Source organism: Pristiophorus japonicus, chromosome 2 (genome assembly GCF_044704955.1).
Source record: "Pristiophorus japonicus isolate sPriJap1 chromosome 2, sPriJap1.hap1, whole genome shotgun sequence".
In the NCBI taxonomy this organism is placed as follows: domain Eukaryota; kingdom Metazoa; phylum Chordata; class Chondrichthyes; family Pristiophoridae; genus Pristiophorus; species Pristiophorus japonicus.
Window position 1 is genome coordinate 159,608,118 of NC_091978.1, and position 112,255 is coordinate 159,720,372.

At 45.7% G+C, this 112,255-nt stretch overlaps 1 protein-coding gene across 1 annotated transcript; it reads left to right on the forward strand.

Annotated features, from left to right (window-relative positions):
• The first annotated feature begins 46,611 nt into the window (after positions 1-46,611).
• cnga1b (cyclic nucleotide gated channel subunit alpha 1b) lies at positions 46,612-100,632 on the forward strand. Its single transcript, XM_070860692.1, has 7 exons — positions 46,612-46,715; positions 55,856-55,918; positions 58,288-58,338; positions 58,437-58,592; positions 94,088-94,195; positions 96,130-96,236; positions 99,224-100,632. Exons 1-7 carry the CDS (start codon positions 46,612-46,614, stop codon positions 100,630-100,632), a joined length of 1,998 nt encoding a protein of 665 aa, XP_070716793.1.
• Positions 100,633-112,255: the final 11,623 nt, after the last annotated feature.

Below are 112,255 nucleotides of genomic sequence, written 5' to 3' on the forward strand. Positions count from 1 at the left end.
ATTTATTCAGCATAGTGAAGCTTAATTGAGACAGTTTTGTCTTAAAATTGTTTCTCTCAATCATTGATTTTAAGTGTGAAATTCTGCTTGGTTGCTCCATGTAGTCATCCAGGATCTCGCAAGGCAAAGTAAGAGTTAAATGATAGCCAAACATAGTGCTGCTGAGAGAATTACAGTATGTTTTTGTTACAGCAGTACTCAGTGCTGTTTGTGCATGATTAAATCATGCAGGTACATTATCATTCGGTGGGTGGCAGTGTTGTGTCATTATCTGCAACATTTTATTAATTGGAAAATTGAACTAAAAGCAAAAGAAAGGACATTCGTAATGTGAATTTTGCATTGATTATTTTACTGTAGTTTTAATCATTCTTGACGTGCTTTACTATTTTATTTAGTACAGGATAGATCTGGATTTTTTTTATGGGATGGGGCTGAAAGAGCAAAGTTGCTTCACAGAGGATAGTAACTCAGTTTAATATATCTGAAAGTTTAGACTCTGGGTCGAGAAGAGCCATAATCCTTGCCAGAGAACATGTTACCTCCACCCTCAAACTTGGTTCAGTTCCTTTGATAACTTTAGTGCCATTTTTTTATTTTCTTGTTCTGTTCGGGTTGGCAGTGTGTTGTTATGCCATTCCAACAATAATTAGTTAACAAACAAAATAATTGAAAACAATTCTATTATTAATTCCAGAATCAGGCCAATTATATTTATATTGCTCGGCATGCACTATGCAGGAGAATTACCCAGCTTTCCCGCAGATAAATGCATTTGGAGATTTTGGGATCCATTGCGTGCCCAAACAGGTTTGGAATATTTGCAGCTCCTGTTTATTGGGCTGTTGTGTGGAATACGGTTTGTTGAAACATGAAAGAGAGAAGGTCAGCAAAGAAAGAGCCCGATTTAAAAAACAAAGCACACTTAATGGAAGTCAGGTAGAAAATAGCTAGAAAGGAGCTGAACAATGGAGGGAGGAGACAATTGCCTGATGACAATGGGCCAGTGTACCTCAAAGACCAGGGAACCACAGGAATAACATGAAAGAAAGGAAGATTAATGAATCTTCTGGGTTCCAGCCAAAGTCTTTAGAAGCCCACAGAGCACTGATCAAAACAACTGCTGAGTATTAGTAGATAAAGAAGTGAAGTAACTACAGTACAAACTGAAACAATAAAGAACAGGGATCTGTGCAGAGGAAGTACAGGCAGTGAATAAAATAATAACGGATGAGAATTGAGCACGTACTTCACAGAAGATTGAAGACTGTAATCGAGAAGAAAAGCAATCACCACTTTAATGCAATTAAAAGAAATCTTTATTATTTTATTCCTTTTGCCAAAATGTACCTGTTAATTCAAAGTTGAGTTGTTTATACATTAAGCAGAAGAATGTCTGCATTGTTATTTGTCATTAGTATTTCATTCATATTCTGTGTATTGTGATATAAAACCACAATTTTAAAAGCACTGGTATATATCATTGGTCACCTGATCATGTTCCCAAGTTGTGATTGACTCTGATAAAATCATGTAATGAAATCTCAGTTACAAATAACACCTGACAGACCTACAAAGCTATGCATCTAATCAGCTGTTATTTGCCATGTTTTCAAGAGGGGCTTATCTATCCTCTTAAATCACTTATTCTTGAATATTAAAATGTGATGTTAATATCACATATAGACCTGTTTTTTTCAACTACAGATAAGTGAAATAAAAATATCAGAAACATGAGACGACGACCCCGAAAGCCATGCCCTCGAGCAGCTTTGGGCCTGGAAGGGCCGGCTGGAGATTGGTCATAAGAACATAAGAATTAGGAACAGAAGTAGGCCATCTAGCCCCTCGAGCCTGCTCCGCCATTCAACAAGATCATGGCTGATCTGGCCGTGGACTCAGCTCCACTTACCCGCCCGCTCCCCATAACCCTTAATTCCCTTATTGGTTAAAAATCTATCTATCTGTGATTTGAATACATTCAATGAGTTAGCCTCAACTGCTTCCCTGGGCAGAGAATTCCACAGATTCACAACCCTCTGGGAGAAGAAATTCCTTCTCAACTCGGTTTTGAGGCTGTGCCCCCTAGTTCTAGTCTCCCCGACTAGTGGAAACAACCTCTCTGCCTCTATCTTGTCGATCCCTTTCATTATTTTAAATGTTTCTATAAGATCACCCCTCATCCTTCTGAACTCCAACGAGTAAAGACCCAGTCTGCTCAATCTATCATCATAAGGTAACCCTCTCATTTCCGGAATCAGCCTAGTGAATCGTTTCTGTACCCCCTCCAAAGCCAGTATATCCTTCCTTAAGTAAGGTGACCAAAACTGCACGCAGTACTCCAGGTGCGGCCTCACTAATACCCTATACAGTTGCAGCAGGACCTCCCTGCTTTTGTACTCCATCCTTCTCGCAATGAAGGCCAACATTCCATTCGCCTTCCTGATTACCTGCTGCACCTGCAAACTAACTTTTTGGGATTCATGCACAAGGTGTGTCCTTGGAGATGGAGCACGCGGTGTCCACCGGTACGCTCGCGGCCTTCCGCGAGAGGTGGGCACCGGAGGGACTGGAGTGCATCATCACGCCCGGCAACCAAATTTTAATTTGATTTTATGTTTTTAAGTTTAATTTGTTTTAATTGCCGGTGCTTTTAGTGTCCCCCTTCCCTTTTATAGGGGACACTGGGGAAAATTGTGATTTTAGTGCCCAAAAAAAAAAACCAAAAGAAGAAAAACAAAAAAAAAACAAAAAAAAGGGGGGGAAAAAAAGGGCCTTGTAAATGTCTGGAGTGTCACCCAGGTCGGGTGGCACCATTTAATGTTTTATGTTTTTGCAGGTGAACTCCAAAAAAGAGTTTCATGCACAAGGTCCCTCTGCACCGCAACATGTTGTAATTTTTCCCCATTCAAATAATATTCCCTTTTACTGTTTTTTTTCCAAGGTGGATGACCTCACATTTCTGACATTGTATTCCATCTGCCAAACCTTAGCCCATTCGCTTAACCTATCTAAATCTCTTTGCAGCCTCTCTGTGTCCTCTACACAAACCGCTTTTCCACTAATCTTTGTGTCATCTGCAAATATTGTTACACTACACTCTGTCCCCTCTTCCAGGTCATCTATGTATATTGTAAACAGTTGTGGTCCCAGCACTGATCCCTGTGCACACCACTAACCACCGATTTCCAACCCGAAAAGGACCCATTTATCCCGACTCTCTGCTTTCTGTTCGCCAGCCAATTCTCGATCCATGCTAATACATTTCCTCTGACTCCACGTACCTTTATCTTCTGCAGTAACCTTTTGTGTGGCACCTTATCGAATGCCTTTTGGAAATCTAAATACACCACATCCATCGGTACACCTCTATCCACCATGCTCGTTATATCCTCAAAGAATTCCAGTAAATTAGCTAAACATAATTTCCCCTTCATGAATCCATGTTGCGTTTGCTTGACTGCACTATTCCTATCTAGATGTCCCGCTATTTCTTCCTTAATGATAGTTTCAAGCATTTTCCCCACTACAGATGTTAAACTGTCAACACCCTCCTGGGATGGTTCAGTCTGGCTTGGCTCGGGTGAGGCCATGCGTGGAGGCATTGGCGGAGTGACAGGTCTGGGGCCAGGAATGCTGCGAGCCGGAGGGAACGCATCATCCGTATCCTGGCCCGAGGAGCCTGAATAATTCACCAGGGGTGGTACAATACCATCACCACCAATGTGAGGGAGCTCAGGGCACTGCTGTGGCGCCACTCCAGAAGGACCCCCGTGGCCCGTGGTGGACCCAGCCGCGAAAGCAACACTGAGGTCCTGGGGGCATCCAGCTGAGACTGCATGCAGGCTGCCACTGTCTGAAAGCCACCAGATATGACAACAATTTATTCAGCATAGTGAAGCTTAATTGAGACAGCTTTGTTTGAGGCAACTCTTAAAATTGTTTCTCTCAGGCTCACTTTGGAGCAGAGTAGAGACATTTCTTCTGGATCTATTCCCAACTATACCTGACTGTGGAATATTTAATGCTGGCAATCCTAACATTGATATTGCTCACTTTGAAGATCATGAAGCACCACAAAAAATAAACAGAAATTAAAAAAACAATTAAAAACTTATAAGCAAAAATACTTGATGACTATTACATTAACGATGCTAGCCTTCCTGAGTAATGTAATAAACATTATACTATTCTGTTCATACATATTCTTCTTCTTTGCAATTAAAAAAAAGCCTGAAGTACATAGAAACATAGAAACATAGAAAATAGGTGCAGGAGCAGGCCATTCAGCCCTTCTAGCCTGCACCGCCATTCAATGAGTTCATGGCTGAACATGAAACTTCAGTACCCCCTTCCTGCTTTCTCGCCATAACCCTTGATCCCCCGAGTAGTAAGGACTTCATCTAACTCCCTTTTGAATATATTTAGTGAATTGGCCTCAACTACTTTCTGTGGTAGAGAATTCCACAGGTTCACCACTCTCTGGGTGAAGAAGTTTCTCCTCATCTCGGTCCTAAATGGCTTACCCCTTATCCTCAGACTGTGACCCCTGGTTCTGGACTTCCCCAACATTGGGAACATTCTTTCTGCATCTAACCTGTCTAAACCCGTCAGAATTTTAAACGTTTCTATGAGGTCCCCTCTCATTCTTCTGAACTCCAGTGAATACAAGCCCAATTGATCCAATCTTTCTTGATAGGTCAGTCCCGCCATCCCAGTGTGAAAGCAATTCAAGAACAAAACTGAGAGAATTTGAATCTGTTGGGTTAACTTCACTGATTATGTCACTGTTAAAACTTACCAATGAGTTACATTGCATAGTGCTGATCCCGACACTGGGGAGCTGTGGAGGTGATATTAATGTTTTCATTGCTCAAATGTTTATTTGATGCCTTTGTCATAGAAAATGGAATGTAGTTATTTAGTTATGAATCTGTTTTTCTATTCATCTGGTTACAGCTGATTATGTTTAATAGGATTAATGAATTATTAACATCTTTGTGGTGTTCATGGACATTCAATAATGTTTTTGGGTAATATTCACAGTTAATTAATTCCCAATTCTTCTAGGCATATACCTGGGTTAGATAAGGTCTGATGTGACTGCCAAGCCAATGAATATGCTGTGTAATCTGTGATTTTAACACCAAAGAATAGAGCAGTAAATCCAAGTTCTTATTGTCACATTACATTAGTTGTTATGCATGGCAATGAGTCAGTTACCAAATTAGATCATCATTGGAATGACCTACCTCTCATTGTGAAGATTAGAAGGATGATGCCAAGTGCAAAGTGCATCTGTGGGATTGCTTGGACATGTAATTCTCACCTGCTTGAAAGGGTCACATAGACCAATAGCTATGATCTTTCAAAATAGGTGCTGTTTTAACCTGAATGGGAGGATAGAAAGTCCAATCGTACTGTTGCACTGCTGGGTTCATAGAATCATAGAAATTTGTGGCACACAATTGTGTCTGTGCCGACCGAAAAAGAGCTATCCAGCCTAATCCCACTTTCTAGCTCCTGGTCCGTAGGCCTGTACATTACACTTCAAGTGCACATCCAAGTACTTTTTAAATGTGATGAAGGTTTCTGCCTCTACCACCCTTTTAGGCAGTGGGTTCCAGACTCCCACCACCCTCTGGAGGAACAAGATTCTCCTCAACTCCCCTCTACCAATCCTTCTACCAATTACTTTATCGGGCCGGGAGCACTCCCAGAGAGTAGTGAAAAATTGTATTTCAGTGAAATTTAAAGGGATGAGAGATAATTAATAAGGAGGATCAAAATAAGAAGAAACAAAATCTGGAAGCCTTTAGAAAGGATCAGAAGGCACCTCAACCCTTTTGTAGCATTTGCCAACATTGAAGGAGGAAGGGGCTCAGAAGTGACGTGCAAAATGAAAAAGAAGGAAACCCAAGTTGCAAGCATGGGTTTTCAGGCAAGCAGTGGTGCAGCACAGACTCTGACAGTCTGTTTGATGACTGTTGAAGTGGAGGTTGTTATGTCTCAAATAAAGCAACGTGACTGAAGGCTGAATACTGTAGGCTTGAGTAAGTGTGACCTTAGTCTCTTTATTCTGACTCTAGTGTGCTGGCACAGCGTGGGAGGCCTGCTTATATGCGGTGCTCCTAAGGGATGCTGGGATCCCTTGGGACTCCAACAGATGCGCCCTCTGGTGGCGGTAGAATGCTGGTTACAAGGTGTTGCATACATAACATCACTCGCCCCCCCAAAGTCATAGTACACTTATTTACAGGGTGAGACGATCTGGGGCTTTCCGCTCCCTAGTCGATCATCTCGGTACAAACACAGGTGCAGGTGAGTTGGTTGGGCCTTCGCTGGGCTGCTGCACAGCTGGCCTTGCTGAGCTGCTGAGGATGATGAGTGGTCAACCGTGATGCCACTTGTGTGTGTATCGGAGGGTCGCAGTTGGTGGTGTCCTCTTCAGGTTGCTCGTGGCTGTCTGTGAATCGTGGTTTGGTTTGGTCCAAATGCTTTCTGTAAGTTAATCGATTTGCAAATTTGACTTCAAACACCCTACTCACTTCTTTGGCTACAACAGTGCCAGCAAGCTATTTGGGACCATGTCCATAGTTGAGAACAAATACAGGGTCATTGACTTCGGTATCGTGTGACAAATTTGCGCGATCATGGTACATGCTGTGTTGATGCCGCTTGCCCTCGACATGATCATGGAGATCAGGGTGGACTATAAAGAGGGCCTTGTTTTGAGTGCCTTTTAATGAGCAGTTCGGCATGGGGAACCCTGGTGAATGAGTGGGGTCTAGTGCGGTAGCTGAGCAGGACTCTGGACAGGCGGGTCTGCAGGGAGTCTTCGGACACGCGTTTCAAGCTTTGCTTGATGGTTTGGACTGCCCGTTCTGCCTGGCTTGATGCTGGCTTGAACGGGGCAGATGTGACGTGCTTGATCCCATTGCGGGTCATGAATTCCTTGAATTCAGCGCTGGTGAAGCACGGCCCATTGTCGCTGACAAGGACATCAGGCAGGCCGTGCCGGACAAACATGGCTCGTAGGCTTTCGATGGTGGCAGTGGACGTGCTTACAGACATTATTACACACTCAATCCATTTTGAATAAGCATCCACAACAACCAAAAACATTTTGCCGATAAACGGGCCAGCGAAGTTAATGTGGATCCTAGACCACAGTTTAGAGGGCCATGACCAGAAATTAGCGGTGCCTCCCTGGGTGCATTGCTCAGTTGAGAGCAAGTGTTGCATTGGTGCACGCACGACTCCAAATCTGAGTCGATGCCGGGCCACCACACATGGGATCTGGTTATAGCTTTCATCATTACTATGCCTGGGTGGGTACTGTGTAGGTTGCGTATGAACGTTTCCCTGCCTTTCTTAGGCAAAACCACGCAATAACCCGACAAAAGACAGTCCGCCTGTATGGACATTTTGTCTTTGCGCTGCTGGAACGGCTTGATCTCTTCATTCATCTCTGCTGGGATGCTGGACCAGCTCCCATGGAGGACACAGATTTTTACAAGGGACAGTAAAGGATCCTGGCTTGTCCAGGTCCTGATCTGGCGGGCCGTAACGGATGACCTTTCGTTTTCAAATGCATCCATCACCAAGAGCAAGTCTGCAGGCTGTGCCATTTCCACCCCGGTGGTGGGCAATGGTAACCGACTGAGGGCATCAGCGCAGTTCTCTGTGCCTGGCCTGTGGTGAATTACATAGTTATATGCAGACAACGTGAGCACCCATATTTGGATGCGAGCAGAGGCATTGGTTTTAATACCTTTGCTCTCTGAAAATAGCGATATGAGCAACTTATGGTCAGTTTCTAACTCGAACTTAAGCCGAAACAGGTACTGGTGCATTTTTTTCACCCCGTAAATGCATGCCAGAGCTTCTTTTTCAATCATGCTGTAGGCCTTTTCAGCCTTGGACAAACTCCTGGAGGCATAAGCGACCCGTTGCAATGTTACCGATTCATATGCTTGTTGTAGCACACACCTGACCCTGCACGAAAACGCATCACAAGCTAGCACTAAACGTTTACATGGGTCTTGCAGAACAAGCAGTTTGTTGGAACATAACAGATTTCGTGCTTTCTCAAATGCAGTCTCTTGTGATTTCCCCCATACCCAGTCATCTCCCTTGCGTAGCAACACGTGTAGAGGTTCTAGCAAGATGCTTAACCCGGGTAGGAAATTACCAAAATAATTCAGGAGACCCAGGAACAACCACAGTTCCATCACGTTCTGTGGTCTCGGCGCATTCTTGATGGCCTGCATCTTGGCGTCATTGGGTCTGATGCCGTCTTCCACGATTCTTCTCCCTAAGAACTCGACCTCTGACGCCAGGAAAACACACTTCAAGCGTTTCAACTTGAGTCCCACACGATCCAACTGACTTAGAACCTCTTCCAGGTTCTGCAAGTGTTCGATGGTGTCCCGACCTGTGATCAATATTTCGTCCTGGAAAACCACGGTACGACTTTAGCAGACTCTCCATGTTCCTTTGAAAACTAGCCGCGGCCGATCGAATCCCAAACGGGCATCTATTGTAGATGAACAGACCTTTGTGCGTGTTGATGCAGGTGAGGCCTTTCGAAGATTCCGCAGCTCCTGTGTCATGTAGGCCGAGGTCAGGTCCAACTTGGTGAACGTCTTCCCTACTGCCAGCGTCGCAAATAGGTCGTCTGCCTTGGGTAGTGGGTACTGGTCCTGCAGCGAAAAATGGTTAATCGTTACTTTATAGTCCCCACAAATTCTGACTTTGCCATCGCCCTTGAGAACCGGAACAATTGGACTGGCCCATTCGTTGAACTCAACCGTCGTGATGATACCCTCTCGTTGCAGCCTGTCCAGCTCGATCTTCACTTTCTCTCGCATCATGTATAGCACCGCCCGTGCCTTGTGGTGGATGGGTCGTGTACCGGGAACCAAGTGGATCTGCACCTTCGCCCCAGAAAAATTTCTGATGCCTGGCTCAAACAATAACAGGAACTTGCTCAAAACCTGGGCACATGAGGCGTCGTCGACGGACAAAAGCGCTCGGATGTTGTCCCAGTTCCAGCGGATTTTTCCCAGCCAGCTTCTGCTGAACAGTGTGGGGCCATTTCCTGGTACAATCCATAGTGGTAGTTCGTGCACCGTTCCATCATAGGATACTTCTACTGCTGCACTACCAATTACAGGGATCAGCTCTTTAGTGTAAGTTCTCAGCTTGGTATGAATAGGGCTCAGCTTGGGCCTTTGTGCCTTGTTGCACCACAGCCTCTCAAAGGCCTTTTTGCTCATGATAGACTGACTCGCATCCGTGTCCAATTCCGTGGAAAATGGAATTCCGTTCAGTTTGACTTTAACATGATCGGTTGATATTTCGTGGTGAAGGTTTGTACCCCGTACACTTCTGCCTCCTTTGTTCGAATCTCTAGTTCGGTTTGATCCGCCATGGATCGGTCTTCCTCTGCAATGTGGTTGTTTGCAGGGTTTGCAGTTCGTCTGCACATTCACTGGAGGTGTCCCATTGTTCCACAGACTTTGCACGCATAGTGTTTGAAGCGGCAATGATGGGCTCAATGATCACCTCCGCAGCGCTAGAAGGTGCTAATTGCCTCACATTCACACTTGATGACAGACTCTGAGTCATCTGAGGTCGTGCAGCTGCAGGCGTGTGTATGTTCTGCCATATGCATTCCTGCCTGAAAACGATGTTACTTTGTGTACAGTACTTGCCAATGCATCTTTATGCTGCAAAATTTGTTTGGTGTTATCGCTGGTGGACATAAATGCCTGGGCTATCGTTATGGCTTTGCTCAGGTTTGGTGTTTCAACAGTCAATAGTTTGCAAAGGATAACCTCATGGCCAATGCCAAGCACAAAAAAGTCCCTTAGCATTTGCTCCAGGAATCCACCGAATTCGCAATGTCCTGCAAGGCGCCTTAGTTCAGCAACGTAGCTCGCCACTTCCTGGCCTTCAGACCGTTGACATGTATAAAATCGATACCTTGCCATCAGAATGCTCTCCTTCGGATTTAGGTGCTCCCGGACCAGCGTACACAATTCTTCATACGATTTGGTTGTTGGTTTCACCGGAGCAAGAAGATTCTTCATGAGGCCATAGGTTGGTGCCCCGCAGACGGTGAGGAGGATCGCCCTTCGTTTGGCGGTGTTCTCATTCCCTTTCAGCTCATTGGTCACGAAGTATTGGTCGAGTCGCTCCACGAAGGCCTCCCAATCGTCCCCTTCTGAGAATTTCTCCATGATACCAACAGTTCTCTGCATTTTCGCATGATGGTTTGTTATCTGTTACTCGTCGCCAGTTGTTATGTCTCAAATAAAGCAATGTGATTGAGCATTGTAGACTTGAGTAAATGTGACCTTAGTCTCTTTATTCTGACTCCAGAATGCTGGCACAGCATGGGAGACCTGATAATATGCAGTGCTCCCAAGGGATGCTGGGATCCCTTGAGACTCCAACAGATGTGCCCTCTGGTGGCGGTAGAATGCTGGTTACAAGGTGTTGCATACATAACAGAGGTGGTGTTGAATGAGGTGGATATGAGGTCAACATCAAGTTACAGATATAACAGCTTTTAAGCAAGTGCAGAGGCAGGGAAAGGGCGGGGGGGAAGGAAAGAACAAAAGGGAAGGTTTGTGATAGGGTGAAAGGCAGAAGAGATTAAGAGACAAAATGTATGCTGATACAAGGAAAAAGGAGATGGTAATGGGACAAGTTAAGAAACAAAAGATGAGTCTAGATAGGGTGTAAATGACTCCAAAGTGGTCCCCGGGATGGCAGCTCCCTCGGGAGCTCCTCTGTGAACCATTCTTCACCCTTTCACTTCCAGTCTCCTCCCTTCCACTGCTTAAGTTCCCCTGGCCCTAATAGTGGGTGCATTTTATTACCCCTATTGCAATTCCATGCTGCAAGGTCAGCTACCTGAGCTCACTGCCCATCCCCCAACCATGCCTGCTCTCTTCCTTCAATGGTGAACACCAGATCTCCACTTAAACCCATCTTCCAACTTATCTGAATTCTCTGCTGCCAAGACCTCTCAGGTTTGGACTCTACCCTCTCACTCCACCCTCACACCGAACTAATCCGGTTCCGCTGGCAATTCAGCCTCTCATCGGCCGCCGGTCCCACTCAACTGCGGGGGTGAAAATAGTTGGAAGAATTGCACGTCTGTCGGGCACGTGGTCCATCTAATGGTGGCGAGAGGACGCTGTACTCCAGAACAGCATAATTAAATGCCATATGACCCCTCTGGAAAAAGCCGCACCGAGAGCTGTCTGTCTGAATGTCTCTGTGATCTACCAGAACTCTTTTCTGTCTTCTTCTGCAACCGATCTTCTCTGAGAAACAAAGATGAAGCGGGGCACAGTGGAAAAGTGCGAGCGGGACCCCAGTGTTTGTCCTCAACTGGGAATTAATGCCTGGGAGAGTGAAACATTGCCTCAGATTTCTTACTCTCACTATCCACACCTCGGATTTCTCATCATCTCTCCCAAAGGTATTGCTCAGAACCGAGCTTACTGTCCACATCCCACCGTATGCAACTAGCCCCATACAGCAGAGCCTGATCTCCAGTCATCTCAGACTCCCTTGCCATTGGACCAAAAACCTTGCTCTACTAAGCCCGTGTGGTAGCTGGTGTGCAACTACCACCCCACGTTAAAAGATCTCACGCACAGGCATCTTCCACCCTTCAAAATGAAGTTCGGGACCTGGAACGTCAGGACCCTTATGGACAACCCCAACAGCAACAGACCGGAATGTCGCACTGCTATCGTTGCCCAGGAACTCAACAGTTACGATGTTGACATAGCCGCCCTAAGCAAGACCCAGTGGGCAGTGGAAAGCCAGCTCAAAGAATAAGGTGATAGTTTGACCTTCTTCTGGAAAGGTAAACCAGAAGAAGAACGCCGCCTCCATGGAATTGGTTTTGCCATCAAGAATGAGCTATTGGGCCATCTCAAAGACTCCCCTTGCAGGATTAGTGAATGTCTCATGACTCTTCGGCTCACCCTAGCCCGGAACCAGTGAGCTAGGGTCATCAGTGAGTATGCCCCAACACTAGAAGCTACAGATGAGATCAAAAAGGAATTCTACTCCAGTCTCAAACAAACCATCTGTCAACTGAAGAATAACAAGGCAAAAGGAGCAGATGGACTTTCTGCCGAAGCACTAAAGCATGACGGAGAAGCACTACTGGCACAAATACATGTCCTCATTTCTCTTATCTAGAAGGAGGAGAGCATGCCAGGAGATCTCAGGGACGCCGTAATCATGACCATTTTCAAAAAAAGATGAAAAGTCCGACTGCGGTAACTACAGAGGAATCTCCCTGCTACCGGCCACAGGGAAAGTCATCACAAGAAACCTCCTCAATCGTGTTCTCCCTGTGGCTGCTCCTCCCAGAGTTGCAATGCGGATTCCGTCCACGAAGGGGTACAATGGACATGATCTTCACTGCGCGACAACTACAAAAAAAATGCAGGGAACAGCACTGTTCCTAGAACATGGCCTTCTTTAAATTCACAAAGGCCTTTGACACTGTCAACCGTGAGGGATTATGGAGCATCATCCTCCATCCTCCGTCTGCTCCACGATGACATGTAGGCCGTGATCCTGACAATGGATCCACCACAGACCCAGTCCATGTCTGGACCGGGGTCAAGCAAGGCTGCATCATCGCACCAATGCTCTTTTTGATCTACCTTGCTGCAATGCTCCAGCTCACCTTTAGCAAGCTGGAGTGGAGCTAAATTATAGAACAATTGGGAATCTGTTCAACCTCTGCCATCTCCAGGCCAGATCCAAGGTCATCCTCTGTCATTGAACTACAGCACACAGACCTCGCTTGCATCTGTGTACACTCGGAGGCCATCGTCAACACCTTCACCGAGGCGTACAAAAATATCCGTAAGAAAAAGGTCCACTATCAACCTGACCCCACCACTCAGCACTGCCCCCCGATAATCAAAATCCATGACGAGGCCTTGGACAATGTAGACCATTTTCCAAACCTCTGGTCCCTACTGTCAGCAAGAGCAGACATTGACGACAAGGTCCAACATCACCTTCAGTGTACCAGCGCTGCCTTCGGTTGCCTGAGGAAGAGAGTATTTGAAGACCAGGACCTCAAATCTGGCACCAAGCTTATGGTCTACAGGGCAGTAGTGATACCCGCCCTCCTATATGGCTCAGAGACATGAACTATATACAGCAGACACCTCAAAACACTGGAGAAGTACTACCAGCACTGCCTCCGCAAGATCCTGCAAATCCACTGGGAGGATAGACACACCAACATCAGTGTTCTCGCTCAGGCCAACATCCCCAGCATTGAAGCATTGACCACGCTCAAGCAGCTCCATTGGACGGGCCACGTCGTCCATATTGTGTTCCTAACACAGATGAGACTGCACACAGGGAGGTTAAAGTAACGGTGACCTCAGTCTTTATTAAGACACTCCAGAGTGAGGAGCAGGTCTTAGGGGCCAGCTTATATACAGTGCTCCCAAGGGATGCTGGGATCCCTTGGGACTTCAGGGGATGCGCTCCTTGGTGGCGGAACATGGGAGTGCATGCTTTACAGATACACAACATCACTCCCCCACAAAGTCAAAGTGAAAACTATTTACAAGGTGAGGTGGTCGGGAGCCTTTCTTTCCCTGGTGGACTGCTTCGGTACAAATGTCTGTTCTGGTGTGTTGGCTGTGCCCTCGCTGGGCTGGCGTGCTATTGGCCCTGCAGGGCTGCTGGGTGAGCCTGGCCTTGCTGGGCTGTTGGGCGTGATGGGTTTGATTTCCTGGTCCGGGGTGGTGTCATTGATCCTTTGGGTGTGTTTTGTGGGCTTGAAAAAGGTGGTGTCTGCTGTGGGTTGTTCAGGGCAGTCTGTGAACCACAGCCTCGTTTTGTCCAGGTGCTTTCTGCAAATTTGTCCATTGTCTAGTTTGACTACAAACACCCTACTCCCTTCTTTAGCTATCACCGTGCACGCGATCCACTTGGGACCATGTCCATAGTTTAGCACATACACAGGGTCATTCAGATCAATTTCCCGTGACACAGTGGCGCGACCATCGTTTACATTTTGTTGCTGCCACCTGCTCTCTACCTGATCATGCAGGTTGGGGTGAACCAGCGAGAGTCTGGTTTTAAGTGTCCTTTTCATGAATAGCTCAGCCGGGGGCACCCCTGTGAGCGAGTGGGGTCTCGTGCGGTAGCTGAGCAGAACCCGGGACAGGCGGGTTTGGAGTGAGCCTTCTGTGACTTGTTTAAGGCTCTGTTTGATTGTTTGTACTGCCCGCTCTGCCTGCCCATTGGAGGCTGGTTTAACCGGGGCCGAGGTGACATGTTTGATCCCATTGGGGTCATGAATTCTTTAAATTCGGCACTTGAGAAATATGGCCCGTTGTCACTGACCAGTATGTCAGGCAGGCCAAGGGTGGCAAACATGGCCCTCAGGCTTTCAATGGTGATGGTGGCAGTGCTTCCCGACATTATTTAACATTCAATCCATTTTGAAAAAGCATCCACCACCACTAGGACCATTTTACCGAGAAACGGGTCCGCATAGTCGACATGGATCCTCGACCATGGTCTGGAGGGCCAGGACCACAAACTTAGTGGTGCCTCTCTGGGCGCGTTGCTCAACTGAGCACACACGCTGCATTGCTGTACACTGGACTCTTAAGTCAGAGTCGATACCGGGCCACCACACGTGGGATCTGGCTATCGCTTTCATCATTACTATACCCGGGTGTGTGCTATGGAGATCCGAGATGAACGTCTCCCTGCCCTTTTTGGGTAGCACTACGCGATTACCCCACAACCGGCAGTCTGCCTGAATGGACAGCTCGTCCTTTCGCCACTGGAACGGCTTGATTAGCTCTTGCATTTCAACAGGGATGCTGGCTCAGCTCCCATGCAGTACACAGTTTTTTACAAGGGACAGCAGAGGATCTTGGCTGGTCCAAGTCCTAATCTGGCGGGCCGTGACAGGTGATTTATCATTTTCAAACGTTTCCATGACCATCAACAAGTCTGCGGGCTGCGCCACCATCAACAAGTTTGCAGGCTATGCCATTTCCACCCCTGTGGTGGGCAATGGTAGCCGACTGAGAGCATCCGCACAGTTCTCGGTGCCTGGCCTGTGGCGGATGGTATAGTTATATGCTGATAGCGCGACTGCCCACCTTTGTATGCGGGCTGGGGCATTAGTATTTATCCCCTTGTTTTCAGCGAACAGGGATACGAGGGGCTTGTGATCGGTTTCCAGCTCAAATTTGAGGCCAAACAGGTACTGATGCATTTTCTTTACCCCGAACATACACGCTAATGCCTCTTTCTCAATCATGCTGTAGGCCCTCTCGGCCTTAGACAAGCTCCTGGAGGCATAGGCAACAGGTTGCAACTTCTCCGCAACGTTAGCTTGTGTAATACACACCCGACTCCGTATGACGACGCATCATTTGCTAGCACAAGTCTTTTACACGGGTTATACAAAACAAGCAGCTTATTGAAGCATAAAATGTTTCTGGCTTTCTCAAAAGCAATTACTTGTTTTTTCCCCATACCCAGTTCTCACCTTTACGCAATAACACATGTAGGGGCTCTAATAGGGTGCTTATCCCCGGTAGGAAGTTACCAAAATAGTTGAGGAGTCCCAGGAACGACCACAGCTCCGTGACGTTCTGTGGCCTGGGCGCGTTCCTGAAAGCCTCTGTCTTGGCGTCTGTGGGCCGAATGCCATCCGCCGCGATCTTTCTCCCCAAAAACTCCACTTCTGTTGTCATGAAGACGCATTTCGACCTCTTCAGCCGCAGCCCTATGCGATCCAGTCGCTGGAGGACCTCCTCCAGGTTTTGTAGGTGCTCGATGGTGTCCCAATCCGTGACCAATATGTCGTCCTGAAAAACCACCGTGCATGGTACTGACTTGAGTAGGCTCTCCATGTTTCTCTGGAAGATTGCTGCAGCCGACCGAATTCCAAACGGGCATCTGTTGTAAATGAACAGTCCCTTGTGTGTGTTGATGCAGGTGAGGCCCTTCGAAGACTCTTCCAGCTCCTGCGTCTTGTAGGCCGAAGTCAGGTCGAGCTTGGTGAACATCTTGCCTCCTGCCAGTGTCACAAATAGGTTGTCTGCCTTAGGTAGCGGGTATTGGTCCTGTAGCGAGAAACGATTAATAGTTACTTTATAATCGCCGCAAATCCTGACCGTGCCATCACTTTTGAGTACTGGAACAATTGGGCTGGCCCACTTGCTGAATTCCACTGCGGTGATGATGCCCTAGCGTTGCAGCCTGTCCAGCTCGATTTCCACTCTCTCCCTCATCATGTGAGGTACCGCTCGCGCCTTGTGGTGAATGGGTCGTGCCTCTGGGACCAAATGGATCCGCACCTTACCCTGGAAAAGTTTCCAATGCCTGGCTCAAAAAGGGAAGGAAATTTGTTCAGAACCTGGGTACATGAGGCCTCATCGACATGTGATAGTGTTCGGATGTCATCCAGTTCCAGCGGATTTTGCCCAGCCAGCTCCTTCCAAGCAGTGTGGTGCCATCGCCCGGGACAATCCAGAGTGGCAGTTCGGGCACCATGCCCTCATAGGTGACCTTGACCATGGCGCTGCCAAGGACAGTGATGAGCTCTTTGGTGTACGTTCTCAGTTATGTGTGGATGGTGCTCAGGGCCGGTCTGAGTGCCTTGTTGCACCACATTCTCTCAAACATGTTTTTACTCATGATGGATTAGCTAGCGCCAGTGTCCAGTTCCATGGCTACGGGTAAGCCATTCAATTTTACATTTAGCATTATAGGTGGACATTTCGTCGAAAATGTGTGCACCCCGTGTACTTCAGCATCTGCCTCCTCTCTCTGAGGCTCGAAATTGCTTTGATCCACCATGGACCGATCTTCCTCTGCCATGTGGTGGTTAGCAGGTTTTGCAGAGCTTGCAGTTCGTGCAAACATACCCTGTGAAGCGGCATGAATAGGCTGAATGGAAGCCTTCACAACGCCAACAAGGTGTGAATTGCCTTGCATTCATCCTTTGTTGCGGACTCTGAGTCATCTGGGTCACCTGAAGCCTGCTGGCAGTTGCAGACTCATGGTTTCTGCCCTGTACATTTCTGCTCACAAACACAGTTCCAGTTAATTTATGAACATTGCTAGCACTTGTATGCTGAGAGATTTGTTTGGTGTTATCACTTGTGGACATAAACGCCTGTGCTATCGCAATGGCTTTACTGAGGGTCGGTGTCTCTACAGTCAAAAGTTTTCATAGGATGGTCTCGTGGCCAATGCCCAGTACAAAAAAGTCTCTGAGCATCTGCTCCAGGTAGCCATCAAACTCACATTGTCCTGCAAGTCGCCTTAGCTTGGCGACGTAGCTCACCCTTTGTGACCTTCAGATCGCTGGCACGTGTAGAACCGATACCTCGCCATCAGCATGCTCTCCCTCGGGTTAAGATGCTCCCGAACCAGTGTACACAGCTCCTCATACGACTTATCTGTGGGTTTCACTGGAGCCAGAAGATTCTTCATGAGGCTATAGGTCGGTGCCCCGCAGACTGTGAGGAGGATCGCTCTCCTTTTTGCAGCACTTCCTTCTCCGTCCAGCTCGTTGGCTACAAAGTACTGGTCTAGCTATTCGACATAGGCTTCCCAGTCCTCACCCTCCCTGAACTTCTCCAGGATGCCCACAGTTTGCTGCATCTTTGCATTGGATTCGTATACTCGTCGCCAGTTATTGTGTTCCTAACACAGATGAGACTGCACACAGGGAGGTTAAAGTAACAGTGACCTCAGTCTTTATTAAGACATTCCAGAGTGAGAAGCAGGCCTTAGGGGCCGGCTTATATATAGTGCTCCCAAGGGATGCTGGGATCCCTTGGGACTTCAGGGGATGCGCTTCCTGATGGTGGAACATGGGAGAGCATGCTTTACAGATACACAACAGTCCGCATGCCTGACACGAGACTCCCAAAGCAAGCGCTCTATATGGAGCTTCGACACGGCAAGCGAGCCCCAGGTGGGCAGAGGAAAAGGTTCAAGGACTCCCTCAAAGCCTCCTTGATAAAGTGCAACATCCCCACCGACAACTGGGAGTCCCTGGCCAAAGACCACCCTAAGTGGAGGAAGACCTTCCGGGAGGGCACTGAGCACCTCGAATCTTGTCGCCGAGAACAAGCAGAAATCAAGTGTAGACAGCGGAAGGAGCATGCGTCAACCCAGGCTCCCCACCCACCCTTTCCTTCAACCACTGTCTACCCCACCTGTGACAGAGACTGTCGGTCCCGCATTGGGCTCTTCAGTCACCTGAGAACTCACTTTTACAGTGGAAGCAAGTCATCCTCGACTCTGAAGGACTGCCTATGATGATGATACCTGCAAGGAGGTGGAACCAAATATCAAACCACAGTTGATCATTATTGTCACTGGATGTGCCAGCTCTACACATCATTGTAGCTACAGGTATAATTATGCCATCAAACCACAAGAAGACAGTTCACACAACTGTTATTGTCAGGTAAATGTACCAGGGCCTGCAGTTATAGTTGGTGGCATTTTGTTGAGTGTGACCAATCAGGCTGTGCTGGCTTTTGATCATCCTGATATGTCTTCTTGCATGTAATGTCACTGAAAGCATGACATACTGTGAGTGGAGTGCTTCTGTGGAAAAACACAGCGCTATGGTTAATCAGGGATTAACATATCCTCGGTCTGCCATCCTAACCTCCTTTGAGAGTAGGAGCCACTACCCACACCAATCCTCTGTTAAAGTCATATATGCTCACCTCTGTTTGCAGATATGGGCATGTGGATTGTGGTGGATTTGCACAGAGCACACCGCCTGCAGACTGACCTGTCTGGCATCCTTGCATTGGTCTGTTTTTTTCCCCAAAACCTAGGATAAGGGAAGCTATGGGGAAAAAAATTAAACAAATTGACACAATGGCTTATGAAAGCCTACAAATCAGCAAAGAAAAACTGAAAAACAATTGAGGTGCCTGAAATATACTTAACATTATTGAGTCCATTATATAAACTTACTATTGTTTAGTAATCCTGGATTCCCAGTTTACATTGGCACAATTAGGAAGGGAAGACCTGTACAAGAGAATGTCACGAAATAGTGTTTAGGAAGACTCCACCTCAAATGAATATTTAAATGAAGCCCACAGCTTTTAGGTGGTGGTGGGGGGGGCGGTTCCTGTACATAAATGAGGGTACAGAGTGTAAAAAACCAAATTTGCCAACAATACAAAGCTAGGTGGAAAGTATGCTATGAGGAGGACCAAAGAGACTGCAAAGGGATATAGGCGTAGAAATTCAGGGGGGTGTGCCACCCGTTACCACCAGATTTGGCCGAAAAAAATGGCGGCTGCTGCTATTCCGCCAGCTGTTGGCGAGTCCCGTGGCGACCGCCATTTTCGGATGGCCAACAGCGCTGCCGATATCAGTAATTGCTAAAATCATGGAAATAATGCAGATCTTGATCTTAGTGAGGGTGCATTGTGTGAGACTTGTGGTGCAGCTGGTGGGATTATGGCATTTGTTGAAGCCTTCACTCAAATTGACTGGCCGTGTGAGGTCATTAAACTACTTCCTGCACTGGATGGTCAACCTTGGCACCACAGTGCTGGCTGTCACATAGGTGGCTATTTCCTGCCAGAGCCTTCAAAAGGTGTGTGGTGAGGGCTTCCTGCCAGTGTATGCGAATAGGACAACCCGCCTCTCCCCAGCCACCACCAGTGCCTCCAGAGCCACGTCGCAAAATCTACGGGCGCTCTCCCTTTGATGACGCTCTGCCATGGCTTTGCAGTACCTTCTTCTTGCAGCTATAGTTCTGAGTGAGGTACAGTAACATCAGTGTACCTCCCCTTTAAGTACTGAATAAAGCCTGTGGCAAACATGACTGAGAATTAGACTGGACCCGATATTTTGGCCACCTGTTGAGCATTAAGCCAATGAGCAGTGGTTTAGTGCTTAAATCAAGGCTACAATCATGTTAATGAGGAATGAGTACGAATTTTGAGTGCTACCTAGACCATTTTGAGGTGGCCCATTTTTTGGCCATATCCAAATTCTAGGCCATAAACTGGTTAAGTGATTGGGCAAGAAGGTGGCAGATGGAGTATAAAGTGGGGAAGTATGAAATTATCCACTTTGGTAGGATGAATGGAAAAACAGGTACAGCAAATAATTAGGAAGGCAAATAGTATGTTAGCAAAGGGTTTGGATTGTAAGGGGGAAGTTCCGCGGGAGTTGGCGGAGGCGCAAACCGATAGCACCCTGCTCCTGCCAGTTGTGCCGTGGGCCGCTGCGCCAAAGCAAAGATTCGGGGGCGTCCCATGAGGCTGGCGGGTTGCGAGTCACGAACTGCACATCACACCGCTTGTAGGGAGAAAACTAAAGTGTTGGTGCAGCGTGCACTTTTTAAAAAATGGCCGACTTACCGGTCGCAGGCATGCCTTGTCCAATTCGTGGGGTCTGTGTCGCAATTTTGCAGTCTGGCTCTCCGCTTCTGTGCCGGGCTGCTGTCACAGCACCCTGCTCCCTGGTGGTGAAGTGTTAGTCCCTTCTCCCCGAGGCCATATGGCCCATTGAGCCTCCTCCGCCATTCAATAAGGTCATGGCTAAACTTTGACCTCAACTCCACTTTACCGCCTGATCCCTATGTCTCTTGATTCCCCCAGAGTCCAAAAGTCTATCTATCTCAACTTTGAATATACTCAACGACTGAGCATTCACGGCCCTTTGGGGTAGAGAATTCCAAAGATTCACAACCCTCTGAGTGAAGAAATTCCTTCTTATTACAGTCTTAATTGGAAAATCTATGCCATTATTTTCTCAATCGGTATTCAGAACACAAACAATATTTTATTTATGCAATTATATCAAGAAACATTACCCGCCCTCCTGTATGGCTCAGAAACATGAACCATGTACAGTAGAGACCTCAAGTTGCTGGAGAAATACCACCAACAATGTCTCCGCAAGATCCTACAAATTCCCTGGGAGGACAGACGCACCAACATTAGCATCCTCGACCAGGCCAACATCCCCAGCATCGAAGCACTGACCACACTTGATCAGCTCCGCTGGGCAGGCTACATAGTTCGCATGCCCAGACACAAGACTCCCAAAGCAAGCGCTCTACTTGTAATTCCTTCACGACAAACGAGCCAAAAGTGGGCAGCGGAAACGTTACAAGGACATCCTCAAAGCCTCCCTGATAAAGTGAAACATCCCCACTGACACCTGGGAGTCTCTGGCCAAAGACCGCCCTAAGTGGAGGAAGCGCATTTGGGAGGGTGCTGAGCACCTCGAGTCTAATCGCTGAGAGTATGCAGAAATCAAGCACAGGCAGCGGAAAGAGTGTGCGGCAAACCTGTCCCACCCACCCCTTCCCTCAATGACTATCTGTCCCACTTGTGACAGAGACTGTGGTCTTGTATTGGATTGTACAGCCACCTAAGAACTAAGACTGGAAGCAAGTCTTCCTCGATTCCGAGGGACTGCCTATGATGTTGATGATCTTTCATTTACCCTCTAGAGCAGAAGTTCCAAAACTGTTTTTGCTGAGCCGCCCATTGGAGACTCATGACCCATGCACGCAACCGCCTCCACCAGCCCCTGCCCCCACCACCCCCGTTTTTCTAAGAAACAGTATTTTGTAATCCGCAAGAAAATGGTGGAGTTTAATCCTATTAATTTTAAACAGTTCAAAATTAACGCCCACTTAACGTTCATTTTACCGCTGAAATTACGTATAACATCCAGATATCGGCCATTTAGCCACAAAATGGAAACTGACGCCCATTTTTCGGACACTTATCGTCGAGCGTTACTTTCCCCATGTGCGTAACGCCGGAAAAAAATAATACCGCCTGCCCACTTTTTCTAGGCGGAATCATCAGAATGGGCAACATCAATGCCCATAATATCGGCCAGTGTTACTTTCCGCACGGAATTAACGCCGAGATTCAATAATACCACCCGCCCATTTTTTTTTTGTCCTAAAGAGGACATTTGGCGAAACTAATGCCCAGGAGATCGCCCACTGTCACTTTCACCACCTCACACACATATCGCCCACAATATCGCTCGCCCAAAAAAACGCCCAGAAAAAGTGGAACTGTTCTGAACTAACGCCAGTGGTGTGGGCGCCATTTTTTAAATCGCAGGTCGCTTCATTCAAAAGGCTGCTTCAACGTCGGGGAAGTTTGCATTGACTCTGGAGTTCTTCTCAGATGAAGTGACCATCTCAACAGACATATTTTCAGACTCTGGACTATTCGGGGTTTACTCTAGGTGTATTTTAGTGAGGAAATGATTGCTTCTGATCAATCGCTATTATGCTTTCATTGCAATGGGGCCAGCCATTTCTCAGCCTGCATCGATTAATACGCAGCTGCTGCAGCGTGCAGATGGCTCAATGTGTGATGCACATCATTGTGTCCGCAATTTAAGAAATGCAAGAATGTAGAGTAGGGCCAGACCATACACACCCCGCACGTACAGGGAAAAGAGGTCTTACCTCAAGGTATCCGACCACACCTGCCTTCAGAGACTGCGCTTCCACAAGGTGGTGATCAATGAAATATGTGAACTCTTCAGGCCACATATGCAACCTTCCATCAGGACATCAGTGTCAGTCGAGGTCAAGGTCACCGCGGCACTATCTTTCTATGCATCTGGTTCCTTTTGGGCCTCCGCGGCCGAGATTTTCCCTCTGCCTCACCATGCCACACATTGCTGCATTAGACAGGTCACGGAGGCCCTGTACGCGCAAAGGATGGACTTTATCAGCTTCACCATGACCACGGAGGCTCAGACTGACAGAGCTGGCGCATTCTACCGCATTGCTAAGTTCCCCAGGGTGCAGGGAGCAATACAGTGCACTCACATCGCCATGCGGCCACCTTCTCAGGAGCATTTTCGTAACAGAAAAGGATTTCACTCTCTGAAGGTCCAACTAGTTGTCGACCATGTAGTGTATGTAGGCACCTTTAGTAATGACTCCACGAGGCAGGATATGATACTTAAACTGTGTAGACTTGCAGTCCTTTATTTGCAGCTCCTGAGGGACGACAACAAGCTGTGAGTTCCCTTTTATACTGGGTTACCTGCCATGTGCAGGCAACCCCTAGGTCTCCAGCAGCAGCACCCTCTGTTGTATCAGTAAGGTGTGTGCAGTATGAGGGTACATTCAGTGTGGCATAACAGTGTTACAGACATCACACAGTAAACAGGCATGCATACACAACAGACCACAACTAGATCATCATGGCAGTGAATGCCAAATGTTCGGGCACCTTCAATGAGGCTCACATCCTGCATCAGAGCGCTGTCTCTGACATGTTTAAGAGTCAGCCACAAGGATAATGCTGGATGCTTGGTGACAACCAATATGGCCCAGCCACCTGGCTGATGACCCCCCCTGCGTGACACCCACACCGAAGCCGAGAAGTGATACAACCAGAACCACAGAGACACACGCAATGTGGTCCAGAAAACAATAACTGTGCTTAAGCAGCGCTTCAGATGTCTGGACCACTCAGGAGGGGAGCTACAATACAACCCTGAGCAAGTAGGTAAATTTATGGTCGTATGCTTCCTGCTACACAATCTGGCTATCAGGAGGGGCCAAGAATTGCCAGAAGGGACTGATACTCCACTTCAAGAGAGAAAGGAAGAGGACGACGAGGGACTGGACGCTGACCTAGGGCCAGATAATCAGGCTGGCTATGCAACCATGACCACGACCCCCTCCAGACCACAGGAAAGAGCCTGTGGGACTACATAGCTACAAGATTCTTAAGTGAGGAGCTGATATTTGAACGATTTGCCTGAAAGAACGTTGCTGTGAGTGACAACGCTGACACATTGCTGTATGTGTGCAGCTCAGATATCAATGGTGCCCATCATCTTGGTGCCAGTTAAAATTTACGTTGATTGAAGTTGTTTTATTTAACCCTTTCATGTTAAGGAATCACCAGTGTGTAACGGTCCAGCTATCTGAGACAATGCGCAGCAAGGTTATGTTCAATAAAAAAAATTTATACCAACATTGGTCTGAAATCATAACGGGCAAAAACACCCAACTGCTGCCCACACACCACTTTTTCTACCATTGACATCAATCAAATGTTCAACATGTCCAGCAACACAAAATACAAAGGCAAAGCAGGAGGGTGGTCCCCTCCCCCCATAATTTGCAACAAATTGCATACACCCAGATGGAGATATAACACAGCCATCATCTCTGGACATGCATCTCACTTTCCTTCCCCCCTCCCCATCTTCTCCCCACCTATACCCCTTCCCCTCCTCGCTCCACGGCGCCTGGCCGAGGAGCTCCTCAGGCGGTGCCTCATTGGGGAGGGGGGGTTGAAGGCAGAGACGGTGGTTGGGCGGGTACGGGAGCGAGGGGTGCCGAAGTGGCAACATTCTCTGATACAGAAGCAGGATCTTGATACTTGACCTCATCTGTCGTTTGCAATGGTGGTGGGAACCTAGGGGTGGAGTGCCGCGCTCTGGGACCACTTGGAGGCCTGTGCCAGCAATGTTCCTGGTTATCGCATCCAAGGCCTCTGCCATCCATGGAATGTATTCAGTCATTGTGGCCAGCTGTCGGGATATGCCCTCCAATGCTTCGATGAGCTGGTCACCATTGTCTACAGTCCTCCTGGACAACTGTACCATCCCACCGCTGGCATGTGGCGCTCGTGGAACATACCTGCCACGTCCACGAAACCTCCGCGGGGTCTGCGCCATCCTGGGGACAAATGGGGTGCCCTGTGGCAAGGTGCTTGGGGCCGGTATCTCCAGAGTGGAGGCGGGAATGACCGGAGGACCATTAGATGGCCTTGGGGTGGAATGGCTTCTGGAGCGCAGTGATGCAGGTCCCTCGAAGTCTGTGCTCTCATCCGTAGAGAACAGAGCCAGCGGATTGACGGGTGAGAATCGGAGCTCCTCAGCACCAGATGTTGGATCATCCGGAGAGTCGGGCCCCGCGCCCCCACCTTCTGGCCTCTGTGGTCTTGCCTGGGGCCACGCTGCTGGCTGAGCTGCAAAACACAAATGAGGTTATTAGAGGAAAAGGGGGTGCTAAGGTCACAAGGTGAGTCCAGCGCTACACACAGCATATGCACGACAAAAGCACCACCGCTATCAAAATCATCACAGACATCATATAATGGGGACAGAAGTGCAGCAGTGAGCACTCTAGAGGGGCATAATTGGAGGCGGGACGGCTTCTCCACCGCTGTCAGTCATCAGCCAGGCACTGATGACGCCATTACACGTGTGCATCACCACATCTCTCCCCTTCACTTAAAGGGGAGAGCCTTCGCCATTTTTAAACTTCGGTCCACTGGGCCACCAGTGAGGGTTTCGACCAGGCCAGTGGCCTGGCACCCAAGAAAAGTTGCCAGGCTGCCTGTTGGTGGCCCGGCTGAACCCAGGGCATAATTGTCAGCCAACAAAATAAATATATGGCGGCCACGACAGTGCGCCCACCCCTTGAATGAGCACAGTCATGCCGCACACAGCAAAAACACAATGCACCGACAGAAAAAGCTGTCGGGGGCACTGCACGGTGGGACGAAGATTTTTGCAGGTGAATTTAAATGAAGGTGTGGGAGTTCAGCGGGGCGCGCTTTGATTACATACTTAGGAGGGGTTGGCACCAGGGGGGCGGAAGGGGAGCTTTTCGCTCCCTTGTCGATCGTCTCGGTACAACTGCGGGTGTGGGTGAGTTGGTCAACTGGGCTGTTGGGCAGCCGACCTTGCCGGGCTGCTGGGGATGATGAGTTCGGTTTCGTGGTCAACTGTGATGTCAGTTGCCACTTGTGTGTGTGTTGGAGGGTCAAAGAGCCACGTCCTAGGGACAACACTACTGGCAGTGACCACCTCAGCGATCTGGTCCCACACCCTTCTTAAAGTGATTCTGGAGGGCCTCTTGGCCCTCTTCGTAGAGGACCTCTCTTCAAGTGCACAAAGTCCTCTGGTGCTGCATCCGAGACCCTGGGTGCACTTTCCCTGGCATGTTGAGCCATTTTCATTTGTGGTAAAGCTGTTCTAAAATTTGTGAAACCAGAAGGCAGCTCACCTTTAAGAGCCACAGACTGGCTTTAAGAGGCGCAGGCTAGCTTTAAATAAAGCCTTGCGGAAACAGCACAAATTTCGGCCCCCTGCTGAGCACACAGCAGTGCATTCAAAGTTGGACTGTGCACTGCTCTCATGCAAAATAGCGGCCAGCACAAAATTGACGTGTGCCTGTATTCGTTTCAACAGCGTGGGTCGATCGTGCATCACGATGCCCGTGCCCATTTTCAGGCCTATTTCAGGTGTGTTTCACTGAAGAAATATAGGTATTTGCTAATTATCTGTATTTTATATACTTATGCAGCATAATTGAATTGGCCATCTGTACACAATCCACACCACCTACAATGTTGACGTTTAAATCGGCAGTCGCTTATAACGGCCAAAAAGCGATAACTATTACCCATTCGCATTAATGTCAATTTCAAAGTTGCCATTTATAGCGTGTCATAAGTGCTCATATTATTTCTGGTAGAAACAGTTGTGCTTACTCACTATAAATATCCTACATGGGAGGTGTTTTGTCTCAAATAAAGCAATGTGACTGAGTACTGTAGACTTGAGTAAGTGTGACCTTAGTCTCTTTATTTTGACTCCAGAGTGCTGGCACAGCATGGGAGGCCTGCTTGTATGCAGTGCTCCCAAGGGATGCCGGGATCCCTTAGAACTCCAACAGATGCACCCTCTGGTGGCGGTAGAATGCTGGTTACAAGATGTTGCATACATAACATCACTCCCCGCCCCCCAAAGTCAATAGTGCACTTATTTACAGGGTGAAACGATCTGGGGCTTTCCTCTCCTTAGTCAGTCGTCTCGGTACAAACACAGGTGCAGGTGAAATGGTTGGGCCTTCGCTGGGCTGCTGCACAGCTGGTCTTGCTGGGCTGCTGGGGATGATGAGTTCAGCTTCGTGGTCAACCGTGATGTCGGCTGCCACTTGTGTGTGTATCGGAGGATCGAAGTTGGTGGTGTCCTCTTCAGGTTGCTCGTGGCTGTCTGTGAATCGCAGTTTGGTTTGGTCCAAATGCTTTCTGCAAGTTAGTCCATTTGTGAGTTTGATCTCAAACACCCTACTCCCTTCTTTGGCTATGACACTGCCAGCAAGCCATTTGGGGCCATAGTTGAGTACAAATACAGGGTCATTGACTTCAGTATCGCATGACAAATTTGCGCGATCACGGTACATCCTTTGTTGATGCCGCCTGCCCTCGACATGATCATGGAGATCAAAGTGGACTAGAGAGAACCTTGTTTTGAGTGCCCTTTTCATGAGCAGTTCGGCAGGGGGAAACCCAGTGAGCGAGTGGGGACTTGTGCGGTAGCTGAGCAGGACTCAGGACAGGCAGGTCTGCAGGGAGCCTTCCGACACACATTTCAAGCTTTGCTTGATGGTTTGGACTGCCCGTTCTGCCTGGCTTGATGCTGGCTTGAATGGGGCAGACGTGACGTGCTTGATCCCATTGCGGGTCATGAATTCCTTGAACTCAGCGCTGGTGAAGCACGGCCCATTATCGCTGACAAGGATATCACACAGGCCGTGCGTGGCAAACATGGCTCGTAGACTTTCGATGGTGGCAGTGGACGTGCTTACAGACATTGTTACACAATCAATCCATTTTGAATAAGCATCCACAACAACCAAAAACATTTTGCCTAGAAACGGGCCAGCGAAGTCAACGTGGATCCTAGACCACGGTTTGGAGGGCCATGACAATAAACTCAGCATGCCTCCCTGGGTGCATTGCTCAGTTGAGAGCAAGTGTTGCATTGGTGCACGCAAGACTCCAAATCTGAGTCGATGCCGGGCCACCACACATGGGATCTGGCTATAGCTTTCATCATTACTATACCTGGGTGGGTACAGTGTAGGTCGCATATGAACGTTTCCCTGCCTTTCTTCAGCAAAACCGCGCGATTACCCTACAAAAGACAGTCCGCCTGTATGGACATTTCGTCTTTGTGCCGCTGGAACGGCTTGATCTCTTCATGCATCTCCACTGGGACACTGGGCCAGCTCCCATGGAGGACACAGTTTTTTACATGGGACAGTAAAGGATCCTGGCTGGTCAAGGTCCTGATCTGGCGGGCCAGAATGGGTGACTTTACATTTTCAAATGCATCCATCACCAAGAGCAAGTCTGCAGGCTGTGCCATTTCCACCCCGGTGGTGGGCAATGGTAGCCGACTGAGAGCATCAGCGCAGTTCTCTGTGCCTGGCCTGTGGCGAATTACATAGTTATATGCAGACAGCATGAGCACCCATATTTGGATGCGAACAGAGGCATTGGTATTAATACCTTTGCTCTCTGACAAGAGCGATATGAGCGTCCTATGGTCAGTTTCTAACTCAAACTTAAGCCCAAACATATACTGGTGGATTTTTTTCACCCCTTAAATGCATGCCAGAGCTTCTTTTTCAATCATGCTGTAGGCCCTTTCTGCCTTGGACAAACTCTTGGATGCATAAGCGACCGGTTGCAATGTTCCTGATTCGTTTGCTTCTTGTAACACACACCCGACCCCGTACGAAGACACATCGCAAGATAGCACTAAACGTTTACATGGGTCATACAGAATAAGAAGTTTGTTGGAACATAACAGATTTCTGGCTTTCTCAAAAGCAGTCTCTTGTGATTTCCCCCATACCCAGTCATCTCCCTTGCACAGCAACACGTGTAGAAGTTTTAGCAAGGTGCTTAACCCGGGTAGGAAATTACCAAAATAATTCAGGAGTCCCAAGAACGATCGCAGCTACATAAGAATTAGGAACAGGAGTAGGCCATCTAGCCCCTCGAGGCTGCTCCGCCATTCAACAAGATCATGGCTGATCTGGCCGTAGATTCTGCTCCACTTACCCGCCCGCTCCCCGTAACCCTTAATTCCCTTATTGGTTAAAAATCTATCTATCTGTGACTTGAATACATTCAATGAGCTAGCCTCAACTGCTTCCTTGGGCAGAGAATTCCACAGATTCACAACCCTCTGGGAGAAGAAATTCCTTCTCAACTCGGTTTTAAATTGGCTCCCCCGTATTTTGAGGCTGTGCCCCCTAGTTCTAGTCTCCCCGACCAGTGGAAACAACCTCTCTGCCTCTATCTTGTCTATCCCTTTCATTATTTTAAATGTTTCTATAAGATCACCCCTCATCCTTCTGAACTCCAACGAGTAAAGACCCAGTCTACTCAATCTATCATCATAAGGTAACCCCCTCATCTCCGGAATCAGCCTAGTGAATCGTCTCTGTACCCCCTCCAAAGCCAGTATATCCTTCCTTAAGTAAGGTGACCAAAACTGCACGCAGTACTCCAGGTGCAGCCTCATCAATACCCTATACAGTTGCAGCAGGACCTCCCTGCTTTTGTACTCCATCCCTCTCGCAATGAAGGCCAACATTCCATTCGCCTTCCTGATTACCTGCTGCACCTGCAAACTAACTTTTTGGGATTCATGCACAAGGACCCCCAGGTCCCTCAGCACCTCAGCATTCAAATAATATTCTCCCCATTCAAATAATATTCCCTTTTACTGTTTTTTTTCCCAAGGTGGATGACCTCACACTTTCCGACATTGTATTCCATCTGCCAAACCTTAGCCCATTCGCTTAACCTATCCAAATCTCTTTGCAGCCTCTCTGTGTCCTATACACAATCCGCTTTCCCACTAATCTTTGTGTCATCTGCAAATTTTGTTACACTACACTCTGTCCCCTCTTCCAGGTCATCTATGTATATCGTAAACAGTTGTGGTCCCAGCACCGATCCCTGTGGCACACCACTAACCACCGATTTCCAACCCGAAAAGGACCCATTTATCCCGACTCTCTGCTTTCTGTTCGCCAGCCAATTCTCAATCCATGCTAATACATTTCCTCTGACTCCGCGTACCTCTATCTTCTGCAGTAACCTTTTGTGTGGCACCTTATCGAATGCCTTTTGAAAATCTAAATACACCACATCCATCGGTATACCTCTATCCACCATGCTCGTTATATCCTCAAAGAATTCCAGTAAATTAGTTAAACATGATTTCCGCTTCATGAATCCATGCTGCGTCTGCTTGATTGCACTATTCCTATCTAGATGTCCCGCTATTTCTTCCTTAATGATAGTTTCAAGCATTTTCCCCACTACAGATGTTAAACTAACCGGCCTATAGTTACCTGCCTTTTGTCTGCCCCCTTTTTTAAACAGAGGCGTTACATTAGCTGCTTTCCAATCCGCTGGTACCTCCCCAGAGTCCAGAGAAATTTGGTAGGTTATAACGAATGCATCTGCTATAACTTCCGCCATCTCTTTTAATACCCTGGGATGCATTTCATCAGGACCAGGGGACTTGTCTACCTTGAGTCCCATTAGCCTGTCCAGCACTACCCCCCTAGTGATAGTGATTGTCTCAAGGTCCTCCCTTCCCACATTCCTGTGACCAGCAATTTTTGGCATGGTTTTTGTGTCTTTCACTGCGAAGACCGAAGACCGAACGTTCTGTGGTCTCGGCACATTCTTGATGGTCTCCATCTTGGCATTGGTGGGTCTGTTGCCATCTGCCGCGATTCTTCTCCCTAAGAACTCGACCTCTGGCACCAGGAAAACACACTTCGAGCGTTTCAACCTGAGTCCTACACGATCTAGCCAACTTAGAACCTCTTCCAGGTTTTGCAAGTGCTCGATGGTGTCCCGACCTGTGATCAATATGTCGTCCTGGAAAACCATGGTGCGTGGAACTGGCTTTAGCAGACTCTCCATGTTCCTTTGAAAAATAGCCGCGGCCGATCGAATCCCAAACGGGCATCTATTGTAGATGAACAGACCTTTGTGCGTGTTGATGCAGGTGAGGCCTTTCGAAGATTCCGCCAGCTCCTACATCATGTAGGCCGAGGTCAGGTCCAAGTTGGTGAACGTCTTCTCTCCTACCAGCATCGCAAATAGGGCGTCTGCCTTGGGTAGCGGGTACTGGTCCTGCAGCGAAAAACGGTTAATCATTACTTTATAGTCCCCAAAAATTCTGACCGTGCCATCGCCCTTGAGAGCCAGAACAATTGGACTGGCCCACTCGTTGAACTCAACCGGCATGATGATGCCCTCTCATTACAGCCTGTCCAGCTCAATCTCCACTTTCGCACGCATCATGTATGGCACCGCACGTGCCTTGTGGTGGATGGGTCGTGTACCGGGAATCAAGTGGAGCTGCACTTTGCCCCAGAGAATTTTCCAATGCCTGGCTCAAACAACAATGGGAACTTACTCAAAACCTGGGCACATGAGGCATCGTCGACGGACAAAAGCGCTCGGAAGTTGTCCCAGTTCCAGCAGATTTTTCCCAGCCAGCTTCTGCTGAACAGTGTGGGGCCATCTCGTGGTACAATCCATAGTGGTAGCTCGTGCACCGTTCCATCATAGGAAATTTTTACTGCTGCACTGCCAATTACAGGTGTAAGTTCTCAGCTTGGTATGAATAGGGCTCAGTTTGGGTCGTTGTGCCTTGTTGCACCACAGCCTGTCGAAGGCCTTTTTGCTTATGATAGACTGACTCGTACCCGTGTCCAATTCCATGGATACTGGAATTCCGTTCAGTTCAACTTTTAACATGCTCGGTGGACATTTCGTGATGAAGGTGTGTACCCAGTACACTTCTGCCTCCTCAGTTCGAGTCTCTAGTTCAGTTTGATCCGCCATGGATCGGTCTTCCTCTGTAATGTGGTGGTTTGCAGGGTTTGCAGCTCATCTGCACATTCGCTGGAGGTGTCCCATTGTTCCACAGCCTTTGCACGCATAGTGTTTGAAGCAGCATTGATGGGCTCGATGATCACCTCCGCAGTGCCAGCAAGGTGTTGATTGCCTCACATTCACACTTGATGACGGACTCTGAGTCATCTGAGGTTGTGCGGCTGCGGTTGTGTATGTTCTGCCATATGCATTCCTGCCTGAAAACGACATTACTTTGTGTACAGTACTTGCCGATGCATCTTTATACTGCAAAATTTGTTTGGTATTATCGCTGGTGGACATAAATGCCTGGGCTATCTTTATGGCTTTGCTCAGGTTTTGTGTTTCAACAGTCAAAAGTTTGCAAAGAATAACCTCATGGCCAATGCCAAGCACAAAAAAGTCTCTTAGCATTTGCTCCAGGAATCCACCGAATTTGCAATGTCCTGCAAGGCATCTTAGTTTGGCGATGTAGCTCACCACTTCCTTGCTTTCGGACCGTTGACATGTATAAAATTGATACCTTGCCACCAGAACGCTCTCCTTCGGATTTGGGTGCTCCCGGGCCAGCATACACAGTTCTTCATACGATTTGGTTGTTGGTTTCACCGGAGCAAGAAGATTCTTCATGAGGCCATAGGTTATTGCCCCGCAGATGCTGAGAAGGATCGCCCTTCGTTTGGCAACGTTCTCATTCCCTTCTAGCTTGTTGGCCACGAAGTATTGGTCGAGTCGCTCCACGAAGGTTTTCCAATCGTCACCTACTGAGAATTTCTCCAGGATACCAACAGTTCTCTGCATTTTTGCGTAATGATTCGTTATCCCATCCTCGTCGCCAGTTGTGTCTCAAAAAAAGCAATGTGACTGAGTACTGTAGGCTTGAGTACATGTGACCTTAGTCTCTTTATTCTGACTCCAGAGTGCTGGCACAGCATGGGAGGCCTGATAATATACAGTGCCCCCAAGGGATGCTGGAATCCCTCAGGACTCCAACAGATGTGCCCTCTGGTGGCGGTAGAATGCTGGTTACAAGGTGTTGCATACATAACAGGAGGAATCCTCAATCTCAGAGCCTGAGCTTATGAAGAAAACCATTTTCTTTTGTTTAACTGTGTGCATTTCCGAGAGTTGCAGAAAACTGTTTGCATTGTGAAACTTTCTCCATTACTTCTTTAGCTGATATAACTTCAAAACCTTCGAAAGGTAAATCATTTTTTCAATGCAGATAGGAAAAAAACATATTTGACATGCACTGAGATGATTATTTACAAAGCAAGAAGGTGATGACATTGAGCAAAAGTAGCTGGCTGAGTGACATTATCCAAACACCAGTATTTGTTTCTGGTCTTATTGTCATTATTTGATTTATCTTGCTGCTTCTATAAGAGAGTAGAGGTGGTGGCTATAAGGAAGAGCTGGTGCCCAAGACCAGCAGCGGGAGCAGATATGGACTAGTGAGAGGGTGAGAAAAAAAATCGAAAAGTGACGTCACAGGAAAGCAGGTAAATGATTCGTTGGTGAGTATTTCTTTCTTTTCTCTAAAACTAGGGCATTCGTTTAAATTAAGAGCCGTGATTATAGATTAGAAACTGTAAGTAGATAATTGAGTGATATTTAAAAACTTAAAAAACAAATTAGTTAAATAAAATACAAGGCAGCGGACCCGAGCGGAGGCGGAGCAGAGCAGCAGACAAGCGAGATAATAGAGCACAGGGAGCAGGAGTGACTCAACAGAGGCAAAATTCGGAAGTGTGATGTCAGAGTGACGTCAGCTCAAGGGAAACAGCTGATTGGTGAGTAGCCAGTGAGTGTTTTTGTCAAATAATTCATAGTTTAGTTATAGTCAAATAAATAGAGGCATGGCAGGGCAGCTTAGTCCTATGGAGTGCACATCCTGTGCCATGTGGGACGTTTTGAACACTTCCCGTAGCCTGGACGACCACATGTACAGGAAGTGTCGCCAGCTACAGCATTTCGAGCTCCGGGTTTCGGAGCTTGAGCGGCGGCTGGAATCACTGCGGTGCATCCGCGAGGCTGAGAATTTTGTGGATAGTACTTTTCTGTAGGTGGCCACCCCACAGATTAAGAGTGTGCAGACAGAAAAGGACTGTGTGACTGCCAGACAGAAGAGGAAGACCAGGCAGGTAGTGCAGGAGTCGTCTGAGTGCATCTTGCTCTCCAATCAGTATTCAACAAGGGGGCGATGGTTACTCTGGCGAATGCAGCCAGAGCCAAGTCCATGGCACCACGGGTGGCTCAGCTGCACAGGGGAGGAGGAAGAAGAGTGGAAGAGCAATAGCGGTAGAGGATTCGATAGTTAGGGGAACAGACAGGCGTTTCTGCGGCCGCAGATGTGACTCCAGGTTGGTATGTTGCCTCCCTGGTGTTAGGGTCAAGGATATCACTGAGCGTCTGCAGGGAATTCTGGGGGGATGGGTGAACATAAGAAATATGAGCAGGAGTAGGCCATATGGCCCTTCGAGCCTGCTCCGCCATTTAATACGATCATGGCTGATCCGATCATGGACTCAGGTCCATTTTTCCTGCTCTCTCCCCATAACCCCTTAATCCTTTATCAGTTAAGAAACTGTCTATCTCTGTCTTAAATTTATTCAATGTCCCGGCTTCCACAGCTCTCTGAGGCAGCGAATTCCACAGATTTACAACTCTCTGAGAGAAGAAATTCCTCCTCATCTCAGTTTTAACTAGGTAGCCCCTTATTCTAAGATTATGCCCCCTAGTTCTAGTCTCCCCCATCAGTGGAAACATCCTCTTTGCATCCACTTTGTCAAGCCCCCTCATAATCTTATACGTTTCGATAAGATCACCTCTCATTCTTCTGAATTCCAATGAGTAGAGGCCCAACCTCCTCAACCTAGATCTAGAGGTCGTGGCTTATATCTGTTATGTATGTAACTATGCAATACTTGCCACCAGAGGGTGCGGCAGTTGGAGTCCTAATGGTCACCTGCACCCACGTGCAGAGCCAGTATAAAAGGTTGGCTGCCATGTTGTTTAGGCACTCTGGAGTTGTATTAAAGAAGACTAAGGTCACACTAAGTTTAGCTCACAGTACTCAGCCTCGTGGAGTTCTTCTATACATAACAATTGGTGACGAGAAACAGAATACGAACCTTCACGCAACCATGGCTGCCGTTGGAATATTAGAGAGATTCATAGAGGGTGATGATTGGGAAGCCTTCGTCGAGTGTCTCGACCAGTACTTCGTGGCCAATGAGCTGGAAGGATACATTAACGCGGCCAAGCACAGGTGGTTCTCCTCACCGTCTGTGGGCTTAAAATATACGGCCTCATCAAGAATCTGCTCGCACCGACTAAACCAATGGAGAAGGAATATACAGAGTTGTGCATGCTGGTTCGGGACCACCTCAAGCCGAAGGAGAGTATCCTCATGGCCAGATATTGTTTTTGCACGCACCATCGCTCCAGAGGCCAGGACGTGGCGAATTATGTCGCCGACCTGAGACGCCTCGCAGGACCTTGCGATTTTGGAGCTGCATTGGGGGAAATGCTGCGGGACTTTTTCGTGCTGGGCATCAGCCACGAGATCATTCATCGAAAGCTGTTGATTGCTGAAACGCTAGACCTGAGCAGAGCCATCGCGATTGCCCAGGCATGCATGGCCACGGATGATAACACCAAACAGATATCTTCTCAACATCGAAGCTCACCGGCAAGTACTGTGTATAAAATGACATCGCTAGCAGGCCAAACTGGATATGGCAGGGCCTATACGTCTGCAGCTGCAAGACCTGTGATGACTCCGAGTCCGCCATCGGGCGTGAATGTGAATCCATTTGCACCGTGTTGGTGCTGCGGGGTAATCATCGGGTCCATCAATGTCGATTCAAGCACTACGTGTGCAAAGGCTGCGCAACGATGGGGCACCTCCAGCGAATGTGCAAACATGCTGCAACACACCACATGGCAGAGGATGATCGATCCGGCGCGGATCACGCAGCACAGGCAACTCAACCCGAGGCAGAAGTGTAAGGGATACATACCTTCACTACTAAGAGCCCTCCTATAATGTTGAATGTCAAATTAAATGGAGTTCCAGTATCCATGGAGTTGGACACGGGTGTGAGTCAGTCAATAATGTGGCAGAAGGCTTTCGAGAAACTGTGGGGCAATAAGGCACAAGGGCCCAAACTGAGCCCGATTAATGCAAAGCTGTGTACCAACACCAAAGAGCTCATACCAGTCATTGGAAGTGCGGCAGTGAAGCTATCATATGATGGAGCTGGGCATGACCTATCATTGTAGATTGTTCCAGGCAATGGCCCAACGCTGTTCGGCAGCAGCTGGCTAGAAAAGATTAGATGGAATTGCAACGACATCAAAGCACTATCTTCAGTGGATGACTCCTCGTGTGCTCAAGTGCTGAGCAAGTTTCCCTCGCTATTTGAACCAGGCATCGGCACCTTCACAGGCACCAAGGTACAGATCCATCCTGGCCTCAATACACAGCCCGTCCATCACAAGGCTTGGGCGGTTCCATACATGATGAGGGAGAAAGTCGAGATCGAACTGGACAGACTCCAACATGAAGGAATCATATCGCCAGTCGAGTTCAACGAGTGGGCCAGTCCAATTGTTCTGGTATTGAAAATCGATGGCATGGTCAGAATCTGCAGAGACTACAAGGTAACGATTAGCTGAATCTCACCACAGGACCAGTACCCGCTCCCCAAGGCGGATGACCTGTTCGCAATATTAGCGGGGAGGGGGGGAGGGAAGTTGTTCACCAAGTTGGACCTAACCTTCGCCTACATGATACACACAAAGGACTGTTTATATACCACATGTGCCTTTTCGGGATTCGCTCAGCTGCAGCCATTTTCCAGAGAAACATGGAGTTTACTGAAATCTGTTCTGCGCACCGTTGTATTTCAAGACGACATCCTGATCACCGGTCGTGACACCATCGAACACCTACACAACCTGGAGGAGGTTCTAAGTCACCTATACAGAGTGGGACTCAGGCTGAAACGCTCCAAGTGTGTTTTGCTGGTGCCAGAAGTCAAATTTTTGGGGAGAAAGATTGCAGCAGATGGCATCAGGCCCACGGACTCAAAGACAGAGGCCACCAAGAATGCACCCAGACCACAGAATGTGACAGAACTGCGTTCGTTCCTGGGACTCCTCAACTATTTTGGTAACTTTCTACCCGGATTGAGCACGTTGTTACAGCCTTTACACATGTTGCTACGTAAGGGTGACGACTGGGTTTGGGGAAAATCTCAAGACACAACCTTTGAGAAGGCCAGGAATCTGCTATGTTCAAATAAGTTACTTGTACACCATGACCCATGTAAACGTTTAGTGCTAGCTTGTGACGCCTCATCGTACGGGGTCGGCTGTGTGTTACAGCAAGCCAATGTATCGGGCAACCTCCAACCGGTTGCATACGCGTCTAGAAGTCTGTCTAAGGCTGAGAAAGAGGCATTCAGCATGTGCATATGGTTTTAAGAAAATGCACCAATACCTAATTGGACTTCGGTTTGAGCTTGAAACTGACCACAAGCCGCTCATTTCGCTGTTTTCAGAGAGCAAAGGTATAAATACCAATGCTTCGTCCCACATCCAAAGATGGGCACTAACATTATCCGCTTATGACTATGTTATCCGCCAGAGACCAGACACTGAAAACTGTGCCGATGTTCTCAGCTGGCTACCATTACCCACCACTGGGGTTGAAATGGCGCAGCCCGCAGACTTGCTACTGGTCATGGATGCTTTTGATAGCGAAGGGTCACCCATCACGGCTCGCCAGATCAGGACCTGGACCAGCCAGGATCCTGTGCTATCATTAATAAAAAGTTGAGTCCTAAATAGGAACTGGTCGGCCGTTCCCAGGAAATGCAAAATGAAATTAAGCCGTTGCACCGACGCAAAGATGAAATGTCTATCCAGTTGGATTGTCTCTTATGGGATAATCACATGGTTTTGCCAAAAAAAGGCAGGAAAACGTTTATACGTGACCTACACAGTACCCACCCAGGCATTGTCATGATGAAGGCAATTGCCAGGTCGCATGTTTGGTGGCCCGGCATTGACTCGGACTTGGAGTCATGCGTGCATCAGTGCAACACTTGCTCGCAACTGAACAATGCACCAAGGGAGGCTCTGTAAAGTCCTTACACAATACCACAAATCCACTCGAGGCACATTGGTCCAGATGCTTGCGGCATATCTGCCCATTGTTAAGTTTAACTACTATGACCCTGTTCCCCTCTTTGTCTATTACAGTACCCTCAAGCCATTTGGGCCCCAAAGCGTGATTGAGAACAAATACGGGGTCATCAATTTCTATACATCTCCCCCTTGAATTTCGGTCATGGCACTCGTTTTGGGACTGGCGCTTGCCCTCCTCAATGTCGGACAGGACTGGATGAATGAGGGACAGCGAGTTTTGAGTGTTTGTTTCATGAGTAGCTCCGCGGGCGGGACCCCCATGAGCGAGTGCGGTCGGGACCTATAGGCCAGCAGGAGGCGCGATAGGCGGCATTGAAGGGAGGGTCCTTGAATCTGGAGCATGCCTTGTTTTATGATTTGGATCGCACGTTCTGCCTGGCCATTGGAGGCTGGCTTGAACGGTGCTGTCCTGACATGGTTAATGCCATTACCCGACATGAACTCCCGGAATTCATAGCTTGTGAAACATGGGCCATTATCGCTAACAAGGATGTCTGGCAAGCATGCGTCGCAAAGACCGTGCGCAGACTCTCCACGGTGGTGGATGTCGTGCACAAATTCAAAATGATGCACTCGATCCATTTCGAGGAGGCATCAACCAAAATGAGAAACATTTTTCCCATGAACGGGCCCGCGTAGTCCACATGAATACGTGACCATGGCCTGGTGGGCCAGGGCCACGGGCTGAGTGGGGCCTCCCTGGGGGCATTAACTAGCTGGGCACATGTCGTGCACCTGCGAACACAGTGTTCCAGGTCTGAATCAATTCCCGGCCACCACACATGTGACCGGGCAATGACCTTCATCAGCACGATACCTGGGTGCTCGCTGTGGAGTTCCCTGATGAATGCTTCTCTGCCTCTCTGGGGCATGACTACCCAGCTGCCCTATAGTAGGCAGTTGGCTTAGATGGAGAGCTCATCCATCTGTCTGTGAAACGGTCTGACCTCCTCAGGGCATGCTCCGTGTGCGGGCGCCCAATCCCCAGTCAGGACACATTTATTAATCAAGGATAGAAGGGGATCTCTGTTGGTCCAGATTTTGATCTGGCGGGCTGTGATGGGGGACCCTATGCTGTCAAAGGCATCGACAGCCATGACCATCTCAGCGCTTTGCTCCGCTGCCCCCTCAGTATTGGCCAGTGGAAGCCTGCTGAGCGCGTCTGCGCAGTTTTCAGTGCCGGGCCGGTGCCAGATGGTGTAGTCATACGCAGTGAGCGTGAGACCAGTTCGCTGTATGCGAGCTGACACATTGGCATTGACAGCCTTGCTGTCTGACAGCAGGGATGTTAATGGCTTGTGGTCCGTTTCTAATTCGAACCTCCTGCCAAAAAGATACTGATGCATCTTTTTCACCCCATAGACACATGCGAATGCTTCCTTCTCAACCATCCCATATCCTCGTTCAGCTTGAGAGAGCGACCTGGAGGTATAAGCCACAGGTTGTAGTTGGCCCTCAGCTGGCCATCCTAGGCTGGGAGATGTGTAATGAGAAGGACTAATTAGCAATCTTGTTGTGCAAGGCCCCTTGGGGAAGAGTGACCATAATATGGTAGAATTCTTTATTAAGATGGAGAGTGACACAGTTAATTCGGAAACTAGGGTCCTGAACTTAAAGAAAGGTAACTTCGATGGTATGAGGCGTGAATTGGCTAGAATAGACTGGCAAAGGATACTTAAAGGCTTGACGGTGGATAAGCAATGGCAAACATTTAAAGATCAGAGTACTTAAGGAGGTGGCCTTGGAAATAGCGGATGCATTGACAGTCATTTTCCAACATTCCATAGACTCTGGATCAGTTCCTATCGAGTGGAGGGTAGCCAATGTAACCCCACTTTTTAAAAAAGGAGGGAGAGAGAAAACAGGGAATTATAGACCGGTCAGCCTGACATCAGTAGTGGGTAAAATGATGGAATCAATTATTAAGGATGTCATAGCAGCGCATTTGGAAAGAGGTGACATGATAGGTCCAAGTCAGCATGGATTTGTGAAAGGGAAATCATGCTTAACAAATCTTCTGGAATTTTTGAGGATGTTTCCAGTAGAATGGACAAGGGAGAACCAGTTGATGTGGTATATTTGGACTTTCAGAAAGCTTTCGACAAGGTCCTACACAAGAGATTAATGTGCAAAGTTAAAGCACATGGGATTGGGGGTAGTGTGCTGACATGGATTGAGAACTGGTTGTCAGACAGGAAACAAAGAGTAGGAGTAAATGGGTACTTTTCAGAATGGCAGGCAGTGACTAGTGGGGTACCGCAAGGTTCTGTGCTGGGGCCCCAGCTGTTTACATTGTACATTAATGATTTGGATGAGGGGACTAAATGTAGTATCTCCAAATTTGCAGATGACACTAAGTTGGGTGGCAGTGTGAGCCGCGAGGAGGATGCTATGAGGCTGCAGAGTGACTTGGATAGGTTCGGTGAGTGGGCAAATGCATGGCAGATGAAGTATAATGTGGATAAATGTGAGGTTATCCACTTTGGTGGTAAAAACAGAGAGACAGACTATTATCTGAATGGTGACAGATTAGGAAAAGGGGAGGTGCTACGAGACCTGGGTGTCATGGTACATCAGTCATTGAAGGTTGGCATGCAGGTACAGCAGGTGGTTAAGAAAGCAAATGGCATGTTGGCCTTCATAGCGAGGGGATTTGAGTACAGGGGCAGGGAGGTGTTACTACAGTTGTACAGGGCCTTGGTGAGGCCACACCTGGAGTATTGTGTACAGTTTTGGTCTCCTAACTTGAGGAAGAACATTCTTGCTGTTGAGGAAGTGCAACGAAGGTTCACCAGACTGATTCCCAGGATGGCGGGACTGACATATCAAGAAAGATTGGATCAACTGGGCTTGTATTCACTGGAGTTCAGAAGAATGAGAGGGGATCTCATAGAAACGTTTAAAATTCTGATGGGTTTAGACAGGTTAGATGCAGGAAGAATGTTCCCAATGTTGGGGAAGTCCAGAATCAGGGGTCACAGTCTAAGGATAAGGGGTAAGCCATTTAGGACCGAGATGAGGAGAAACTTCTTCACCCAGAGAGTGGTGAACCTGTGAAATTCTCTACCACAGAAAGTTGTTGAGGCCAATTCACTAAATATATTCAAAACGGAGTTAGATGTAGTCCTTAATACTAGGGGGATCAAGGGGTATGGCGAGAAAGCAGGAGTAGGGTACTGAAGTTGCATGTTCAGCCATGAACTCATTGAATGGCGGTGCAGGCTCGAAGGGCCGATTGCCCTGCTCCTGCACCTATTTTCTATGTTTCTATGTTTCTATCACATGGATGAAATTCAGCAATTGTACATCCCTGTCTGGAGTAAAAATAAAACGGAGAAGGTGGCTCAACCGTGGCTAACAAGGGAAATTAAGGATAGTGTTAAAGCCGAGGAAGAGGCATATAATTTGGCTAGAAAAAGCAACAAACCTGAGGATTGGGAGAAATTTAGAATTGAACAGAGGAAGACAAAGGGTTTAATTAAGAGGGGGGAAATAGAGTATGAGAGGAAGCTTGCAGGGAACATAAAAACTGACTGCAAAAACTTCTCTAAATATGTGAAGAGAAAAAGATTAGTGAAGACAAACATAGGTCCCTTGCAGTCGGATTCAGGTGAATTTATAATGGGGAACAAAGAAATGGTAGATCAATTGAACAAATACTTCGGTTCTGTCTTCACGAAGGAAGACACAAATAACCTTCCGATTGTACTGGGGACAGTAGGTCTAGTGAGAAGGAGGAACTGAATGATATCCTTATTAGGCAGGAAATTGTGTTAGGGAAATTGATGGGATTGAAGGGCGATGAATCCCCGTGGCCTGATAATCTGCATCCCAGAGTACTTAAGGAACTGACCCTAGAAATAGTGGATGCATTGGTGATCATTTTCCAACAGTCTATCGACTCTGGAGCAGTTCCTATTGACTGGAGGGAAGCTAATGTAACACCACTTTTAAAAAAATGAGAGAGAGAGAAAACAGGTAATTATAAACTGGTTAGCGTAACATCAGTAGTGGGGAAAATGTTAGAATTAATCATTAAGGATGAAATAACAGCGCATTTGGAAAGCAGTGACAGGATCGGACCAAGTCAACATGGATTTATGAAAGGGAAATCATGCTTGACGAATCTTCTGGAATTTTTTGAGGATGTAACTAGCAGAGTGGACAAGGGAGAACCAGTGGATGTGGTGTATTTGGACTTTCAAAAGGCTTTTGACAAGGTCCTGCACAAGAAATTGGTGTGCAAAATCAAAGCGCATGGTATTGGGGGTAATGTACTGACGTGGATAGAGAACTGGTTGGCAGACAGGAAGCAGTGAGTCGGGATAAACGGGTCCTTTTCGGAATGGGAGGCAGTGACTCGTGGATTGCCGCAGGGCTCAGTGCTGGAACCCCAGCTCTTTACAATATACATTAACGATTTGGATGAAGGAATTGAGTGTAATATCTCCAAGTTTGCGGATGACACTAAACTGGGTGGCGGTGTGAGCTGTGAGGAGGACGCTAAGAGGCTGCAGGGTGACTTGGACAGGTTAGGAGAGTGGGCAAATGCATGGCAGATGCAGTATAATGTGGATAAATGTGAGGTTATCCATTTAGGGGCAAAAACACGAAGGCAGAATATCATCTGGTTGGTGGCAGATTAGGAAAAGTGGAGGTGCAACGAGACCTGGGTGTCATGGTTCATCAGTCACTGAAAGTGGGCATGCAGGTACAGCAGGTGGTGAAGAAGGCAAATAGTATGTTGGCCTTCATAGCTAGGGGATTTGAGTATAGGAGCAGGGAGGTCTTACTGCAGTTGTACAGGGCCTTAGTGAGGCCTGACCTGGAATATTGTGTACAGTTTTGGTCTCCTAATCTGAGGAAGGACGTTCTTGCTATTGAGGGAGTGCAGCGAAGGTTCACCAGACTGATTCCAGGGATGGCTGGACTATCATATGAGGAGAGACTGGATCAACTGGGCCTTTATTCGCTGGAGTTTTGAAGGATGAGAGGGGATCTCATAGAAACGTATAAGATTCTGACGGGACTGCACAGGTTAGATGTGGGAAGAATGTTCCCGATGTTGGGGAAGTTCAGAACCAGGGGACATAGTCTTAGGATAAGGGGTAGGCCATTTAGGACTGAGATGAGGAGAAACTTCTTCACTCAGAGAGTTGTTAACCTATAGAATTCCCTGCCGCAGAGAGTTGTTGATGCCAGTTCATTGGATATATTCAAGAGGGAGTTAGATATGGCCCTTACAGCTAAGGGGATCAAAGGGTATGGAGAGAAAGCAGGAAAGGGGTACTGAGGGAATGATCAGCCATGATCTTATTGAATGGCGGTGCGGGCTCGAAGGGCCGAATGGCCTACTCCTTCACCTATTTTCTATGTTTCTATGTTTCTATCTTTCTGTAGGAATTTCATGTTCATGGCTATACAGCAAAGAAAGATATGCCATTGACATGCCTATGGTCAGTCTTTGATTAATTGCTGGCTACAGCCAGATTTGGCTCAGATACAATACAGTGATCATCTTTCCTTTTTATTCTAAGTATCCTCTGTATATATGAAGGGACCAATCTCAGTCAAATATGGCAGTTTTGGTGGTCATGGGACTCCCCGAGTGCCCCATAGGAGGTATGAAAAATGTATTTTGCAAGATTATCTTTTTTTTTGCTTATTAAATGCCTGTCAAGCACAAATTAATCAGGAAATGCACAAGTTTGCAATTAACTTAGATAAGACATATCTTTAAGTTGTTTTGTATGATCTCAAGGGGATTTGAATACAAAAGTGAGAAAATAATGCTTCAGTTGTACAGCCTTGGTCAGACCCTATCGTGAGTACTGCCCTCAGTTTTGGGCACCGCACTTCAGGATGGAGATACTGGCCTTGGAGAGGGTGCAACGCAGATTCACTAGAATTATATCAAGGCTTAGAGGATTAAATTATGAGAACAGGTTGCATAAACTTACGTTAAAATCTATTGAGTTTTGAATATTGAGGGGGTGATCTAATCGAGGTCTTTAAAAAGGTTACGAGTTTTGATAGGGTAGATGAAGAGAGTTAATGCTAGACCATTCAGGAGTGCAGTCAGGAAGCATTTTTTCACACAAAGAACAATGCAAATCTGGAACTCTCTCCCCCAAGAGGCCGTGGATGTTGAGTCAATTGAAATTTTCAAGACTGAGATTATTGATAGCAACACCTTCCATCAATTTGCTGATGATAGAGAGTCGGCTGATGGAATGGTATTGGATTTGTCCTGCTCCTTTTGAACAGGGCATACCTGAGCAATTTTCCACTTTGTTGGGCAGATGCCAGTGTTGTAGCTGTACTGGAATAGCTTAGCTAGAGGTACAGCTAGTTCTGGAGCACAAGTTTACAGTCAGGATGTTGTCGGGGCCTATAGCCTTTGCTGAATCCAACCTTTCAGTCATTTCTTGATACCACATGACTTGAATCAAACTAGCTGGAGACTGGCATCTGTGATGGTGAAGACCTGAGGGGGAGGCCAAGATGAAGCATCCACTTGACACTTTTGGCTGAAAATGGTTGCATTTGAAGTTTGCAACCACAAAGACAAATACTTTGTCTGTATTACTCACATGCTAGGCTCTGCCATCACCGAGGATGGGGATGTTCATGGAGCCTCCTCGTCCTGTTAGTTGCTTAATTGTCCATCATCATTCACGACTGGATCTGGCAGGACTGCAGAGCTTTGATCTGATCCGTTGGTTGTGGAATCGCTTAGCTCTGTCTATAGTGTACTGCTTCCGCTGTTTAGCATGCATGTAGTCCTGTGTTGCAACTTCACCAGATTGGCATATGCTCCAAGAAAAAAGAATTGGTGTGTATTTTTAAAGCTATAACACTCTATGAAGTTCATGATTATGAATCATAGAGGGTGAATTTCTGACACTCGTCTGCTGTAACTTTGATGGAAGAAGTTTCAAAACCCCAGAAAAATGGCAAACAACATTTAAACCATTTTTCCGGGATTTCTGCAGATAATTTTGAAAACCCCAATGGAAATTCATCCCAACAGTGTTATGCCTTTGCAGTTTATGATGTTATCCACAGCCCTCAAGTATATTAACAGCCAATGTTTATTCCCTACATTAACACTCCTGGTTGACAATGAGTCTCTGTGCTTGCAGATATTTTTGTACATGAGAAATGTTATTTTACAGTCTGATGACAAGTCATAATTCATAGTGCCAAATTGATCTAAGACTACTATAATGTATTTGCTTCTTGGGTTCTTTGCTTAAGAATTCATAGCAACACATTGCTATTAAGAATTAATTGGTATATTAGCAAAGGTTTAACAATCACACGACACATTGCCAACCATCACCAGGCTCGCCACCAGCTGCCTCATCGTGGATCCCCTGAACCAAACTGGCTGAGGTTTATTGAGTCCTGTGAACATCACATGACTGGTTAAGCCGCTCACAACTCAGCAGCTCTACAGCTATTTTTGTAAAACAATAAATCAAGTGCCTCCCTACTAGAGGGGCACTAAAACTGACAAATTAAACAAATTAACTTTTTACATTAATGTATCAAATTAAAATTTGGTTGCCGAGGGTGATGATGCACTCCAGTCCCTCTGGCACCCACCTCTTGCAGAAGGCCACGAGTGTACCAGTGGACACCGCGTGCTCCATCTCCAGGGGCACCCTGGCTCGAACGTAACCGCGGAAAAGAGGCAGGCAGTTGGGCTGAACAACCCCCTCAACCGTCCGCTGCCTGGACCGGTTAAGGGCCACCTTTCAATAGCTCTACAACTATTTTGTTGTGAATAATAAAATCATTAAATCAAGTGCCCCCTGATTAAAGGAGTGGGCACTCCAAACACTTCCAAACAAGTGCCCCCTTGTTTTTGTTTATTTTTGAGGGCACTAAAAACACAAATTATACAAGTGCCCCCTGGCTAAAAGGTGGCGGGGGGGGGGCACTAAAACCGGCACAATAAACAAATTAAACTTTCGACAAAAATCATCAAATTAAAATTTGGTTGCCGGGGTCAATAGCTCTACAAACCTGTGAGCATATGTACAGGTGCATACATTACAACTATCAGAATAGTGTTGGCAGTGACCTGCTTACTTCTTTTAAAGTAGGAGAAACCTGAATCCAACATCAAATGTTGGCCATGGTCTTCACAGTGTAAAAATCTAGTAAAATCCAATGTTTTAATGCAATATTGTTACTAGTTTTAGAAACACAGTAGTATGGAGAATAGGGAGACTGAACCTGCTCAATTATGGTAACAAGGCCAAGGATAGATATTGTTTTTCATAGGCTATCTAATTTGATCTGTGGGTGACTCAACTGGAGGTGAAATTTTTGTAAACTTCTATTCTTTGTGAAAGTTGTCACTTGTTTATTTTTCTGAAAATGCTCCACTTGCACTGTACAAAAATGCAATACTTGCAGGGTGAAAACACAAGGACCTCTTTATTTATATATCTAAATAGACTGAAGAACAGTATCATATGGCACATTGCAAAAAAAAAGTACTTTTTCAAGCTGTAACAAACTGTTGCCTTATTCCTTTTCAGGGTTTGGAATCAATTTAATCATCTAGATGGCAGCTGTGATTAATACACACCGGAGCTACCTACACATTCCCCGAGTGTCTGTTCATCCTGCAGATGATGAGGTGGAACAGATGGAGAATGGACAAAGGAGGTATGACAGAACCATTACAAATTAAAGTATATTCCTGGATCAGAAATCTTGTTATTTAAGAAAAGTTTCATGTTGAAACTCGACAAAATTACACTATACATAAAATATACTATTCAAGTAAAAAAAACTACTCCGTTGCGACACTGAACTGTGTGTAGTTCTGAAGAAAAGTGCACACTTCCACTAAACTTGTATAATAGATGATTTTTTTTGACTCGTATTCAGGTATTATGCGGCAGTATCTATAAGTGACAGAAGTGTGATGCAAGTACAGTTTTTACCTCTTTGTCTATCTGTCTATCATTAAAATGTTAAAAATGAAATACAAGCACCTCCTTGGACAATGCACTGACCATTCCAATGTGCCTGCGGGTTTCCCATACATGTTGGCTGCATGCAACCAGCATTGCAGAGCCTTGTAAAATTAGCGCTCGTGTTCCTGGGCCAAAGACCCGCAAAGCCTATATTCTCAAGTTAATCAAAAAATAGCTTCCTTCAAGACATAATGGGGCCTTCAAGACATAATGGGCCGTCCATGGGGCGGAGATATCAGAGAAATTCACATCTTTGACATTTTTTGGGCTCGGGGCAATGTTCCAGTTGGCTGCAGGGCGAAGTGCCCTTGCAGCGGATCCACCGCCCTGACCAGTCATCAGTCCTCTACACCGCAGACGTGCCACATCACGCTGACGCGTGACAACGTCCCTTTCCTTCACTTAAAGGGGAGGGCCATGGTGAACCCTGCAGCCATTTTAGTGGCAAACACTTGGCCACAAGGGAGGGTTTCGACCGAGCCATCAAAACGGGGATGCCAGGCTGCCTGTTGGTGGCCCAGCCGAACCCGCGGTCATAATTGTCGGCCCGACCTGGCAGCCGGCCAACAAAAATAAATAAAATGACGTCGCCGGCAGCGCCACCTCCCCTTTAAGGGTGGCCGCGCCGTCAAGCCACAATGAATGTACTGATAGCAAAAGCTGTCGGGGGTAATGACCGGCAGCGGCACTGCTCCCGCCGGGCATTTCTGGGAAAGGGGCAATTTCCTGAGGAGCAATTTCAGGAAGAACATAAGAAATAGGAGCAGGAGCTACTAGGGAAGGTAAACAAAGTAGAATAAGTAGGTTCAAGAGGCAATTAAATGTCTTTTCGAAGAGAGATGGGATTGAAGAATATGGTGGCAATGGGGATGGTGGAGTTGAGTCTACCAATGAAGTCTTGTTTCCATTTCCATTAAAATTCTGAGCACAAGAACATAAGACATAGGAGCAGGAGAAGGCCATTTGGACCCTCGAGCCTGCTCCGCCATTCAATAAGATTATGGCTGATCTGATCTTGGCCTCAACTCCACTTCCCTGCCTGTTCCCCATAACACTTGACTCCCTTATCATTCAAAAATCTATCTATCGCCACCTTAAATATATTCAATGACCCAGCCACCACAGCTCTCTGGGGTAGAGAATTCCACAGATTCACGACACTTAGAGAAGAAATTTCTCCTCATTTCCGTTTTAAATGGGCTACCCCATATTCCGCAATTATGCCCCCTAGTCTAGATTCCCTCACGAGGAGAAACATCCTCTCTGCATCTACCCTTTCAAGCCCTTTCAGAATCGTATATGTTTCAATAAGATCTTCTCTTATTCTTCTAAACTCCAATGAGTATAGGCCCAATCTGCTCAACCTTTCTTCATAAGACAACTCCTTCTTCTCGGGAATCAACCTCGTGAATCTTCTCTGAACTGCCTCCAATGCAGATATATCCCTCTTTAAATACAGAGACCAAAAATGTACACAGTACTCTAGGTGTGGTCTCACCAATGCCAACAGTTGTAGCAGGATGTCCTTACTTTTCTACTCCAACTCCCTTGTAATAAAGACCAACATTCCATTTGCCTTCCGTATTACTTGCTATACCTGCATGCTAACTTTTTGTGTTTCATATACAAGGACCCCCAGATCCAGCTGTACCTCAGCATTTTGTAATCTCTTCCCATTTAAATAATAAATTGCTTTTTTATTTTTCCTACTAATGTGGATAATCTCACATTTTCCCATATTATATTTCATCTGCCATTTGCTTTCCCATCTATCTTTGTATCATCAGCAAATTTGGCTACATTACACTCGGTCCCTTCATCCAAGTAATTAACAGACTATTGTAAATAGTTGAGGCCCCAGCACTGATCCCTGTGGCACCCCACTAGTTACAGTTTGCAAACCTAGAAATGACCCATTTATCCCGACTCTCTGTTTTCTGTTAGTTAGCCAATTCTCTATCCATGCTAATATATTGCCCCCAACCCTGTGAGCTCTTATCTTATGCAGTAACCTTTTATGTGGCACCTTACCTTCTGGAAATCCAAATACACAACATCTACTAGTTCCCCTTTATCCACTCTGCTCGTTACGGTCTCAAAGAACTCCAGCAAATTTGTCAAACACGATTTCCCTTTCATAAAACCATGCTGAGTCTGTTTGACTGTATTATGATTTTCTAAATGTCCTGCTACCACTTCCCAATGACAGATGTTAGGCTAACTGGTCTATACTTACCTGCTTTCTGTCTCCCTCCTTTCTTAAATAGGGGCATTACATTTACGATTTTCCAATCCGCTGGGACCTCTCCAGAATCCAGAGAATTTTGGTAGATTATGACTAATGCATCTACTATCTCTGCAGCAACTTCTTTTAAGACCCTAGGATGCAGGCCATCGAGTCCAGGGGATTTGTCCACTTTTAGTCCCACTAATTTGCCTAGTACTTTTTCTCTAGTGTTAATGATTGTTTTAAGCAGCCCCCTCCCAATAGCCCTTTCATTATCAATTATTGGGATGCTTTTAGTGTCTTCTACCGTGTCTCTGCATTTCCCTGTTTCCCATTATTAATCCTGAGTCTCATCCTCTAAGAGACCAATGTTTACTTTAGCTACTCTCTTCCTTTTTATATACCTGCGGAAGCTCTTACTGTCTGCTTTAATATTTATTGCTAAATTACTCTCAAGCTATCTTCTCTCTATTATTTTTTTAGTCGTCCTTTGCTGGTTTCTAAAAAATTCCCAATTCTCTGGTCTTCCACTATTCTTTGCAACATTGTATGCCTTTGTTTTCAAACTGATACCATTCTTTACTTCCTTAGTTAACCACAGATGGTTCATCCTTCCATTAGAGTCCTTCTTTCTCACGTGATTTTATTGGACAAATCAAATTGGCAAAGGTAGCCTTGAGGAAGAGTTCATGGAGTGTATTTGGGATGGTTTCTTAGAACAATACATTGTGGAACCAATCAGGGGGCAAACTATTTTAGATTTGTCAATGGATTATTTAATGATCTGATAGTAAAGGATCCTCTTGGGAAGAGTGATCATAGCATTATCAAAAAATAATAAAGAGAGAGAAGATAGTTTATGAGAGTAAATTAGCAAGAAATATAAAAACAAACAATCAGGGAGGCCCACCCAAGTGCTGCCCAAAGGACCGCCGATGGCCGCCGAGAGACCGGGCGGTACTTTACCTGGAAGATTCCTCTAAAAGAGGTGGCAGTATCGTCCAGCAGCCAAAGAATGGCTTATGCCTTCAATCTGGGCGGTTGAGGGTGGGAGCTTTCAATCTCGCTTGCCGCTCAAGTACCGCCGAGGATGGATCAGGACCAGGGAGGGTTAAAGACCTGAAAATAAAAATCATCACCAAAAAAATCCCACTGCAACACCTTCACGGGACCCCATCCAGGTAAGTCGCTGTAAAAAAAAATGTTTAAATATGTTCACTAACCTTTTTTTCCCGCTCTTCGTACTTACCATCGGGGTTAGAACAGCCTCCACACAGCTCTTTCCCCCTGCTGTCGTCGACTCCTGCCGACTCCTGCCCACACAAATCTGGCAGCTTGGCGGGCGTGAGGTCACTTACGCGACTTGGCCACCAGAGGACATCAGCGGGCAGTTACCGGCAGTAACCCCTTTGTGCCCGTTACAGCCCAAGTGGAAAATGGCAAAGAGGGGAGACCGGCAGCAAAACTCAGCGGCAGTCGGTGGCAGCAGGTGGCAGTAGGCGGTAAGGCCACCAATATTGAGGCCTAAGAGCTTCTACAGGTATATAAAAAAGAAGAGAGTAGCTAAAGTAAACATTGGTCCCTTAGAGGATGAGACTTGGGGAATTAATAATGGGAAACAGGGAAATAGCAGAGACGTTAAACAAATATCTTCGTTATAGAATACACTAAAAGCATCCCAATAATTGATAATCAAGGAACCATTGGAAGGGGGGAGCTTAAAACAATCACTGTCACTAGAGAAAAAGTTCTAGATGAACTAATGGGACTATAGGTGGACAAGTCCCTTTGACTTGATGGCCTGCATCCTGGGGTCTTAAAATAAGTGGCTGCAGAGATAGTGGATGCATTGGTTGTAATCTATCAAAATTCCCTGGATTCTGGAGAGGTCCCAGTGGACTGGAAAACCACAAATGTAATGCCCCTATTTAAGAAACGAGGGAGACAGAAAGCAGGCAACTATAGACCAGTTAGCCTAACATCTGTCGTTGGGAAAATGCTGGAGTCCATTATTAAGGAAGTGGTAGCAGAACATTTAGAAAATCATAATACAGTCAAACAGAGTCAGCATGGTTTTATGAAAGGGAAATCATGTTTGACAAATTTGCTGGAGTTCTTTGAGAATGTAACGAGCAGGATGGATAAAGGGGAACCAGTTGATGTCATGTATTTGGACTTCCAGAAGGTTTTGATAAGGTGTCACATAAAAGATTACTGCACAAGATAAGAGCTCACGGGGTTGAGGGTAATATATTAGCATGGATAGAGGATTGGCTAACTAAAAGAAAACAAGGAGCTGGGAATAATGTGTCATTTTTAGGTTGTCAACTGTAACTAGTGGGGTGCCACAGGGATCAGTGCTGGGGCCTCAACTATTTACAATCTATATTAATGACTTGGATGAAGGGACTGAGTGTAATGTAGCCAAATTTGCATATGATACAAAGATAGGTGGGAAAACAAATTGTGTAGAGGACACAAAGAATCTGCAAAGAGATATAGATAGGCTAAGTGAGTGGGCAAAAATATGGTAGATAGAGTATAATGTGGGAAAATGTGAGGATATCCACGTTGGTAGGAAAAATAAAAAAGCAAATTATTATTTCAATGGGAAGAGTTTACATAATGCTGAGATACAGAGGGATCTGGGGGTCCTTGTACATAAAACACAAAATGTTAGCATGCAGGTACAGCAAGTAATTAGGAAGGCAAATGGAATGTTGGCCTTTATTGCAACCGGGATAGAATATAAAAGCAGAGAACTCCTGGTACAACTGTACAGGGCATTGGTGCGACCACACCTGGAGTTCTGTTTACAGATTTGGTCTCCTTATTTAAGAAGGGATATATTTGTATTGGAGGCAGTGCAGAGAAGGTTTACAAAGATGATTCCTGAGATTAAGGGGTTGTCTTATGAAGAAAGGTTGAGCAGGTTGGGTCTATACTCATAGAAACATAGAAAATAGGTGCAGGAGTAGGCCATTCGGCCCTTCTAGCCTGCACCGCCATTCAATGAGTTCATGGCTGAACATTCAACTTCAGTACCCCATTCCTGCTTTCTCGCCATACCCCTTGATCCCCCTAGTAGTAAGGACCTCATCTAACTCCTTTTTGAATATATTTAGTGATTTGGCCTCAACAACTTTCTGTGGTAGAGAATTCCACAGGTTCACCACTCTCTGGGTGAAGAGGTTCCTCCGCATCTCGGTCCTAAATGGCTTACCCCTTATCCTTAGACTGTGACCTCTGGTTCTGGACTTCCCCAACATTGGGAACATTCTTCCTGCATCTAACCTGTCTAACCCCGTCAGAATTTTAAATGTTTCTATGAGGTCCCCTCTCATTCTTCTGAACTCCAGTGAATACAAGTCCAGTTGATCCAGTCTTTCTTGATAGGTCAGTCCCGCCATCCCGGGAATCAGTCTGGTGAACCTTCGCTGCACACCCTCAATAGCAAGAATGTCCTTCCTCAGGTTAGGAGACCAAAACTGTACACAATACTCCAGGTGTGGCCTCACCAATGCCCTGTACAACTGTAGCAACACCTCCCTGCCCCTGTACTCAAATCCCCTTGCTATGAAGGCCAACATGCCATTTGCTTTCTTAACTGCCTGCTGCACCTGCATGCCAACCTTCAATGACTGATGTACCACGACACCCAGGTCTCTTTGCACCTCCCCTTTTCCTAATCTGTCACCATTCAGATAATAGTCTGTCTCTCTGTTTTTACCACCAAAGTGGATAACCTCACATTTATCCACATTATACTTCATCTGCCATGCATTTGCACACTCACCTAACCTATCCAAGTCGCTCTGCAGCCTCACAGCATCCTCCTCGCAGCTCACACTGCCACCCAACTTAGTGTCATCCGCAAATTTGGAGATATTACATTTAATCCCCTCATCTAAATCATTAATGTACAGTGTAAACAGCTGGGGCCCCAGCACAGAACCTTGCGGTACCCCACTAGTCACTGCCTGCCATTCTGAAAAGTACCCATTTACTCCCACTCTTTGCTTCCTGTCTGACAACCAGTTCTCAATCCATGTCAGCACACTACCCCCAATCCCATGTGCTCTAACTTTGCACATCAATCTCTTGTGTGGGACCTTGTCGAACGCCTTCTGAAAGTCCAAATATACCACATCAACTGGTTCTCCCTTGTCCACTCTACTGGAAACATCCTCAAAAAATTCCAGAAGATTTGTCAAGCAAGATTTCCCTTTCACAAATCCATGCTGACTTGGACCTATCATGTCACCTCTTTCCAAATGCACTGCTATGACATCCTTAATAATTGATTCCATCATTTTACCCACTACCCGATGTCAGGCTGACCGGTCTATAATTCCCTGTTTTCTCTCTCCCTCCTTTTTTAAAAAGTGGGGTTACATTGGCTACCCTCCACTCTATAGGAACTGATCCAGAGTCAATGGAATGTTGGAAAATGACTGTCAATGCATCCACTATTTCCAAGGCCACCTCCTTAAGTACTCTGGGATGCAGTCCATCAGGCCCTGGGGATTTATCGGCCTTCAATCCCATCAATTTCCCCAACACAATTTCCCGGCTATTAAGGATTTCCCTCAGTTCCTCCTCCTTACTAGACCCCCCGACCCCTTTTATAACCGGAAAGTTGTTTGTGTCCTCCTTCGTGAATACCGAACCAAAGTACTTGTTCAATTGGTCCGCCATTTCTTTGTTCCCTGTTATGACTTCCCCTGATTCTGACTGCAGGGGACCTACGTTTGTCTTTACTAACCTTTTTCTTTTTACATATCTATAGAAAGTTTTGCAATCTGTCTTAATGTTCCCTGCAAGCTTCTTCTCATACTCCATTTTCCCTGCCCTAATCAAACCCTTTGTCCTCCTCTACTGAGTTCTAAATTTCTCCCAGTCCCCTGGTTCGCTGCTATTTCTGGCCTATTTGTATGCCACTTCCTTGGCTTTAATACTATCCCTGATTTCCCTTGATAGCCACGGTGGAGCCACCTTCCCTTTTTTATTTTTATGCCATTGGTGTTTAGAAGAAGAGGTGATCTTATTGAAATGTATAAGATTCTGAGGGGGCTTGACAGGGTAGATGCAGAGAGGATGTTTCCCCTCATGGGGGAATGTGGAACTAGGGGGTCATAGTTTCAGAATAAGGGAACGCTTCTCCCTGTGCCTCTCCCTGTCTCTCTCCCTATCTTTCCCCCTGTCTCTCTCGCTGTGCTTCTCGTTGTGCCTCTCGCTGTTCCTCTCCCTGCCTTGCCCCATGTCCTTCTCTATGCCTTTCTCTCTGCCTTTCTCTCTGCATTTGTCTCTGCATTTGTCTTCGCCTAAGTAACCTCTGACCGTGATGTCGGAGCAGGAGGTCGAGTGCCAACACAGTCGCCATGAAACGAGGTCAATTTTGTGATTTGAAATCTGCCCTGAATGATACAGGGGAATAATTAGGAGGCAGAACAGTTCTTGATGTCAAAGCACTGCGATCTGTCCACCAGCCTCTCTGCCTATGTGTTAGCAAGCTGCAAAGAGTAATGCCAACAAAATGTTTTTTTCAAGATGGTGCCTTTAAATAGCACTGCTCCAGCCGACTCCAACTAAACAGCTGAAGCTGTAATTGTCACCGCCAGGCGGTAAGTGAGGGTACGCAGCTGAAATTCACTTCTGGGGCAGTATCGGGGTGCTGCTCACGGCAATGACGTCATCATCACCGTGCGCAGCCGAGCGGGATGCTTCCGGAAGGAGCGAGGTGCGCCTCCGCAAAACCTCCACCCAATTCCGCTGAAGGCGCTGTTATTGCTGTGCTTGGGCAAAAAACATTTTTGTCCTCCCGGGGACGATAACAGCAGGCACACAAGAGTCCAATTTCGGCCACTTGGTCTGTTAATGCAAACTGTTGCCTTGAGCACAAGACACAAGTTAATCAGGCAGTTGTTCTAAACTGTTTGGGTTCGGAATATGCACTGAGCTCCTTAACAGCCTGATTTTCTCTACATTTCTCTGGCTGATTGTCTAAATTTATTTCACTTTTTATGTACGTCTATTGTCTCACTTACCAAAGATAAATGGTGTGCAGAATAAAGCCACTACTTTTGTAAAATATCCACTTAGGAAGTGCATTACCCTTTCTAGTAGTGTGCCTCAGAGCAGTGGAACAACTGCTACCATCTATAATACATTAAATTTGCTCTGTGTGGTACACACCCCTTATTTGGGCATCACCATTCTGTGGCACTCAATCACACCTGCAGTTGTACAGTCTACTGCCAGATGGAGCTTTATGAGCTCCAGATGCTGAAGATCATCATTCCCAGACAAATGAATGGGAAATCTACTTTGTTCTGAATTTCCATGGGCAACCCCGCAGAAAGCTCAATCTTACCAAGGAAGTATGATCTCTGATCAACAAGATTTAATTGACATCCCTAACATATTCACCCAGTTCAAATATTCTTTGCATTTATTATCTTGGTGTGGTCTGCCCAGTATTCATTCATGCAGACAAGGTTATTTCAGATCAACATCTTCTCAAAATAATATTCACTATTAGCCATTTGTAAACTTTGTTTTAAACTAACTGTATTTCTAATCATTATGCTGTCTCTTAGGAACCAGCCGCTTGCTGATGACATGGTGATGTCTAACATTAACAACAGCAATAACAACGATGAGTAAGTATAATGTTGGATTTCGGAAACAATCGCTTTTATGGAGAATAAAGTTATTCTAAAAATTAATTGTTTTGCCATTGTGTATTTAATACAGTCCAAGAAATTGCTTGTGTCAAATGTGGCTCAAAATGTGGTAATGCTCTCACCTCTGAGTCAGAAGACTGTGGGTTCAAACTCCATTCCAGACACTGGAGCACATCATTTAGACTGACATTTTAGTTCAGTACTAAGGGAATGCTACATAATTGGAGGTCTTTTGGATAAGATGTTAATCCTGTCTGCTCTCTCAGATGGACAGAAAAGATCCCACGGCACTAACCTCAGTGGTGGGGAAATGATTGGAAAAAATCCTGAAAGACAGGATATATCTACATTTGGAAAGGCAAGGATTAATTAGGAACAGTCAGCACAGATTTGTTAAGGGAAGATCGTGTTTGACCAACCCGATTGAATTTTTTGAGGAGGTAACCAAGAGGATCGATGAGGGTAGTGTGTACGATGTAGTATATATGGACTTTAGCAAATCTTTTGATAAGGTCCCACATGGTAGACTGGTCATGAAGGTTAAAGCCCATGGAATCCAGGGCAAAGTAGCAAGTTGGATCCAAAATTGGCTTGGCGCTGGAAGCAAAGGTTAATGATTGATGGATGTTTTTGTGACTGGAAGGATGTTTCCAGTGGGGTTCCGCAGGGCTCAGTACTGGGTCCCTTACTTTTTGTGGTATATATCAATGGTTTAGATTTGAATATAGGGAGTATGATTAAGAAGTTTACAGGCGACACTAAAATTGGCTGTGTGGTTGATAATGAAGAGGAAAGTCATGGGCTGCAGGAGGATAGCAATCTACTGGTCAGGTGGGCAGAGCAGTGGCAAATAGAATTTAATTCAGTAAAGTGTGAGGTGATGCACTTTGGGAGAGCTAATAAGGAAAGAGTATACACATTAAGCGGTAGGCCACTTAATAGTGTAGATGAACAAAGGGACCTTGGAGTGCTTGTCCACAGATCCCTGAAAGTAGCAGGCCAGGTGGATAAGGTGGTCAAGAAGGCATATGGAATGCTTGCCTTTATTGGCCGAGGCATAGATTATAAGAGCACGGAGGTTCTGCTTAAATTGTATAATACTTTGGTTAGGCCACAGCATGAGTACTGCGTGCAGTTCTGGTCACCGTATTATAGGAAGGATGTGATTGCACGCGAGAGGGTGCAGAGAAGATTTACTAGGATGCTGCCTGGAATGGAGAATCTTAGTTATGAGGACATATTGAATAGGCTGGGTTTGTTCTCATTGGAACAGAGGAGGTTGAGAGGAGACTTCATCGAGGTGTACAAAATATTGAGGGGCCTGGACATAAAGGGTCTATTTCCATTGATGGAGGGGTCTATTATGAGGTGGCATAGTTTTAAGGTGGGTGGTGGAAGGTTTAGAGGGGATTTGAGGGGGGGGCTTTTTTACGCAGAGGATCTGGAACTCACGCCTGGAAGAGTGATGGATGCAGAAACCCTCACCACTTTTAAGAGATGGTTGGATGGGCACATAAAGTGCCGTAACCTGCAGGGTTACGGACCTAGAACTGGTAATTGGGATTAGACTGGATGACCTTTGATTGGATAGCGCAGATATAACTGTAGGGAGTCGAATACGGCCAGGATGATCTCCTGGACTAATTTCCATCACCTGGATGGGTTGGATAAGAATTTTCCCAGATTTTTTCTCCCTAAATTAGCCTGGGTTTTTATCTGGTTTTTGCTTCTCTCAGGAGATCACATGGCTTCGGTTAGGGTGGAGTGTAGAATGTTTCAGTATAAGGGGTGTTGCAGTTGTGTGGCACGTACTGGTTGGGCTGGATGCTCTTTGCCTTTCCGTCATTGTTCATGGGTTTATACGTAACTTTTAGGGCTGCTGATCAAGGGCAGTGTGGCTCTTTATTGGCCGATGTGGACAGGATGGACCGAAATGGCCTCCTTCTGCGCTGTAAATTTCTGTGTTTCCATGTTTCTATTTGCAGAAGAGTAGGGGAGTTTCTCCTGATATCATGGCCAATATTTATTCCTCAACCAACACCTATAACAGATGAGCTGGTCATTTTTCATTGCTCTTTGTGGGAGCTTGCTGTGCATATTACAACAGTGATTACACTTCAAAGTGCTTAATTGGTTGTGAAGTGCTTTGTGATGTCCTGAGATTGTGAAAGGGGCTATATAAATGCAAATCTTTCTTTTCCTTTCTTATAAATTTCAATCAATATTAAAATTGAAAGAAAAAAATGAAAAACTTTGTCGTTTAAATATTGTATTTCTTTGTGAATGATGGAATTTTAAATGCAATTGTGACATGTTGAATGATAAAAAAAAATCTTTTATCTTAGAGAGAAAGAAAAAAAGAAAGAATCCAAAAAGAGCAAAAAAGAGAAACAGGGGTAAGAGGAAAAGAGCTCACTATCTTTTCCATATATTAAAACAACACCTTCATTTCTCTCTTTACTGTACAAGTGCCTCATTTCAATTCATTTTACAGTAAATCTGATGGCAAAAAAGGAGAAAAGAAAAAGAACAAAGCAAGGAAAAAAGATAAAGACAATAACAAGGAAAAGGAGGAAGAAAAAAAGAAAGATGACAAGAAAGATGACAAGAAAGATGACAAGAAAGATGACAAGAAAGATGCCAAACAACTGTAAGTGTGCTTAACTTTCGCTCACAGTATTACTCTGGCTGTGGATACTTAATTCACAACATCCAGCTTTTAAAATAATACTTAACACAGACACTGCAAGAAAAACAATGGTATTTAATACCACAAACATTTTATAGTATGGTATCCCTTTAAATCTCACCGAATATAGGGTTTAATGGCAAAATTGGTAAGTGTACTTCTGCATGTTGAAACGTCAACCGATTTAAAGCAGAAAAGCATCAGAAAAAACAACAATGAGTTACATCTATTTCCTGAGCACTGCTGCTAGCAACCTAGGAGAAAGGTAGAGCTTTGCGCCTGTGGTTTGCATCTAAGCACTTCCTACGCCTGCTCACGGGCGGCTTCCCGGTTCTCGGAACTTCTCGCAAGAAACTGCAAGCAGAGCAGAGGATGGAACCTTCATAAGGTAAATACAATAATGTTTGCAAACTTTGAGCAATTGTCACATGATCAGATATTATGTGATCAGATGTCAGGTGATCAAACACCACATGATCAAATGTTACGTAATCAGATATTACATGATCAAACATCACGTGATTAAACCTCCAGGAATATGTCCAGCCAGGGTTGGCAACCCTAGGAGAGAGTGTTGAACCTCTTTGCAAAACACACTTAAAATCTATTCCATAGGTTAACAGTGTTTACTTAATGACAGAATGAAATGTTCCAACACAATCTGTTTTGATTAAAGCCCAATCATAAAATGATCAACATCTTTAACCACATGATAAAAAGTGCATTGCTCACTCTTTGTTTAGTGATGTGCCATATGCTACTGTGTTGAAGCAGTTTAGAAATATTACCTTAACTATTTATTAATTAAGTATCCCACAGTATGGGAATGGTCGCATAGTGGTAATGTTACTGGACTAGTAATCCAGAGCCCTGGACTCATTGGGCTAGATTTTTCACTTTTTTTGCATGCTTAACGCCCACTTAACGTCCATTTTACCACTGAAATGACGTATAATGCCCAGATAGCGCCCATTTAGCCACAAAATGGAAACTGACAGGCATTTTTCACACACTTATCAGCGAGCGTTACTTTCCCCATGTGAGTAATGCCAGGAAAAAATAATACCGCCTGTCAACTTTTTTTGGGCGGAATCATCAGAATGGGCGAAATCAACGCCCATAATATCGCCCAGCATTAGTTTCCACACGGAATTAACGCCGAGATTCAATAATACCACCCGCCCACGTTTTTTGTCATAAAGATCACATTTGCCGAAACTAACGCCAAGGAGATCGCCCAGCGTCACTTTCACCACCTTGCACACATATTGCCCATAATATCGCTCGCCCAAAAAGCCGCCCGGAAAAAGTGGAACTGTTCTGAACTAAAGCCAGCAGTGTGGGTGCCATTTTTAAAATCGCAGGTCACTTCATTCAAAAGGCTGCTTCAACTTTAGGGGAGTTTGCATTGATTCTGGAATTCTTCTCAGGTGAAGTGACCATCTCAATAGACATATTTTCACATTCTGGACTATTGGGGGTTTACTCTAGGTGTACTGTACTGAGGAAATTATTGCTTCTGATCAATCGCTATCACGCTTTCATTGCAATGGGGCCAGCCATTTCTCAGCCTGCATCGATTAATACGCAGATGTTGCACAGCGCAGATGGCTCAATGTCTAATGCACATCATTATGTGCCCAATCTAAGACGTGCCAGAATGAGGAGGAGGACCAGACTGTACACATCTCGCACTTACAGGGAGACGAGGTCGTACCTCGACGTGTCCGAGCACACCTGCCTTCGAAGACTGCACTTCTACAAGGTGGTGATCAATGAAATATGTGAGCTCATCAGGCCACATATGCAGCCTGCCATCAGGACATCACTGTCGGTCGAGGTCAAGGTCACCGCAGCACTGTCTTTCTATGTGTCCGGTTCCTTTCGGGCCTCCGTGGTCGAAATTTCCCCTCTGTCTCACCATGCCACACATCGCTGCATGAGACAGTTCAGGGAAGCCCACGAAGGATGAACTTTATCAGCTTCCTCATGACCACAGAGGTTCCGACTGACAGGGCTGGAGCATTCTACCACATTGCTCAGTTCCCCAGGGTGCAGGAAGCAATACAATGCACTCACATCGCCATGCGAGCACCTTCTCAGGACCCAGAGCTTTTTCGCGACAGAAAATGATTTCACTCCCTGAAGGTCCAACAAGTTGTCGACCACAACCAGATCATAATGGCAGTGAATGCCAAATGTCCGGGCAGCTTCGATGAGGCTCACATCCTGCATGAGAGAGCTGTCTCTGACATGTTTAACAGTCAGCCACAAGGACAATGCTGGATGCTTGGTGACAACCGATATGGCCTAGCCACCTGGCTGATGACTCCCCCCTGCGTGACACCCACACCGAGGCCGAGAAGCGATACAACCAGAGCCACAGAGACACACGCAAAGTGGCCCAGAAAACAATAACTGTGCTTAAGCAGCGCTTCAGATGTCTGGACCACTCAGGAGGGGAGCTACAATACAACCCTGAGCAAGTAGGTAAATTTGTTGTCGTGTGCTCCATGCTGCACAATCTGGCTATCAGGAGGGGCCAAGAATTGCCAGAAGGGACTGATGCTCCACCTCAGGAGAGAGAGGAAGAGGACAATGAGGGGCTGGACGCTGAACTAGGGCCAGACAATCAGGCTGACTATGCAACCATGCCCACGACCTCCTCCAGACCGCAGGAAAGGGCCCGTGGTGGCTACATAGCTGCAAGACTCTTACATGAGGAGCTGATATCTGAACGATTTACCTGAAAGAATGTTGCTGTGAGTGACAACGCTGACACACTGCTGTGTGTGTGCAGCTCAGACATCAATGGTGCCCATCACCTTGATGCCAGTTAAAGTTTACATTGATTGAAGTTACATTTTATTTAACCCTTTCATGTTAAAGAATCACCAGTGTGTAACGGTGCAGCTATCTGAGACAATGCGCAACAAGGTTAGGTTCAATTAAAAAAAAAATTATACCAACATTGGTCTGAAATCATAAGTATCACGGGCAAAAACACTCAACCCCCACCCACACCCCACTTTTTCCACTATTGACATCAATCAAATGTTCAACATGTCCAGCAACACAGAATACAAAGGCAAAGCAGGAGTGTGGTCCCCTTCCCCCATACATTACAACAAATTGCATACACCCAGATGGAGATATAACACAGCCATCACCTGTGGACATGCACCTCACTTTCCTTCTCCCCTCCTCTTCTTCTCCCCACCTCTACCCCTTCCCCTCCTCACTCCACGGTGCCGGGCCGAAGAACTCAGGCAGTGCCTCATTGGGGGGGTGATGAAGGCAGAGGCGGTAGTTGCATGGGTACGGGAGCGGGGGGGTGCCGAGTGGGGAACATTCTCTGATCCAGAAGCAGGATCTTGGTCCTGCCTCTCATCTGTCATTTGCCGTGGTGGTGCGGAACCTAGGGAATGAGTGCCGCGCTCCAGGATCACTGGGAGGCCTGTGCCAGCAGTGTTCCTGGCTATCGCCTCCAGGACCTCCGCCATCCACGGAATGTACTCAGTCATGGTGGCCAGTTGTCGGGATATGCCCCCCAATGCTTCGAGGAGCTGGTCACCAATGTCTACAGTCCTCCTGGACAACTGTACCATCCCACTGCTGTCATGTCGCGCTTGTGAACTAGATCTGCCGTGTCCACGAAACCTCTGTGGGTTCGGCACCGTCCTGGGGACAAATGGGGTGCCCTATGGCAAGGTGCTTGGGGCTGGTACCTCCAGAGTGGAGGCGGGAATGACCGGAGGACCACTAGATGGCCTTGGGGTGGAATGGCTTCTGGAGCGTGGTGATGCAGATTCCTCGAAATCTACGCTCTCGTCCTTCGAGAACAGAGCCAGCGGATTGATGGACGTGAATCGGATCTCCTCAGCAGATGTAGGTCCGGCCCTGCGCCCCCACCTTCTGGCCTCTGTGGTCTTGCCTGAGGCCGCGCTGCTAGCTGAGCTGCAAACCACAACTCAGGTTATTAGAGGAGAAGGGGGTGCTAGGGTCACAAGGTGAGTCCAGCGCTACACACAGCATATGCACGACAAAAGCACCACCGCTATCAAAATCATCACAGACATCACATTTCATGACCATCAACACATGGTGCATTGCAATGATTTTCATTAGGCCAGCATTATTTCTAGGACAATTTTGGAAATCAGCTATCATATATGATTGTTCGGATATGAGTGAGTGTGGCATCTATTGACTTTACATCACACAATGGTGTAAACTTTACTCACGTCACTTCACTTCAGGGTCGGCAGATGCTTGCGTGGCCGACCGGGGGCGCTTCCCCACGAGAGTGAGCACCCGCTCCTCCATCTCAGTGATGTCGCTGGCAACTGGTGGCCCTCACCCATTCGCCTCTGCACGGACCTCATCGTTGATAGCTTCTTCTGTAAAAGGTGACAGGACGACATGGTATGAGATCATTGCGTGATATCATTGCTAGGTACTGTCACAGAGACTGATAACACATAACCGACAGATGTAATCATGATTATTATGATAATTATAATTCTTTACCTAAAGACGTGCACTGTGACCCAGACTCTGAGTACAACATTCCCAGTAAAAGTGAAAGACCTCACATCTGCTGATAGTCACTCATGACTCTTACAAATGAAATTAATTAAATACATAAGTACATGTAAATCAATGTAATACTTACTCTTGCGGTTCCATCATTTGTGGCATTGGTTGCCCTCACGCATCTCGTTGGTCGCCGACGAGACCATCTCGGCTGCCTCGGCCCATATCTTCTGGTTGGCCTTTGGGGTGGGCTTCCCACGCCCTCCCTGTGTCAAATCACCCTAGCGTAACTCAACCTCCTGCAGGAGGGAGGCATTTGCCTCGTCCGAGAACCTCCAGGCTCTTTTGCGCCCTCCAATGTGCTCCTCTCCCACCTCACTGCTCTCTCCAGTGTCAGTCTTCACAGCGTTCTGTGATGCCTCCTCCTCTCCCTCTATTATAGCCCAAATTCGGGCAAATATGTGGCTGGTAACAGCTATTTTTGTTTCCCTATTTGCTCTAAAGCTCTAAACTCTCCCTCCTTCCTCCCAAAGCAGCCACACCACACCCACACATGCCTTCAGTCCCTCTCAGCTCCCTCTCTCTCTGTCTCCTCTTCTGCACATGTCATGATGACCCTTGACCTCTTGAATCGCGGGAATCGAGCGTTGCCATGCCATTGCTAAGGACAGCGACACTTTATGTCCATTTCATATCGCTCGCGATAATGCCCAATTTCAAAAATGGATTCTCGGGGCTTTGAGAATGGGCGAGAAGCCACCGATCTGATAACCCATTTTTACTGCCCACGTCGGAAATACCGCTCATTTTTGGGCGATCTGCCCAAAAATTTAAAATCTAGTCCATTGGGACTAAGGGGGGAATTGTTCAGATGGGCAGTGGGAGCATTTGATGGCGGGTTGGGTGGGAAAACATTTTTTGACCGGTACCGGGACCCTGCTGTCAAACCGCCACCATGCGTCTTTCCCAGATGTCTGGATTGTCGGCACTGAACAGACCCGACATGTAGTGGCGGAGGAGGCTATTCAGCTCATTATGACCTTGTTAACAGCTACTTCCAAAGTATTTTGAGTTCACTTTAACATTTTACAAGGTCACCCACGGGGCCCATGCTGCTCAGGGATCACGTCAGGTAAGGAGGTCAGGAATTGTGTTACCATGAAATCATCGCTTTACTTGACAGCTGCAAATGTGCTATAAAAGCTCCTATCTCACAGTTGTTCACTTTCCAGGCTCAGCACCTGGTACTTACTGCATTTGGAAGACAGATTGAGCTTTATGCAGGTTGCACGTTTTTGGAGTAAACTCTGTGTCCAGTGTCACCTCACTGGAACAACCTCGTTCACCATTGACAATGGCTGGGGAACACGCTGGGCGGGCTTATCAAGCCCAATCAACGTAAAATTATTTTGAACAATGGGATGGAGCCAGCAACACGGTCGGGACCCACCACCAACCCGCCGAGGTAGGGGAACTCGCAGCCTAAGAGTTCAAATCCCACAACAGCACTTGAGGAATTTAAATTCAGTTAAATAAATCTGGAATAAAATACTAGTATCAGTAATGCTGACCATGTAATTACCAGAATGTCATAAAAGCTCATCTGGTAATCTGCTGTTCTTACTTGGTCTGGCCTATATGTGACTCCAGGCCCAAAGCAATGTGGTTAATTCTTAATTGCCCAGCAAGCCACTCAGTTGTCAAGAAGGCAGCTCACCACCACCTTCTCAAGGGCAATTAGGGATGGCCAATAAATGCAGGCCTTGCCAGCGATACTCACATCCTGTGAATGAATATGAAAAAACCTTATCAGTGCTCCCACTCCTTGATCAGACCTTTCCAATAATTACATTTGTTGCCTGTAATTTTCAATATAGGAATAATTGAACTGTTTAAATACTATTTTCTGTGGGGGCGAAATTGCCCCTTTTAATAGCCCCGTTTGCACCTCCGGGGGGGGCGCAATACAGTTTTCGCCCGGGGGGCGGGGGGGGGATGCTACCGCCTCCCTGGAAATTGCTCAGGAGGCTGAGGAGGCGCTGCATAGCCCCGAGCCACCGCGCAACCAGCGATACCGTCATCACCATATGCAGCAACCCTTCACCACCCTGTGCAGACCCCTTAACGCCTCGCGGGACCCCCCGTGGGTCGTGAAGCTGGCGGACATTCGCTTTCGGGTGCTGATTAGAGGGGAGTGCCCCGCACCGCCATCTTCTTTTGTTGGGCAACTCTCGGGTTGGTTCACCATGGTGGCCCTAGCATGGCCCAGTCGCAAGCTGCCCTGGTGGCCATCAGAGGCCATGCAGACTGCGCAGCGGCCCTCCCCTTTAATCCAAGGGGAGGGGCGTTGAAGCATATCAACACTACGCTGAGCATCAGCGCCCCTCTAGTGCCCCAGGACCCGCCCCGACAGGAAGTGGTGTGTGATACATTCACAGAGCACAAGCATGGCAGGCAGCACTCGCGGAAGTCTCCGGAACCTGCTGCTTCTGTTTAATTATTAACTCTGCAGTTGCAGTACACAATACATCCACATCCACAGTGTGGAGCTACAAACATTACAAGCTTACAGACATCAATCTTCTCCCTCCTTAATGAAGAAGTCATTATCACAAACATCATATATAACTTGCATGTTTATACATAACACAGGATAGAGACTTTTTTTTCCATATTTACAAATTTAACTTAACCACTTGTTTTCTGTTTCGAAGAGGATACCTTCACTCTCGAACAGAACCTTCCAAACATGGTGTTGAATCTAAACTCCTTCGAGGCTCATCCTGAGGGACGTTTTCCTCCACTGCATTTCCTTGATTTTCATTTGAACTCACTCTAACTTCAGGCTGTTTGTTTTCCTAACTCGGACTCAGACTTACATTCTGATTTTCTCTTGGATTTGTTTCCAGTACATTAGATGTAAGATATGCTACTGGTGTATCAAAACTATCTGATGAGTCAGAAATAATTGAATCATTCCCACTTTCAACTCCTTCCATGTCTGTAGGTAAAATATGATCAATATGTACAAACCTAACCTGTCCATTATCAAACATCTTTGCCAAATATGTGCGAGGACCACATATTTTCACCACTCTTCCTGGTAACCATTTTAACCATTTATGGTGATGGTTCTTCACTCTCATCTTCTGGTTTAATTCCACACTTCTCTCTTTTACTCTACCTCTATCATGATTCTCTTTCTGTCTTAATTGTGTCTCTTCTACGGACTGTGCCAAACTTGGCTTTAACAACGAGAATCTAGTTCATGGCTGTCCTTTGACAAACAACTCTGCTGGTGTTCTACCAGTAGTTGTATGAGGAGTATTTCGATATGTAATCAAAAAATTAGCCAATTTGTGATCCAATGACAACTGTCGTTTCCTTGGATTTGAATCTAACATTTGTTTTATGAGGGCACGTTTTGCAATTTGGACAGTGCGCTCTGCTGCACCATTCGAAGCAGGATGGTATGGTGGAACCTTGGTATGTTTCACACCATTTTTGCTCATGAACTGTGCAAATTCTTCTGAATGGAATTGTGGTCCATTATCCAAAACAATTTTTTCAGGAAGGCCAAATGAAGAAAATAAACTTTGCAAAATGTCTAATATTTTACTTGTTGTTATTTTCCTCATTGGAAACACCTCAGCCCACTTTGAATGGTTATCAATCACAATGAACAATTGTTGTCCTTCGAGCTCAGCAAAATCAATATGTAGCCTTTGCCACACCCTGGGAGGCCATTTCCATGGCTGTAATGGTACTGGTGGTGGTTGCTTGCTTACCGATTGGCATGTCGTACACTGACTCATGATGTACTCTATATCTTTATCAAGACCAGGCCACCATAAGTAACTGCATGCAAAACTCTTGGTCAAGCACATTCCCAGGTACTGATCATGGAGGTCTCCTAATAATTTCGACTTGAATTTATTTGGTATAACCACTCTTGCACCCCACATGATACAATCTTTATCGACTGATAATTCATTCCTTCGAATGAAGAATGGATGAATATCTTTGTCTGTTACCTGGTTTGGCCATCCATTTGCAATATAGTCATACATCTTTGACATCACTGGGTCACATTTGGTTGCTCTACCAATATCTTCAGCTGTGACTGGCAGTTCATCAATGTATGAAAAATAGAACACTTCTTCCCTATCGGGTGTAACTTGTGATGGTGAAGGCAATCTAGAAATTGCATCAGCATTACTGTGATCCACTGATCAATCTGTATTCAATATCATATGTATATGCTGACAAAATCAAAGCCCATCTCTGCATTCGGGCTGCAGCTAATGTTGGAACTGGGGACTTTGGATGGAGGATTGCTGTCAGAACATAAGAACATAAGAATTAGGGACAGGAGTAGGCCATCTAGCCCCTCAAGCGTGCTCCGCCATTCAACAAGATCATGGCTGATCTGACCGTGGACTCAGCTCCACTTACCTGCCCATTCCCCGTAACCCTTAATTCCCTTATTGGTTAAAAATCTATCTATTTGTGACTTGAATACATTCAATGAGCTAGCCTCAACTGCTTCCTTGGGCAGAGAATTCCACAGATTCACAACCCTCTGGGAGAAGAAATTCCTTCTCAACTCGGTTTTAAATTGGCTCCCCCGTATTATGAGGCTGTCCCCCTAGTTCTAGTCTCGCCGACTAGTGGAAACAACCTCTCTGCCTCTATCTTGTCTATCCCTTTCATTATTTTAAATGTTTCTATAAGATCACCCCTCATCCTTCTGAACTCCAACGAGTAAAGACCCAGTCTACTCAATCTATCATCATAAGGTAACCCCCTCATCTCCAGAATCAGCCTAGTGAATCATCTCTGTACCCCCTCCAAAGTTAGTATATCCTTCCTTAAGTAAGGTGACCAAAACTGCACGCAGTACTCCAGGTGCGGCTTCACCAATACCCTATACAGTTGCAGAAGGACCTCCCTGCTTTTGTACTCCATCCCTCTCGCAATGAAGGCCAACATTCCATTTGCCTTCCTGATTACCTGCTGCACCTGCAAACTAACTTTTTGGGATTCATGCACAAGAACCCCAGGTCCCTCTGCACCTCAGCATGTTGTAATTTCTCCCCATTCAAATAATATTCCCTTTTACTGTTTTTTTTCCCAAGGTGGATGACCTCACACTTTCCGACATTGTATTCCATCTGCCAAACCTTAGCCCATTCGCTTAACCAATCTAAATCTCTTTGCAGCCTCTCTGTGTCCTCTACACAAACCGCTTTCCCACTAATCTTTGTGTCATCTGCAAATTTTGTTACACTACACTCTGTCCCCTCTTCCAGGTCATCTATGTATATTGTAAATAGTTGTGGTCCCAGCACCGATCCCTGTAGCACACCACTAACCACCGATTTCCAACCCAAAAAGGACCCATTTATCCCGACTCTCTGCTTTCTGTTAGCCAGCCAATTCTCGATCCATGCTAATACATTTCCTCGGACTCCGCGTACCTTTATCTTCTGCAGTAACCTTTTGTGTGGCACCTTATCGAATGCATTTTGAAAATCTAAGTACACCACATCCATCGGTACACCTCTATCCACCATGCTCGTTATATCCTCAAAGAATTCCAGTAAATTAGTTAAACATGATTTCCCCTTCATGAATCCATGCTGCGTCTGCTTGATTGCACTATTCCTATCTAGATGTCCCGCTATTTCTTCCTTAATGATAGTTTCAAGCATTTTCCCCACTACGAATGTTAAACTAACTGGCCTATAGTTACCTGCCTTTTGTCTGACCCCTTTTTTAAACAGAGGCGTTACATTAGCTGCTTTCCAATCTGCTGGTACCTCCCCAGAGTCCAGAGAATTTTGGTAGATTATAACGAATGCATCTGCTATAACTTCCGCCATCTCTTTTAATACCCTGGGATGCATTTCATCAGGACCATGTGACTTGTCTACCTTGAGTCCCATTAGCCTGTCCAGCACTACCCCCCTAGTGATAGTGATTGTCTCAAGGTCCTCCCTTCCCACATTCCTGTGATCAGTAATTTCTGGCATGGTTTTTGTGCCTTCCACTGTGAAGACCGAAGCAAAATAATTGTTTAAGGTCTCAGCCATTTCTACATTTCCCATTATTAAATCCCCCTTCTCATCTTCTAAGGGATCAACATTTACTTTAGCCACTCTCTTCCGTTTTATATGTCTGTAAAAGCTTTTACGATCCGTTTTTATGTTTTGGGCAAGTTTACCTTCGTAATCTATCTTTCCTTTCTTTATTGCTTTCTTAGTCATTTTTTGCTGTCGTTTAAAATTTTCCCAATCTTCTATTTTCCCACTAACCTTGGCCACCTTATAAACATTGGTTTTTAATTTGATATTCTCCTTTATTTCCTTGGTTATCCACGGCTGGTTATCCCTTCTCTTACCGCCCTTCTTTTTCACTGGAATATATTTTTGTTGAGCACTATGAAAGAGCTCCTTAAAAGTCCTCCACTGTTCCTCAATTGTGCCACTGTTTACTCTGTGTTTCCAGTCTACTTTAGCCAACTCTGCCCTCATCCCACTGTAGTCCCCTTTGTTTAAGCATAGTACGCTCGTTTGAGACACTACTTCCTCACCCTCAATCTGTATTACAAATTCAACCATACTGTGATCACTCATTCCGAGAGGATCTTTTACGATGAGATCGTTTATTATTCCTGTCTCATTACACAGGACCAGATCTAAGATAGCTTGCTCCCTTGTAGGTTCTGTGACATACTGTTCTAAGAAACAATCCCGTATGCATTCTATGAATTCCTCCTCAAGGCTACCCCGTGCGATTTGATTTGACCAATCGATATGTAGGTTAAAATCCCCCATGATTACTGCCGTTCCTTTTTCACATGCCTCCATTATTCCCTTGATTATTGTCCGCCCCACCGTGAAGTTATTATTTGGGGGCCTATAAACTACGCCCACCAGTGACTTTTTCCCCTTACTATCTCTAATCTCCACACAATGATTCAACATTTTGTTCATTAGAGCCAATATCATCTCTCACAATTGCCCTGATATCATCCTTTATTAACAGAGCTACCCCACCTCCTTTCCCTTCTTGTCTATCTTTCCGAATCGTCAGATACCCCTGTATGTTTCATTCCCAGTCTTGGCCACCCTGCAACCACGTTTCTGTAATGGCCACCAAATCATACCCATTTGTAATGATTTGTGCCGTCAACTCATTTACTTTATTTCGAATGCTGCGTGCGTTTAGGTAGAGTGTTTTAATACTAGTTTTTAAACCATGATTTTTAGTTTTGACCCCTCCTGCAGCCCCTTTATATTCAGTGGGCCTTTTTGTTTTTTGACTTGGGTTTCTCTGCCCTCCACTTTTACTCATCTACTTTCTGTCTTTTGCTTTTGTCTCCTTTTTGTTTCCCTCTGTCTCCCTGCATTGGTTCCCATCCCCCTGCCATATTAGTTTAACTCCTCCCCAAAAGCACTATCAAACACCCCCCCAAGGACATTGGTTCCAGTCCTGCCTAGGTGCAGACAGTCCGGTTTGTACTGATCCCACCTCCCCCAGAACCGGTTCCAATGCCCCAGGAATTTGAATCCCTCCCTGCTGCACCACTGCTCAAGCCACGTATTCATCTGAGCTATCCTGCGATTCCTACTCTGACTAGCACGTGGCACTGGTAGCAATCCTGAGATTACTACTTTTGAGGTCCTACATTTTAATTTAGCTCCTTGCTCCTTAAATTCGTCTCGTAGGACCTCATCCCTTTTTTTACCTATATCGTTGGTACCAATGTGCACCATGACAACTGGCTGTTCACCCTCCCTTTTCAGAATGTCCTGCATCCGCTCCGAGACATCCTTGACCCTTGCACCAGGGAGGCAACATACAATCCTGGAGTCTCGGTTGCGGCCTTTTGGTCCGTAACGATGGTAAACTTACGACCATACAAGTGTTTGTGGAACTTCTTGACCCCAAAATTTAATGCCAAAACTTCCCTTTCAATTTGCGCATAATTACTCTCACTGGCACTGAGAGTGCGTGAAGCAAAAGCAATTTGTCTCTCATCCTCACTACATGAGAGACCACTGCCCCAACTCCATATGGAGAGGCATCACATGCTAGCTTAATCTCCTTAAATATGTCATAGTGCACTAACACGGCGCTCTCTACCAATTTGCTTTTACACTCCTTGAATGCTGTATCGCATTCTTTTGACCTCTTCCAATGGACCTGTTTTTTTAATAGTTCATTCATGGATGTAATACTGTAGCCAAATTTGGTAGGAACTTCCCATAATAGTTCAAAAGATCCAAGAATGAACGAAGTTCAGTGACATTTCTAATTGCATCCAGTTTTCCCATGGTTGGATGTAAACCATCTTTGTCTACTCTGTACCCTGAGTACTCCATTGAGTTTTGAAATGTAGGTCCCCTGCAGTCAGAATCAGGGGAAGTCATAACGGGGAACAAAGAAATGGCGGACCAATTGAACAAGTACTTTGGTTCGGTATTCACGAAGGAGGACACGAACAACCTTCCGGTTATAAAAGGGGTCGGGGGGTCTAGTAAGGAGGAGGAACTGAGGGAAATCCTTATTAGCCGGGAAATTGTGTTGGGGAAATTGATGGGATTGAAGGCCGATAAATCCCCAGGGCCTGATGGACTGCATCCCAGAGTACTTAAGGAGGTGGCCTTGGAAATAGTGGATGCGTTGACAGTCATTTTCCAACATTCCATTGACTCTGGATCAGTTCCTATGGAGTGGAGGGTAGCCAATGTAACCCCACTTTTTAAAAAAGGAGGGAGAGAGAAAACAGGGAATTATAGACCGGTCAGCCTGACATCGGTAGTGGGTAAAATGATGGAATCAATTATTAAGGATGTCATAGCAGTGCATTTGGAAAGAGGTGACATGATAGGTCCAAGTCAGCATGGATTTGTGAAAGGGAAATCATGCTTGACAAATCTTCTGGAATTTTTTGAGGATGTTTCCAGTAGAGTGGATAAGAGAGAACCAGTTGATGTGGTATATTTGGACTTTCAGAAGGCGTTCGACAAGGTCCCACACAAGAGATTGATGTGCAAAGTTAGAGCACATGGGATTGGGGGTAGTGTGCTGACATGGATTGAGAACTGGTTGTCAGACAGGAAGCAAAGAGTAGGAGTAAATGGGTACTTTTCAGAATGGCAGGCAGTGACTAGTGGGGTACCGCAAGGTTCTGTGCTGGGGCCCCAGCTGTTTACACTGTACATTAATGATTTAGATGAGGGGATTAAATGTAGTATCTCCAAATTTGCGGATGACACTAAGTTGGGTGGCAGTGTGAGCTGCGAGGAGGATGCTGTGAGGCTGCAGAGCGACTTGGATAGGTTAGGTGAGTGGGCAAATGCATGGCAGATGAAGTATAATGTGGATAAATGTGAGGTTATCCACTTTGGTGGTAAAAACAGAGAGACAGACTATTATCTGAATGGTGACAGATTAGGAAAAGGGGAGGTGCAAAGAGACCTGGGTGTCATGGTACATCAGTCATTGAAGGTTGGCATGCAGGTGCAGCAGGCGGTTAAGAAAGCAAATGGCATGTTGGCCTTCATAGCAAGGGGATTTGAGTACAGGGGCAGGGAGGTGTTGCTACAGTTGTACAGGGCATTGGTGAGGCCACACCTGGAGTATTGTGTACAGTTTTGGTCTCCTAACCTGAGGAAGGACATTCTTGCTATTGAGGGAGTGCAGCGAAGGTTCACCAGACTGATTCCCGGGATGGCGGGACTGACCTATCAAGAAAGACTGGATTAACTGGGCTTGTATTCACTGGAGTTCAGAAGAATGAGAGGGGACCTCATAGAAACATATAAAATTCTGACAGGGTTAGACAGGTTAGATGCAGGAAGAATGTTCCCAATGTTGGGGAAGTCCAGAACCAGGGGTCACAGTCTGAGGATAAGGGGTAAGCCATTTAGGACCGAGATGCGGAGGAACTTCTTCACCCAGAGAGTGGTGAACCTGTGGAATTCTCTACCACAGAAAGTTGTTGAGGCCAATTCACTAAATATATTCAAAAAGGAGTTAGATGAGGTCCTTACTGCTAGGGGGATCAAGGGGTATGGCGAGAAAGCAGGAATGGGGTACTGAAGTTGAATGTTCAGCCATGAACTCATTGAATGGCGGTGCAGGCTAGAAGGGCCGAATGGCCTACTCCTGCACCTATTTTCTATGTTTCTATGTTTCTATAACTCACACTTACGAGCAGACATTCATACTCTCTAACCATTTGAGGACTTTATTCAATATGTTATTATGAATTTGCCTATTTGGTGCTGAAATTAGTAGGTCATCCAAATAACATACTACCCCTTCAATACCTTGCAAAATCTGGTTCATCACCCCTTGAAATATGGCAGGAACGGAAGACACTCCAAATGGTAGCCTATTAAATTGATATGGGCCTAGATGAGTATTTATATTCAAGTATGAATTGGACTCCTATTTCAAGCTGTAAGTAGGCATTCATAAGGTCCAGTTTTGAGAAGATCTGACCACCTGTCAGTGTTGTGAACAAATCTTCTATATTCGGCAATGTACTGGGGACATTACCCTCTAGAACCTGGTTTACGGTTACTTTATAATCACCACACAATCTTACCTTACCATCGGACTTAGGTACAACAACAATGGGTGTAGCCCAATTACATCGATCTATCTTACAAATAATGTTCTCAGTCTCTAGTCTTTTGAATTCTTGCTCAACTTTCTCCTTGAGTGCATATGGTATGGAACGTGGCTTGTAGTAAACCGATCTAGCGTCCTTCTGTACCCTGACAATCGCCTTGAAGCCTTGGATTGGACTGCCCATTTCGCAGAACACCTTCGGATAACTCTTGATAACATCATCCGTTGATGCAACATGGAAAATCTCATTCCAATCCAGCTTCAGTGATCTCAACCAATTTCTTCCTAGTAAGGCAGGCTTGTCTCCTTTCACTACTATTAGAGGCAAGTTCTGAAATTGACCTTTGTATTTCACCGGTACGGTGATACGACCTACCACAGGAATTTTCTCTCCCGAGCAGCCGAGCAGCTCCATTTTGGGTTTCTCCAATGGGAAATCATGCAATTTGTTGAGGTGTAGCGATCCAGTACTACACTCATGGATGCACCCATGTCGATTTCCATTGGTATCTTGAATCACGCAACCTCTATGTGAATTTTGATATTTTTTGAATCGCTGTCCGTTAACCTCATGCTCCTGATGACATGTAACTCTAACATCTCCACATCCTGTTGTTGTTCTTCCATGCTCTGTAGTTTCTGGGGATTTCTGCTCATAGCTTTGAAAGTTGGTTTACCCTTCAGTCGGCATGCCTTCGCAAGATACCCAGTCTTCACATATGGACAACTTTGAGCAATGTGTTGTTCCAGGCACCTATAGCACGACTTCGACGCTCTGTTAGAATTTCTAGTTTCTGAGACTTTGGGCCCCCACCACCTTTTACTTTGAACCTACAGATGATCCACCTCGGTTGACTGATGACTGTAATTATTATTTAATTCTTGGGAATATTGTTCGATCTCGCTGTCTGACAAGCAAGCTGAAAAGTCAAATCATCCGTCATCAATAACTTTCTTCTGATCGCATTATTTTTCACCCCACAAACAAAACAATCCCGCAATGCTCGGTTTTGAAATTACAGTGAATAGATAGCTTTTTTAATGCTACAACGTAATTACTGATACATTTATCAGTCTTTTAATTTTGTATACTGAAACGATAGTTTTCAGCAATTTCTAATGGTTTGGGGTTGTAGTGCTGCTCCAGCTTCATTAAAATCTCTTTAAGCATCGTGTCCTTTGGCTTGTCAGGCACAAGAAGATTTACCAGAGTTTCATACAATTCAGGTCCAGCTGCAGATAAGAAGATAACTCGCTTACATTCCAATATTGCCTGATTCTGGACTGCATTCTCTGGAATTTTGATTATGTTATTTGCAGTGAAATACATTTTAGCCAATCCACATATGCTTTAAAACGTTCCTGGTCGTGTCTATATTCACCCAAATGTCCCATTATACCTGCGGGTGCTGCCATTTTAATTTCTAGCTGCTCACACCATGTGTTGTATTTTACCTTGAATTTTGTAGCTTTTTCCAAAGACAGAGAAGTCTCTGTCGGTTGGCTGAATCCTTCACCAACAAAATTTCAGCTTTAAATCATCCGAAAAATCCCATCCTTGTCGCCAAATGTGATATATTCACAGAGCACAAGCACACACAGCTTTCTAACATGGCAGGCAGCTCTCTCGGAAGTCTCCGGAACCTGCGGCTTCTGTTTAATTATTAACTCTGTAGTTGCAGTACACAATATGTCCACATCAACAGTGTGGCGCTACAAACATTACAAGCTTACAGACATTACATGGAGCACTGGAGGTAGTGCTCCGCTTCCTTCCGGGGCCGTAAGGATTTTTTAAGATTTAGGTCCTAGTGTGACATTTAGAAATTATTTAGAATTTATTTCTCATGCTTCTCCTTGCTGTTTTTTTATTTTCTGACTTTTTCTTATTGTGATTTCGTTGTGTCTCTTCTGATGTTCTCTTAGGATGTATGCATGAACTAGCAAAAATAAAATCTCTATTATGCCTGTTCATGGTTATCTTAACTACTTATATATTTATAATAAATTCTTATTACTTATTATTGTAACAGGAAAGTATAATTCACTAGTAACGTTTACCAATCTGAAAAATACATCCCTATAAAATAACTATAAATTTGGTGTGTCTACAAAAATGATTTTCTTCAAAATAGTAATTTTGAAGAGTCACTGATAATTGAGATTCTCATTTCTACAGCAGACAGTGGCTACATATGGTTGATGTAGGGGTAAAAAGGAAGGCTTCTCTTCCTCGGGGTGGATGAAGTGGTATAGATAATCGACACCTTGCCCTTCACCCGTGGTATAATGACCATGGAAGTAAACAAACAAAACCTCAGGTTTACCGGCTTTATTTCGATCAATGTACAGGAAGGTTCAGTCATGGAACCTCCGAAATACAAGAGTTTTCAAGTATAATTTATACAGGTTTTGGAAAGGAGCTACCCTGCTACAAAATCATCGATAGGTCTATTGCTATCAGCAAAGTTACATTGATTTGTCGACTCTTATCAGACTGGCTCTGAGTGGTACATGCAATTGTCCATCTCCCATTATTGTGTTGTTCCATTATTTTGCCCTCTACCCCAATCTGCACGTCGCCTAAAGTAACTGTTCCAAAATACTGGCTTCCTTATCTCTTCCTCAGAGACTTCTAATCAAAAACTGCTGACTTCGGCTGTTTAAGTGTTACTAAGGTTAAGGATTACAGTTTTAATGCCTTATAAGTGTGCTATACCTACATAAGCAAGTGTTACCTACACAGGCAATTTCTCAGACCTAATCCTGATTAGTTCATCGCCTTTCTGTCTGCTACAATTTATCCCTTACAATTCGCCCCTAATGGCCCATGGCTATATGCCCAAGATAGGCCATTTCCCAATTAATCCCTCACGGGTGAGCTTCCAGTGTTGTTCTTTCGCTTAGATAGCGCTACTTCCCGAGCTGCAGGATCTACCTGTTGGCTTTCCCATCAAGGTTATACTAAATAAGTCCTTTCTGCCGGACTGCCCGATTTCCCTTAATTCAATGTTTTAACTATAGTACAGGCTAGGGCCTGCCTCTTACGTTGGTGCCACCTTTTTACAGGATAATACTAGCAAGATGAGTTCCCTTGCACTACAATCAGTACATTTAGTCCAGCATAGTTCGTGTATAAGTCCTTTCTAGCCAACATTTTCTTGGTGTTTGAATAGTGCCCCGCCCGGGGTATCCTCTGTTTCTTCTATCTTTCCTCCACTTGGGGTCTTCTCTATTCTGCCGAATTTCTGCCCCGCCTGGGGTATCCTCTATGTAGTCGAATGGTGTCCAATTCAGTCGGGTTTGTTCCTCTTTCAGTTCGAGTATCGGTTTTCCTTGTGGCCCGATGGCCTTCGCATAACCTCCTCAGGTAATGTCCATCATTGTCCCATCGATCTTTCTTCCTTTAGTTCAGGGGTTATAATAACCCAGTTTATATCTGTCTCATCAAGCGGAGTAAAGCAGAGGTCAATATGCATAATGGTGCATGAGGTATTCCTTTCTTCATTTCAGTTGCCGTGGTGCTCACACATCAATCTCCATTTCCTCGTGGAACAGCGATAATTTAGTAGTCCTGTGTTAGGAGGGTAATACTCAAGATGCCGAGAGCATGCAGAAGTCAAGCGCAGGCAGCGGAAGGAGCATGCGGCAAACCAGGTTCCCTGCCCACCCTTTCCCTCAACGACTGTCTGTCCCACCTGTGACAGAGACTGTGGTTCTCGTATTGGACTGTACAGCCACCTAAGAACTCATGCTAAGAGTGGAAGCAAGTCTTCCTCGATTCCGAGGGACTGCCTATGATGATGACCCGTCCACTTGGTCATATCCACAGTCATCTTTGATCATTCGTAGTGGATCTCGACATAAAGCAACTTGGTTATTTTTATAACAATCATCTATGCTGAGACTCTTAGTACTGTTGTTCTCTTCAGTTACATTTCTGGATTGTCATGGTATCGCACACGAGTTTTTCCTACATTATTTGTTTGGTGTAGAGGATCTCCCTTTGTCACATCATACTGTAGTATAGATAATATAAAACCTATTATATTTAAATGTCCGGTTACACATCTGGCCTTTGGGACCCAAGCATGACTGTTTCTCCGCACCTCGCAGGCATGAGTCATGTTTTTGTCCAAGGTCCAGTTGGTAAATACATCAACTGTTATCCAATTTGGCACCTTTGCATTCTGAAGCTGCTCTAGGTTATGTTGTATTCCACTGAGCAACCATGCTCCGTATCCTGTACATATTAGTTCTGTCTGTATGGTTTTACTCAAGTTTCGTTCTGCTCTATTTATCGAATTTATAGTTCTAATTCCCTTTCTGCGCCGTTACTCAGTTGTGCCTGTACCTTTTCAGTATCCACATCCCTTTCCATCAATCCCTGTAAGGTTCATGTTAGGGCATTAACTCGATCATCTATCGTGTGCAAGTCTATGGTGTTTACTGTCGCAACTCCTGCCGCGTATCCTGCTGCGTATCCTGCCACGTATCCTGCCGTGTATCCCGCCGTGTACCATTTCTAGTATCCCGCTTTTTTCCCGGTCCCGCTTTTTACCTGACCCTTTTTCCACAGTAAACTTCATGGTTTTTGATCCAAGGCCTTTAAGTATCCGCAGGGTCAGGTTTCTATAGAGGCTTATTGTGTTTAACCCACAGAAGTTGGGGGGGTTATTGTCATGTATGTAGACCATGTATACTAATTGTATAGTCACATAAGGTGTGCCACCAGAGGGCACTGCGATGGGAAACCTGAGGGTCACCTGCATAAAAGGCTGCCCACCATGCTTATGCCTCATTCTGGAGTTACAAAAATGGGACTAAGGTCACAACAGCTCATGTACAATACTAGACTTCGTGGAGTCATTCATAAGAGTATTAAAGACATAACAACTGGCGACAAGATTACAAACTTTCACGCAAAAATGACTAACGTTGGTGCATTAGAAAAGTTCTCAGAGGGTGAAGATTGGGAAGCCTTTACGGAGCGGCTAGACCAATATTTCATAGCAAACGACCTGGTAGGCGATGATCCGGCCACGCTGGCAGATAAGCGCAGAGCTATCCTGTTGACCAGTTGTGGCCTGCGGTCTGCGGCCTCATCAGGGACTTGCTTGCACCAGAGAAAACAACGACCAAGTCATACGAGGAGCTGAAAGTGCTCATTCAGGACCATCTCAAACCGAAGGAGAGCACCCTCACGGCCAGGCATCGATTTTATACACACCGCCGCCCCGAGGGCCAGGAAATCACGAAGTACGCTGCCGACCTCATGAGGCTGGCAGGACCGTGTGCATTCGGAGCATCCCTCGCCGATGTGTTGCGGGACGTCTTCGTAACTGGCATTGGTCATGAGGCCCTTCTTCATAGGCTATTGTCTGCCGAAACCACCGTCACTCTGCAGAAGGCCATCGGCATCAGCCAGGCGTTCATGACCTCAAGCTGCAGCTCCAAGCAGATGATGACTCACTCTCAGGACTCAAACCCGGCAAGTACTGTGAATAGAATGGCACCTTTCACAGGCAGAACTGTTGAACGTGAATCTGCCCAGGGCAGAGTGTACAGGCCCCCGAGTCCTTTAACTCAGAGTTCGCCAAGGGGTGCAAATGTAAGTCGAGTAGCACCATGCTGGCCTTGCGGAGGTAATCACTGAGCTCATCAGTGTCGGTTCAGAGACTATATATGTGTGCAAAGGCTGCAGAACAAAGGGCCACCTCCAGCAAATGTGCAAAAGAGCTGTGAAGCAAATCCGCGCAGCCCTATAGGCACAGACCGCTCATCATGACTGCGTGATGATGATCCGGCCATGACGACCCGAACACACCTTCGCAGTTTCAGTGGCAGGACTCCTGGGGAGGAAGATTGGATCAGAGCGTGCCTTCCCAGCTCCAGTGGCAGAATCCCTGGGAAAGAAGATCGTGCCAGTCGACATCATGGACACGGAAAAGATGGCGTCCAAACCACGAGGTGCAGCGCTAATGGAGCAACAAAATGTGGTTCCACATAAGGAAGACGATTGGGGTAAAAGTAGTAAGGCCATTTTAAAGGAGGCCAGCAACCCGCCATTTTTGAATGAACTGCTTGAAATTGGTAACCAATGTATAAGTCCAGCTGTAACGAGCAAAATGTTGTTGAGTGATGTCGGGTGAAAATTGCAATCAGCCAATGTAGCGGGCGAACACCTAACAGATCTATACAGGTCCAGCGGGTTCCCCAGTGCTGTAGCCTGCGTCCCCGGGACCAGAACGATGTATCATAAAGCGTCCCCACAGCTGACAGAAGTAGACAAGCCGCAGAGTAAACAATCCCCGGAGAGCAGAGGCACCGGTAGCGATACCCTGCCTCTGATCGGTTTAACATTGCAGGCACTCGATGGCATGAACCGCCACGGGTCAGAAACAGTAAACTGCGCCTATGCTCGCAGTCGGCTACCGTCGCTCACCACCCGGGTGAAAAGGCGCAGCCCACAAACCCACTCACCACCACGGCAATGCCCAAGAGCGAAGGGTCACCCCAACGGCTCCTCCAAACAGGACCTGGACCAGCCAGGATCCCAAACTAGAGAGTGCTCACAACGGTGCCCTCAAGGAAAGCGAGTCAGCAGTTCCCTGCAAACTGCAAGACAAGACGAGGCAGCCCCACCGTCGCTTAGATGAAACACTCACTCGCTCAGACCGCTTCCCAGGGAGCAGCAGCGACACTGTGCAAACGAAAAGGACAGGGAGGTCACAGACACACCAGCTGTCTTTGAGCCTGCCTGACACTAGGAGTAACGGCTAGAGCCCTGAGCTCCGGCAACTCGAGTAAAATGAGCTCACCTCTCCCACAGACCCACTAGCATTGGGCACTGCGCCGCCACCAGACGACCCGGATCTCATCCGGCCGTGCTGGAACTAGACTGTCCTTGTGTATCTGTACTGATATACCTGTACTGATCATGTAAATGTACCACACAAAAAGAAACGCAACTGTAATCCACCCAACAAATGCACCAAGATGTAAATATAAAACCCATGTGATGAACTTGAATGCAACTTGCATGTAACGGGCCATTAGCCTGATCTCTGTGTGGGGGGGAGAATGGAGTAGTCATGGACTCACAACCAGAAACCACGGGAACCTCCACTGGCAACAAATCTCACTACCAACCCACCCATGCTAGAAGCGATCCTCCAATGGTCAACCAGGAAGAGCAAAGCCCAGGTCACCGTCAATGTACGAGTCAATTTGCATTAAAGACTTGGGGGGTAAGTGATGCCATGTATGTAGACCATGTATACTAACTGTATAGTCACATAAGGTGTGCCACCAGAGGGCACTGCGGTGGCACACCTGAGAATCACTTACATAGGTGTGCAGGACCCAGTATAAAAGGCTGCCCACCATGCTTGTGCCTCACTCTGGAGTTACAATAAATGGGACTAAGGTCACAACAGCTCAAGTAGAATACTTGAGCTCGTGGAATCATTCATAAGAATATTAAAGACATAACAGTTATAGTGTTTAAATTTAGGAATACAGTAATTATTCGCTAACGTACCCCGAAGTGTATCTTATCCTTGGTCTGCCTTATCAATCCCCCTTTTGCCCCAGCGTTCATTGTTGCACACATTTGTGGTGCTGGGCGTGTGATTGACGGGGCCCTGGTAGTGCTCACTGTTGCGAAAGTAGTGGGTGGGGCCATGTTGGTGGATCTATCTTGGGAGATATCCCTCCACCACCATTCATAGGTGTTGAGTGAAATCTTCCCCCGGGTGCAGTATCTCTGTCCCTCCTGATTATAAAACACACCGTGGTCTGACCTGTCATGTATGTACTTTTGGGATCACTAGCCACAAGATGGCAGCCCAAGTATAAAAGACCAGCCATTTTGTATATTAGTCACTATGGGCCTTAATAAAGCAGAGCCAGGATCATACCTCTTGGAGTTAAACAGTACTCAGTCTAACAGTTATTGCATGCACAACATTTGGCGACGAGGCAACAAGAACCTTTGCATGCAAAAATGAGTGCAATTGGATTGTTGGAGTGATTTGTGGAAGGAGAAGATTGGGCAGACTTTGTGAGCCATTTGAGCCAGTTCTTTCTGGCCAACAAAATGGAGTAGGTCGGCAACGCAGATTGGCGCCGGGCGGTGTTCCTCACGGTTTGCGGTCCAAAGATTTATGATCTGATAAAGAATCTATTCCTGCCTGTGAGTCCAACAAAGATGTCTGAACAATTGTGTACACTGGTACAGGGCCGCCTTCAGCCAGACGAAGGCATCATCATCTCGAGATACAGATTCTACACACACGTTTGCTCAGAGGGCCAGAATGCGGCGGAATTCGTTGCTGATCTGAGATGTCTAGTTGGACCATGTAACTTTGGGGCTGTGTTGGCAGACATGCTGCAGGACTTCTTTGTAAGCAGCATCAACCACGAGATGATCCTGTGTAAACTACTGGCGGTGGGGACGTTGGATTTGAACAAGGCCATCACGATCGCTCAATCATGCACGACGACAGATAAAAGTCTAAAGCAGATATCAGTGAAAAATCAAAATTGGCAAGTACTGTAAATATGATTGATTTGGCATTCGACAGAGCGGCACATGACAGGGCCTACCCAACTGCATATGCGAAACCTGTGCCTGGCCAAAGTCCACCAGCGGGAATGCATCCGATTTCTCCGTGTTGGTGTTGTGGGGGAAATCACCGACACTAGCAGTGCCGATTTAAGCAATATAGCTGCAAAGGCTGTCTGAGAGTGGGGCATCTCCAGCGCAAGTGTCTGCAGATGAGCAAGCGTGCTGCGACATACCACGTGGAGGATGATGGTCAGACTAGCTCGGATCCGGATACGCAATCCGAGATACCAGAGGAGGAAGTGTATGGACTGTACTCGTTCCTAACTAAGAGCAAACTGATAATGATCAACGTGAAATTTAATGGGATGCTGGTATCGATGGAACTGGCCACGGGGGCGAGTCAATCGATAATGAGCCAGAGGGCATTCGACAAGCTGTGGGATACTAAGGCTGTGAGGTCCAGGCTGAGTCCAGTCAATGCCAAGTTGCGCACGTACACCAAAGAACTCATAATGGTGATTAGCAGTGCCACAATTAAAGTGTTGTATGAAGGTGCGGTTCACAAGTTACCGCTATGGATTGTCCCAGGCAATGGCCCAATGCTGTTCGGCAGGAACTGGCTTGAAAAAATCAGATGCAATTAGAACGACATCAAGGCATTGTTGTCGGAGAAAGATACATGTGCCCAAGTACTGAGCAAGTTCCCCTCGCTGTTCGAACCAGGCATCGGCAACTTCACAGGAGCCAAGGTGCAGATCCACGTGGACTCGGATGCAAGACCCACCCATCATAAAGCTCGGGCAGTTCCGTATATGTTGAGGGAGAAAGTCGAAATCAAACTGGACAGACTCCAGCGTGAAGGGATCATATCACCGGTTGAATTTAATGAATTTAATGAATGGGCCAGCCCCATTGTTCCGATGCTGAAAAGTAATGGCACAGTCAGAATCTGTGGATCAATAGGGTTTCAAAACAGGATCAGTGCCCGTTACCGAAGGCTGATGACTTGTTTGCAACGCTATCCGAGGTGAAGTCGTTCACCAAACTGGACTTGACATCGGCCTACATGACACAGGAGCTGGTCGCGACGTCGAAGAGACTTACGTGCATTAACACGCATAAGGGACTGTTTATTTATCACAGGTGCCCTTTTGGGATTCGCTCGGCTGCAGCAATATTTCAGAGCAACATGGAGAGTCTACTGAAGTACGTTCCCAGAATCATCATGTTCGAAGATGACATCCCGATCACAGGACGTGACTCCGAGGAACATCTGAACAACCTGGAAGAGGTTTTACATCGTCTGGACAAAGTGGGGCTCAGACTGAGACGCTCGAAGTGCATCTTCATGGCACCAGAGGTCAAATTACTGGGGAGGAAAATTGCTGCTGACGGCATCAGGCCCATGGACCCGAAAACCAAGGCCATCAAGCATGCACCCAAGTCGCATAATGTGACGGAGCTGAGTTCGTTCCTGGGTCTACTCAACTACTTCAATAACTTCCTACCTAAATTAAGCACCTTATTAGAACCACTGCACATGCTGCTAAGAAAAGGTTTGGTCTTCGGTTTGAATTGGAGACAGATCACAAGCCGCTCATTTCACTGTTCTCTGAAAACAAAGTTATCAATACCAATGTTTCATCCCGCATCCAGAAGGGGGCACTGACATCATCCACTTATGATTATGTCATTCGCCAGCGAGAATTGTGCCGATGCTTTGAGCCGTCTGCCTTTGCCCACACTGGAGGTGGAAACACCACAACCGGTGGACCTATTGTTAGCTATGAATGCTTTTGAGAGTGAAGGAACCCCTGTCACGGCTCAACAAGTTAAGACCTGGACCAGCCAGGACCCGATTTTATCTGTTGTGTATGCATGCCTGTTTACTGTGTGATGTCTGTAACACTGTTATGCAACACTAAATGTACCCTTACACTGCAAACACCTTGCCTGTACACCAGAGGGTGTTGCTGCTGGAGACCGAAGGGTTACCTGCACACTGCAGGTAACCTATAAAAAGGAACACACAGCTTGTTGTTGGCACTCAGGAGCTGCAAATAAAGGACTGCAGGTCTGCACAGTTTAAGTATCATACCCTGCCTCGTGGAGTCATTACTAAAGGTGCCTACATACACTACATTATCGATGGTGAAGAGTTACATCCTCAAATGTGATTGGTCTGCCATACCCAAGCAAATGTGCAAGGTGAACAAATCTTACATTCGTCGCAAAGACGAACTGTCTATTCAGTCGGATTGTATACTGTGGGGCAATCGTTTTGTTATACCCAAGAAAGGGAGAGAGAAATTTGTACATGAGCTACTTATACACATCCCGGCATTGTAATAATGAAAGCCATTGCCAGGTCTCATGTATGGTGGCCGGGAATTGACTCTGAGCTGGAATCATGTGTGCATCAGTGCAACACTTGCATGCAGCTCAGCAAAGCACCAGCGGAATCGCCGTTGAATCTGTGGTCGTGGCCGTCCAAACCATGGTCTAGGATCCACATAGACTTTGCAGGTTCCTTCCTGGGGAAGATGTTTTTAGTTGTGGTGGATGCATATTTGAAATGGATAGAGTGTATAAATCATGTCATCCAGCACATCCACAGCTACCATTGAGAATCTCAGTGTCATATTCGCGACACATGGTCTGCCTGACATTGTTGTTAGCGACAACGGATCGTGCTTCACCAGTCAGGAGTTTTAAGAGTTCATGAAACTGAATGGTATCAAACATGTAAGGTCAGCACCGTTCAAACCTGCATCCAATGGGCAAACACAACATGCTGTCTAAATCATAAAACAGAGTATGAAGCGAGTAACCCAAGGGTCACTGCAGACCCGCCTGTCATGCATACTGCTTAGTTACAGGACAAGACCACACATGCTTACCGGGGTCTCGCCTGCTGAACTAATGATGAAGTGAGGTCTTAAGACCAAGCTATCTCTTGTACACCTTGACTTGAATAATAATGTTGAATATAGAAGACAAAGTCAGCAAGGGCATCACGATCGCGCAGCTGTGTCACGTGATATTTCTGTAAATGATTCTGTATGTGTTCTGAATTATGGTCCCAAGTGGATCGCTGGTACTGTCATGGCCAAAGAGGGCAACAGAGTATTTATTGTCAAGCTCAAAAATGGGCAAACATGCAAGAAACATATGGATCAGACAAAGCTGCGGCACACTGACGAACCGGAACAGTCGGAGGAAGGACAATCGACGACCAACCAACCTACCCCCAGTCATCAGAGGACTCAGTGGTCATCAGTGAATCAGGACTTTCAATTACTGACATGTTCAATGAAAATGGACTTTCAATCCCTGACATGGCCATTGCCACTCCCACCAGGTCAGCCACCCAGCCACAAGTCACAACAGACTCTGAACACTCACCCAAGGCTGGCATTGAACTGAGACGGTCAACCTGGGATTGTAAAACACTGGACCGTTTCAATTTGTAAAAGACTGTGTTAATATCTCAGAGGGTGGTATGGTCATGGATGTACTTTTGGGATCACTAGCCACTAGATGGTGTCACTGTTGGAGGCCATTGGGCTGTACGCACGTGTGTGCAGCCCAAGTATAAAAGGTCAGCCATTAGTCACTTTGGGCCTTAATAAAGCAGAGCCAAAGTCATTCCTCTTGGAGTTAAACAGTACTCAGTCTAACAGTTATTGCATACACAACCTTATTCCCACTAATTATGGTCCCGTATTACTGGCTCATCCCCAATGTTGTTTTGTTTCCTTGTTACGTTGTTTTATGCCTGTTATTTAAGTCTACTGTTGCTCCGTCCGTCACCATCAATGTTTTTGATTCTTTATTAAACTAATGTCACCCGAGTCCCTGTAATACAGGCCTTGCCGTCCCTCAGCCTATTGTCCTTGATATGAGGCTGCGTTACCCCACGTTGTTTCCACGAGCACTAGAGTCCTGCAAAAAACAGTATTTCCCGGTCGTCACTGGTTAGTTAGTGACCATGCTTTTTTAACTGGGTCTAGTGTTTCCACTTGCTGATACCCTTTATAACTACCATCCTTACCATTATTAGCTGATAGGGTCTGGTCCATTTGGGTGAGAGCCCGGATCTCTCTAGAGTAATCACCTGATTGCCTATTTTGAGTATTTGGACCGTCTATTCCTGAGTGTCGTTCTCCAGGTCCTTGATTATTTGCTGATCTCTAGCCTATGCCTTTAAAGTCATGTAACTGCTTACAGAGTTCCATTACAAATTTCCGTATCCTGTCTTTATATGGTCCTACGTCCTCGCTTCCTGAAACCAAGACTTCTGGCAGTCTCATTAGTTCAAAGGGTGTCAGTCCTGTCGTCCAACTAAGGGTTACCCTGAGCTTCATCCGTACTCAGGGTAAACTGTCTATCCATCCCTTTCCAGTCTCTTTGATTGCTTCGGCTAGGGCCGCTTTTAAGGTCCTATTCATTCGTTCCCCAAATCCGGAAGATTCCGGATGATATGGGATATTTTTGCCTGATCCCTAGTAAAGCGCAGGCCTGCTTCATTATCTTCCCTATGAAATGTGTACCTTGATCTGAGTCCAGCTGTAGGGGCATTATTTCTTCTGCTAGGATCCTGGCTACGGTTTCTGCTGAACAATTTCTCGTGGCGTAAGCTTCTACCCACTTCGTAAACTGGTCTATTATACTAGGCAGTATGTCTTCCCCTTGTTGCTGGGTAACGGTCCAGTAAAATCTATCTTCAAGTTTTCCCAGTGTCCTTTCGGTCGGAGCTGATGCCCCATTCTGACCTTTACTTTCCCCCCAGGTTGTATTTTGTGCATATCACGCACCTTCTACAGTGGTCCTCTATATATCTACCCATTCCCTTCCACCACCAGCATCTGGACATCGAGTTTATCATGTTGGTTCTACCTGTATGGACATACCCATGGTATAAATTTAATAGGCTCCCCTGTATGCATTCCACGTTCCCATCTTTCCTCCAAATCCTGTCGGTCCCTTGTTGGGCCCCTGTTGATGTTGATCGTTAATTTTTATGTGCGCTTTGACCTTTATTATCGCACACTCCTGGGGTAGGAGGGAGGGAGGCTTCCACTAATCTTTTAACAGTATACTCATGTTTAATAGGCACTTCTCCTGAGGTCATGTAACCCCGTCTGCTCCAGGCTATCATATAATCATGCACTACTCCAAAAGCATATCGACTGTCTGTATAGATGTTTACTCAGTTTCCCCTAGCCAGCCTCAGAGCCTCAGTGAGAGCCACTAATTCAGCCACTTGAGCTGATAGACCCTCTTCTAACCGTCCTTCCCTTTTGACATGTCCGCTGCTATCTACCACGGCCCATCCCATCCGTGGTGTCCCATTGATATAGCGCTGAAACCCATCTACATATAGATCCATGTCTGCCTCCTCAAGCCTGACTACTTCCCTCGTCTTCTCCTGTCGGGCTACACTGATGCTCCTCTCCCTGCGAAATGATCCATCCTGCAGGGTGGTTACAGTTGTCTTTTATTGTTACTGTCCCACTGGGGGGTAAGAGCATGCTTCCCAGCTTGCCCTTCACGCGTCGGATACCGTTTTTAACCTTCCTGTGTTAAGCAATTCTACAAAGGTATGCTGGGTCTGTGTTGCGACATTACTATGCCACTGGCCTATGCCTGTCTCCATGTAATGATCTTTACTGTGGTGGGTATAGATGTGGAATGGCCTAGTCTGGTTGGGTAATCCCAGGGCTGGAGCACTTGTGAGAGCTTCTTTTAACCTTACAACCACATTTTCCTGATCTCGGCATTTCTGCAGTAGTTGAATAGCCCTCGTACCTGTCTGATCCCTTTCACGGTTCCTGGCCTGGTCATTGATCGAATTGCTTCCTTTCTGTCCTTAGGCATCTGTCTCTTCCCTTGTGATATTATGTATCCTAGATATGTTACTTCGCTCCTTCCTACCTGCACCTTCCTGGGATTTATTTTTAATCCTGCACTCTGTAGAGCTCCCAGCACTGTAGTTGAAGCTAGTACGTGTTGTTGTTCTGTGCTGGAGGCAATAAGGATATCATCTACATCCTGCAAAAGGGTGCTCCCTTCTTTTCCTGTTGGGGGCCTCTCCTTCCTGCACCTCTTCCCTTATTGCGGCTAAAACATCAAGCGAGCTACACAGGGGTGTGTCTCCTCCCCTTTTGCCTCTGCTGCTAACGTAACTGCTGTTATTTCAGCTATCTTCTCCCGTTGTTCTGACTTTAACTCCTCTACGTGTTCTGCCCACTCCAAAGTTTCATTGTAATTATGCCCCACTTTAAATCCTAACTTCATTAACTTTTGATGTGCTTCTCCTAGTCCGTCTTAAACATTTTCAAGAATACTGCATCATTTTTGTCCGGGTCATCCGCCCCGGAGTGGTTTTTGTATTTAATCCACTTTCATTCCCTGTACTCCCCTACTCTTTCACCTGCTTTTTGAGTAACATTCAATATTTTCTCCCTTGTGAATGTCTGCTATGGTTAGATTATGGGCGTCTAGCATTTCTTTCACCTTTTGCCAGAATTCTGTATTCCTACTATTTGCTTTAGGGGTTGGTAACTCATTCAATAGAATTTGTCTCTCCTGTGGGCTGACTGGTACCTCCTGTATGGTAATGTGGGCTGCTCTACGTCTGTTGGTGGGAACTGTGGTAGTGCGTATTGGTGTCGCTGATAGATAGCCATTAATATGTGCTGGGGGTCACTCTACTCTGCACTTGTTATCCCAGTCTGATTGACTGTTAGGTTGGGTTTGTGGACTACACTTACCCACCGTGGGGTATGTTGGCTCTATTGCTGTAGGTGATGGTGCTATGGCTACGCATTGCACTATCCCTCTGGTCCCGTTTTTTTTTATCTCTTCCAGCTTATTTATCTTAGCTTTTAACTCTTGAATTTGTTTTGTTTATCTATTTCTTTTATCTGTCTTCTGTAGCAGGCGAGTATTATTACATAAGCTGGTTCTGTTTTATTCTTATTCTGACTATCCCACCATTTCCTGTCTGTCAGGTGAGTCTTCTGGCTGCCGTCCTTGCTTTTTCATTTTTTTTTAAATTAAGAAACCCAAATTAATAAGTTCCAGTATAAAACATCTGTAAATGGAACGGGTTTGTAAGAATGACTGACGTCATTAGGTGACTTCGCGTAATCATCCGAACTTTTTCCCAAGTCTTTGTGCCTTCAAAACTTGCTTAGAAATTAGGAATCCGTCAAAACAGCAGAAATCATTAGTCAAGCTGTTATCGGGAAAGACAGCATTTTAGATTAAACTCCAATTGTTTCTAAACTTCCAATTCAAATGGTTGCCAAAGATTTTTTTTTTAAATTGATTTAAAACGACCACACATTTTTAATAGCTATTTTGTTTACTGAAATCCAATTTAAAATATGTATTGGCAACTGTGGCTTAATTTTCTTAGCTCTGTAAATCATTTTCACACAAGCTATATACATTCCAGCATTTCATTTTTTAAGGTCCTGTTCACTGAGCAAATCTTGTGTTTTATTTAAACATCCCGTGTTTGAGGAATATTTGCATTTTTTTCCTATAGCTGAGTTCGCATAGCTTAGATCTTTTCCCTCATTATTTTCAAAACCCTCCTGCTTGATTAGACTGTTCGGGACCAATATGTCGAGGAACCAACTAGAGAGCTGGCCATGCTAGACTGGGTGATGTGTAATGAGAAGGGACTAATTAGCAAACTTGTTGTGCGAGGCCCCTTGGGGAAGAGTGACCATAATATGGTAGAATTCTTTATTAAGATGGAGAGTGACACAGTTAATTCGGAAAATAGAGTCCTGAACTTAAGGAAAGGTAACTTCGACGGTATGAGGCGTGAATTGGCTAGAATAGACTGGCAAAGGATACTTAAAGGGTTGATGGTGGATAAGCAATGACAAACATTTAAAGATCACATGGATGAACTTCAGCAATTGTACATCCCTGTCTGGAGTAAAAAATAAAATGGGGAAGGTGGCTCAACCGTGGCTAACAAGGGAAATTAAGGATAGTGTTAAAACCAAGGAAGAGGCATATAAATTGGCTAGAAAAAGCAACAAACCTGAGGACTGGGAGAAATTTAGAATTCAACAGAGGAGGACTAAGGGTTTAATTAAGAGGGGAAAAATAGAGTACAAGAGGAAGCTTGCAGGGAACATAAAAACTGACTGCAAAAACTTCTATAAATATGTGAAGAGAAAAAGATTAGCGAAGATAAACGTAGGTCCCTTGCAGTCGGATTCAGGTGAATTTATAATGGGGAACAAAGAAATGGCAGACCAATTGAACAAATACTTCGGTTCTGTCTTCATGAAGGAAGACACAAATAACCTTCCGAATGTACTAGGGGACAGTGGGTCTAGTGAGAAGGGGGAACTGAAGGATATCCTTATTAGGCAGGAAATTGTGTTAGGGAAATTGATGGGATTGAAGGCTGATAAATCCCCGGGGCCTGATAGTCTGCATCCCAGAGTACTTAAGGAAGTGGCCCTGGAAATAGTGGATGCAATGGTGATTATTTTCCAACAATCTATCGACTCTGGATCAGTTCCTATAGACTGGAGGGTAGCTAATGTAACACCACTTTTTAAAAAAGGAGGGAGAGAGAAAACGGGTAATTATAGACCTGTTAGCCTGACATCAGTAGTGGGGAAAATGTTGGAATCAATCATTAAGGATGAAATAGCAGCGCATTTGGAAAGCAGTGACAGGATCGGTCCAAGTCAGCATGAATCTATGAAAGGGAAATCATGCTTGACAAATCTTCTGGAATTTTTTTGAGGATGGAACTAGCAGAGTGGACAAGGGAGAACCAGTGGATGTGGTGTAATTGGACTTTCAAAAGGCTTTTGACAAGGTCCCACACAAGAGATTGGTGTGCAAAATCAAAGCGCATAGTACTGGGGGTAATGTACTGACGTGGATGGTTGGCAGACAGGAAGCAGAGAGTCAGGATAAACAGGTCCTTTTCAGAATGGCAGGCAGTGACTAGTGGAGTGCCGCAGGGCTCAGTCCTGGGACCCCAGCTCTTTACAATATACATTAACGATTTGGATGAAGGAATTGAATGTAATATCTCCAAGTTTGCAGATGACACTAAACTGGGTGGCAGTGTGAGCTGTGAGGGGGACGCTAAGAGGCTGCAGGGTGACTTGGACAGGTTAGGTGAGTGTGCAAATGTATGGCTGATGCAGTATAATGTGGATAAATGTGAGGTTATCCATTTTGGGGGCAAAAACATAAAGGCAGAATATTATCTGAATAGCAGCAGATTAGGAAAAGGGGAGGTGCAACGAGACCTGGGTGTCGTGGTTCATCAGTCATTGAAGGTTGGCATGCAGGTACAGCAGGCAATGAAGTAGGCAAATGGTATGTTGGCCTTCATAGCTAGGGGATTTGAGTATAAGAGCAGGGAGGTCTTACTGCAGTTGTACAGGGCCTTGGTGAGACCTCACCTGGAATATTGTGTTCAGTTTTGGTCACCTAATCTGAGGAAGGACATTCTTGCTATTGAGGGAGTGCAGCGAAGATTCACCAGAATAATTCCAGGGATGGCTGGAATGTCATATGAGGAGAGACTGGATCGACTGGACCTTTATTCACTGGAGGTTAGAAGGATGAGAGGGGATCTCATAGAAATGTATAAGATTCTGACGGGACTGGACAGGTTAGATGCGGAAAGAATGTTCCCGATGTTGGGGAAGTCCAGAGCCAGAGGACATAGTCTTAGGATAAGGGGTAGACCATTTAGGACTGAGATGAGGAGAAACTGCTTCACTCAGAGAGTTGTTAACCTGTGAAATTCCCTGCCGTAGAGAGTTGTTGATGCCAGTTCATTAGATATATTCAAGAGGGAGTTAGATATGGCCCTTATGGCTAAGGGGATCAAGGGGTATGGAGAGAAAGCAGGAAAAGGGTACTGAGGGAATGATCAGCCATGATCTTATTGAATGGTGGTGCAAGCTCAAAGGGCCGAATGACCTACTCCTGCACCTATTTTCTATGTTTCTATGTTTTCTTGATAAGCACCGTCCATTTTGAAAAGGTTCTCAAACTGCAGTGAAACTTTCTCGTAATGTAAAATCATTATCAACATAAAGTGCTTTTTATCTCTTTTCCAATATTCACACTTTGAAACAAAGCCGAGGTTTCACTGTGGCCATTATGAAAATTTGGCTTTCATTGGTTAATTACCTTCCAATAAAACCAATAACTTTTTCACAGCCAATTTAAATCTTCTTTCTTCAAATTAGTTTTTGTATTTTATACAGAGGGCTTGTGTCTCTGTGAATCTGTTAATTAAAAATCATAAGACAATCGCAAACACTTTTTTTCCCCAAATTCATTCAATTTGTTTTCCTTTTTAACAGCTATAGCTTTCAAGGTGGGCATCTTTATCTTTTGATAAAAACAAACTGTCCTTTGTGAATTCAGTGTTTTTCCAGCATTTTCAGTTAAAGACAGACATTCACACCAAATACAGCTTATCCTATGTTTTCTTCAGTAACTTCAAGGTTGCGTCTTTATCTTTTCGTCTTTTCCCTGTTAGCACTTATTCCCGGAGGCCTTTTGGTCCATATTCCAGAGACTACCCTTGGTCTTCATTTTATCCCACTGGCCAGTTTTCCTCAACATCCCGGGCCCCGCCCCCTTTTTAGGTTGTATTCCTTCTTTTTCAGGCACTATACCTATCCCCAACCTTGGTTTTCGTCCTTCCATGGTTCGCTATAACTTTGTTCTACAGATTACCCCCTTCTAGTTCTTTATACAGATTACCTCCTTCCCCATCAATGCTAAGCTACAGGTGGTACAAAATCACACTTACTGCCATTCAGCTGTCACATCATCCAAGTCGGAGGGTCTGCACCCTGCTTGCAGCACCAAATGTGGGGGTAAAAAGGAAGGCTTCTCTTCCTCGGGGTGGATGAAGTGGTATAGATAATCGACACCTTGCCCTTCACCCGTGGTATAATGACCATGGAAGTAAACAAACAAAACCTCAGGTTTACCGGCTTTATTTCGATCAATGTACAGGAAGGTTCAGTCATGGAACCTCCGAAATACAAGAGTTTTCAAGTATAATTTATACAGGTTTTGGAAAGGAGCTACCCTGCTACAAAATCATCGATAGGTCTATTGCTATCAGCAGAGTTACATTGATTTGTCGACTCTTATCAGACTGGCTCTGAGTGGTACATGCAACTGTCCATCTCCCATTATTGTGTTGTTCCATTATTTTGCCCTCTACCCCAATCTGCATGTCGCCTAAAGTAACTGTTCCAAAATACTGGCTTCCTTATCTCTTCCTCAGAGACTTCTAATCAAAAACTGCTGACTTTGGTTGTTTAAGTGTTACTAAGGTTAAGGATTACAGTTTTAATGCCTTATAAGTGTGCTATACCTACATAAGCAAGTGTTACCTACACAGGCAATTTCTTATACCTAATACTGATTAGTTCACTACAATTGTCTGCTACAATTTATCCCTTACAATTGATAACTACAAATGTTGGATTTGCTGAACAGTTTTCACCTGAGAGTGTTGTCACCCAAAATGTATTTTTAGCAAATATGTTCAATGTAGCTTTCTTCTATCAAATTCACATCCTTTTTTAATGGTCATGTTTTTTAAATTTCATATGATGTTTTAATGAAATTGTTTTTACTTCTGTTCTGTACAATTTATGTTCAGGTTGATGGAAATGATTCCCATTCTTAACCCGGCAGGAAACATGTACTACAACTGGCTCCTGATAATTACAATGCCTGTAATGTACAACTGGACACTGATCATAGCTAGGTAGGATGAGACAATAAAACATCTATCAAATAACAGAATATAAATTAAATGTTGTGGTGGCACAGTGGAGCGGTTAATGGTGGGTGTAATTCTCACTTTACTACTCACTTTACTTCCCATCTCAACCACATTGACTTGAGAGGTGACAAGTGCAGGCCAGACATTTCCCATGGGGAAGAAGAGAAAATGGAGCATGAATCATCCCTGGGATGCTCTCAGGCACCTTTTAGTAGCTGGCTCAGGGCATAATTGTCTAAAATGTGGGAATTCGCTGGGATCAGCAATGATTCTCTTGCAGTTATGGGTGTCTATTCTGAGGTTATAGTAACTTTCCACTTCCTCCTTGCAATCGTAGCACAGGCAGAATTATATATCTGTGTACCTGAGCTTCAAACAGATTACTTGAACCTGTGGCTTTTCCTTGATTATATATGTCTTGGCCATAGTTAGTGTATGGCACGTAAAAGTTGAGGAGAAAAAAATGAAGGGAGTTTTACCTTGAATTAAATAATACATTTATAAACAAACAAACAAATATTTATGAAACTATTGCATATGGAAACATGTTCTTATCTTCTTTAATGTTATTTTTAATAATTCCTTTGTAGTAGGTTGCATTATTATTGGGTGATTGTTCAGATCTTGTATATCGAGAAACTTCGATCATATGGTATATGTCTTTGGGGAATTTGTCGATTATACTGAAAGAAGTTTTGTTTATGAGATGAGCTTAATGTGGGACAGACAAGATAAATGGAATAGATACTCTTTTATGAGTGTAACATAGTGTTGGGATGTGAGTTTGTACCTATGATTCACCACATGGTTAGTTACTGATCTCAACCAGAATATTTTTACAACATGCCAAGAAATGGGAGCATACGGCAGGGAATCACCCCAGGTTGTTCCCATGTACCTCACTGCAACTGGTCATTGGTGTATGGCATAGGAATAGGTCAGCAGATCACTTTCTCAGGTGTGGATGATGATGAGAAAACTACCAAAAGTGGAATAAGGGAACATTTTTGAAAAACAATGTGTAGAACGGTAACAACTATATGTTACATATTTTCACGGTTCCTTGCACACAGAAAAAAATCATAGCACTTTGAAGAGCAGACGGAAAAGGAAAACAAAAAAAGGAAATACAGAACTGGGGCTGACAACACAGTCAAAGGAGGCATTTGACAGCAGAGAGGGAGGAGACATTTAGAGAGGGACTTCCAAAGGACCCAGCATAGTGATTGAAAGAGATCCCACTGATAATGGAGGAGAGGGAGGAAGGAATGAGGGTTAAGCCAACGTCTGATCAGTGCAGGGTGTATTCAGGGAAATTTGGCTAGAGGTGATTACTGAGGTTGGCGATTAAAGGCCATAGAGAGTTTTGAAAGTGAGGACAAGGGTCTTAAAATGTCATGGTAACTAGTGGATCTTGGTCACGACAGGTGTGATGGGATTTCAGAGCTTGGTGCAGATGTGGACATAGGCTGCAATGTTTTTTTGGTGCAGGCACAGAGATTCGCTAGCAGAGCATTTGAGAAGTTCGGCCTCAAGGCGATAAAGGCATGGATTGGAAAAGAGCTTTTAGAAATCTCACTGGGTAGAAAAATAAATGTGCCCCTGAGTTACTTTAATGTGCACGTCAGACCAGATAGAAGGAATATGTGAAACATTATGGGAAAGGCTGATAGCCTAGCTCAGGTACACAGATATATAATTCTGCCTGTGCTACGATTGCAAGGAGGAAGTGGAAAGTTACTATAACCTCAGAATGGACACCCATAACTGCAAGAGAATCATTGCTGATCCCTGTGAACAGGATGATGATTTGTTGAAACATCTGAAATACCTTGGTAGAAGATGTGACTAAATGTAATTGAATGAATGCAGATGTATTCTTAGTTTTTGCATTTGTTTTCCCATTCACTATTTAGAGCATGTTTTGAGGAACTTCAAACAGATTACTTGAACCTGTGGCTTTTCCTTGATTATATATCAGATCTTCTTTACATACTGGACATGTATTTCAGGACAAGAACGGGTGAGTGTGCTTTTTATCATTTTGTCCAAGGGGTTTTGGGGTTATTTTCCATCTATGTGGCAGCCAATTTTAAGTTGCTCCACCAGGCTGGAACAAAGCGGGAGCGGCCTGAAAATCAGAGTGCTGAACTCATTGCCCCATTCCCAGTAGTTTCCTGCCCATTGCCATTTCCCCGAGGGCCTCGGCATGCGTAGCCCAGGCACTTTCCTGGTTCAGGCAGAAGCCTCATTCCAATATGCTAATTGGGGTACTTTCACATACATAGGAAACATAGAAACATAGAAAATAGGTGCAGGAGTAGGCCATTCAGCCCTTCGGGCCTGCACCACCATTCAATAAGATCATGGCTGATCATTCTCTCAGTACTCCTTTCCTGCTTTCTCTCCATACCCCTTGATCCCTTTAGCCATAAGGGCCATATCTAACTCCCTCTTGAATATATCCAATGAACTGGCATCAACAACTCTCTGCGGTAGGGAATTCCACAGGTTAACAACTCTCTGAGTGAAGAGGTTTCTCCTCAGCTCAGTCCTAAATGGCCTACCCCTTATCCTAAGACTGTGTCCCCTGGTTCTGGACTTCCCCATCATCGGGAACATTCTTCCCGCATCTAACCTGTCCAGTCCCGTCAGAATCTTATACGTTTCTATGAGATCCCCCTCTCATCCTTCTAAACTCCAGTGAATACAAGCCCAGTCGATCCAGTCTCTCCTCATATGTCAGTCCTGCCATCCCGGGAATCAGTCTGGTGAACCTTCGCTGCACTCCCTCAACAGCAAGAATGTCCTTCCTCAGATTAGGAGACCAAAACTGAACACAATATTCCAGGTGAGGCCTCACCAAGGCCCTGTACAACTGCAGTAAGACCTCTCTGCTCCTATACTAAAATCCCCTAGCTATGAAGGCCAACATACCATTTTCCTTCTTCACCGCCTGCTGTACCTGCATGCCAACTTTCAATGACTGATGAACCATGACACCCAGGTCTCGTTGCACCTCCCCTTTTCCTAATCTGCCGGTATTCAGATAATATTCTGCCTTCGTGTTTTTGCCACCAAAGTGGATAACTTCACATTTATCCACATTATACTGCATCTGCCTTGCATTTGCCCACTCACCTAAACTGTCCAAGTCACCCTGCAGCCTTTTAGCATCCTCCTCATAGCTCACACCGCCACCTAGTTTAGTGTCATCTCAAACTTGGAGATGTTACACTCAATTCCTTCATCTAAATCACTAATGTATATTGTAAAGAGATGGGGTCCCAGCACTGAGCCCTGCGGCACTCCACTAGACTCTGCCTGCCATTCCGAAAAGGACCCATTTATCCTGACTCTCTGCTTCCTCTCTGCCAACCAGTTTTCTATCCACGTCAGTACATTACCTCCAATACCATATGCTTTGATTTTGCACACCAATCTCTTGTGTGGGACCTTGTCAAAAGCCTTTTGAAAGTCCAAATACACCACATCCACTGGTTCTCCCTTGTCCACTCTACTGGTTACATCCTCAAAAAATTCCAGAAGATTTGTCAAGCATGACTTCCCTTTCATAAATCCATGCTGACTTGGACCGATCCTGTCACTGCTTTCCAAATGTGCTGCTATTTCATCTTTAATAATTGATTCCAACATTTTCCCCACTACTGATGTCAGGCTAACAGGTCTATAATTACCCGTTTTCTCTCTCTCTCCTTTTTTAAAAAGTGGTGTTGCATTAGCTACCTCCGGTCCATAGGAACTGATCCAGAGTCGATAGACTGTTGGAAGATGATCACCAATGCATCCACTATTTCTATGGCCACTTCCTTAAGTACTCTGGGATGCAGACTATCAGGCCCTGGGGATATATCGGCCTTCAATCCTATCAATTTCCCTAACACAATTTCCCGCTTTATAAGGATATCCTTCAGTTCCTCCTTCTCACTAGACCCTCGGTCCCCTAATATTTCCGGAAGGTTATTTGTGTCTTCCTTCGTGAAAACAGAACCAAAGTATTTGTTTAACTGGTCCGCCATTTCTTTGTTCCCCATTATAAATTCACCTGAGTCTGACTGCCAGGGGCCTACATTTGTTTTCACTAATCTTTTTCTCTTCACATATCTATAGAAGCTTTTGCATTCAGTTTTTATGTTCCCAGCAAGCTTCCTCTCAAACTCTATTTTCCCCCTCCTAATTAAACCCTTTGTCCTCCTCTGCTGTATTACAAAATTCTCCCAGTCCTTAGGTTTGCTGCTTTTTCTAGCCAATTTATATGCCTCTTCCTTGGATTTAACACTATCCTTAATTTCCCTTGTTAGCCACGGTTGAGCCACCTTCCCCGTTTTATTTTTACTCCAGACAGGGATGTACAATTGTTGAAGTTCATCCATGTGATATTTAAATGTCTGTCAGTGCCTATCCACCGTCAACCCTTTAAGTATCACTTGCCAGTCTATTCTAGCCAATTCACATCTCATACCATCGAAGTTACCTTTCCCCAAGTTCAGGATCCTAGTCTCTGAATTAACTGTGTCACTCTTAAGGGCCCCAACAAAATTTTTAGGTCCCAATTGGCACAGCATGCATCAAGCACGCTCCATCCATTGGTACCCTACGGTGAGCTGCCCAATGAACCCGCAATCCTTAAAGGGACTGCTTAAAAAAAGGTAAGTTTTTGTCTTATTTAACATTTTTGTGGGGCCAGGAGGAGCATGGATGCTTTATTTGTTAAAGGTGAAGTTTTGAAAATATACAGAGTTCCATGCTGAATGAACAGATAGTAATAATGCTAAATTAATTGATTTATGACAAAGCCCTAAAGTGCAAATTGATACCTTAGTTTGCAGCATATTTAGTTGGCACTATTTTAATATATTTTGGTTCAGTTGTGTTTCCCTTATTTTTAGTTGCTCTCCACACTTAGATCCTGTGCAACATTCTATTCTGAAGATTCTTTCAGAAAATATTTTATCATTAATTATTTGGTACTCTCTTTTCCTCCTACAGGTTATCTAGAACAAGGTCTATTGGTCAGTGATATAAAGAAACTCAGAGAAAAATATTTTTCTACACTGCAATTCAAATTAGATATGGTCTCACTCATACCAACTGACATTCTGTACTTCCTAGTTGGATTAGAATATCCAGAAATTAGATTAAATCGTTTGACTAGAATTAGTCGAATGCTTGAGTTCTTTTCAAGAACTGAAACTAGGACAAACTACCCAAATTTGTTCAGGATTTCCAACCTTGTCTTGTACATCGTGATCATTATCCATTGGAATGCTTGTGTGTACTATTCAATTTCCAAAGCTATTGGGTTTGGAGCAGACACATGGGTATATCCAAATATATCTAGTCCAGAATTTGGCCGGCTTGCTAGGAAGTATGTTTACAGTCTCTACTGGTCAACACTGACATTAACCACCATCGGAGAAACCCCTCCTCCAGTTCAGGATTCAGAATACTTCTTTGTGGTGGCCGATTTCCTGGTTGGAGTGTTGATTTTTGCCACCATTGTTGGTAACGTTGGTTCCATGATTTCCAACATGAATGCGGCTCGTGCAGAGTTTCAATCAAGGATTGATGCTATCAAACAGTACATGCACTTCCGAAAAGTGAGCAAAGATTTGGAGAAGAGAGTTATCAAATGGTTTGACTACTTGTGGACAAACAAAAAAGCTGTAGATGAAAGAGAGGTTTTGAAGTATCTTCCAGATAAGCTAAGAGCAGAGATTGCCATCAATGTCCACCTGGATACGTTGAAAAAAGTCCGTATCTTTGCAGATTGTGAAGCTGGTCTGCTGGTTGAATTGGTGTTGAAGCTAAGGCCCCAGGTGTACAGCCCTGAAGATTATATCTGCCGCAAAGGAGACATTGGTAGAGAGATGTACATTATCAAAGAAGGGAAACTTGCTGTTGTTGCTGATGATGGAATTACTCAGTTTGTGGTTCTAAGTGATGGCAGCTACTTTGGTGAAATTAGCATTCTGAATATCAAAGGGAGTAAAGCTGGAAACAGAAGAACTGCAAACATTAAGAGCATAGGTTACTCAGATTTGTTCTGCCTCTCCAAAGATGATCTCATGGAAGCCCTCACTGAGTATCCAGATGCAAAAGCAATGCTGGAGGAAAAGGGAAAACAAATTCTAATGAAGGATGGTCTTCTGGATCTAGATATTGCCCAGCTTGGAGCTGACCCAAAGGACATGGAAGAGAAAATATCCAGACTGGACCTTGCAATTGACCTTTTACAGACTAAATTTGCTCGAATTCTGGCAGAGTACAATGCTGCACAACAGAAGTTAAAAGAAAGAGTGACAAAGATCGAGAACAAAATCAAACAATCAGCGATGCTGTTTGAATATTCAGATGTTGAAGCAACAATTGAAGTTGAAAAAAGTAAAAAAGAATAGAGTAAACAAGCAAATTAATATTACAATTCTAATAATTTTTTACGTAACTGGAAATATTTAAGATACATATCTCAGGAAGACAAAAACATTAACAAACTGTTATAAGGAAGGATATTTTCGAGTGTTGGAGGTAAATTTTATACATAGGGTTCTCCAAATATTGATGAGATGCAGCTGAAAACTGACTGTTGCAAATATTTTTGGAATGTAATTACAAATTATTACTAGCGAGCCTCCGCTGTCGGGGTAGAATGTTTGTTCCAGTACTCGAAATTAAAAACGCAGTGTTAAGTAACAATGTTAAGAATGTTTTTTGCTTAAACCGACTGTATGTGTAAGAATAAAGGAAGAACTTGTAATTACATAGCACCTTATGTCATAAGGATGTCCCAAAGCTCCTTACAAAATAATTTATTATTTTTGAAGAGCAATCACTGTTGTTATGTAGGTATTATGTAAAAAAATATAAGTTACAAATAACTTGTTTCAAAGATATGGATTAGCAAAATCTATATGTTTGTGTAACTAAGGCTGTGCAATTTCTTGGGTTGTGACCCCAGCATTACCGTGAGGTTCACGCCCAATTCCAAATGGAGTTTGCAGAGTCACTGGGGGAGCATCTAATTTACAAAGGACAGACAGGCACAAGTCCCTCTTCAAATGCATCTCTAGTACTTACCAGCCCCATGCCCATGGAAACTCCCACAATTTTATGGCTTTTGGGGGAGCGATGCGCAGACACCCGACCCCCACGCACCTCCCCCCCCCACAACTTAGCAATGTTGCTATTGGACTACTTGCTCAGGAGGAGGAGCAGGAACTGTATGAGATGTCCACCAACAAGAAACACAGCAAGTTAACAAATTATTAGAGTTATTAGAGTTTTTTGAGGATGTAACTAGCAGGGTAGATAATGGAGAACCAGTGGATGTAGTATATTTGGATTTCCAAAAGGCATTTGATAAGGTGCCACATAACAAGTTGCTATGCAAGATAAGGGCTCATGGTGTTGGGGTAATATATTAGCATGGATAGAGGATTGGTTTATGGACAAAAAACAGAGAGTAGAGATAAACGGGACATTTTCCGGAGGGTAGGCTGTAGTGTGTTGCAAGGATCAGTGCTTGGGACTCGGCCATTTACAATCTATATCAATGACTTTGATGAAGAGACTGAGGGCAATGTATCCAAGTTTGCTGATGATACAAAGCTAGGTGTGAGAGTAAACTGCAAGGAGGACACAGAGAGCCTTCAAAGAGATACACGTTAAGTGAGTGGGCAGCAAGGTGGCAGATGGAGTACAATGTGAGGTTAATCACTTTGGGAGGAAGAATAGAAAAAAGACAATTTTAAATGGTGAGAAACTATTCAATGTTGGCAGTCAAAGTGTTTTAGGTTTCCCCGTACAGGAAACACGGAAAGTTAGCACACAGGTACAGCAAGCAATTAGGAAAGAAAATGGCATGTTACGTAGGATTACAGGAACAGGAGTGGGCCATTCAGTCCTTCGAGCCTCTTCCGCCATTCAATTAGATCTTGGCTGATTTATGACCTAACTCCATTTGGCCCATATCCCTTAATTCCTTTGGTGAACAAAAGGACGCAGCTATTTGCACCAGAAAAATGCTCTGATTGTCTCTGATAGGCTGTCCATGATCACATGACCCGATTGCTGATTAGTCCCCTTAGAGGATAAGACACACCCACAATTTTCTCTGAAATGTTCTGAATGACTTTGCAAAGTGTAATTCGAGCCATTCTGACTTCAGACCCCAAACAGGATAAAGCTCCCCCATCCCAGCTAAAGTTCCTGACAACCCCAGCCCAAATTCCTGACTGCCCCAGCCCAATTTCATGCCCTCCTGCAGGCCAACTTCATGCCCCCTTCAGCCCAAGTTCCTTACCCCCCAACCCAAGTTCCATACTCACCCCCCCACAGCCCAAGTTCATGCCCCACCATCCCAAGTTCATGCTGCCACCAGATGAAGTTCCTGCTCTATCCCAGCCCAAGTTCTTTACACCCTCGGCACAAGTTCCTGACCCCATCCCATCCCAAGTTCCTGACCCCATCCCATCCCAAGTTCCTGACCCCATCCCATCCCAAGTTCCTGCCCCATCCCAGCCAAAGTTTCTGACCTTACTATTGTTTTCCTAACACAGATGAGGCTGCACGCAGGGAGGTTAAAGTAACAGTGACCTCAGTCTTTAATAAGACACTCCAGAGTGAGGAACAGGCCTTAGGGGCCGGCGAATATACAGTGCTCCCAAGCGATGCTGGGATCCCTTGGGACTTCAGTGGATGAGCTCGCTGGTATCGGAACATGGGGGTGCATGCTTTACAGATGCACAAAATCACTCCCTCCGACAAAGTCAAAGTGAAAACTATTTACAAGGTGAGACGGTCGGGAGCCTTTCTTTCCCTGGTGGACCGCCTCGTTACAAATGTCTGTTCTGGTGTGTTGGCTGTGCCCTCGCTGGGCTGGCTTGTTGTTGGCCCTGCAGAGCTGTTGGGTGAACCTGGCCTTGCTGGGCTGTTGGGCGTGATGGGTTCGATTTCCTGGTCCGGCGTGGTGTCGTTGATCCGTTGGGTGTGTGTTGTGGGCTTGAAAAAGGTGGTGTCTGCTGTGGGTTGTTCAGGGCAGTCTGTGAACCGCAGCCTCGTTTGGTCCAGGTGCTTTCTGCAAATTTGTCCATTGTCTAGTTTGACTAAAAACACCCTATTCCCTTCTTTAGCTATCACCGTGCCCGCGATCCACTTGGGACCATGTCCATAGTTTAGCACATACACAGGGGCATTCAGATCAATTTCCCGTGACACAGTGGCGCGACCATCGTTTACGTTTTGTTGCTGCCGCCTGCTCTCTACCTGATCATGCAGGTTGGGCTGAACCAGCAAGAGTCTGGTTTTAAGTGTGCTTTTCATGAGTAGCTCAGCCGGGGGCACTCCTGTGAGCGAGTGGGATCTCATGCGGTAGCTGAGCAGTACTCGGGACAGGCGGGTTTGGAGTGAGCCTTCTGTGACTCATTTAAGGCTCTGTTTGATGGTTTGTACTGCCCGCTCTGCCTGCCCATTGGAGGCTGGTTTAAACGGGGCCGAGGTGACATGTTTGATCCCATTGCGGGTCATGAATTCTTTAAATTCGGCACTGGTGAAACATGGCCCGTTGTCACTGACCAGTATGTCAGGCAGGCCGTGGGTGGCAAACATGGCCCTCAGGCTTTCAATGGTGGCAGTGGCGGTGCTTCCCGACATTATTTCACATTCAATCCATTTTGAAAAAGCATCCACCACCACCAGGAACATTTTACCAAGAAACGGGCCCGCATAGTCAACATGGATCCTCGACCATGGTCTGGAGGGCCAGGACCACAAATTTAATGGTGTCTCTCTGGGCGCGTTGCTCAACTGAGCACATATGCTGCATTGCCGTACACAGAACTCTAAGTCAGAGTCGATACCGGGCCACCACACGTGGGATCTGGCTATCACTTTCATCATTACTATACCCGGGTGTGTGCTGTGGAGATCCGAGATGAACGTCTCCCTGCCCTTTTTTGGTAGCACTACGTGGTTACCCCACAACAGGCAATCAGCCTGAATGGACAGCTCGTCCTTTTGCCGCTCGAACGGCTTGATTAGCTCTTGCATTTCAACGGGGATGCTGGCCCAGCTCCCATGCAGTACACAGTTTTTTACTAGGGACAGCAGAGGATCTTGGCTGATCCAAGTCCTAATCTGGCAGGACGTGACAGGTGATTTATCATTTTCAAACGCTTCCATGACCATCAACAAGTCTGCAGGCTGCGCCACCATCAACAAGTTTGCAGGCTGCGCCATTTCCACCCCTATAGTGGGCAATGGTAGCCGACTGAGAGCATCCGTACAGTTCTCGGTGGCTGGCCTGTTGCGGATGATATAGTTATACGCTGATAGCGTGAGTGCCACCTTTGTATGCGGGCTGAGGCATTAGTATTTATCCCCTTGTTTTAAGCGAACAGGGATGTGAGGGGCTTGTGATCGGTTTCCAGCTCAAATTTGAGGCCAAACAGGTACTGATGCATTTTCTTTACCCCGAACACACATGCTAATGCCTCTTTCTCAATCATGCTGTAGGCCCTCTCAGCCTTAGACAAGCTCCTGGAAGCATAGGCGACAGGTTGCAACTTCCCCGCAACGTTAGCTTGTTGTAATACACACCCGACTCCGTACAACGACGTGTCACATGCTAGCACAAGTCTTTTACACGGGTTATACAATACAAGCAGCTTGTTGGAGCATGAAATGTTTCTGGCTTTCTCAAAAGCAATTATTTGGTTTTTTCCCCATACCCAGTTCTCACCTTTGCGCAATAGCACATGTAGGGGCTCTAAAAGGATGCTTAACCCCGGTAGAAAGTTACCAAAATAGTTGAGGAGTCCCAGGAATGACCGCAACTCCGTGACGTTCTGTGGCCTGGGCGCGTTCCTGATAGCCTCTGTCTTGGCGTCTGTGGGCCGAATGCCGTCCGCGTGATCTTTCTCCCCAAAAACTCCACTTCTGTTGCCATGAAGATGCATTTCAACCTCTTCAGCCACAGCCCTACGCGATCCAGTCGCTGGAGGACCTCCTCCAGGTTTTGTAGGTGCTCGGCGGTGTCCCAACCCATGACCAATATGTCGTCCTGAAAAACCACCTTGTGTGGTACCGACTTGAGTAGGCTCTCCATGTTTCTCTGGAAGATCACTGCAGCCGACCGAATTCCAAACGGGCATCTGTTGTAGATGAACAGTCCCTTGTGCGTGTTGATGCAGGTGAGGCCCTTCGAAGACTCCTCCAGCTCCTGCGTCATGTAGGCCGAAGTCAGGTCGAGCTTGGTGAATGTCTTGCCTCCTGCCAGTGTCGCAAATAGGTCGTCTGCCTTAAGTAGCGGGTATTGGTCCTGTAGCAAGAAACGATTAATAGTTACTTTATAATCGCCGCAAATCCTGACCATGCCATCACTTTTGAGTACTGGAACAATCGGGCTGGCCCACTCGCTGAATTCTACTGAGAAGATGATGCCCTTGCATTGCAGCATGTCCAGCTCGATTTCCACTCTCTCCCTCATCATGTGAGGTACCGCTCGCACCTTGTGGTGAATGGGTCATACCTCTGGGACCAAGTGGATCCGCACCTTCGCCCCGGAAAAGTTTCCAATGCCTGGCTCAAAAAGGGAAGGAAATTTGTTCAGAACCTGGGTACATGAGGCCTCATCGATATGTGATAGCGCTCAGATGTCATCCCAGTTCCAGCGGATTTTGCCCAGCCAGCTCCTTCCAAGCAGTTTGGGGCCATCGCCCCAGGACAATCCAGAGTGGCAGTTTGTGCAACGTGCCTTCGTAGGTGACCTTGACCATGGCGCTGCCCAGGACAGTGATTAGCTCTTTGGTGTACATTCTCAGTTTCGTGTGGATGGGGCTCAGGGCTGGTCTGAATGCCTTGTTGCACCACAATCTCTCAAACATCTTTTTACTCATGATGGATTGGCTAGCGCCAATGTCCAGTTCCATGGCTACGGGTAAGCCATTCAATTTTACGTTTAGCATTATAGGTGGACATTTCGTCGAAAATGTGTGCATCCCATGTACTTCAGCATCTGCCTCCTCTCTCTGAGGCTCGAAATTGCTTTAATCCACCATGGACTGATCTTCCCCTGCCACGTGGTGGTTAGCAGGTTTTGCAGAGCTTGCAACTCATTTGCAAGCTCGTTGGAGGTGCCCCATTGTTCCACAGCTCTTGAAAACATACCCTTTGAAGCAGCATGAATAGGCTGAATGATAGCCTCCACAACGCCAACAAGGTGTGAATTGCCTTGTATTCATCCTTTGTTGGGGACTCTGAGTCATCTGGGTCACCTGAGACCTGCTGGCAGTTGCAGAATCGTGGGTTCTACCCTGTACATTTCTGCTCGCAAACACAGTTCCAGTTAATTTATGAACATTGCTGGCATTTGTTTGGTGTTATCACTGGTGGACATAACCTGTGCTGTTGCGATGGCCTTACTGAGGGTCGGTGTCTCTACAGTCAAACGTTTTCGTAGGATGGTCTCATGGCCAATGCCCAGTACAAAAAAGTCTCTGAGTATCTGCTCCAGGTAGCCATCAAACTCACATTGTCCTGCAAGTCGCCTTAGCTCAGCGACGTAGCTCACCCTTCCTGACCTTCAGATCGCTGGCACGTGCAGAACCGATGCCTCGCCATCAGCACGCTCTCCCTCGGGTTAAGGTGCTCCCAAACCAGTGTACACAGCTCCTCATACGACTTATCTGTGGGTTTCACTGGAGCCAGAAGATTCTTCATGAGGCTGTAGGTCGGTGCCCCGCAGACTGTGAGGAGGACCGCTCTCCTTTTGCAGCACTTCCTTCTCCGTCCAGCTCGTTGGCTACAAAGTACTGGTCTAGCCATTCGACATAGGCTTCCCAGTCCTCACCCTCCGAGAACTTCTCCAGGATGCCCACAGTTTGCTGCATCTTTGCATTGGATTCGTATACTCGTCGCCAGTTATTGTGTTCCTAAGACAGATGAGGCTGCACACAGGGAGGTTAAAGTAACAGTGACTTCAGTCTTTAATAAGACACTCCAGAGTGAGGAACAGGCCTTAGGGGCCAGCTTATATACAGTGCTCCCAAGGGATGCTGGGATCCCTTGGGACTTCAGGGGGTGAGCTCCCTGGTGGCGGAACATGGAAGTGCATGCTTTACAGATACACAACACTTACCACCCCTGCCCCACCATGGATGGGGCATTGTGTGTGGGTCACGGATTGTTAACAGGTATATTGGGTATGAAGTGAATAGTGACAGTGTCGTGACTTCCGGATTTCTTTCACTCCAATGGTGTCCCTTGTCACATACGCACCGAGCTTTCCGAGAAATCAGGCGTGGTTGTAAAGGGGGTTGGAAGAACGTGATCTGTCTTGCCTGCATTCCCTCTCTCCCCTCCAGTCCTCTCTCCCACTTCCCCTCTCTCTCCCCAAGTCTCTCTCTCTCTCTCCCCCCATCAGTCTCTCCCTCTCTCTCTCCATTCATTCTCTCTCTCACGCCATTCTCTCTCACTCCCCCCCAGTCTCTCTCACCGCCCCCCCCACCCTCCCCCCCCCTGCAGTCTCTCCCCCCCCCCAGTCTCTCTCTCTCTCTATCCCCCATGTCTCTCTCTCCCCCGCTGTCTCTCCCTCTCCCCCCAGTCTCTCTTGCTTGCTCTCCCACCTGTCTCTGCCCCCTCCCCCCACCCCCCCACTCTCTCCCACTACCTCTGATGTTTTCTCTCCCACAGAAGGCCGTGAAAATGTTCCAAATAATCCAAAAGCTAGAAGCAGCTCCAATGGCAGCTCCACGCGGCTCATGGTTTGGCCCCACTTCCAACTTCCAGCTTCCTCGTACGTCGCACTGCACATGCACAACCAAATTGAGGGCCCATGCTCAAAGGGGGGGTGGAATCCAATGCGCACATGTGCAGAAGGACACACAAAAAACTAATACAAATAGTCATCTGTTAATAAAAACCTAACAATCTCAGATTTTAAAGTAACAATTGATCTAGCATCAATTGCCATTTTTAAGAGAGTTCCAAACTTCTACCAACCTTTGTGTGCAGAAGTTTTTCCTCGTTTCACTCATGAAAGGTCTGTCTCTAATTTTTAAACTATGCACCAGAGTTAAAATCCCCAACCAGTGGCAATAGTTTCTCTCTATCGACCCTATCTGTTCCCCTTAATATCTTGAAAACTTTGATCAGATCATCCCTTAAACTTTTAAGTTCTCGGGAATGCAACCCTAATTTGTGTAATCTCTCCTCGTATCTGCCTCACATCTGCCTACATAGTTTCAGAATAAGGAGCCGCCCATTTAAAATGGAGATGAGGAGGAATTTCTTCTCTCAGGGGGTCGTAAATCTTTGGAATTCTCGATCCCAGAGAGCTGTGGAGGCTGGGTCATTGAATATATTTAAGATGGAGATAGACAGATTTTTGAACGATAAGGGAGTCAAAGGTTATGGGGAGCGGGCACGGAAGTGGAGTTGAGGCCAAGATCAGATCAGCCATGATCTTATTGAATGGCGGAGCAGGCTTGAGGGACCAAATGGCCTACTTCTGCTCCTATTTCTTATGTTCTTATGTTCTTATGTAACTTAACCCATATCATTCTGATAAACCTACGCTGCACTGCCTCCAAGGCCAATATATCTTTCCTAAGGTGTGGTGCACAGAACTGCTCACAGTACTCCAGGTGTGGTCTCACCAGGGTTTTGTACAGCTGCAGCATAACTTCTACCCCTTGTGTTCTAGTCCTCTAAATATTAAGCCCAGTATTCCTTTAGCCGTTTTGATTATTTCTGTACCTGTTCATGACATTTTAATGATCTGTGTATCTGGACCTCCAAGTCTCTTTGGACTTCCACTCTTTTTGGCTTTTCATCATTTAGTAAGTACCCAGTTCTATCCTTCTTAGGTTCAAAGTGGATGATCTCACATCTGCCTACATTGAAATCCATTTGCCACAGTTTTGCCCATTCACTTAATCTATCAATATCCCTTTGTAATTTTATGTTTTAATCTACACTGCCTATAATGCCACCTATTTTGTGGCATCAGCAAATTTGCACATATGACTTTCTATGCCATCATCTAAAATGTTAATAAATACAGTGAATAGTTGAGGCCCCAACACAGATCCCTGCGGGACACCACTAGTCATTTCCTGCCAATTTGAATACCTTCCCCGTTATCCTTACTTTCTGTCTCCTGCCACTCAGCCAATTTCCTAACCAGGTAAATAATTTGCCCTCAATTCTGTGGGCTTCTACCTTAGTTAACAGTCTCTTATGTGGGACTTTATCAATTGCCTTCTGGAAGTCCATTTTGGAAGTCCATTCAAAAAATTCAATCAGGTTTGTCAGGCAAGAACTACCTTTCACAAATCCACTCAGGCTCTCTCTGATCAACTCAAAATTTGCAAGGTGTTCAGTCACCCTATCCTTAATTATAGACTCTAGCAATTTACCAACAACAGATGTCAGGCTAACTGGTCTATAATTCCGTGGTTTCTCTCCCTCTCGCCATTCTTAAATAATAGAGTGGCATGTGCAATTTTCCAATCTAAAGGACCGGTTCCTGAATCGAGGGAACTTTGGAAGATTGTACTTAGGGCATCTGCAATGTGCTCACATACTTCCTTTAATCCCTGAGATGGAAACCATCTGGCCCTGGGGATTTGGAAGTATATCACTGTTCCTTCATCATCGCTGGGTCAAAATCTTGGAACTCCCTCCCCTAACAGCACTGTGGGAGTGCCTTCACCACGCGGACTGCAGCGGTTCAAGAAGGCGGCTCATCACCACCTTCTCAAGGGCAATTAGGGATGGGCAATAAATGCTGGCCTCACCAGCGGTGCCCACATGCCAGGAACTAATAAAAACATTTTTCTTAAATTTTCACTCTTTAGTACCATTATTTTCTTCATTACCGTTATTTTACTTACGTTAATTTTATTGAGTCCCTGTCCCCAATTCAATATTAGTTTCCTTGGGATTTCTGGCATGCTCTATTCTTCTTTTACTGTAAATACAGGCACAAAGTAATTATTCAAGTAATATAATTGTAAAAATAATTTGTGTTGATTTTGATATCCCTTCCAAGTTTCCTTTCATACTCCTTTTTGTCACTCTTATTATTTGTTTTGTGACCCTTTGCTGTTCTTTGTATCTTTCCCATTCACCAGATTCTGTGCTATTTTTTGCATTTTTGTATACTTTTTCTTTTAGTTTTATGCTGTCCCTGACTTCTTTAATCGTTCATGGCTGTATTTTTTGGCATGTGGAGCTCTCGCCCCTCAGGGGTATAACTGGTTCTATATCACATTAAATTATTTTTTGAACACCTCCCACTGCTCTGTCGTTTTACTCATCAACAGATTTGCCCAGTTTACTATGGACAGTCTCTGCCTCATCCCGTTGAAGTGGGCCTTACCTAAATCTAGCATATTAGTGCCCTTTTCTGCGCCACCCATTCATAGAATCGTAGAAAATTACGACACAGATGGAGGCCATTCGGCCCATCGTGTCCATGTCGGTCGAAAATAGAGCTACCTAGCCTAATCCCAGCCTTCCAACACTCAGTCCATAGCCCTGTAGGTTACGGCTCTTTAAGTGTATATCCAAATACCTTTTAAATGTGGTGAGGGTTTCTGCCTCTACCACCCTTTCAGGCAGTGAGTTCTGTACTCCCACCTCTGGGTGAAGAATTGCTTCCTCATCTCCCCTCTAATGTTTCAACCAATTACATTAAATCTATGCCCCCTGGTTATTGACCTCTCTGCTGAGGGAAATAGGTCCTTCCTATCCACTCCATCTGGGCCCTTCATAATTTTATACATCTCAATTAAATCTCCCCTCAGCCTCCTCTGTTCCAAGGAAAACAATCCCAGCCTATCCAATCTTTCCTCATAGCTAACATTTTCCACTCCTGGCAATATCCTCGTAAATCTTCTCTGTACCCTCTCCCGTGTAACCACATCCTTCCTGTAATGTGGTGATCAGAACTGCACGCAGTACTGAAGCTGTGGTCTAACTAGTGTTGTATACAGTTCTAGTATAACTTCCCTGCTTTTGTATTCTATGCCTCGCCTAATGAAGAAAGCATTCTGTTTGCCAATTACTTTATCAACCTGTCCTGCTACCTTTTAGGGTCTGTGGACATACACTCCAAGGTCCCGTTGTTCCTCCACACCTCTCAGTATCCTTCCATTTATTGTGTATTCCCCTGTCTTGTTGCCCCTCCCCAAATGCTTTACCTCACAATTTTCTGTAATGAATTCTACTTTCCACTTTTCTACCCAACTGACCAATTCGTAAGAACATAAGAACATAAGAAATAGGAGTAGGCCATTTGGCCCCTCGAGCTTGCTCTGTCATTTAATAATCTGATCATGGACTCAGCTTCACTTCCCTGCCTGATCCCCATTACCCTTTATTCCCTTATTGCTCAAAAATCTGTCTATTTCCGTCTTAAATATATTCAATGACCCAGCCTCCACAGCTCTCTGGGGCAGAGAATTCCATAGATTTACAACGCTTTGAGAGAAGAAATTCCTCCTCAATTCAGTTTTAAATGGGCGGCCTCTTATTCTGAGACTTTGTCCCCTAGTTTTAGTTTCCCCTATGAGTAGAAATATCCTCTCTGCATCCACCTTGTCGAGCCCTCTCATTATCTTATATGTTTTAATAAGATCACCTCTCATTCTTCTGAACTCCATGAGTATAGGCCCAATCTACTCAACCTTTCTTCATAAGTCAACCCAATCATCTCAGGAATCAACCTAGTGAACCTTCTCTGAACAGCCTCCAATGCAAGTATATCCTTCCTTAAATACGGAGACCAAAACTGTATGCAGTGCTGTAGGTGTGGCCTCACTAATACTCTGTACAGTTGTAGCAGGACTGATTCTTGGGATGGCAGGACTGATATATCAAGAAAGACTGGAACAACTGGGCTTGTATTCACTGGAGTTCAGAAGAATGAGAGGGGATCTCATAGAAACGTTTAGAATTCTGACTGGTTTAGACAGGTTAGATGCAGGAAGAATGTTCCCAATGTTGGGGAAGTCCAGA

Excerpts from the sequence above, each read along its gene's own strand:
- cnga1b (XM_070860692.1), top strand. The coding sequence starts at position 46,612 with ATGGCAGCTGTGATTAATACACACCGGAGCTACCTACACATTCCCCGA. Across the intron at positions 55,919-58,287 it reads AACAGCAATAACAACGATGA|AGAGAAAGAAAAAAAGAAAG; the intron begins GTAAGTATAATG and ends CTTTTATCTTAG. Across the intron at positions 58,593-94,087 it reads AAGAAAGATGCCAAACAACT|GTTGATGGAAATGATTCCCA; the intron begins GTAAGTGTGCTT and ends ATTTATGTTCAG.